The 144,179-nt window shown below is 35.8% G+C and overlaps 2 pseudogenes; both read right to left on the bottom strand.

The window, feature by feature from the left end:
- Positions 1 to 27,415: 27,415 nt before the first annotated feature.
- On the bottom strand, positions 27,416 to 27,922 carry LOC114205725 (large ribosomal subunit protein uL23 pseudogene; annotated as a pseudogene).
- A 35,081-nt stretch (positions 27,923 to 63,003) lies between these two features.
- Positions 63,004 to 111,487, bottom strand: LOC114206150 (vasculin-like; annotated as a pseudogene).
- Positions 111,488 to 144,179: the final 32,692 nt, after the last annotated feature.

Genomic DNA, 144,179 nt, shown 5'->3' with positions numbered 1-144,179 from the left:
CTTGATAAATTGGTTTAAGCAATTCTTTGTAAATAATTAAATTTCATTAACTTGGTTAAAAATAGCAAAATTATTATAAATTTGAATATAAGTGATATGTATGCAAAATAGTTCTTAAAAACCAACCAATCCCCTCCCCCCTCTGTATCACTCCAAAAAAGCAAAAGAAAATGAAAACCATAATAAACTCAAACCTGAGAGTGAACATCTGAACTTAAGGGGTTACTTGTCAGCATGTGACAGACACTTTCTTGAGGCCATGTATTACTTTGGGTCATTGTTTAAGTGGACAGGATTATAAATCATTGGTATAGTAGCAACTCAGTTTAGGACATTGTTTTCTATTTTTTCTTCTTTGTATGTGCAGTTAATTTGGGGGAAACTATATTGCCACTATTAGTTTATATTAGTAATTTCAATTTTGAAAGGAAGGGAGGGAGATTGAAGTCTTCACATAATTTAATGTTCAGATTGCTAGAGAAAACCTCATGTCCCAATAACAGACCCCACTCCCAAAACTGAGAGCCTAGTTATTCTAACAAACATTAATCAAGAGTGCTGTTTCAGTAATGCATTTGGTTCAACGTCAATGATAATAGCTTGCCTAAGAGTTACTTTGTAGAGGGCCTTAAAATATTAAGATAACATTTTTTCTTTTAAAAGTTAGAGTATTTATTGTGGAGGATTTGAAAACACACAGCACAGAAAAAAAAAGAAAACAATCTCAGCTATAACACTATCATCTAATATAATCCTTATTTATACTTCCAGATAGTCAATACTATTCATAAGTGGAGTCATAATGTATGTACTGTTTTTGAAAACCCAATATTTCATTACCTGTTAATATATATGCTAATATACCAAAGCTAAGTTTATTATGGCTCTTTGTAGTCAGAAAAGTCACCGCCTTTACTTGGCAGTGGCTGAAAAAGAGGGAAATTAGAGAAAGGTATTTTTAGAGTTTTAGGCCTAGGATGAGTGATACATATTTTGTCATTTAGCATTTATAATTATTAGACTCAGATACAATATAGTTTCCCCCAAATTAATCTGCTTTTGACACATCATATATTTTTATTCCTGTTATTTATTAATTCCTTGGCACTTTATATGGACAGATTAGAAAGCGTTTTGAATTAAATAAAATTTTTATATTTACCTCTTTTTTATTATGTTAATCACCATACATTACATCATTAGTTTTTGATGTGGTGTTCCATGATTCATTGTTTGCATATAACACCCAGTGCTCCATGCAGAATGTGCCCTCTTTAATACCCATCACCAGACTAACCCATTTCCCCACCCCCTTCCCCTCTAGAACCCTCAGTTGGTTTTTCAGAGTCCATCATCTCTCATGGTTCGTCTCCCCCTCTGATATCCCCCCTTCATTCTTCCCCTCCTGCTATCTTCTTCTTCTTCTTCTTTTTTTTTAATGTATAATGTATTTGTTTCAGAGGTACAGGTCTGTGATTCATCAGTCTTACACAATTCACAGCGCTCACCATAGTGCATACCCTCCCCAATGTCTATCACCCAGCCACCCCATCCCTCCCACCCCCTCACCACTCCAGCAACCCTCAGTTTGTTTCCTGAGATTAAGAATTCCTCATATCATTGAGGTCATATGATACATGTCTTTCTCTGATTGACTTATTTCACTCAGCATAATACCCTCCAGTTCCATCCACATTGTCGCAGATGGCAAGAGTTCATCCCTTTTGATGGCTGCATAATATTCCATTGTGTATATATACCACATCTTCTTTATCCATTCGTCTGTTGATGGACATCTTGGCTCTTTCCACAGTTTGGCTATTGTGGACATTGCTGCTATAAACATCGGGGTGCACGTACCCCTTCAGATCCCTCCATTTGTATCTTTGGGGTAAATACCCAGTAGTGCAATTGCTGGATGGTATGGTAACTCTATTTTCAACTTTTTGACAAACCTCCATACTGTTAACTAGATTTTCCTAGAAGCAGGTCTGCCATTTGTTTAAATGGATTGCTTCAATCTTGTTGCTATTGGTTTGAGAATGAACTTCATCATCCAGATTATATCCTTAGGGGAAATCTCAACATGCAGCTTGATTAGCAAATAAGTGAATTGTGGGCACTCACATCTTAAATGGTAAGTTTGGAATAATTTAATTCTGATAGTGAATACAGCATATTTATATGAATAAAAGCAACTCCAGAAATGATTTTCATAAGCACCCTACTCCTAAGTCCCTTTCCTTCTGCTATACCATAGAGACCTTTTGGAAGACTGACTATAGTACACTAGGTGATCAGACATATTTTGCAGTTGTGTTAAAAAACAATTTTTCCCTTTATATGTATGTAATGATCATACCTTAACTAAGCAAGCTGTATCTCATTTATGGATTTGTGGTAGCAACAAAGAATCTTCAGCATTTATAGTTCTTATGGTAAGAGACAAGTTCATTTCAAAATGACAAGTTCATTTCAAAATGACAATTCTAGAAAGATGCTACATTATGCAGAAATATATTTCAGGGTTACAAATACTTGTCAATAGGAAAGAGGTTTGTTTTATTTTATTTTCCTTTCAAGTTGACAGAATATAGGCACACTTGTAATAATTAAGGTCTCTGTCTTTATAATTTAAAATATTGGGTATTTTTAACAGGCCTGGTAGGTTTGACCAGTTTACCTAGTACTTTTGCTTGAAGCATTCTTATTCTAAGCAATTGTACATTTAAGGATGCCAAGCAAACCAAAGGGAAAAATAACTATTAATCAAAGATACTTTGTAGACCCTACCTCAGTGCTTATAACAAGTGATTATTTTAAAAAAGTCTTTATTTATTTGAGAAAGCAGATGGAGAGAGCAGAGGGAGAGGGAGAAGCAGGCTTGATCCCAGGCCCCGGGACCCCGGGACCACGGGACCACGACCCAAGCTGAAGGCAGATGCTTAACTGACTGAGCCAACCAGGCGCCCCTGTGACAAGTGATTTTTAAGTCAGTTTTACAAAGGTGGGCTGAGTGATTTTAAGATGGGCCTTGCAAAGTGGGAAACAGGTTGATTGGGAAGAAGTTATGACATAAAAGCTTTGGATTGGATGGATGGAGCATAGTGCGGGTCTTGAAGTGAGACTGTTTGATAAGTGAGCTGTCTTCCCCAGTGAGCAATGTTGTCTCAGAAATTAATTTTTAGGGATCTAAAAATTAATAAATTTATTTATTTGTTCATTGTCTTAACTTTCCTGGGCAAATAACGGTCATGTTGACTCAGGTGCTCTTAGTTCTTAGTGCTAATAGTTATGTCATGTTGATACAGGTGGTTGTATTTCTCACTGTCTTGTAAACCTTTTTCTTAACATATATATCCTGAAAATTAATCCGAGAAGGCATGAATCTCAGGCAAGCATAATCACCTCTCCTTGGAGAGGATCTTAAAATACACACAGAAAGGATAGTTTCAAATGTGGAAAATTTTGTTTTTTTATCTGAGCAAATGGCTGAAAAGCTGTGCATATGGCTTATCTTTGAGACTGAACCAGAACCTCTCTTTCCAGCTCTAAATCCCATCTTCACCCCAATTAGCAACCAAACCTGAAACAGGCTAACTCAGTCAGGTGCTTGGGTGAGCAAAGGAGAGGGAGGGCACTGACCAGATACCAGATACCAGGTGGGTCTGGCTATATGTATGAGTGGAGGTTCCTTTGTTATATACTCTTCTAGAATCCTATCTTTTCTTCTTCATAGCCCATTATTTCAGTTGGTAATTAAATGTGTATTTAGTTACTGGTTGAAAATTTCAAGTGAGCATGAATATTTCTGCTTTGCTTGCCATAATATTTGTGCAGGGCCTGGCAAGCAACCTCAACAATAAAAAGCTTACTAGGTTCCACTATGTGCCGGTCAGTTCTAAGTGCTTTATTAACTCATTTAATTCTTAAACAGTCTCATAAAGTAGATGTTACTACTACTCCTATTTTAAATATAGGGAACTTGAAGCACGAAAGAGTAACTTGAGTCATTGTTATGTAGCTAGTGAGTAGCAGAGCTAACATTGGAATCCAGTCTAGCACCCACTAAATATTTATTGAATGGATGGAATGAATGAATTGCAAAAAGCTCTTGTGGACTATTTTAGATGAAAGCAGTAATGCAATAGGGTGCTCTTAGCCCCATAGCTAGAATATTTATAAATACTAAGTACAACCTGCATCATTAGGGGATGATATAGACATATTTAAGTAAACTAAAAGAAAGGCAGCATCATGGAAGCATTTATAAATGAAACACTTCACTGATGGCTATATAAAGAAAACCGTTCAGATTCAATCCCCATCTTTTAAGTCTCCCAAAAGTTTACTGCCAAAACTATCAAAGGAAAATGAAGTGTTCTGGTTCAACAGGTGAGCAAGCTAGGTGATTCTCCTTCTGCTTCCCCTTTTGGTGGTTTATGATGCTTTATGCAACAAGTACCTTGTAGAACCATCTATAGCTCAATCTGTTGGGATGTAATATTTTTGTAAAGAAATTCAGATATCAAAAACCTTTTGGGCTTCTGACTTACCCATTTTTAATGTTTTCAAGAATACTGTTCTCTAAGAAATGAATTTTAAAACCAGAGCATAGACTGATAACGTTTTCCCCTATCGTTCACCTTGGTATTTTTTTTGTTGCCTTAGCATGCTAAATTTTAATCTGCAACACACAACAAAACCTACCAGCTCCCCAAACCCCCATTCTTAGTAAATTTGTATAAGAGCTTTGTTTTCTTAGAAATGTTTAAAATAAATATTAGGGCATAGCTGTCTCTTCCTGTAACATGTCTATGTTTATTTCCCATTTCAGCCAGCTTAGGATTTTGTTTTAGTGGAAGCTGACTGATCTTATTAAGAACTTGATCTAGCATTGAAAATTTGTACTGACAGGATTAGTTGCATAGAGAATTGCTTCCATGGATTTGCTATATAGATAATTTACAACTTGGTGTTACTTCTCTAATACTTTGCTATTTGAAGTAGAATCGTATATGGTTTTCCAGAGATGATGTGTATAATGTTTCACAGAAGTCAGAGGTTTTATCTGAAATTTGGACAAAAATTAGTATCTACTATTAGAGTAATATGATGGTTGTTGCAAATAACTAGGATGGGAGTGAATCAGAAGTTGGTATTGTAATTTCATATATTCTTGTCTTAGAGTATTCTGAGTGACCTACTTTTGGTCAGAATACTTGTGCTGTACTTGGATAAGCTAAGGTGGAAAGTAGTAGCATTGTGTAAAAGGGGGAGATAAGTGACTTCCTTCTTGGTATAATTTGAGGGATGCTAAAATTCATAGAGTCATAGAATTTAGAGAAGTCTTGGGTATGGGGTGACTCCCATGAATGATCAGGTATGGGTGACATGTTGTGCTGATAGTGATGAAAGGTGGAAGGTATCTTGATGGAGGAAGTAGAGTAATACAAAGGATAAATAGGGCCTGCTTTATAATTTTCATGGTGTTTGACTTATCCACTTGTTTTCATTAAGAACCAGGTTATGGGCAGTGGCATTCTAGATTCTACTGGGGACCAAAGCCAATCTCAGAAGGGATAGCTTTAAACCTTGAAAATGTCTATGAAGGCACTTCATGTCCCGAGTGACTTTCACACAGTAGATACAATGGTGGATGAATGAATGAAATGATGTGTAGAAAGAAGAGGCTAGGAGAAGAAGATAAATGTGGAATTACTTTGTTCTAGAAAGTAATGACTGTGATCTTTTTCTCTTCTATGTATCTACCGTGCCACATACTTTGAAAAATGACTACTTGGAATATGATTTAGACTTCAATAAACAAGAAGTTATTTATTAATCAAATAATGTTTATCAATGCTATGTGGCAGTGATGTTCTAGTTCCTGAAAGTATAGCAATAAACAATCACTGTTTTCACTCTCATGAAGCTCACATTCTAGCTAGGACACAGGAGAGAGGGAAAGGAAAGGAAGGAGGGAGGGAGGAAGAGAGGGAGAAAGAATCAGTCAAATAACAAGTATCTTTCAAGTGGTGATAAAGTTGGGGCATAGACAATAATGAAGCTTTTTCATATGGAATAGTCAGCCTAAGTCTCTCAGTAGGATGACATTTGAGCAGAGACCTGGATGAAATAAAGAAGCTAGCCAAGTAGATACCTGGGAGAACATTCCAGGGAGAATAAAGAGGTAGATGTTACAAATCACTGGGTTCCCATTGTGCTCCAGCATCTGTCTGCCACATGTTGTCTTGAGCTCCAGAACCCCATGCAGTATATTCCACAGTTCTCTTACCTTGGGGAAGAGCCAATGTTTTACTTCTTCTTTGCCCACCTGTTAATAATAGTAGCTCATGTTCACCGAGCGCTAACCAAGGTGCCAGACACTGGTTATCTAATTTATTCCTTAAAACAACCCTGCTAAGGAGGCATTGAGGGTCGAAGAGGTCACATAATTTAACAGCACATAATAGTCCCAGATCTTTAGGACTGAAAGGAGATTTTCTAGTTGTGAAGACCATTTTGCATTTATTTGGCTTATCTCAGTCCCATGACCTTGTTTTCAGGTAGGAGCTAGTGTATGTAAATGCCAAATCATGTGTATGGGGCAGTATTTTTAAAAATTGAACATTTTATTTTTGAGCTAGTTGTAGATTCACATGCAGTTGTAAGGAATAATGCAGAAAGAGATCCTGTGTGCCCTTTACTCTGATTTCCCCAATGATAACATTCTGCAAGGCTATAATGCAATAGGGAAAAGGAGAATTGAGGCAAATCTTAAAGATTGTACAAAACTATAGGACGATACTGGGATTTGGCATTGACACAACCCACTGATATTGTTCAGATTTCCCAAGTTTTACTTGTATTTGTGTGTGTGTCTCTCTGTGTATTTAGTTCTGTGCAATTTTAGCACGTGTATAGGATCATGCATCCATCATCACAGATGAGATACAGAACAGTTCCATCACCACAAATATCCCTCATGTTGTTCTTTTACAACTGCACACATTTCCCCCTTCCCCAATTCCTTTTTTCTTAACCCCTGGCAATCACCAATCTGTTCTCCATTTCTATAATTTTTTCATTTCAAAGATATTATATAAATGGAATAATATAGTATATAACCTTTGGTTTTTCTTTTCACTTAGTATAATTCTCTAGAGATTTATCCACGTTGTTGTGTGAAGTAATACTTCATTTCTTTTGACTGCTGAGTAACATTCCATGGTATAAATGTACCACAGTGGGATTAGCAATTCACTGGTTACTATTTTACTATTCTTAGGAAATATGTATATTTTAATAAGGGCTACCTGAAGACAGTGTCTTAAGTCAAAGTGGAGGTTTTAATGTTGAGAACATCAGTTATAAACTAGAGGATCTTTTGGGAAGGTAATGGATGGTCTTGGGTTACTCTTTGGTTACACCATGTAAATATAGGATGGTGGGAAACCTACTTTTCCATTTTTCCTTGATCCCACTGACAGTGTTACAAATTATGATGCCAGGGTACATCCTGGCATGACATACTTTGCTTTGCAGGAGAAAAAACTCTTCCATCTCCTGTACATTGTCTCAAATTTATAAGGGAAGAAAGGTTGTCATATAAATAAGCATGTCCTGTTTTTCCCAAAGAGGGAAAAAAAGCGATGAGAAATACCACATTTATCTTTTAGAGTTTTCTTATGGATAAATCTCAAGTGGTTTTGCTCCTGGCTGCTTAGTCTCCATTCTAACCAAGCATCACCACTATCATCTATAAACCTTAAGTGGGCCAGATTTGTGGATTGCTTCCTACTGACCCAGGAGACATAAAGAAAATCTTTGCATGATGCAAATGGTTGGTTTTATTTTTAAAAAGTATACTTGTCCCTTCATTCCAACTTGCTTTTCAGGTCTCAGCTGCTGGTCCTCTTACTGTGTTTTTGATTCTAAGTGTCCAGGTTACCTTATTGATTTCTACCTATCCTACCTAAACTGAACTTAAGACCTGAATCTTTAAGTCTTGCCTTAATTCTTTTTTTTCCCTTATTTTTTACCCACTGCATCAAAATCCCATTGATATGTATGCTCTGGCCAGCTGGGGTTTAAAAAGAAAATCTGTGAAATGCTGTGATGTATTTGAGGGGGGCATATGCATCTTTTCTTTTAATCTTATTAGCCTAGGTTACTATGACGAGGAGAATAACGCTTCAATTTCTATGTTCATTCAGTTAGTACTTATTGAGCACTTATGTTGTGTAAACCATGCCAGGTATTGTGATGGTCACAAAAGTGAGTTGGCCTTCAAAGAACATGTCCTAGTAACGAAGGTAAGGCAGATCTATCACTCTAGAGCAAGATCATGATAGAGTTAATGGAAACCTGAAAGGATAATGAAGATCTGTTGACCCTGTTTTTTTCATAATGTTAATTTGATGTCTGTGTCACCCCCTCCAGGTTATAGAACACACTCACAGTTTTCATAGATATTCTTTTTTAATCTTTATGTTTCTTGTGTGTAGATTATGTCAGTGAAGCTCAGACATGTGGAGACTGAGTTCAGAGACAAATCCAGGACTTTATCCAGAGGCTTTACATTCTTATCTATCTATCTATCTATCTATCTATCTATCTATCTATCTATCTATCTATCTATCATCTATCTATCTATCTATCTATCATCTATCATCTATCTATCATCTATCTATCTATCATCTATGTATTCATTCATTCATTCATTCATTCATTTATTTTTTAGTAAGAACTCGAAGTTATAAAACTTTATCTGAGGCCATATGGTCTACCACATGACTCTGTGATGTGGAGGTGAAGAATTTAGAAGCCCATTTCAATCATTTCATTTTCCTTTAAAATAATAATCCCTAAAATAAATAATTTTTTTCTCCTGTCAAGGACATGAATTAACTAACTCTCTCCCTATGGATATAATTTTGAATTATGTTGCTTGGAGGTTAAATCAGGAGAACTGCATATGAGTATATGAATGTTTAAATAATTATCATTAATTTAAGCATCCTTAAGAGAGCTTTAGCTGCTCAAGTGTGCTTTTGCTTAATTTAAATTGAATTAAAAATAATCTTTGGGAGAAACAGTTTCTAAAGTGCAACTTGAGTTTCTTGGAAATGGGAGGAATAAGATGTTGTGTTGCAAAGATCTAATATTGTAAGGATGGTATTTTGAGCCACCTTGATGCAGATATACCTGAATATTAGATTAGTACAAAATTACAATGTCAAATGATGCTCCAGAGGGGCAGAAAATTTTCTGCCAAAGGTTTCTTTCCTGCGGCCAGAGAGCTCTATGAAAGGTACATTTCTTGCTTTCAAATTTAGTAACATCTAGGAAATTATCTGTAGGATAATTTTATGTAGAATATATTAAAATGTTCCAATTTTGCTCACCTTCCAGGTGGCTGAGCAGAACTCATGGGAAAGGGGATTACCCAAGGGCCTAATAAGTGATATGAAATAGGTGCCAAGGCAACCTCTTTGTTTTAGAAATGCAGTTTTGGAGAATTGCATTAGTAAACCTATATATGTATGTATATGTGTGTGTGTGTGTGTATATATATGTGTGTGTGTGTGTGTGTGTGTGTGTGTGTGTGTGTGTGTGTGTGTGTATAGTATGTTCCCTCATGGGAATTGCCTGGGAATGATTTGATTCCTAAAATCATTCTGTCTGGTTTGCCACCCCTATTTTAATGGGAAAAGCACTACTAGAAGTGAGGGAAGAAAATGGTGAGAGGAACAGCTCTGGGAAAGAGGGGGAATGAACATATTGTCACAAATCTGTATATGGTCTTTTGTACTGGTTCTCTGCCGTTGTTATACCTTGAATACTGGTGTCAGAAAGAGCACAGGACTGTCTTGGCTTTGATTACCGTGCAGGTGGTCAGGCAGCTGAGAGAAAACAAGCAGCTGATAAATTCAGCTGAAAATCTTAAGTCCCCAGGGAGTTCGCAAAAATTTGAGAAGCTTAGTCTTCCAGGGGGCATGGAACTGGGAAAGGGGTTTAAGTCAAATTTACCTAGATCTCAGGGGCCAGGGAATCTGTACAGAAGAAATAACATAGCTGGCCTAGAACTGCTATGTTTAGAAAGGTCTGCTTGCAAGGTTAGCCATTGTCTGGTGTCTGTTTTTCAGATTTTCAGGATGTTCCTACCATTCCCTAACTGATTAGCGTGGTTTACTGTACAATGTGTTTATGCAAACAATATGGCTTATGCTTAACACCTGGTTTCATTATGAGAAACTGAAATTTTGGTGTGTGTTAGGTAGAGGTACCTCTGTGACCAGCCCCCAGTAAAAACCTTGGACCCTGAGTCTCTAATGAGATTCCCTGGTGGACAACATTCTACACACATCATATCGTTTAGTGCTGGAAAACTTAAGTCATTCTATCTGACTAAACAGGGAGAAGACTCTTGGAAGCTTGAGCATATTTCCTCCAGACTTTGCTTATGTGTCTTTTCCCTTTATTGATTTTGCTTTGTAGTTTTTCACTGTGATAAGTCATGACTATAGGTCCCGTGGGTTCTAGAAAATCACTGAATTTGGAGCGGGACTTGGGGACCCCCAACACAGAACCCTAACTGGAAGAGATTTATAGAGGAGATGAGAGTTGTAATATGGAGAATGGTGCATTCTAAAACTTAAACCAGGGATGACTTTGGAATTGCTTTTTAGGGATATTTAAACTCTTGACAACCTTGTCCAGAAATTGGTATGAACTAAGGTCTTTCTATGAACAATAAAATCAGATTAAGGCAAGTGGAGCCAATGGATTCTTCCCCAACTCCCAACATGAACCAATCCTGGTGAATTCAATCTACTAGAAGAATAGTGGACAACTTGTTAATGGAAAAATCCCTAATTAGACATTTTGGAAAAAAAAACTCTTGTTCTAGCATTGTAGGCACAGATAAGGGGAGAAGGTCCCATTGCTGGCATGGCAAGAATTTTAAGGCCTAACATTAAACATTCATAGTTAATATAATGAATGTTTCTTAGTTAAATGTAAACAAAGTTCCACTTTTCTTCTTTGCTGAACATTATTTTTAAAGGTGGTGATTTCATTGATAGAAAACTCTGTTAGAAGCCAAAGCAGGATGTCCTTACACCCAAGGGAAAGTGCTAACTGAAATTTAAATATCTGCAATTTAGTGTTAGCTGCTAGTCTGGCTTGCACAGTGTTTAAGAGGGAAAAGCCCTCTATTTAGAGAAATAAACCCACTTACTTAAAAAATATCACAATAAACATGTTTCAGTCTTTTAAGGGACTGTCTAAAAAAGTGTTCAACTGTTCCTTGACTTGCTTATTCTCTAAAGTAGGAAATTCTCCCTTTGAAACTGATAGTGTGCAGTTTAGTTATATGGCTCTTATTGGTGTTTTGTCACTTAAAGCTTTACGAAAGCATGGAGAGGCCACTACTGTGCAACAAGATTAGCATAGAAAATATTGATTCCTTACATGAATGAACAAAACTGGATTTATACCCTGTCTTGTTACCCTGTTGTGGGACCTGAATTAGAGGAGAGAGTCTTAGAATCATGCAGTCTTGGTTCTCTCATTCTTACCATCACCTGCTGGTTGCTATTTTCACATACTGGTAAAATAACTGGCGTGTTGCTCAAAAAGCAAGTGCAGTTGGAATTTTCATATAATAAACTTGGATATTTTATTTTAATTAATTTTTATTTTTTAACTTGGATATTTTAAAGTTAGTTATTTGGGTGGGACCCTGTATGTAAACACAGGGTCTTTAATTTAGGGCAACTTAACATCAAATAGGATGATCATATAGCTTATTTAGCTGGACACTTTTGAGAATGAAAAGAGAACAATTAATAATTACACTGGGACATGTATAGACTGGGACTGTTCTGGGGAAAACTGAGATGTGTGGTCATTCCAGCTTTGAACACTTATTTTCTGGTCTTTTTCCTTTCATGGGTATTAGGGGATTTATTAAATTGTGGGAGAGAATACTCGGTGAACCTGTGTATATCAGTATTAAAACACAGCCTCAAAATTATATGACACTTCTTCCATTGAGGGGTGGGGTCTAAGACACACCCTTTGAATCTGGGTAGACTTGTCATTGCTTTGACCAATACAGAGTATGATGGAAGTGACAGTATGATTTCCATGGCTGGATCAATAGATGATGAAGCTTGTTCCCTGGGACACTCCTGTCTGGAGCCCTAAACTGGCATGTAAACAGTCTGACCACCCCAGGACTGCCATGCTGTGAGGAAGGAAAGCCATATGAAGAGGCCACATGTAGTAACTGGTCAGCAGTCCTAAACTTCAAGTCATCCCAGCTTAGATGAACATATGTAAGTGAGCCTTCCGGTTGATGTGGGGCTGCGAGACATTTTCAGTGAAAAAAAGTGCTTTTATTATAGCATGGAGACAGGACCTGTGGACAGAACAAGCTGCCCTGGGATTGTGAGGAGTAGCTAAATATATACTTTTTAGTTAGTAGGGTTTAGGTTAGTGTAAGTGTCTAAGGAATTCGTGCATGTTAAAAGCAAGGTCTCCAGGACCTTGGAGGGCTAGCTGCTATTAAGATAAGGTTGTTTACTACTGACTAGTAAAACATTAGTCATGAGACCCTTCAGATGTGTGTCAGTGGGCCATATGTTTGAAAGGTAATTGCTAACATTTATCTGGCAGGGGGGTGTTTATGGCTATCAGAGGAAAGTAACACTAACAAGAGCAAAGCTATGGTGGTAAAACATTAAAGGAAGTCCTTGAGGGAGATGTAGGAGTGTTATAATTGGTATGCTTCAAGAATCCTACCTGGAGACTGAGCTGCAGTAAAGTTTGGCCTTTGTTCCTTTTTCTCCCATCAAGATGACCCCACTTTGTAGTGTTCAGGTCTTCCCAGCTGAGGCCAGTGTTATCTTGAAGCAGAGATGAGCCATTCCTGTTTTGTCCTTTCTAAATTTCTGATGCACCAAATCCATGAGCATAATAAAATAGTTGTATTAAGTCACTAATTTTTAGGATAATTTGTTATACAGTAATAGTAATGGGAATACTGTGCTTTCTATTTTTGCATTTTTCTGTTTCAGGGTATTCCGGGACTTTCCCAGTACCCTTGGCTCTGAGCAGAGATATCTCATTTTCTACAATACACTGTTGTTCCTCTATAAGGTGGGATCTTAGGTCTTGCATCACCTTATCCATATATTAGCTGTCTTGAAGCACGCCTACTTTCTTGATACCTGCTTTGTGAATTCCAATATTTATTGACTTTCTTCTCTAAAACACAATATTATACACTGTAATATTAGCCTTATGGCTTTAGTACATGCTATTTGTACTTTTCACTGTTGTGATGTGTGTGTATTTCCCTCTCAGGTAAGTGGTAATAGAAGCTCCCTGAGGGCAGGGACATACTGTGTCATTTTATCTTGTGTAACACAGTACCGTGATAAAGGGGAGAAAATATGTATTCTCCCTGTACTCCCTAGGACCATATTTCATTTTCAATATTTCCCTTTGATCTTGAAATGTAGTGGTGCCCTGATGTATTTGAAAGCCATTATCAAAGATAATTCTGAATCATACAGAAAAAGCAAAGAAACTATTTTAGATGTGTTGTGCAAGATGAGTTAATGAGATGCTGAGAAACAAAAGCACATAATGAATGGCTTTATTTGTGGGATAAACAAGGCTTTCTGAATGTGCCAATACAAAATCCTTTATGATTAGGTGGATTTAGATTCTTTTAAAGCTTTTGATCATGTTTTACAGGCTAATAAGGCTTCTTAGGAGAAAAGTAAAGTCTAAAATCTTTCCTATAAATTAGTTGTTGCTTTTATTTTCCCTAAATTGATGATTGTGTTCCAATAAGGAAAACTTTAAGAGAGGTTTCTTAACAATGGATAAGAGGAAATTCTCAAAAAATTAGAAAGATGTTAAAGAGATGTAGGAGAACATTTTACGGTTTATTGCCTAGGAGAGTTTTCTATGAAGATGGGGCAGTCCTGATGTAGTGTGTCACTCCTGTAAGTGTCTTGTGGGCTGACAGTGATACTATTTTTATCCCCTTTTCCCTGGGCTTTATTCAGTGTTGAAATCTGCAGAAGTTTGGGGTAGAAGTTTCCACGTTCTCCATTTCATCTCTTGGAAGCGGCACAAAGTAGCAAAGGAAGATTTGGTACTAGATTAGATAATTTAATGTGGAGGAAATAGGTGGAGCTGTAGAGATATGTTGTCAGAAGTAAAATTTTCAAATAAACAAAGACATCATTGCACAAAACTAATTATCTAAGAGCAGTCTCTTACTTAGTTGTTTTTAAGAAATAGTACAAGTCCCATTTTAAATTCTACATTGCTACAGAGTTTTGGTAAAAATGGATGGCCCTTCAATTTCTGCTTCTTAGGATTTATTCTGTCTCAAAAATTGTCTTATGTCAAGTCTTTACATCAATATGATCTCTTTGATCTTATAAAATTTTTTCACATTCAGGCCATTTTGAAGATACGATACAAGATTAGAGAATTTATTTATTTATTTATTTTTATTATGTTATGTTAGTCACCATACAGTACATCATTAGTTTTTTCATTATATTTCTCTTTATTTAATTAATTTAATTTAATTAATTTATTTTTAAATTTTATTTTATTATGTTATGTTAGTCACCATACATTACATCATTAGTTTTTGATGTAGTGTTCCATGATTCATTGTTTGTGTATAACACCCAGTGCTCCATGCAATACGTGCCCTCCTTAAGTAATTAATCACTTTTCTTTTTAGCACTTTTTACTTCACCAATTCTGTGGCTCCTAGTTAACCTTAGTTTTGAGCACTAGGAGCAGTGGTTGACCCAGAAAGTTGCTTCTCTTCAGTCCCATTGCATAGGGAGATTTTGGAGATTTTTTCAGGATCTATATGCCACAACTGTTGGAGTAGGTTCCGGAACCAGTGATAAAAGTTGATGACCTCAGAATCTTATTGCAGTTAGGTGATTTATAGGACATTGCAGAGAAATCAGTCAGTGAACACACCTCAGGGCAAAATGGCAATGGATATATGGCTTAATACACAAATTTAGAGATGTGGAAATAGGTTGGCACAGTATGCCTTGTATCTCCTGTATCTGATGCCTTGGTTGCACAAAGATAACCTGAATTGGATCTACTGAGTTTCTCTTTTATTAAACATCTCTTGGTTTATGAAAGAAATAGAGCTACAACAACTTATTTTTGGGGAACATATAAATCTCAGAAGTTTGCAGCTCCAAGTTTCAGAGAAAGTGTAGAATCTGGAGCACAAATATATATTCTAGTTGCTAGGGTCAGTTGTGATCATCCTTTTCTTTTTTATTGTCTTGGTAGCAGTGGGACATAGGAAAGGGCAGGTGGTAGCATCTTCCCACATTCTGAGTGAAATTTTACATTGCTCCTACGTCATGAGTTCTATTTGAAATGGGAGGTACACACTGAAGAAGGATAGAGGAAGAAGAAAAACTCAAATCTCAATTTAAGACCCCTCCTATGGGTCAGGAAACATTTGTATCAAGGAAGAAAAATAATAAAATTTACAAATGAGCTTTTTGCTTACTTTTTATAAAAAGTTATTTTTTTATGTCTACTAGACTTCTGTAATAATAAAGTTATTTTTAGTAGGGTTGATTAGACATTGGGGGACTGAAGTATAAGCAGAAGCACGAGTCATAAATTTGTTAATTATTTTCTCTGTTGTGGAATCAATTAATTTGATCTTTAATGATCATAAGGAAGCATACTTAGAAAGAAATGAAACTTGTTAAAGGAAACTGCTTTCCTGTTATCTACTCTGAACCCCAGAAACTCTCCTCACTTCCTATTTATAGAAGTAATGTGTTCTTCATAGAAAAATTTTCTGATATTAATAATACAGAAATCCTTTATACAGCTACAACCAGAGAGAACTACTATAAGTATTTTTTCTCTATTCCTAATTTTATACATTATTGATGTAATATTGAATATATATTCTGCTTTAATATAAACACTTTCTAGTTTTATTGCAAATTCTTCACGAACATGTTTAATGCTTGCATATTCTTTTGGATCCTGGTTTAATGTTTGCTACTTACCTTGAGTGGAGTCCGCCCTTCTAGGTATTAGCAAGCAATAGGATGAGCTGTCTAAACAGCAGGCAGCTGCAATCAATCCAGTCCCAAGCCAATTTACCTAGGCTACTGGAAAAATGAACTTTGCCTTTTTCTGGCTAAAAGTTCCTTTCTAATAATGATTCAGACAGGTATAATACATGCTATGAAAGGACAAAACTCCTTTCGTTTATATATGGATTATAACCAAATCAGCTATAGGAACAAGGGGTCTGCGATACCTGAGATCTTCCCAAGCACCCAGGCACAGTGAAATCCCTGATATATAAAACCCAAATTCATTCTGTTTCATTTAGAACCTTTCACTTCACTGATTCAGTGGGCCCCTCCCAGAACTTTCCCTAGGGAGGAGCTAACTAGAATATATTGTTGCACTTCTAATTAGTAACTACTTCATTTACTTTATAAGGAGGCCCTAGTGTCTGTACTAGGTGACTTACTACTATGGAGGTCTTGGGGAACTCCACCTCTATTATATTTAATAATTTAAATTTTCTGTAGTGTCCTTATCCTTCTTTCATCTAGGGATCTTTTATCTTTCATTTGATTTTCCAGCTATTAGTAGCTTCTACTCTGAATTTACTGACAACTTATTTTCTTTCTAACAATGCTTGATATAATCCCTCCTTCAGTATTGATAGCTCTGTTCAGTATCACCCAACATACTGCTCAGTGCATTCCAGGATATGAGGATACCATGGTTTCCCTACCATTCTATAATATCAATATTAAGTTTTTCTGTGTGTTTGGGATTAGTTCTTGGAATATTAGTTCCTGAAGCAAAATTACTAGATCAAAGTTTCTGAACATTTTAAGGCCCCTGTCATATATTTTCAAAGTGCTTTCCAGTATGCTAGCATGTGATATACATATGAAGTAACTACTGACAGCGATGCCAAGATTGTAACTATATACTTGTTAGGAAGGATCTATCTCATATATGGATTTTTATGTATACTTATGATTACCTATCTATGAGAGATTTGAAGCTTTATGATGAAATGAGAACAATTAACTCCTACGTCAACACTCAACTGAATGATAGTACATTTACTCTGTAGTTAATTTAAGCATACATTAATTATAAAAACCATGAATACCACAAATAGCATTCTAATATCCATTTCTAGCTGTTATTCTCTGAGGAACCAGTAAACATCCTTTGTTTATTATGACAAGAGTACAGTTGTTCTTCCAGTTTGATTTCTCCCTAAAATTCCCTAAGTACCAAAATATTCTATCACATGTTCCATCTACTTACTAACTCCCTTTTATTTAGAGTTGGTCTTTTTCTTGCTTAAGGACTCATTACTATTTGCAGAAATTTCTTGTTTTTTTCTTTCTAAATACTCAAATGTTCCTTAAAGTCCTGAGTGTTTACTGATGTATTGATATGAAGAGTTGATTTTGCTCTTATGTTTTTGGTTGCATGTTTTACTTATTCCTTGGGAATTGCTTTTTCCTGCTCTCTCTTCTAGTCTCTCTAGAGCTGAGACTGCCTCCTGTCAGATGTTCTCCTCTGGATATCTAAAGAGCTAATTTCCTCATTTCTTTCAAACAAGAGTTCCTTTTTAATAAAGCTTACTCTGATCACCTTATTTAAAATTGTAACCTGCTCCCTACTCTGACCCTAGTCTTTGTCTTTACCCTCCCCTATTTTTCTTCCATAGTAAAATCATCTTCTAATATACCAGATAACTTATTTATTTTTTAATATTTATTATCTATTTTCTTTCACCTCTCACATAAGCATCATAAGGGCAGTAATGTTTGTTTGGCATGTAGGAGGTCTTCAAACACTTGAATTAATTTATTTGTTCAATAACATCCTGGTGCATACCATGAGTTACACAGTGCTCTTTCCCTATTTTCATGTGCTGCATTTTCTGCTGTGTTATATATAGTTAGTTATAGTTTATGAAAGGTCATTTTAAACTCTTTTAATAGCCACGTTGTAGGGTTATTATGAGTATTTTGTGAGTTGTTAGATGTAATGTACCTAGAAAGATCCTGGCATGTATTAAGTGATCGATAATGTTACTTTTTAAAATTTAAATTTAAATATTTATTTATTTAAATTTCATTTTAATTCCAGTGTAGTTAACACACAGTGTTACATTAGTTTCAGGTGTATAATACAGTGATTCAATAATTCCATACATCACCCAGTGCTTATCATCACAAGTACACTCCTTAATTACCATCGTCTAACTCATCCCCCCACCCACCTTCCCTCTGGTAAAATCAGTTTGTTCTCTATAGTTGGGAGTCTGTTTTGAGTCTGTTTCTTTGTTTTCCTCTCTCTTTTTTTCCTTTGCTCATTTGTTTTGTTTCGTAAGTTCCACATATAAGTGAAATATATGGTATTTATCAGTTTGCAATGATTTTCTATTTGATCTGCATATCTTTTTCCCTCCTCATCCAGCAAACTCCTACTTGCCCTTCATGATGACTCAGCTTATGTAAGTGCTACCTTCCTTGGAAGGTCCAATCTGAGTGCTTCCTGTCCCCTTCTCAGGCAGGACAACATGGCCTTTCTCTGTGTCCTCATACCAACCAGTATATATGACTATCATCACATTTATTTTTTTTTCATCTGTTTATTTTTTCTTTGAGCTCCTTAATGGCAGGATCATTTTGTTCTTTGATTATTCAGAACCTCACATCTCTGGAACAAAATAGATGTCTTTGTGCTTTTCCTTTTAGAGGTCCTTGATAAAAATTATTGTATTTAAAAAAATATTCTAGGAGTGAAAAACACATTTGTTTTTTTGGGGGGTAGATATTTAAATTCAATTTGCTTGGAAGTGTTAGAAATAATTCTGAAATCTTAAAAAATGGTAAGCACTACAAAATGAACTTTTGGCCAAAGTACATTTTTTTTTACAAATATCAAAGTACTAACACCAAGAAATTAATAAACATTTTTTGTATGCCAATAAGCACTGTGTTATGTGTGTTTTTTTAACGTATTCTCATTTTGGTTCCTACAACAGCCCTCTCAATATAGTTTTCTTAAATCCATAGGCATAGAAAGTGGGTTAAAAATAATATCCCTCTTTACCTCATTGGAAACCAATAATCAGCTTCTTAGACTTATCTGTTCCTCTTCTGTGTCTCCATTCTCAGTGAATGGCACCTCCTTTCATCAGGATGTTTCAATCAGGACCAGGGTGCCATTTATGACTGACTGTCTTTGTCCTCCCCACTTTAAGCCTGTCACTAGATCCTATAGATAGAACTTCCCCACAATCTCTGGAAACCATCCACTTTTCTGTATTAATGCAGCCACTTCCCTAGTCCAGGCTGTCTTTATTGCTTACCTGGGTTCCTGCCACGGTTTCCTAACGGGTCTCTCTGCTTCCGGCCTATCTGCAATTCAATTTATTTTCCACCATCCTTGCAACAACAGGAAACTTTCTAATATCCAAGTATGATTATGTAACTCTTCCTCTAAAAATATTTCCATGACTCCCTTATGCTCCCAGGATAAAACACAAATTTATTTATTTCTTATCTGGATTCTTGTTTTCTCCTTGTTCACGAATCACTGCTCTATAGTTCACGTGATATTCCAGGCCAGTGGATGGGATGTTCTGTTCTCCAAAGCTCTCTTCTTTCTAGGACGTTGTGTATGTTCTTCTGTCTCCATGCAACATTTTGTTTGTCTGCCTTCTTCTTGGTACTTCATCTTCCTGATACTTGCTCATCCTATTAGGTCTTAATCTAGAGATTCGAACTTTTCTAAGAACATTTTCTTAATCAATGCTCATTTTGCCCCCAACAACACTAGCTTCATCCAAGTGAGATGTGCCTCTTGTGTGCTTCTATGGCATCTGGCATTTCACCCATCATAACATTTACCACAGTAAATCACTGTGCCTGTTTATTTCTCAGTGTCTCAAGGACTGGGCCAATGTCTTACATATCTCTATATTCTAATCATTTAATGCTATATTTGGTACACCTTAGGAAACATGCCCATGAAGTTTTGCCAGATGAAGGATCAAGCCTTAAAACAAGAGAAAATGTTCTCAACATTTTGTGTGATTATAACTAAGACAAAATTCAAATCTTAATGTTAAATATTTTCATAAAAATAACAATGTTTGTTTTATTTTTCTTCAAAAGGAATTATTTAGTGACTTTGGATTGCTCCCATGGACTTAATCATTGGGCATTTCAGGGACCAGTACTTGAGGGTGATATATCAAAGAACATATGAGGAAGAATATTAGCCTTAATTATATAGTCTGAGTCATTTTCTTAGGTTGAGGTAGATAGGAAAATTTCTATGGGATTATTATAAGCTGAGAGCTAGAAAGGATATCTGAAACATGTATGGAACACAATGACTCCAGGACTCAGATTTACTTAGAAACTTGAGAAGAATAGAATTAGCTACAAAGTAGTTATAAGTTTGACAGTCATAAATCATAAGAGGAACAAGGGGAAGGAGGAAGGAAAAGGGATGCTGGGATAGCCTTCAGCTGGAGAAAGGGAGAAATTATTTTTGGGAGAAAGACTAAGACATTAGATGTCAGGGTACAAAGATGGGAAAGGGTAAAGAAAACACAAGCACTCTTAACCTCTTCTAGAGAGAGGGTTATGTTAGCTATTCCTAGCTAAAACAAATGATAGGAGATGAGATCTCAGAGACAAAATTCAACGGACAGACCCATAGTTTGCTCACATTGTGAAACAATTCAGGAATGCCTTCTTAAAGTTGCAGACAGGGAGTCAATATCAAGAGCTTTTGGGGAGTCTTCCCTCGATGACTGGAAAGGCGACACTAGTGATTACAGAAAATTTGGACAAGCTTGAGGTAGCTAAGTTGGAAATTTCCCTGCTAATCACCCTGGACATTATTAAATGAATTTCAAGATGACCACAGTTAGTATAAGTAGGAAAACACATACTTGGTAAGTCCCTTGGTTAGAAGTTTATAAGATTTAACTCTATGAGAATGTACATTGATTAAGAGGCACATTAAAAATGAGGCAAATAGGACCAGTACAGACAAATGAAGTCCAGGATTACAAGTTGGACTGATGGAAGGCTATTTCCTCTGTGGAATAACATTTAACCCTGTCCAGGGAGTTGAAGGAGGGCAGAATTTATTTGAACAATAGATGTTTGTAGCAGACCTTGGACTTAATGACTTCGTATCTCTCACTGTGGATGACTCTATAAGACAGAATCTAGAATTACAAAAACCAATTTGAAGCAAAAAAAAAAAAGAGAGAGACATATTGAACCAGTAAAGAGAAGTATTGTTAATACTTTGTGTGTAGAAGGGGAACTTACATAATCCAAGGATCATGTCGAAATGATCAAAATTCACTTGGCTCTGCTTAAAAGGACTAGGGTAACTCTAGTGGGATGTGGAAGGCTGGAAATGTGTTCCATTATTATGAGTAACAAGGTAGCAGAAAGAAGAATTTCTGCTGCTAATGAATTGGTGCAAGTTATAACAGGTTGGGGAATTCTAAAACTGAAGTAATTAAAAACTTTGGGGACAAAAGCATGTCAGATGGCAGTCATAACAAGTGTTATGAAGTCACAAGATTCTAGAACATAAAACTCTGAAATGATTGTCCAGTGGAAACAAATGTGGCGACCAAGGATAAAGTCCTGCTTGGGGTAAAGTTTAATATGCTCAAGGAATTCTAGACTGGGAAATAATAACACCTGCCTCTTTGATATAGGAATCTTTCCAGGGATGCAAGACACAGTGAAGAACAAGTGCTTGGTACTGTGGGAAATACAAGATCATGACATTTGCTTGGAGGAAAATGGAATAAGAGTGGAGACTGCTGGTGTGCCTTATAAATTATAACTTATAAATATAAATTATAAATGATAAATAAGTATAGATATAAATGTAAATATAAATTATAACTTATACATTAAATTTTCCATATTGGAGCAGACACTGAAGGATAAAAGGGAGCCTTGTGATAAGGCTAAGAGGTGAACCTAGAAGTGCTGTTATTACAAATTTCTACAAATCCCTTAAATAAAATACAGAAAACAAATTATGAATAAATATCATCCTGATTTTCCAAAAGATCAACAGTAGACTGTGGGTTCTATGGATTGGTGGGATTAACATGGATTAATATAATAATAAAATAGATAATTGGTTTGAGCAATTAGAAGGAAGTGATGATTAGTCATGAGTTTTCTAGAAACAATTTATTTTAAAGTTTGTTCATTTGTTTATTCATTAATTCTCAATCAATGGTTGACTAGGATTGGTTGAATATCAGATTGTATGCCAGGCATTGGTATCAATGCTATTAGAAGAGTAGAGCCCAAGACAGACAAGTGGGAAGAAACAAAAATAGGTAAAGTAATGAGTCAAAAAGATAATCACAGATGATGGCAGGTGTTATAAAGAAAATAAGCTGAGTGGAGAGTAAGACCTCGTGGTGAAGGCATTAAGATAGGGCAGTTAGGTAAGGGCTTTCTGAAGAGATAAATTTGAAATGAGTCTGGGAGAATAAGAGAGTCAGCTGTGCAAAGACCAATGGAAGAGGGAAAAGCATTTTCAAGACTCAAATGAAAGAATGAGTTTGAATAATTGAGGAACATAAAACAGATTGATGTATCTGAAGTACAGTGAGAGAAGGAGTGAGAGAAGAGTCAAGTAAACTTGGAGAGGAAGAAAGGAATTAAGGCACATAGTGCCTTGTGGGTCAAGATGGGGAATTCAAAATTTATTCTAGGAGCAGTGGGAAGTTATGAACATTTCAAGTAAGGGTGTGATCTGAAATGATTTATGTTTTAAGTGAATACTTTGTGGAGAATAATTTCCGAGATGGCTGGGGAAAGAATGGAGGTAGGGAAACCAGATAGGAGGTCATCATAGAGGCTTAGGCAAGAAGTGATGGTGGTTTATGCTAAGATCATGACAGTGGACAGGAAGTGATGGCTTAAACATATATATTGGAGATGGAACAAAGAAGTTGAACTGATTGATTTGGTACAGGAAATGAATGAAATCAAGGGCAGCTCTTAGGTTTTGGCCTGAGGAAGAGTGAATAATGATTTCCTGTGATAGGGGAGGAATAGGTTTATTGGAAGGAGGAGGCAGGAGTGGACTCAAAAGTTGGTAATATAAAAAAAAAGAGTTGGGCAATGTAAGTTAGAGGAGTCTATTAGACATCTAAGTAGGGTGGACAGTTGTCTCTAGGAATCTGAAACTCAGTGGAAAGTTCTAGAAAGAACTAAAGGGGCATATTTGGGAGCTGGGAGCATATAGGATGTATTTAAGGGCATGGGACTCAACAAGAGCACCAGTGAGTGTAGAAAATGTAGACAAGAAAGCCCAGGATGAAATCCAGTTTTTGGAGGTTGTGTGAGAAGGACACTGAAAAGGCATGGCTGAGAAGGAGGAGGCAAATCAGGAAAGGTGGAAGCATGAAAACTAAGAGAGAGGTGTTTCTAAAGAATGTGTGACCAGATGTTAAGTGCTGCTAAGATGAGTAAGAAGACAGGGAAAAATAATTCTACTATCACTTCCATTTAGTCTGTGGACCTCTTGCTATTCAAGGACTCTTCCTGCAATGGTCTCTTTATTTTGAATTGTGAATTTCTGTTTCTTGTCAGAAGCATGAGCCTTAATATCACTTATCTAAAAAAATTCCTTGAATACTTGTTCTTCTCAACTACTTCCCTTTATCATTGATACTCTTCATGGAATATTTTGTTAGAATTACACAACTGGTCCTTCAACCCCTTCTATTGAAATGGCTTTTTTTTTTTTTAAGATTTTATTTATTTATTTGAGAGAGAGAGAATGAGAAAGAGAGCACATGAGAGGGGGGAGGGTCAGAAGGAGAAGCAGACTCCCCGCTGAGCAGGGAGCCCGATGCGAGACTCGATCCCGGGACTCCAGGATCATGACCTGAGCCGAAGGCAGTCGATTAACCAATTGAGCCACCCAGGCGCCCTGAAATGGCTTTTATTGTGTGGCCTCAAATGACTTCCACTTTGCAATATCGAATAAAGAATTCTCTGTCTTCATTTGAAATGAAAGTCCTAGCAACACATAACATACTTTAATGGAACGTTTATATTTGTTTACTTAAAACCATGTCCTCTAAGTTTTCCTCCTACCTCCTTGGTTTCTACTCTTTATATCTTCTGCTGGATTCTCTTCTTCCTGGTTTCTATATTTGGAGTGCTGAAAGGCCAGACCTTGGCCCCTTGGCTTAAAATACCACCTATAATGCTACCTAAATATGTGTCTTTAGCATCAGCCCTTTCACTGAGGCTTATAATTAATTCTCCATGACACTTAAACCTAGATTTCCAACTGTTATCTCAAAATTATTCTGTCTAGGACAGAACTTTTGATTTCCTGTCCTTCCAAATCTGCATGAAATATATTCTTCTCCAGTTTTCCCCATTTAAGTTAAAATCTCTATTTCCTTCATCTATTTGATTAAGCCTAAATTTTTAGAATTATTTTCATCAATAAGTTGTGTTGTCTTTTCTACAAAATATTTTCTGATTTCGTCATTTAAAAACTTATTCCTTTTTTAATGCTCTCTCATGTGCCTATACCATAAGATAAAACCCTCCTGGGTTTTTTTCTTCTTCATTTCTGTTCTTGTCTCCTTATTCTCCATTTCTTATGGAGTAGCAATATTGGTCTTCTAAAAAGGAGATTCAGATCACATAACTCTCTGTTACTGTGTTGTTGTCTTTTTTTTTTTTTAAATCACTAGCATTTCTTTTTAGTTCTTTCTTAGGATTTTCATCTTTCTGCTTACATTGCTCTTCTGTTCTTGCATGCTGTTTACTTTATCCATTATAGCCCTTAGCATATTAATAATATTTGTTTTAAATTCCTAGTCTAATAATTCCAACATCCTTGCCATGTCTGGTTCTCATGCTTTCTCTGTCTCTTCAAATTGTGCTTTTTGGTATGTCTTCTTTTTTTTTTTTTACCCTCAAGAATAATTGACATACAGTATTGTACTAGTTTCAGATATAAAACATGACAATTTGATATTTATATGTATTACAAAATGATCACCACAATAAATCTGCTTACCATCTGTAATCATACAAAATCGTTATGTTATTGACTTTGTTTCTTATGCTGTATATTACATCCCCATGTCTTATTATTTTATAACTAAAAGATTATATCTCTTAATCTCCTTCACTTATTTTGTCCATTCCTCCACCACCCTCCCCTTTGGCAATCATCAGTTTGTTCTTTTTATCTCTGAGTCTGTTTCTCTTCTGTTTTGTTTGCTCTTTTGTTTTGTTGTTTAGATTCCATAAATAAGTGGAATCATATGGTATTTGCTTTCTTGTCTGATTTATTTCACAAGCATAATACCTTCTAGGTCCATCTATGTTGTTATATATGATAAGATTTCATTCTTTTTTGTAGCTAATATTCCATTGCGTGTGTATATATCTTCTTTATCCATTCATCTATTGATGGACATGTAAGTTGCTTTCATATTTTGGCTGTAGTAAATAATGCCGTGATGGACACAGGGTGCACATCTTTTTCAATAAGCATTTTCATTTTCTTCAGATAAATACCCAGAAGTGGAATTGCTGGATGGTATGGTAGTCCTATTTTTAATTATTTGGAGAGCCTCCATAATTTTCCATTGGGTGCAATGGAAACAATTTACATTCCCAGCAACAGTGCACAAGGGTCCTATTTTCTCCATATCCTTGCCAACACTTGTTATTTCTTGTCTTTTTGATACTAGCCATTCTGACTCATGTGAGGTAATATCTCATTCTGGTTTTTATTTGCATTTCCCTAATGGTTAGTGATGTTGAATATCTTTTCATGTGACTGTTGGCTATCTGTATGTCTTTGGAAAAATGTCTGTTCAGGTCTTCTGTCCACTTTGTATTTCAACTGCTTTCTTGATATTGAGTTGTATAAATTGTTTATAAAATTTGTATGTTAACTCCTTATTGGAAATATTATTTGCAAATATCTTCTCCCATTCACTTGGGTGCCTTTTGGTATTATTGATGGTTTCTTTTGCTATGGAAAACCTTTTTATTTTGTTGTAATGCCATTTGTTTATTTTTGTTTTTGTTGTGCTTGCCAGAGGAGACAGATCCCAAACAACTGCCAAACCAATGTTGAAGAACCTACCACCTATGTTTTCTTCTAGGAGTTTTATAGTTTCAGGTCTTACATTTGTCTTTTATCCATTTTGAGTTATTTTTTGTATATGGTATAAGAAAGTGGTCCAGTTTCATTCTTTTGCATGTAGCTGTCTAGTTTTCCCAGCACCATTTATTGTAGAAACTGTCTTTTCCCCATTGTATATTCTTGTCTTCCTTGTTGTAGATTAATTGATCATAAACGTGTGGGTTTATTTCTGGGTTCTCTATTCTGTTCTATTGATCTATGTGTCTCTTTTTGTGCCAGTACCATATTGTTTTGATTAGTATAGCTTTGTAGTATAGTTTTAAATCTGGGAGCATGATGCCTCCAACTTTGTTCTTTTTTTCTCAAGATTAATTTGGCTGTTTGGGATCTTCTGTGGTTCCATACAAATTTTAGGATTCATTGTTCTAGTTCTAGTTCCAAAATGCCATTGGTATTTTGATAGGGATTGCATTGAATCTCTAGATTGCTTTAGGTAATATTTTTAGCAAAATCAATTTTCCAATCCATGACCATGGACTATGTTTCCATTTGTTTGTATTATCTTCAATTTCTTTCATAAGTGTTTTATAGTTTTCAGATTACAGGTCTTTCACCTCCTTGGGTAAGTTTGTTTCTAGGTATTTTATTCTTTTTGGTGCAATTGTAAATGGAATTCTTTTCTTTTTTTTTTTTTTGAAGACTTTTTTTATTTATTTGACAGAAAGAGACAGAAAGAGAGGGAACACAGGCAGGGGGAGTGGGAGAGGGAGAAGCAGGTTTCCTGTTGAACAGGGAGCCCGATGCCTTTAATGGTATATGATCCCTTTAATGTATTGTTGAATTCAGTTTGCTAAATTTTGTTGAGGATTTTTTGCATCTATGTTTGTCAAGGGTATTAGCCTGTAATTTTCTTTTTTGTAGTGTCTTTGTTTGGTTTTGGTATCAGAATAATGCTGGCCTCATAGAGTGAGTTTGGGAACATCCTTTGCTCTTAAATTTTTTGGAATAGTTTGAGAGGATAGGGATTAACTCTTCTTTAAATGTTTGGTAGAATTCACCTGTGAAGCTGTCTGATCCTGAACTTTTTGTTTTTGGGAGCTTTTTTTTTTTTTTTTGGTGAAAAAATTTAATTTAGATTTAGCCAGCTGGACTCAGTTTAGATGATTCCAATTTTGTTGGCAACATCCAAAGCATCATAGTCAGGAGCCAGTTGAACATATGCCTTCTTCTCTCCATCAGGCCTGATCAAGGTGTTGACCTTGGCCACATCAATGTCGTAGAGCTTCTTCACAGCCTATTTGATCTGGTGCTTATTGGCCTTGACATCCACAATGAACACAAGTGTGTTGTTGTCTTCTATTTTCTTCATGACTGACTCAGTGGTCAGGGGGAACTTGATGATGGCATAGTGATCAAGCTTGTTTCTCCTGGGGGCGCTCTTTCGAGGATATTTCGGCTGCCTCCGCAGACGCAGTGTCTTGGGTCATCGGAATGTAGGTGACGTGTGGATTTTCTTTTTTTTGTGACTGTGGACGCCTTTCAGCACCGCTTTCTTGGCCTTCAAAGCCTTTGCTTTGGCTTCGGCTTTGGGAGGGGCAGGGGCTTCCTTCTTAGCCTTCGGCGCCATCTTCCTGTTTCTGGGAGCTTTTTGATGACTGATTCCATTTCACTACTAGTAATTGGTCTTTTCAGATTTTCTTTTCTTTCTTCCTTTTTTAAAAAATATTTTATTTATTTATTTGAGAGAGAGAGATGGAGTGAGAACAAGCTGTGGGGAGTGGCAGTGGGAGAGAGAGAAGCAGACTCCCTGCTGAGCAGGAAACCCAACACAGGGCTGGATCCCAGGATCTGGAACTGAGACACCCAGGCACCCCTGGTCTTTTCAGGTTTTCTATTTCTTCCTAATTCAGTCTTGGTAGGTTGTATGTGGCTAGGAACTTATCCATTTCTTTTAGGTAGTCCAATCTGTAAATTGTACATTTACAATCTTTTGTATTTCTGTGGTTGTATCTTCTCTTTCATTTTTGATATTATTTATTTGAGCCCTCTCTCTATTTTTTTCTTGATGAGTCTAGCTATAGGTTTATCGATTTGTTTATTTTTTCAAGAACCAGATCTTACATTCATTGATCTTTTTATTATTTTTAAAAAAAATTTTTAGTCTCTATTTCATTAACTTTCACTCTGATCTTTATTATTTCCTTCCTTTTACTAACTTAGGGCTTTGTTATTTTCAGTTCCTTTAGGTGTAAAATTAAATTGTTTATTTGCTTCTGCTTGCTTTTTGAAGTGGGCCTGTATCACTATAAACTTAACTCTTAGGACTGCTTTTGCTGCATCCCATAGATTTTGGAATGTTGTGTTTTTATTTTCATTTGTCTCCAAGAAGATTTCTTCATTTGCTTGTTGGTTATTTAGTAGTATGTTGTTTAGTCTCCACACATTTTTTTTCCAGTTTTATTCTTTTAATTGATTTCTAGTTTCATACAATTGTAGTTGGAAAAACTTGATATGATTTTAGTCTCATCTGGAGACATTTTTGATTGTCATGGTGGGTGGAAGGTTGTTACTGCCATCTAGTGGATAGAAATCCAAGATGCAATTAAACATCCTACAAATCACAAGAGGGCCCCCCAATACAAAGAATGATCTGGACCAAAATGTTAATAGTGCCAAGGTTGAGAAACCCCTCTATAGACAGTATTTCTTAAACTTTAGTGCATCAGAATCACCTGGAAAGCTTGTTAAAACCTATTCCCATGTTGGGTCCCCCAGATTTCTGATTTGGCAGGTTTGGAACGGGGCCTGAGAATTTAGGTACAGATAATGCTAATGCTGCTTGTCTGGAGACCACATTTTAATAGCCACTGCTCTAGGCCAATATTTTAAGAGAAATAAAAAAATCCTGAATTAAACAAACAAAAACAAACACAATGAAGATTGGCATAAAGTCTGTTGTCCTTATATTTGTTTGGTTTATTTTCCTCTTTATTTAATTATGTAACTAATTTGTGAAGGTCATCAGAGTATATATTTCCATGAATTTTAGCACATTTTATTAATTCCTGTAACCACCAACATTTTCATGATACAGAACCATTCCTTCACTCTAAAAAAATTTTCTTGGGCTATCCCTTTGTAGTCATATCTTTCTTTTACCTCTAATCTCTGGAAAACAACTGATATGTTCATGGTCATTATTTCTTTTTCTTTCTGAGAATGTCATGTTTATGGAAGCATATAGAGTATAACGTTTGAGACAGTTTATTTCACTTAGCCTAATATCTTTGAGACTCAGTCAAGTTATTGAGTGCCTCAGTAGTTCTTTTTTTTTAAATATTTTATTTATTTATTTGAGAGAGAGAGATAGCAAGAGATAGAGCACAAGCCAGGGAGAGAGGGAGAAGCAGGCTCCCTGCTGAGCACAGAGCCCAACGCTGGGCTGGATCCCAGGACCCTGGGATTATGACCTGAGCTGAAGGCAGATGCTTAACCCAGGTGCCACCTCAAGTAGTTCTTTTTTTATTATAGGGTAGTATTCCATTATGTAGATATTCCACAGTGGTTTTTGTTGTTGTTTGTTTGTTTGTTTTAACCTACTTACCTGTTGATGGACATTTGGATTGATTCCAGATTTTGGTGATTATGAATAGAGTTGCTATACACGTTTTAGTGGCATATGTTTCTGTGTGAACGTAAATTTTCATTTCTCTAAAGTAAAGGCCCAGGAGCAGTAATATTGGTCATATGGGTAAATGATTGATTAACTACAAGAAACTGCAAAATTATTTTCCAGAGTGACTTTGCCACTTAACATTCCCACTAGCAATGCATGAGAATTCCCATTGCTCTGCATCCTTGTCAGCATTTGGTATAGTCAATAATTTTTATTTTAGCCATTCTAATAGGTATGTAGTAGCATCTCAGAATGGTTTCAGTTTGCATTTCCCTAATGGCTAGTGATGGTGAACATCTTTTCATGTGCTTATTTGCCATCTATTGTAACTTTTTGGTAAAGTATTTGTTCAGGTCTTCTATCCATTTAAAAAATTGGGTTATTTGTTCTCTTACTGTTGGGTTTTGAGAGTTCTTTATGTATTCTGGATAGAAACCCTTTGTTAAATATGTGATTTGCAAGTGAATTCTTCAGTCTGTTGTTTGTCTTTTCAATACTTTAATTATGTCTTTACAAAAGCTTTAATTTTTTCTCTTTATGGATTTGTATTTTTGGTGTGATATCTAAGAACTTGCTAGTTGTTTTCTATTTATATTATCTTTTTCTTTTTTTCTTCTTTTGCTGCCTCCTTGTGAATTACTTGAACATTTTTTGTTTCCTTTTTATCTTCATTTTTGACTTGTTATACCTTTATTTCTAATTTTTAAGGGGGTACCCTAGGGTTTATAATATACACTGTTGATTTATCATACCTATAATTTATCATAGAATGTTATACCACTTTGTGTATAGTGTAAAAATCTTAGGACTGTGTACTTCCCATTCTGCAACACTGTCCTATGTGCTATAGTTGTCATACATTTTAGTTTTACATATGCTTATATATGTTATAAACTCCAAATATATTATCTAAAGCAAACATAGTAACTATTATTCTTTAAAGTGGTTAAAAATAAGAAAAAGTCTTCTTAATTTTCTTTCCTTTTTTACTAGTTTGGGAACTCTTCATTTATTTTGTAATCTCAAGTTCCTGTTTGCTATTATAGTTTTTCTGCAAGAATTTTCTTTAACATTTCTTACTGTGCAGGGTCTGCTGGTCAAGATTTTTCTCAGCTTTTACTGGTCTGAAGAAGTCTTTAATTTACCTTTACTTTTGAAAGATATTTTGGCTGGGTATAGAATTCTGTGTTGACAGGTTTTCTTTCAGTACTTCAAGATATCACTTATTGTCTTCTGGCTTGCATTGTTTCTAATGAGAAGTCAGCAGTTATGCTTAGCTTAGTTCTTCTTTATGCATGTGTTTTTTTTTCCTTGGGATGTTTTTAGTGTGTTCTCTTTATATTTCTTTCCAGCAGTTTGACTATGCTATATGTAGGTGTTTAAAATTTGTGTATGTCCTGTTTTGAGTTCTTCTTAGATCTGTGGTTTGATATCTTTCATTATTTTATAACCTTCTCACCTATTACCTAATTTCTAAAAGTTTTTCTATTCTGTTCTCTTTCTCTTTCTCTTTTAGGGTTCCATTTACAAGTATTTTAATCTCTTAGATATTTACCCCATAGCTCAATGATGATGGTCTGTTTTTGTTGCTGTTGTTATCCCTCCCCTCCCAACCCCATATTTCAGTTTGAGTGCTTTCTATTGATTTGTCTTCAAATTATGGATTTTCTTCCACAACATTATTGAGCCTGCTGACAGGGCTTTTGAAGGGATTATTTTTGATACCGTTTTTTTTTCTTATTTCTAGCATTTTTATTTGATTCTTTCTTATATTTCTATCCCTACCCTAAAAGTTCACATTTATTGAATGCAGGTTGTTCATGGTTTTTTTTTTTTCACTAGATCCTTTCACATGTTAATTATAGCTATTTAAAATTCTCTGTCTAATAGTTTCAACATCTGTCATTTCTAAGTCTGATTCTGTTGATTGTTTTTTTTTGGTCTCATAATATTTGATTGAATGCTGGACATCCTATAGAACAAAAGAGACTGAAGTTATAATATTTATGTCTGAAAATGAGCTTGCTTCTTCTCAGGCAGCATAGGTGAAGACTGAATCAAACTATTTAGGAGTTGAGCTGAAATTGGGTTTTATTGTTGCTATGATTACCTTCAATACACCATAGGCTTTGAATTCCCCTAATAATGCCTTGTACCTAAAGTAGGGAATGGGATTGAGCCTGTGGGGTGAGGTTTCTCTCAGCACTCCTGCCCCTCCTTCAAGCTCTGCCTTGTATATATGGCAGAACTTAGTTAAGAGAAAATGTCATCTTTACCTAGTGCAGTGTTTTCAAACTTTTTAAAAAATTTCATCTTCTAAGGAGTCTTTTAAGATACGTTTTTTCTTTTTCCATCTCCTTATGAAATTTTAATACCAGAGATATGTGTCTGTTTATACATTGTGGCCCTTTTAGAAGGTCAGTGATTTATTATTTTAGATGTTTGTTTGTTTACTTTCAAATAATGTATTTTTGCCCCTTTGGGGAATATATTTACTTTGTTGAGAGTGTATGGCTCAGTGGTATGTGACCTTTAATGCTATTAGTTTAAGATCATAGCTTTAGGACTCTTTCTTATTCCTTCCCCCAACAGAATGTTTTTCTTCTATTATTTCCCAGCAACAATGAACCTTTATCTTTGCCCCAAGGGCAATAAACTTTGTTTCCCCTATTTCAGAGGATTAAGGCTTTTGAGGGAAAAGTTGGGGCAGAGAACTGTTTTTCCCCTTTTTCATCATCACTGGGTGATCTCCAACTGCATATCTGTGACACTCAGGGAGGTTCTGTCTGCTTTCTTGCACAACCCCAACGCTATGGATTTTTTAAAAAGGGCCTATTCATGGGTGCAAATTCTTCTTGTTTGTGCAGGTCATGGAGATTCTATACTTTCATACTAGCCCACACTTGGCCTTCAGAATTTGTTAAAATTTCATCTGACTTCTTGTTACCTTATTTCTATAGTGACCCTTATCTTTTTCCATAGGTGAGTAAATCTGTGTATTTCCTCTCAGATTTGGGCTACTTGGTTGATCTATGATTTTAGCTTTTTGATGAGTTCAAAAAAAGTGATTTTTTTTTTTAGCTTTCTGGATTTTTCTCACTGTTAGCCTTGAAGTGATATTCTTTTCAGCTTTTGTGTACCGGGCAGAAATGGAATTTGATGCTTAACTTTAAGGTCTTTTATGATAAAAAGTCAAAACTGAACAGTCTTTATATGAAAAAAGCCTATAGTTTATTATCTCCATTTTGATTTCCTTTTCAGTCCAGCATTTGTTTAGCAGGACTGAAATTTCTAAGTAGATATTATTGGGGGGCATGGGGAGTGCTTAGCTTATCCATTTGTTAAATTCTCATATTAAGATTTATGCTTTTTAGAATTTGTTGAATTCTCCTCTGTGGCTTTAAAAGTAAAATTTAGGAGTTCTGTTGGTGATTTGCCTCTCTGATTCTAATCTTTCCATTTTGGAAACATGTCCTATAAAGATTCATCTACTTCATTTTCATATTCATTTATTGAGTACTTATGCTATGCCATGCACTAACCCGGGTATTAGGATTTCAAAAGATGATTCTTGGTATTCTAGAATGGTGACTTGGTATGGAAGGTAGTAAAAAAGATAATAAAAATGTAGCATGTAATTACTTTAGGGAAATCTTGGGAACAGTACCTAGGAAAATTCTGGAATAGTATTTGAGAAAATACCTACTATTGTCTGGGTGTTAGTTGTAACTTTCTAGAAAGATTTTCTGAACAGAGGTCTAAAGGATGAAGATTTAGCCAGGTGAAAGATGGGGATGAATAGGGAGAATAGTGGTTTGTTTTTGTTCTTGTTTTTTTTTTTTGTATTTTGAACTATATATATGTATTTAAAATTTTTTATTTAAATTCAACTTAATTAACATATAGTGTATTATTAGTTTTAGAGGTAGAATTCAGAGATTCATCAGTTGCATGTAATACTCACTGCTCATTCCATCAAGTGCCCTCCTTAATGCCCATCACCCAGTTAGGGAGAATAATGTTTTGGGTTAGAGAGAAAAGGATGCCTAAAATCCCAGAGTAGAGTGCAATGAATTCAAGGGATTGAAGACAACTCAGTATTGCTGGAATATAGAATGTGGGGTAGGAAATTGATGAAAGATAAATAAGAGAAGAAGTGATAGCATGATGCTAATGAGCCTTTTAAATCATAACTTATTTGATTATTTGATAATTATATTTGCATGTATTAAAAGTCACTATTGATTAGTAAGTAGATTGGATCAGAGCAAGATTAGAGTCAGTATACCAGTTAGGAGACTGTTGCAGTAATCCAGTCAAGAGATGGTGGTGGTGTGAATGAAGATAGCAGAGTAGAAATGGAGAGCATTAGATGAATCTGGAAGGTAGTTTGAGGTTTATAGTAACTGTATTTGGGTGATAAAAGAGAACAAGGTAATAAAGGTGATCTCCCAGATTCTGGATTATGGAAGAATGGTGATGAGAGTGGTATGAGTCACTGAGATAGGAGTAAGCTGTAGTTGCAGCAGGTTTTTGAGGTGATGACTTCATTTGGGACACTCTGAGTGTGAGATACCAATGGTCCAGTGGAGTGCAGGTGTCCTGTAGGTAGGTGGTTATATAGGTCTAAGTTCGAGAGCGAGATTTGTAGTTACGGGAAGAAGTACAAAACAGTGATTGAAGCTATAGAGGAGAATACTGGACAGGTGTCTGAGGACGTTTAGGAGAGATGCAGAGGCTAGGGAGCCCATAAAGCAGATGGATGCTGCTGCTGGACAGCAGAGGAGCAACAGGGAGTGAAGTCCCTCGAACTGGTTCATGGTTGAAACAGTTTGAAAGTCAATGTGGTAGGGCGCCTGGGTGGCTCAGTTGGTTAAGCGACTGCCTTCGGCTCAGGTCATGCTCCTGGAGTCCTGAGATCGAGTCCCACATCGGACTTCCTGCTCGGCAGGGAGTCTGCTTCTCCCTCTGACCCTCTTCCCTCTCGTGCTTTCTATCTCTCATTCTCTCTCTCAAATAAATAAATAAAATCTTTAAAAAAATTAAAAAAAAGAAAGTCAATGTGGTAGATTATCCATATTCTCTTGCTGAATCATGCTACTATGATCTAGGACACACACTTGTGTGTTGGGTGACAAAGCCTAGGGCTGCACAGTAATCCTGACTTTGACCTCATTAGCTTTATGTTTCCACTTTCATTCAGCCTGGGATTTGATTATACATTCTATTTCCTTTTTAAAAATTTTCTTCTCCCTTCTTTTTTCCTCTTTTCTCTCTTCTCCTCATCCTCTTTCCACTCCTGCTCCTATCCTTGTGGCTCTGCCGAAGTACTTAGTTTTACATAAATAAAATGATTACCACCTGCCAGATAGCAATCACTCTTTTTCTCCTTATTGGTGAAATTGATAGATACAACATCACTTTAATTGCTTTGTTTTTAGTTGCTCTCGTTTAAATTTGTGTTGCTTCTTATGCTTTGGGACTTTGGGAAATATTTCTGAGTCCTTGGCTTGTACAAGTGGTTTAGGATACTTGGGAAAAGTAAGATCTACTATATCAGATGTTAGTTTGATGCATTCACTTTTACTTTGGGAAGGTAGAAAGTGTTTTCATTGGCAGTTCTGTCTAAGTTACAAAAAGATACCACAAATCTGCTTCACCTTTCGCAAACTGAGAAATGTGGTGGTCTCTTTTGTATTAAACAGATTTCCCCACTATTAATCATGGTGCATGGTATCAAGTTGAATATGCGCTTGACTTTTCCTGAAAAGGTGTGTAAAGAAAGTCTTTATGGACGCCAATACCATGATTCTATCCACTTCTAAGTCTCCTAATCTTCTTAGCTTGACTTTATACCCAAATATCCTCTTCACTTCAAAAAGATACTCTCCCAGTGAACTGCATAAACTCGAGGGGCTTATTTATTTATTTGTTTGTTTGTTTGCCAGGAAACGTTTTCTTTGTCAGGCCTACGCATATCTTTATCTTAAGCTCTTTACACTGTAAAATAGAATGCTCAAGCAGATGATTTTGGAAAGCTGCTTGCTTCAGACTACGTGCCGTTAGATCTCTTTAACAGCCTGACGTGCACTGGTGTCACTGGGCATTAGGGCAGCTGCAATAGTGCCTTGTCATTAATAGTCTCTGCTATTCTGCCATCATGAGTGCTGACCTTAGCTTGGCCTTCTGCTATGAATTAGAATTTCTGTTAAGAGGGAATATTAATGAAACAAAGTTAAATTCCTCAGCAGTATGCAACTGGAATTAAAGACATTCTCCATTTCATTTTTAAAAGAGAATGGCTTTGAATATACAAACACTGCTATTATGACTTCAAAATGACAGGCAAGATGCATGAAATAATTATATTTAGAGGTCTTTCTTTCTGAGAATGTTGGGATAGGTATTTTGTTTACTAAATTCCTGTAAAAATTAAAACATTTATTCTAAAGGACTGATACAGATAAATATAAATAATATAAAAGGATATATACAAGAAACCTGCTGAAGAATTGCTTAATGAAAGGTATAAGAGGGAGAAATGTTCTCTTTTCATCACCATGTGCTTTGCCTATTTTAAATAAAAAAACTAGGTTAGGACATACTTCTTTAGCAATGCACAAATACATAGAATATAGAACATATTCTATTTTGTTTTTGAATGTGTATTTTATGTTTTACTCTACTTCTAAGAAGTACCGTATGCATATATTGAGTGTTCATTTATATTTTTATGGTGGAAATTGAATAAAAGTTGAGTCATGCATTAGGCCAATCACAGATATGCCTATAAGGTTGATGATAGAAATATGACTGGCCTTGGGCGCCTGGGTGGCTCAGTTGGTTAAGCGACTGCCTTCAGCTCAGGTCATGATCCTGGAGTCCCGGGATCGAGTCCCACGTTGGGCTCCCTGCTCAGCAGGGAGTCTGCTTCTCCCTCTGACCCTTTCCCCTCTCATGCTGTTTCTCTCTCAAATAAATAAATAAAATCTTTAAAAAAAAAAGAAATATGACTGGCCTTGGGGACTTGATAGTTGTGATGTGTTAGAAGTGCTCTATAACCTTTTTTAGGGGTCATAAATAATTTTAGGAGTTAAAACCTTAACTTTTACTTTAAATCATCTCTTACCATACTGTTATGTGGGGATACCTGATACTGTGGAATCCATCATAATAGAATCTAGGAACTGGAGATCTTTTTAATCGCATATTCTAATCACTTCATTTTTTTTTTTTTAAGATTTTATTTATTTATTTGACACACAGAGAGAGCGCACAGCAGGGGGAGCAGCGTGCAGAGGGAGAAGAAGAAGCAGACTTGCCCAGAGCAGGGAACCCGATTGGGGCTCCATCCCAGGACCCTGGGATCATGACCTGAGCCGAAGGCAGACACTTAATGACTGAGCCACCCAAGCACCCCGTAATCATTTCATTTTTACAGTGAGAACTTTATTTTGAAATTATATCCAGTTTCTAGTCATTTATTTCATTGAAAATAATTTCTTTAATTTATTGCTTCAAATGAATGTTTTGCTTTTGAGATTATTTCCTTAGGTTAAATCTCTCTGCTTTTGTCTTTCCTATATTTGAAGGCCATTACTGGTTCATTTATCTTCTTCTGAAGAATATTGACTAGGGTAGTAAAGGTTAGTAGCAAGAGGAATTAGCAATTCATCTGGCATTTTGAGTTTCATTTAATACCTCAACATGATTCTGTTACTTCTGAACATTACTATGGAATTGAATATTCACGAAGCCTTCAGAAATGGCATTAAGACTCATTATAAAAAGTATATATGTGTATATATATATATATATATTTAATACGATTAATGTTATTAGTCCAGTTCAAATGATGGGAAGATGATAAAATTGAATCTTTAGGCACACTTAAAGAATTTGTACATGATGACACAGATGACACCTATTTCTCAAATAGCATGCCAGTTTTCACCTAGTAGAGATGTTGTCCCAGTGAGTTATAATCTTAAGACATTTTAATAAGTCTGGATTTGAACAGATGATCCAAAAAGTACCATTCTAACTGTATTGCCTATCTTCAGTTTTTTCAAAGTGGAGAATTTTTTGCAAGCTGAATAAAATTTTTTTCATGGCTGTGGGATAATGCAAAAGGCTTGAATGTAAGGTAGTGGGGTTAGTGGACTCTAGGTGAAGGCAATTTGACTAGAAGTTTTTATTTGACTATCTACCATCACTCGTTCTCTCAGAAGTCTACTGGGATAAGGCTTCAGAAATAGTCATTTAGGCCAGGGCATGATCAGTCTGTTATCTGTGCTTACTTCTTTAGCAAGAAAACTTGACATTCCCAATCCCAGTTAAAAGGAGTGTGGTTTCAGAAGAAATACAGAATAAAAATTAGTATTACAAGATAAAAAATGAAAAGACATGTCAAGCTATATAATTATCTGGACACCTCAAATAATTTGGCAATCATCTTGTAAATATAGAAGTATTTTTCCTCCCCTCAATCTGGCAGCTGTAAAGGGAGCCAAGGAGAAAATCAAAGGAATTTTAGCAAGGTTAGTTAAAGTCTGACCTCCCTGCTCAGACTCTGTGCAATCTCCTTAGTAATTGCATTATTATTTGGCCTTCTTTTCTGGGTAGACAGTTGGAGTAACTGTAGTTCAGTTTGAATGTAAAAAAAAGAAATCAATGCTTAAACTCTTGTTAAGATGGCAGTAAAGTTAGGCAGTTCCAGTAAAGCCTAAAAGGGAAAATGACATTTCATTTTGGTTTCAAAGTATAAGCATTTTTGATAGAAACTTTGCTCTGGAAAAAAATGCACATTAATCACTAAAAAGATTATTTCAAGCTTAAAAATTTGGAATGTTCAGACAGAAACCAGGCTGCAGTTTATTTTTAAATTGTCTATGAAAGTTGGAATAAACAAATTAATAATATAAATAAAATTTTAGGAAAATTATTAATGAGCACAGTAAAATGACGATTGTTTCCAAATATTTTGGTATATATTAATATATAAATAATTTATAGTATTGGAAATCAGCTTCAGCTTTTTGTTGGAACACTGCTGTTGTAACATTCATATTAGTTCTGGAAATTAGTAAGTTTTCAGTTACTTAGCGTAAGATAGAAAGTAAGTTTCATTAATTTTCATTGTTCTCATTCTGAATTAGGAAGTTGTGGTAAGGTATGTGATCACTCTTGAGATACTCCGAGTATTTTAACTGAACAAATAACTTATTGTGATATTGTGTCGGTAGCAGAGAGATAGATAGGAGATACATAGGAATATCTTTGACTAAGTAAAGGAGGGATAATGTGACCTAAAGGTGTCAAACTGCACCCCAGCTGCCAACACAACTGACTACTTTGGGTTAAAACACCAAAGGCCGGGCGCCTGGGTGGCTCAGTTGGTTAAGCGACTGCCTTCGGCTCAGGTCATGATCCTGGAGTCCCGGGATCGAGTCCTGCATGGGGCTCCTTGCTCAGCGGGGAGTCTGCTTCTCCCTCTGACCCTCTTCCCTCTCGTGCTCTCTCTCTCTCAAATAAATAAATAAAATCTTTAAAAAACAACACCACAAAAGGCCTCTGGTAATTCCAAGCATATTAAAATCCTCTTAGCTACTGACCTTAGCTAGAATGACTATATCAACAGTTTACTCTCATATTGCCATCTAAGTTGGGAAGCCAGTCAGATAATAAGAAGGGCAATAAATCTCTGGGGAAGAAGCAGGATGAGGGAACAGGTGAAGGTAATGTTGACCCAGAGTGGACATCTTAGGTAAAGTTTGCTTACTTTGCATTTTTAGCTGAGAGTGTATGTATTGATTATGTGGGTCTTATAAAGTGATAGAAAGCGGGATAAAATTATGGGAAACTTTCAAACCTATGCTGTGTTACATTGTTGCCATGGTGAATATCTTTCCTGGAAGTTACTGTGGCTCAGGGGAAACCAGCATCAGACCCAAACAGTCAAAGTTGTATCCTTTGATTCTTATGCTAAGACCTACGACACCTACGACTTGAATTGAACTGAACCCATTCTTTCTGTTTGTAACCTATTGAAGAAGCAGAAGAACTTGGATCCAGCCAACAAAGTCACTATTTGTGAATGAATTCTGTTTTCTAATAAAGCTTTTGCACGTAGAGAAATACTTAATGGAAACATGGGTTTAAGTCATTACAGGTGAGATAAGGAGTTGAGGAAAATTATCTGCAATAATTCAGACTTAGAGTAACTTTCATCTAAACTTTGAGATAATAGAGAAAATATTTTTTTGGAATTTTTCCGTTGCTTAGATTATCTGTACAATTGCCTCTTCTACGGTATGTGAATCTGGAAACAACCCATTCATCAATTTTCTATTCTACAAATGTTTTTTGAATACCTACTCTGGCTAAGACCGGGAATGTGAGGTGAGAGGAACAATACCATCCTTTCAAAAACTTATTGTATTATGGAACTCATAGCCTTTTAATAACTGGTTTTATTACTTTGTAAAATATAAACATAACACATATAAACCTAAGCAGCTCTTGAGATATTAGCTGTCAAGAATAGAACCAGACCAATGGATATTCTTAAAAGCAATTCAAATAAATATTCACCTAAATCTCTTAAAGCATGCCAAAGTGGGATTATAATAATAAAGCCCAGCTTAGTTCCCCACCCCCTACCATTTCTCAGCAAGTAGGCTCTGTTCCCTATGTCTCTGAGCTTTGTCACTGCAAACACCTTAAACCTCTCTCCAGGCCTTCATTTCTCCCTTCTACATTTCCATATTCTATTCCTTAGTAACTCTGCCTTTATGGAGCTCCTCAATTCTCCTTCACTCACTTCCCTGGCTCTGTACAACAAAGACCACATCACTGAGATAAAATACACACACACACACATGCACAAACTTTATTTTCTGTGATGTAAAACTTACAGAAGAGTATTTGAGTGAGATTTTTAGGTTATACAAAAGTCTCAGAAAAAAATATTCACAAATCTGAAAATGTAATTTTTTGTTTCAGCAACTTAATATGAGTTGATTTGGTAATTTCCTATATCTCTTTGCCTTGGATCTTCATAACTTTGGCCTGAAGAAGCATGCATAGGTTAGCCATTTTGTAATTGCAGAGCAGCCAAACAGACTATGATATATGTGTTATGTTTTTCCAGAAACGACGTTTATGTAGATGTCTTCTTCCCACATTGACACCAAAGTCTCGTGTATGTTAATGTCCTTTAATCTCTTAAAACCAAAATGTTTTTAAAGACCTCAACTGTTTATATTTGGAAAAACTGCTGCTTTGTGCAGTAGCTTGAGTATGTCTCATAAAAATTTTATCTCTAGTGCTAGCTATGGCTATAAGATGTTATGGTGGCATTGAAATCATAATTGTTCTATTGATATCATAATTGCTCTGAAGGACCATTACAATGTAAATATGCAAGTGCTCCTGACAAGCTACACTGTTAAATGAAACCACCAAAAACAAGCTAAATGTAACAGTGCAGATAAGACATAACAAGCCTGCTGAAGAACTGGTATTAGAGACAGATTCTTCCTTCCTTAGCTAAATGGGTAGAGACTGAGAAAGCAACTTGTTTGTATTTTAGTTTTAAGAATTAAGGTAAAACCACAAACCTGGAAAAGGACTAAATAGTAACTTAGATGATCTCTTTTGCTTTTGAGAAGAGAAGAAGAGGCAAAGGGAGGATAAGGATTTACTTTGAGGTTTCATAGCTAATGGCATAATCAGAACTAGAGTTTAAAGCCTGACTTCTGTTCAGGATTTCTTTCACTACATGGTTACCATTCAGTGACAATGTAACTCCAGGCAAATATACCTGTTTTAAATACATGTTGTGTCTCCATTTTGGGGAAGGTGTTGTTCCCTGTCCCATTCTGAGATCTTGATTGCCACCTGTAGTGTTCTTAAGATGACTTCAAGCTCTATTACAAAGCTGTAATCATCAAGACAGTTTGGTACTGGCACAAAAACAGACACATAGATCAGTGGAACAGAATAGAGAGCCCAGAAATGGACCCTGAACTCTATGGTCAACTAATCTGTGACAAAGCAGGAAAGAATGTCCCATGGAAAAAAGACAGTCTCTTCAACAAATGGTGTTGGGAAAACTGGACAGCCACATGCAGAAGAATGAAACTGGACCATTTCCTTACACCACACACACAAATAGACTCAAAATGGTTGAAAGACCTAGATGTGAGACAGGAGTCCATCAAAATCCTAGAGGAGAACACGGGTAGCAACCTCTTGGACCTCAGCTGCAGCAACTTCTTCTTAGAAACATCGCCAAAGGCAAGGGAAGCAAGGGCAAAAATGAACTATTGGGACTTCATCAAGATAAAAAGCTTCTGCACAGCAAAAGAAACAGTCAACAAAACCAAAAGACAACTGACAGAGTGGGAGAAGATATTTGCAAATGACATATCAGATAAAGGGCTAATATCCAAAAATCTATAGAGAACTTATTAAACTCAACACCCAAAGAACAAATGATCCAATCAAGAAATGGGCAGAAGACATGAACAGACATTTTTCCGAAGAAGACATCGAAATGGCCAACAGACACATGAAAAAGTGCTCAACATCGCTTGGCATCAGGGAAATCTAAATCAAAACCTCAATGAGATATCACCTCACGCCAGTCAGAATGGCTAAAATTAACAAGTCAGGAAACGAGAGATGTTGGTGGGGATGTGGAGAAAGGGGAACCCTCCTACACTGTTGGTGGGAATGCAAGCTGTTGCAGCCACTCTGGAAAACAGTATGGAGGTTCCTCAAAAGTTGAAAATAGAGCTACCCTATGACCCAGCAATTACACTACTGGGTATTTACCCCAAAGATACAAATGTAGTGGTCCGAAGGGGTACGTGCACCCCAATGTTTATAGCAGCAATGTCCGCAATAGCCAAACTATGGAAAGAGCCAAGATGTCCATTGACAGATGACTGGATAAAGAAGATTTGGTATCTATCTACAATGGAATATTATGCAGCCATCAAAAGGAATGAAATCTTGCCATTTGCAACGATGTGGATGGAACTGGAGGGTATTATGCTGAACGAAATAAGTCAATCAGAGAAAGACATGTATCATATGACCTCACTGATATGAGGAATTCTTAATCTCAGGAAAAAAACAGGGTTGCTGGAGTGGTGGGGGGTGGGAGGGATGGGGTGGCTGGGTGATAGACATTGGGGAGGGTGTGTGCTATGGTGAGCGCTGTGAATTGTGTAAGACTGTTGAATCACAGACCTGTACCTCTGAAACAAATAATACATTATATGTTAAAAAAAAAAGAAAAGAAGAAAATAGCAGGAAGGGAAAAATGAAGGGGGCGAAATTGGAGGGGGAGATGAACCAGGAGAGACTATGGACTCTGAGAGACAAACTGAGGGTTCTAGAGGGGAGGGGGTGGGGGGATGGGTTAGCCTGGTGATGGGTATTAAAGAGGTCACATACTGACTAGAGCACTGGGTGTTATATGTAAACAATGAATCATGGAACACTACATCAAAAAGTAATGATGTAATGTATGGTGATTAATATAACAAAATAAAAAAAAGTTAAAAAAATAAAAAATAAATCTAGCAAAAAAAATAAGATGAGCAGGAGTGTTAACTAACTCAAATTAACAGAACATTCTTTGCATATAAGTAGGAAGATCTAGGGGGAAAGAAGGAAATGTTCTTTGAAACAGGATGGAATATCCCCCGCCCCAGAGGGTAGTTAGGTGATTGTCTAGTAGCATGTTCCTTCTGCCCATTGCAGGGTAGAGAACAAGAAGGGTCAAGGCAGAGGACTGGTGAGAATCGCACAACCAAGTGGTCAAGTGGTGAGACACTTGACTAATTGTGGGGTGGCCTGCTTGATGGTTCTAGATCAGCTTTGCTCTGAAAGAGCTACAGAGTTTGAAATGTTAGATTTCATTTTATAGGGTATTATACATATAAGTTAAACATTCCATCTGGAAACGCAGTGTTCCCATTTAGGCTTCATGGCTTAAACCTCCTTTGCATAAAATTAAGGATGAGAAAGCAACTCCAGGAGAAGGAACAACATCTGAATGTAATGATTTTTAATTACTGATTTAAATTAGTGATTCTTTAGAGCTAGATGCTTAACAACCATTAATAATTATTTTAAAAGTTACAGTTATGCGTAGGAGAAAGCTAGTGGGCCTTGAGAGGGTAAAATCCAGGACAGTGACTTCGTTGAAGAGCACAGATGGCTTTCTTAGCAAAGTGACACTTGAGCTAAACTCAAGTTGAAGAAGGAGTAGGAAGTAACGAGGCATAGAATAGAGGCATAGAATAGAGTCCTTTGTCTGGTGAAGGACAAAGACCTCCAAATTAGAAAGAACATGGCATGTTTAAGAAACAGAAAATGTAATAGCTGGAAAGCAGAGAATGGAATGAGAGTGGCCAGAAAAGAGACTCATGAGGAGGGTCATCAGATGATGCTTAATAATTGAATATTCAATAAACTATAAACGTATATGTATTTGATACAGGTTGATTTTTTAAAGAATTAATCAGGATGACATTCTAAATGAAAAGTTGTACACTTTCGAGTATTTTTACTGGAGAGAGAGAATTTCAAGGAAGAACATATTTATGTGTGAAGTTAATGACAGCGTCAATACATTAGTTAATTAGTTGTTTTTTATGAGTGAATATATTTTAAATTCATAAAAGATAAAATATTCTATTTAGAAGTAAATGTAACACACACCTAAGTTATAAATTGAATATGTTAAATAATGAAATAGATTGATTTTAGTTACCACCATCATTTTTCCAAGCAGAGAGATACTTTTCTTTTCTAATCATTCATTATGATTGAATTAATTTTGTTTTTTCATTCAGCACTTTCCTTCCTCTAGGTTGGTTATATTCTGAAAGATTGTAATTTTTGAGTTTGAAAATAATTAGAAACGTTATTTAATACTTAATTTGTTGACTCATTCCTTGAACTTCGTGCTAGTTTTCCATTAGTTTTGACTGAAAGAAATGTGCTAGCTCTAGCTACTGGAGTAATGACAGAGAATGGGTTTATTTACTTGGAAACCAAGCAAACTTAAGAATAAAACTTGTGACTGAAACTTTTAATTCCTTGATGAAAAGTTAGCCAGTCTGGCTATATTGTAAATACATGCAATTACGAATGCATTTGTTTGCACACTTAATAATATCAAATAAAAATTCCTGTACCAATCGGCCTTAACCAGTGACGATATGGTTACCTTTAAGTGGGTTTGATTCAGAATCTTTTTTCAGTGATGACAGTGATGTGGTAAAATGTCCCATGCACCATTGTAGGCATCAAATGGAATATTTCGTATTTTTATACTTCCTGTAGTAGTTTATTATTCAGGTATGTGTATGTTCCAACCTCTTCCGGGATGTCATCACACCTCAGACAGGAGTGGAGGTGCAGATGGACTTTGTATCAAACATTGATCAAAAACTGTGCTGGTTGCTAGGCACAGTTGAAGCTTACCAAGACAGGCATGATATGTATGTTTATGGAACTTTGAGTCTAGATGGAGAGACCTACATTTCAAACTAGTTATTTCACATACAGTTGTGACAAGCTTATGAGAGCATATAATAAGGGAGCTAGCCTTGTTTTGAGTGGTCCTGAGGAGATGAGGGCGCCCAGGAAAACTTTCTTCTGAGTAAGCAGAAAGCTGAAGGTAATTACAAATGAAGTTTGGGCTGAGCGGAAGGAAGAGCCCTCAAGGAAAAGCCTTGAGATGTATAGAATTCAAGAATATAAAAAATTTATAATTTTTATTTTATTTATTTTATTTTATTTTTTTCTTTAAATTTTTTATTGTTATGTTAATCACCACACATTACATCATTAGTTTTTGATGTAGTGTTCCATGATTCATTGTTTGTGAATAACACGCAGTGCTCTAAGCAGAATGTGCCCTCTTTATTACCCATCACCAGGCTAACCCATCCCCCCATCCCCCTCCCCTCTAGAACCCTCAGTTTGTTTCTCAGAGTCCATCTTCTTTCATGGTTCGTCTCCCCCTCCGATGTCCCCCCCTTCAGTATAGTGGACATATAATATTATAGTAGTTTCACGTGTACAACAGTGATTCAACAATGATACACATTACAAAACACCAATGATACACATTACAAAACACCACTATAAGTGTAGTTACTGTTACTGTACAAAGTTATTACGAACTTATTAACTATATTCTCTATGTTGCACTTTTCATCCTTCTGACTTATTTATCTTATAACTGCAAGTTATAAGATAAATCCCGTTCACCCATTTCTCCTATCCCCCCAACCCCTCCTCTCTGGCAACTACTAGTTTGTTCTCTATATTTATGAGTCTGTTTCTCTTTTGTTGTTGTTTGTTCATTTGGTTTGTTTTTTAGATTCCACAAATAAGTGAAATTATACGATATTTGTCTTTGTCTCATTTATTTTACTTTGCATAATGCCATATAGGTCCATCCATGTTGTTGCAAATGGCAAGATTTCATTCTTTTTTATGGTTGGGTAATAGTCCAATGTGTTTATATACCACATCTTCTTTATCTATTCATCTGTTGATGGACACTTAGTTTGCTTCCATATCTTGGCTTATTGTAAATAATGCTGCAATAAACATGAGGGTACGTATATCTTTTTCAATTAGTGTTTTCATTTTCTTTGGGGATAATTATTGATAATAATTAATAATAATTACTAGCAGAGGCCAGTAAGTGAGAGACCCACCAAAAGTGAAATGTTACCCACTCTACTACTCTACCTGAAGAGATCCTTTCTGCTGTGTTAAATTTGTTAATACAATTTTTAAGATTTTAAGATGGACCCTTCTTACTTAGAGATTGAGAAAAATAACTAAGAAATCATTGTTTTTTACTGCCTTTTCTTCTTTTTTTTGCCAAACACTGACGATCATGAGAATTTGCTTGTTTCCAAAGAATTTTGAGCTGTTGCACAAGAGTAAAATGTAAAAAGCTTTCCAGGAAAAGATGAAAATAGAAGTAATCACACATATGGGAGTGGGGATTATCTACTTTAAAAAAAAAAAAAACTAAAGCCAGTGAAGACATTACAATATGTTAACCAGGATTTTAAAAGCATGCCACTTTTAGGTACAGATTCCAGTTAGCCCACGGACTTAAGTTTGACAGAAAAAAAATGGGCAGGTTAAATACTTTACTTCAATACTCAACGGAAGCCCTTTGTTGGCTAGCCATTTACTCAGGCGTCTGCTGAATCTTCATGTTGGCAGTCTCGCTGTACTTTGGTCTTAGCCCAGCTTTGACTAATTGGTTAGTTAAACCATTTAGTTACATGGTTAGTTAACCATTTAAATATCACCATCAAGTTAATGGAAGTGTGCTGACTGACATAAGCCTTCCTGAGGCAGGAAAAAGTTCAGGATGACTAAATGTGAAATGACAGTGACAGCTTCCTCAAAAGTGGTGTTCGACCTGTTTGGTTGTGGAAGCACGCAGCAGTTTGGATTGTTGATCACTTTGATCATAATGGCTATCCTAATTTCCACATCTGATGAAATTTTGTTTCTTGTGAGTAGTCTGCACACTCAAAGTTATGCTTCACCAGGGATAGGAAAGGAAGACAAATTCATTCTACTGACAACCATCTAATGCAGCACTGTCCAGTAGAAATATAATGTGAACAACAAATAAAATTTAAAATTTTCTGGCAGCCACATTACAAAAGTAAAAAGAAATCTGATAAACTAATTTTAATAGGATATTTTATTTAACCTAATATATCCAAAATATTATCATTTCAACATATAATTGATGTAAAATTATTAGTGAGATGGTATACATTCTTTTTTTAATACTAAGACTTCAAAATCCAATGTATATTTTATACTTACAGCACATTTTAATTCTGAGTAGCCATTTATCAAGTGTTTAATAGCCACATGTACTGGTTTTCCCTATTGAGACAAGAATTTTATGATTGTTTCTTCTTGTGTATAACATTTCACATGGCTAAAATTGTCCTTTGTGTTTTGTTTTCTATGTATTATCTATCATTAGTTTTTTCTTGTCTATTGATAATTTTAGACACTCGTACACATCAAATAACCTATCAATTTCTTTTTGTCTCCCTGAAGAGCTCCGCCTCCGTGCCCCCCCCCCTCCCGCCGCCCTGTCTTTTGTCTTGCTGTTATAGTCTGAACTAGTTGTTCCCTAGGCTTTGGTGTATAACTGAAATTCAGTGCTTCTCTTTGTCATTCTTTGTTCTGGATCCACTATTTCTTGCGTGTCACACTTGTCTTTTTCTTGGTTCACTCCCTTATTTTGTTGGCACTTATCTTTTAGTAACTTACCAAAAATGGCAAAAGCATGAAAGATAATGTTTTTATTTGTATTTTAATTTGACAAATTATGAAGAAAAACTGGTGATTTTATGGGTTCCGTTCATGAGCTTTGTATGTGAAATGGCAGCAATCACTTGTTGAATACTTTCTCTCAGGAGGTTATAAGGGCAGTACAAGTCTATAATTTGTGTATTGTTTATTGCTCTAGCCTCATGGTAGAGGATAAACTGTGGATTTTAGAAATTGTGGCAGAGGATAGGCCATGGCCAAAACTCAAGTGAGAGTGTAAGACAGTAAGGTTGAAGGGAGGGTTCTGGATGGCGTTATAAAGGAGGTAGACCCCAAATGAGTTTGTGACCAATTGACCCACAGTCAAGTAAGGGAATGTGCACATGTATGTGTGCACTAATTGAATGTATACCTGTGTCTGTGCAACATGCACAGCCCTTCCCTATCCCTCTTTATATAAGAGGGATAAATATTGTAATCTACCTCAAGGGGAAGTGAGGATTAAGTGAGATAGTATATGCAATGCACTTAGATGAGTGCCTGGCATGTAGTAAGCACAAAATAAACTTAGTTATCAAATTGAGTTACACCTTGAACTCTGAAGTGCTTGGGGATGGGCTGGGGGGAAAGGTCCCTGCAAAAGATCTTAGAGTCCCTAGTATCTGCTCAGGTGCATGCTCAGGCACAGTGTGAGTCTGGTAGGATGGACCACAGAGAAGAGAGGTATCCTCTTGTAGCCTAGAGACATGAAAGAATCTGAACAGTGATTAGATGAGAGGATGGTATCTTCACAGACTTACATTAAATGAATCAGGGAATGCACATCTTTGTTCAGGATTAATGTATAAAGGAGACTTATCCCCCATCCTTATTTTTGGTCTTACTTTAGGATTGAAAGATAAAGGGTTAGTTCCTCAAGGGGCCATGATTTCTTTGAACTTAGGCAAAATGGGGAGAGGTAAGATTTGTTGACCACTGCATCTTGTCCCTGTTCAATCTCCCATCTTTCTTATTTTCTTTTTCAAAAATCTTAAAATATTTTGAAACAAAACAAACCATGACACACTATTTTTATCTTCCCCTTCGTTCTTGTCCCTCCTTTTTCTTCCTCTTTCAAGCGTTCCTTTTCTTGCTCCTTTCACCCAGACTACCTTCTTAGATATCTATACTTTCTTTCCATCTTAACCTGTGTCCTTTTTTCCCCTGAATCTTGCCCATCTTTTCTTTGTATTGAGGAGAGGAAAGGGAAAGGTAGGTTTGGGCCACAAGTAGGGAGAGAGATGAAGAGAGGAAAATGTAGCAACAGGTTATAGGTGTTGCTAAAAGATATAAGCAATGAACATATCTGACTTCATTCTTTGTGTCCGCAAGTCCTCATTTGGCTGGGAGTTCCCCAGGCATAGAAATCTTTAATTTTCTATTTGAGTGATGTAGGTATATTATTCACTATTTCCAAATGGGATGTATATTCTGATTCTCCCTCGCACCCCGCCCCCCCTCAGTAAGCGAAGAAGGTAGAGGGGAAAAAAAAGAGAAAGGCCATAAAATTACCCAAAGAGCCACTTCCTTTTTGTCTTTATTTTGTAATTTAGTATCTATTTTTTATTTTGCTGATTGATTATTGTTTTGCTCCCAGAGGCCAGCTGTGTTCCATCACAGGGCCAGCCGCCTGTTACTCTGACTTGCTCTCTCTGATCAGCGGGAGTTCTGTTGTGCTGCCTTTTGACTGTCCAGGACCCTGTGCTGCCCCGCTCCATCCGGCTTGGCACTGAGGCTCTGTGTCATGTTGTTGTGACTGAATGCCTGCTGCCCTCCAGAGCTGTAGGTTCTTCATTGAACCTTCTTGTGATAAGATCCTTTTTCGGTTCTGCTGACAATATGAGACAAGTCCATGGAGTGTGCATACTGATGTGTCATCATAGAGGGCCAAAACCAAAGGTAACTCGGCTTTCTTTCCCCTGCGTGTTGCTCTGCATTTGAGCAGTGGCCCCCGGAGGGCCTAAAGCTCCCCCAACAATCTCAGGAGAAGAGTAGTTCATAACAAGTTTCCATGACTTGGCCTGTAGTCCAGTCACACAGGTAGCTCCCTGAGCTTCAGCTTTCTCCTACCACTGTCATTCTTTGTACTTGCTTCCTGCTTCTTCTACCAGGAATGCCTTTCTTGGCTTGGTTTCAGTGTCAATACCCAACCTACATGTCTTTCCTGATGCTGTGCTGTGTCAGATATGATTTCTGTTGCAAAGAACCATATACATTCCTTTGTCAAGGGTCTTTGCACAAATTCTTTTACACACTGAACTGTGTACTTACCATACTTTCAGCAACTTAAGGGAGGCCCCACATTCTATTCATTTTGAATTATCGGCACTTTGTACGTTGCTTGGTACATTGTAGGTAATCAACACAATCTCATCACATTGCATGAATATGTTATCTATGATAGAAAGACTAATAGGGGAAGTTATGGGGCAGGTGACATAGGTTCTGAGAGGAGGCAAAGAGCTACACATGGACCATGCAGTAATATCCACAGATAGTATTCAAGGCAGTTGCATTCAGGGTCTATTCCTAAGGCCAGATAATTTTTCTTTGAAAGCATTATTTTGTACATGTCTCCAAATAGATAACCTGAGAGATTATTTTTTATACAAGTAGTATAAGAAGCAATGCAGTAGATTTTCTATGAATAAGCACTTTAATCTTCTGTTTCTAATTTTTAAAATTTCATCCTTAATATATCAATTTTGAATTAGATGGTTTTGGCTTCCATTTTTATGAGCTAATGTACTGTATCAAAATTTCAATCTTCACTTTCCATCATTTTCTCTCATTATTTTAGCTTGCTTGCAGAGTTGTGGGTGAAGGTCCATGTAGAGAGGTCATCTGTTCTATCCCCTTGCCCCCAGGTAGGACAGTTGTGTCAGCAAGAGAGTTGGCTAGAATCTTGTAGAGGGACACAATGAAAGCTTGGCAATCTGTTTGTCAGTCTGTGTTTTGAAGCAAATGGCTAGTTTAGAAATCCTGATAGTAAAAGTCAGTGCAAACCCCTTATTCCTTTACCTCAATTATGTGCTGCACAGAACTGACTTCAACCCTGGTGACCTCAATTGGTACAAGTAAGAAGTATATAGTCATTTCTTGTGCACATCCTAAAATGTGCACACAGTTATATTACTATTCCTCTGTGAAATATTATACTTTTTACTGTTCTTTCAAGTAAGAAAGGAAAACAGGAATAAATAGATCAATGGATTCTCTCTCTACCGTATATTATGTAGATTTTTGAGACATATGATTGATTAAAAAGAGCTACTAATCAGAGAAGTATTATTTTGGTAAAAAAGTAAACCAAAAAAGGAAAAATGACATACCAATATAGCATGTTAATGAAAATTATGATCTGAAATATCCATTTACCCAATTTCTAATTTTCATCTTATCTGAAGTGTGAACTTGGATAAAATTCACCTTTACAAAGTTAAACTGTTTGCTTTTTGCATCTTTAAAGCAGATTTATCAAACACACAAGTTAGTAACATTTCTGTTAATTGCCTCTGAACATACTGAAAAACTGCTGTGTGTGTAAAATTGTTACATAAGTAGGATTGAAGCCCTGCAGAGCAGATTGTGAATTTTGCAATTGCATTTTTAGAGCCAACTTAGTCTAGCCTATAACTATTTTCTTGGCTTGAATTCATATAATGGATAATGGGTGCTTTCTATGAGGTAAGCAGATTGAAATGAATATTGAAGTTTGTATTTCTTTGCTTGAGAAGGCTGACGTTTTTAAGTTAGGCCCAAACCACAGCAGTCTTTATGGACAAAAATAACCTAACATTTGCAAAAAGTATATTTCAAGCCTATCATCATAATAACAATGGAATGGAGGTTGAGAACTGCTCCCGGAAGTGGTTCTTAGAGTTTTGACATGAATTTCTCTCATACAGAAAAGTAGCATAATTGCTTTCCCATCTTCTTTCCCTCCTTCTGCCTTTCATTTCCCTTCCTCCTGTGAAATTCAACAACTGTAAAGGAAAAAAAAGTAAACAATGAAATTAAACTCTATTTTTCTTATTTTACATTAATAGCTAAGTAACTACGTACGGTATGTGAATTCCAGTGTAGGTTCCATTTTGCAATTCATAATATCTAATGGTATTATCTGTATCTATATAAATACACTTCCAACATATTGACATATTTGAAATATTTATTTAAAAAATGGACTTTATTTTTTAGAGCAGTTTTAGGTTTGTAGCAAATTGAGCAGAAGGTATAGAGAGTTCTCATATACCCCTTTCTCCTACACACTTACCACCTCCTCCACCAACATCCCACACCAGAGTGGTACATTTGTTACAGATAATGAACCAACATCTACACATCATTATTACCCAAAAGCCCATAGTTTACATTAAGATTCACTGTTGGTGTAATTCTGTAAGTTTTGACAAATGTTTTATGAAATGTATCCATCATTGTAGTATCATATAGAATAGTTTTACTGCCCTAAATGTCCCCTATGCTCCACCTATTCATTCTTTGAAATGTTTATTTTTCATAATTCTATAGTTTTGTGTATATGTTTTGTGAATTAGAAAGTCTATAGTACTTGTTTCTTTCATCCAATAAGCATTTTCTGAACACCATCTGCACCCAGATACTAGGGTTATAGTAATAACAAATAAACAAATAAATAAAGTACAATTCTTGCTTTCAATTTTGAATATGTGGAATGAGGGTGAGAGAGTAGATATGTTAACTAGAAAATACATACATAATATAAAATGCTAAGTATCATAACTGAGATATGAGAAGTGCTTTTTGTTCCCAATGAGGTGTGATAGCAGAGTACAAGAAAGTGAAAAAAAAAAAGTTTAAGAAAGAGGGAATGACTTTTTAGGTAGGTCCTGAAGGATAAATATGATTTCTAGGCAGAGAAATAGGAAAAGGGTTTTCCAGGATGAGGGAATCATATGTGCAAAGCAAAGACCCAGTAGCACCAGCTACATTTGGGAAATCATAATACAGTAGTTGAGACTGCAGTAGGTGTTCGTACAGGTTGGGGGGATAGTGAAAATTATGGAAATAGTGGAGAATGAGACTGGATTCTTAGGCTGGCCTAGACTGTGAGATGTCCTGTGTCCCTAATGGAGCTTAAGTTTTACCTTTTGGATAACAGACTGTCAGCAGAATTTACCAGAACATCCCCTGATAATCTGGGGGTTAACAGACAAGTGGTGTAAGTGATAGGCAGCAAATACTACGTAGCCCAGTGGTTCTCAAACTTTTGTGTGATTCTCTATCACTCAGAGAGCTAATAAAGGCTAGGGAAGACCAGACTTGTAGAAGCAGGATGGGGCTTAGACCTCTGGATTTTTGCCAACTTTTCCAGGTGTTTCTGATAAACGCCAAAGTTTGAGAACCACTGATAACATATACAACAGCCATCGTGGGGCTCACTTTCAGTAGCTTATCTAGAAACATCCTTTCACATGAAAATTATAATAAGAAGACAATTTAAATATTTTAAAAAGTCTTTAAAATACCACCAAAGTAGAATGCCCTTTATAACTTTTTGAATCCTGCTCTGCCCATCTCTCTTACTATGAACATAGATTTTGGAGTCATGCAGACCTGAATTTAGGATCCAAGCCACCTGTACTACTCATTACTGGAATGATCACAGGCAAATGATGCCTTGATTAATTTATTGTCTGTGAAACACAGAAATGATAATAATGCATGCTTAAAAAGGACTGCTGTGAGATATGAAAATGTCTAGCATAACAAGGAGTAGGCTCTTAATTAGTAGTAAGTTGTTAAGAGAATGGAATCTGCAGCCAAAGTGCTTGGGCTGGAATACAGGTTCTACCACTTCTTGGCTATGTGATCTTGGGAAAGCTTTTTAATCATTTCTATGCCTCAGTTTCCTGTTATTATAAGTGGGTACAATTAATCCTATTACTGGATACAATAATAATATCTATTTTGTAGAGTTTGTAAAGCACTTAGAATAGCAGCATGTACATGGTAAAAGCTAATATGACAGGTTTTTCTTTATAAATATAAATAATGAGTCTTAATCTTTTGGATTGAGGAATTATTATTATGTCATTTTTTCCCCTCAATTACTTTTACTGTTTTAGAGATTTAATAGATTGCTACCTGCATCCTTTACTAATCAAAGTCTAATATTAACTTTTTTACCTACCTCTCAGACCATATATGTACTTTAGAGTGTGCTGACTTTATTTACCTTTGTGCTGTTATTGCATTTTAACCCCATGAAACATAATTGTTGTTTTACAATGAATATTTATTTATGTTTACCCATGTATTTCATTCTCTTTCATTCTCTCTTGCATCTCTTTCCTTTCATCTGGGATAATTTTTCTTCTGCTTGAAGAACACTCTGTAGTAAGTCTTTTAGTATGTATTTTCTGGGAAAAAGTCAGTTTTTGCTTTTCTGAAAATGGCTTCTTTTACTTTCATTTCTAGATATTATTTTCACTAGGTGGAGAATTTTAAAGTGGTAACCATATTCTTTTCTTTCTTTTTTAAATTAATTAGTTAATAAAATTAAAAAGAAGTTTTTATTTCAATTCCAGTTAGTTAACATACAGTATTATATTAGTCTCAGGTGTACAGTATAGTGATTCAACACTTCCATACATCACGTGGTGCTCATCATGACAAGTGCACTCCTTAATCCCTATTGCCATTTAACCTGACCCCCACTCTCCTCCCCTCTGATAACCAACCATCAGTTTGTTCTCTATAGTTAGAGTTTATTGATTTCTCTCTCTTTTTTCCCTTTGATCATTTTTTAAAGTTTTTATTTAAATTCCAGTTATTTAACATATAGTGTAATGTTAGTTTCAGTAGTAGAATTCAGTGATTCATCACTTACATATAATACCCAGTGCTCATCACAAGTGCCCTCCTTAATACTCATCACTCATTTAATCCATCCCCCACCCACCTCCCCTCCAGCAATCATCAGTTTCTTCTCTGGAGTTAACAGTCTGTTTTATGGCTTGTCTCTCTCTTTTTTTTCCTCCATATTCATCTGTTTTTTTCTTAAATTCCATGTATGAGTGAAATCATATGGTATTTGTCTTTGACTGAATTATTTCTCTTAGCATTATACTCTTTAACTCCATCTATGTCGTTGCAAATGGCAAGACTTCATTCTTTTTTATGGCTGAATAATATTCTGTTATATATATACAATCTCTTCTTTATCCCTTCACCAGTCTATGGACACTTGGGCTGCTTCCATATCTTGGCTATTCTAAATAATGTTGCTATAAACATAAGGATGCATGTATTTCTTTGAATTAGTGTTTTTGTTTTCTTTGGGTAAATACCCAGTAGTGAAGTTGCTGGATTGTAGGTAGTTTATTTTTAACTTTTTGAGGAACCTCCATTCTGTTTTCCACAGTGGCTGCATCCGTTTGCATTCCACCAACAGTCCATTAGTGTTCCTTTTCCTCCATATCCTAGCCAATACCTGTTGATTCTTGTTAATGATTTTAGCCATTCTGGTAGGTGTAATAGCTCATTATAGTTTTGTTTTGCATTTGCCTGATGGTAAGTGATGATGAACATCTTTTCATATGTCTGTTGTTGATTTGGATGTCTTCTTTGGAGAAATGTCTGTTCATGTCTTCTGCCCATTTTTTAAATTGGATTATTCATTTTTTTGGTGTTAAGTTTTGTAAGTTCTTTATATATTTTGGATACTAACCCTTTATTGGTTATGTCATCTCCAAATATCTTCTCCCATTTAGTAGGTTGCCTTTTAGTTTTCTTGATTGTTTCATTTGCTGTACAGAAGCTTTTTATTTTGACATAGTCCTGATCATTTATTTTTGCTTTTGTTTCCCTTTCCTCAGGGGACCTATCTAGAAAAAAGTTGCTACAGCCTCTGTCAGAGACCTTACTGCTTGTGCTCTCTTCTAGGATTTTTATGGTTTCAGGTCTCACATTTAGATCTTTAACCCATTTTGAATTTATTTTTGGGTATGATGTAAGAAAGTGGTCCAGTTTCATTGTTTTGCATGTTGCTGTCCAGTTTTCCCAGCACCATTTGTTGAAGAGACTGTCCTTTTTCCATTGACTATTCTTTCCTGATTTGTCAAATATTAGTTGACCATATACTTGTGGGTTCCTTTCTGGGTTTTCTATTCTATTCCATTGATCTTTGTATCTTCTTTTTGGTGCCAGTACCATACTGTTTTGATTACTGTAACTTTGTAATATAACTTGAAGTCTGGAATTGTGATGTCTCCAGCTTTGCTTTCTTTTTCAAGGTTGCTTTGGTTATTTGGGGTCGTTTGTAGTTTCATACAAATTTTAGAATTGTTTGTGCTAGTTCTGTGAAAAATGTTGTTGATATTTTGATAGGGGTTGTATTAAATGTGAAAATTTCTTTGGGTAATATAGACATTTTAAGAATATTTGTTCTTCCAATCCATGAGCATGGACGTTTTCCATTTCTTTGTGGCAACTATTTTCTTTTAATACTTTGAAGGTATCTTCCATTGTCTTCTGACTTTCTTGTTTTGTTTTGTTTTTTTCTGTTGAGCAGTTAGCATAAAGGTGTTTGAAATTAATCAGTTTCATTGCTTTTGCTGCTTTTTAGACTTTCCTTTTTTGTTTTGCTGTTATTTTAGTATGATGCATGTAGGTGTGAATTTCTTTTTTTCTGGCTATGCTTATATGGATTTTTATATCTGTGAATTGATTTATTTTAATAGTTTTAGAAAATTCTTAGGTATTGTCTTTTCAAATATTGATTCTACTTCATTTTCTTTGTCCTTTCTCATGGTCTTACAATTAGTTATAATGCATATTATAACTTGTCACATTGTCTCTCTTACCTTCTCGTCCATATTTTTCATGCTATTCTGCTGTGCTTAATTATGGATATGATAATTATGGAAATAATTTTATTTATTTATTTATTTATTTATTTATTTATTTATTTAACAGAGAGAGAGAGAGAGAGAGAGAGAGAGTGAGCACAAGCAGGGGGACCTGCAGGCAGAGGGAGAAGGAGAAGCAGACCCCTCATGGAGCAGGGAGCCCGATATGGGGCTTGATACCAGGACCCTGGGATCACGACCTGAGCCGAAGGCAGACACTTAACTGAGTGAGCCTCCCAGGCACCCCTCCAGAAAGTTTTTAACTTCAGTTCTACTTTTTAGTGTTAAAATTTCTATTTGGTTTTCTTTCAAAGTTATGCCATTTTTTATGGTTTCTAGTTCTTTGCTCAGATTTTGAATTTAATTTTTTATTTCTTTAATGAGCATAATTATTTCAAAATCTATACCTGAAAATTTTATTATCTTTAGTTTTAGTGGTTCTATTTTTATGGTGTGTTGATTCTACTTATTTTTGTCCATGCTGTCTTGATCTTCTCATTTACAGTTTATTTTTATTGTTTGCTAGACATTGTATTGACAAAATTGTTGGTAAAAAATTATAAGGCCTATGATAATATTTTCCTTCAAAGAAGACTCCATTTCTGGATTGGGTAGTCCACAGTTATTTTTCTTGCTCAATGCAAACGACTGAAAGTTAGACTGTAGTCTGTGTAAGGATTATGCTACTTCTGATTCACTCTGATCCTTTTGGAGTTCCCAGGTAAACTTGTGAGGGGCTTTATTAGAGCTCCAATCCTTCATGGATTTTGAGTTCCAGCATGAAGCTTTCATAGTACTGCTTAACCTCTCATCTATCACTTCTGGAATTGGCAAATACCCTCAGGGGTCAAGCAACCACAAATGATAGGTTTACTTTTCTGGATATTTCTGTCATAGGTCTTGGCTATGTAATTCTTCACTATAATATTAGTTCTGTCATGCATTCAAGTAGATAATTTTAATATAGTATATATTTTGCAAGATTTTCTCATTGACCTAAGTGGGAGAGTTTATCTGATTTACCTGTCATTCCTGGCTGCAGAAGTCCAATTTTCCTTTCCTTTCTTTTTTGTAAAACATTTTTAATAAGAGAACAATTCATAAAACAGTGTGGAAGATAAATTAGAGGAGAGGAGGGAGGTGTAGTTCCCACCAAATTGGTTCCAAAGAGGGTGTGCCAGTTGACACTTCCGCTAGTGTTATATGAGAGTTCTGGTTGTTTCTTTAGTATGTATTTTTAGCTTTGTCCACCTAGCAAGGAATTCTTGAAAAATCTGTTTGTAGGACAATGAATTATATCTTCATTATAGGAGCTGTACAGATGATGTGTGGATGCGAGGGGATGTGTCCTGGTGGGATGGGTAAGTAACTTCTTTCTTTTTCCTTCCTTCCTTCCTTCTTTCCTTCCTTCCTTCCTTCCTTCCTTCCTTCCTTCCTTCCTTCCTTCCTTCCTTCCTTCCTCCCTTCCTTCCTCCCTCCCTCCCTCCCTCCCTCCTTCCCTCCCTCCCTCCCTCCCTCCCTTCCTTCTCTCTCTCTCTTCCTTCCTTCCTTCCAGGATGTTCTCTGTTTGTTTTAGTAGCTATAAGGGTACTGCTCACTTTTCTAGCCCCAATGCTCAATCCAAATATATCTTCAGTTAGAACTCCCTCTGCAGAGTTTATTTAGAACATTATCTTGGGGGAAAAATAGAAATAGCTGCAAATATTCTGCTGTTCAATAATTACCTGGTAGAATCCCCATGGGCCTTTCCTTTTCTAAGCCCCACACACCCATGTCTCTGATCTTTGTACCATTTCTGTGATCTGCTGGGAAAACTTTCTTGTTTAGAGGGTTCTTCCTTTCACTTGTGTGTGGTTATGGATTTCTGGTAATGTTGGATTTCCCCATTAATTTATTCTCATGTGTTATATATTTTCCAGGAATTTCTTATTACTTCTGCTGGCATTTTCCTTGTTTTTTTCCAATGTTTTAAAAATGAAATATTTGTTAATATTATTTCATTTTGAGGGAAAGGTAAAATTTGTGGACTTCATCAGCCATCTTAATCAGAAATTCCACAAATTTCCAATATTATTATCACTGATATATTTTGAAATAGCTATTTTTATAACTTCTGTTATTTATACTGTCACCAAGCAAATAATATACTCTTCCAAGAAGATCTAAAAATAACAATTACTTGGATTTACATTTCCAATCCCCTTATTTTCTTTATTGTTTTATCTCAATAGTCTGAAATCTATCTGAAATTCAAAGTTCAGTTCTCAATTTATCAAGGCTGTGTCATCTAATAAAATAATATTTATCTTAGCTTTCTTCATTGTCAAATCTGTTTATCTTTTAGAAATATTTTTTATCTTTTAACTTTCATGGTTCCTTGTTTTGATCATTATATCTATAAAACTTTTTTTGACAAATTGTTTCAGGTTTTTTTTTTTTTTTGGTTTGAAGGGAAAAGTGTCTTGCTTTTTACTCTTTTGTGGTATCAACTCTGTCTCTTTTAAATTTTTGTAAATTTTTCTTTAAGCTTTTTAAAAAAATCTATAATCTTCAGGCAAAGGAAAAAATTTCATTTGTATTGTCCCTAATTTAAATACTATGGATTAGTTTCTTTTTGGTATGTTGTTAAGAGTCTTAGCATTGACTCTCAGGTATTCAGGGTGGGCTAGCAAGGGCTTGGAGATTCAACAAAAATGGTTGTTTATAGGCATCACATTAGACACTGGAAGACAGTGGTAAATAAGAAGATAGTACCTGTCTTTATAAAGCCTACTAATGGAGAAGGGAGAAAAATCACGTAAGTGATAGTAATTAAGAATGATGAGCTTTATGACAAGGCAATTACTAGGATTTATCAGAATATACAGTAGCATTTCCTATCTTAGTTTAAAGGAGAGAAAGTCTCCTAGGGACATTATGATATCCCTACCAGGACTGTGATTTACAAATCAGCAGTATTGTCTGAAACTAATACATTAATTATAGATTGAATCTTCTGTTTGTGTTTTCTATTTTATCAGATACTTTCATAATTCTTACTTGTATATTTTAGTTCTGTGCTTCTTAAACTGATATAACCACCATAGAGATATCAGGACACAGGACACACATGCCTTGTTTTCCCTGAGTATTTTGTTGCAGAATACAAAATTTATATGAATTTATTTTAAGAGAAAGAATATGATTTCAGAGAGAGTTCTTCCTTGTGAAGGGCTTGGGGAATACATTGATTGTCCTCTGTCATTATATCAGAAGAAAAATCTGAGAAGCTTCAATTTGAGTATTTTGTATTTCCTTACTACCAGTTGTCTTCTTATTTATTTTTCATATAATTTATTCCACTCTACTCAAATCTAGTTGCTCCCTTAATTTCATATGAATTGTCCCTTCCTCATTTGTAAGTATTTTAGATTAAATGTCTAATTGTAATGACTTCCTTCCCTCAAGTCAGTTGTGGAATGTTTAAGGTGGAGGCTGCTGACTCTTAAGTGGTCTTATTGCTCAGTCTGATTCTGTACTTGTTAAGGATGAAGTATGGTGACTAGTGCAGTGTGGTGAGAACTGGCTATTATAGGATCATAATGACTTGTTTTTCTAGCAACTGTATGGTAAGTACTAAGTTCTGTTATTCAGTAATTTCAAATTTCCACTTTGCACTGTGTCTTTGGAGTCAAGACTGGTTTTAGAATTCCTTCTTTGGTATTAGATTTTTCATTTCTGTTTCTATTTTGAGATAGCCTGAGAACATTGCTCAGGTCTGGTTTTCTAAGTCCATTTGCCTTCATGAGAACCATAGGAGGCTTCCATCACAGATTGGAAGACTAATCCCCCCCCTTTTTTAAATTTTTAAATTAAGCTAACCTAGGTTTTTTATTGGGAATGGTGGAGTCAAGACCTTGAAAACCCTGAGACTCAGAGATAACTTGTGCTCTTAATGTAATGATCGGGGAAAATTCAGATGTTGAGAAGACTAGCCAATCATACAAACAGAAGAGTTTAGAAAGAAATTTAGAGATGCTTTGATTCAACATCCTTTTGTTAGAAGTGAAGATAATTCTAGGCTCAGCAAGTGTGAGAGACTTGCTCAAAGATGAGGGACTTACTCAAAGAAACTAAGTTGATGGCAAACTTAAAATTAGGCTTTTAATCTTAGGATGATTTTTGTACATTTAAAATTACACTTCTGCCCAAAGTCTCAGTGGCAAGCATGTCAGAACACTCTGGTAACTGCTTTCAATGTCACCATAGTATTCAGCCACTAAAACTGGATTCTACTTCTCTACCCTTTGCAGCAGACTTTTCCCTATACCTTTCTCTCATGTTCCCTGGAGTTTCTGCAGATAGTTAAAAAAAAGATTTTAAACTTAAATTGAGACAGGTAAACAGACAGGAAAGAGACAAGCACCTCTGAATGATTTAATCTATTCTTGTCCTTAGAAGTTCTTTTCAATATTGTTAATAGGCAAGGTAAATTTTTATAATCAAGTTATTAATATTATCTAGGTTTCTTTTAAACCTAGAATTCTATAAAAAATTATATATATTTCATGATTCATTTCATTCTACTCTACTGTAATTTGGGGATTTAAAAATTTTCTTTCATAAATGATGACTATGAATGATTTTGTAGAAATTATTCTCTTAAACTTCTTTCTAGACTTAAAAAAATAAAACAAAAAAAACTGATGTCACTATGAATATTCAATCTTTTGGTATGACTTTATTTGGAAATAACCCCTTAATGTTATTATTTCAATGTCAGAGTAGGTAGTTTTATTTTAGAAGAATTTATTATCTTGTTGGCAAATGAGTTCTAAAATAATCCTAGAAATAATTCATAATTTTTGTTCTTAAATCTCTACTTAGTATTTTCTTCAAAATAATATTAATTTGAATTTTTATTTATTTATTTGACAGAGAGAGCACAAGCAGGGGGAGCGGCAAGCAGAGGGAGAGGGAGAAGCAGGCTCCTGGCTGAGCAGGGAGCCTGATGCGGGGCTCGATCCCAGGACCCTGGGATCATGACCTGAGCCGAAGACAGATGCTTAACCAACTGACCTACCCAGGTGCCCCAATTTGAATTTTATTTAAAAAAATCAACCAATCAAGAATATTTATTTACTGATGAAAATTAAACACATTTTTTTTAAACATTCTATTTATTTGACAGAGAGAGACACAGAGAGAGAGGGAACACAAGCAAGGGGAGTGAGAGAGGGAGAAGCAGGCTTCCTGCTGAACAGGGAGCCCAATGCTGGGCTCGATCCCAGAACCCTGGGATCATGACCTGAGCCGAAGGTAGACGCTTAATGACTGAGCCACCCAGGTGCCCTAAACACAAATTTAATCTGACAATTTTTTTATTCAGCTTCATTACTTACAACCTTGGAGTATGTTGGGGTATAGAAAAGAAATGTAAGGCATATTATCAGTTCTCAATTTTAAAAAAATGATATACATACATATAAACATGCACAGAATAACATTTTCTGGCTTTCTCATTCATTGAGTAGTAGACTATATAATTTTTGGTCATTTTGGATTTCATACAGTTGCTTTAATATGTTGTATTTATTATAATACCACTGCATGCCTTTCCTTATAATATTCTCTCTTTCTAGAATGTCATTCCTCCCTTATTCTCCTGATTGACCTGCTTGCTTCCTTATCTATAAAGATTCAATTGAAGAGTCACTCCCTCTATGGTAGTTCTCCCCAGTAACTCCTTCCCTTAATGTACTATTAAAAATACTCTTTTTCTTTGTGTTCCTTCAGTACTGTGTACATGTACCTTTTCTTAGAGCTAGAGAGCACCTGATCGCTCTAAAAATCAGCAACAACAACAGAACAAAAGCTTTATGTCTGTGATCACTTATGGTCTCCATTATGTATTAGGTAATTTCCTATATAGAAAAAGTCTGCTTGTCCAAATCTATAGGGATAAAATATAACAAATTATTGAAAAACTGCTCCAGAATCAAATTCTTGGAGTGAATGTGTTTGTTGCACTTTAAAAAAGTTTCAGGCTCCTTTTTCTTTTTTGACTGTGAACTGCTTGAGAGAAGACTTTGTCTCTTTTAATTTTGTATTTTCCTTACTTAAAAGTGTGTTTTGTCCATTGAGGGACACAATTGCTATTTTTTGAATGAATGGATGAGCAGCCAAGGGATCTGGTAAATTATGTACATTCTTTCTGCTTGCTCAGTGTGTTGCATATTTTTCATTTGCCCCTCAGGATCCATTATCTGCCCTTACTATTTTGCTGCCCTGGGGCCTGCCTTTTAAGCCTTATCTTAATGGGCTCCCATGTCCTCTAGATTTCAGTTGAATTTAGCCAATGGTTATTCCTTGAAGGGGATTGGAGGGAGAGAGGGTTTATTTCCCAGGCTCTCTTCTTGTGAGTTTAGTTTGGATTAGTTGTGTGCCTTACTGAAGATCTTTGTGACTCACAATAGGGTTTCTCTACAGGACCCTTTGCTTCTTGATTTTAGTAACTCCTCCTTTCCCTTATCCCTTTGGACAAATCTTCTAAGTACTATACTATCTCTTATGATCCCTCTATACCCCATTTATACCTTTGCAATTCATCTCTTCATAAACAAATTTTCTTGAATTACCTTAATTTGAGTGTTCCATTTGTTTCCTGTTGGGACTCTTACCTGGTAAACTCAACAAGCATTCTTTTGCTTTTCCCTTGGATGGAAATTGCTCTTTTCCTTTCAAAAACACCATTTCTCCATGTGGAGTTCATGGGGCTGATCCTACCCATTGCTCCAGGGATTGGCACATAACTCAGATTTGGTAGAGTAGCTATCCCTCTAGCTTGAGTTATTGGTTTATGTATGGGCTCAGTGCCAGATGCATTTCTTATCTTGCTATTTTTTCTAGCACTACTGGGAAGGAGGCAGTCTTTCCTGAAATTATGGTAAACTGGGATTATGTAGGAGCTGTCTTTGTCTTCATGTGGAGAGTCTTTATAAAAACGAAGCCAATATATATGGTATTATTAACATTCACAAACTATGGTTGTGTGTTAGCATCTGGGAGAAAAAAAATGACTATATTTGAAGGATGTGTTGTACTGATTTATGACCAAAGCATCTAGAGAACAGAGGTCATTTTGTTTCTATATATGTCTGCATACCTATTAGCTTGTGGTTGTCAAGATTTAAATACTAATGATTCTAATTCTAGGATTATAAGAAATTTATCTGCATGATATTAAGAAGCTTATCTATTTAAAAATTTTTCAAAACATTGTAGCATGGATGTTTTCTACCCTTTTTGTTATGTATTTTGGGTTTCCAGTAAATGTCTTATTTTCCTACCTGAAAAATATTTGTAAGCTTAGTCTTTTTATTCCTCCATAGACCACTGTTTTCCAAATAAAGATTACTGGGTTTAGCTTTAGTTTGAAGGAATCTATCAAATTGATTTCACTTGTGATCTAAGTTTTATTTTCACTTAAATCTCTAGGGCAGGAAACCTACCAGTTGCACTAACTCTTCTCTTAGTGAGAATTCTGAATGAAGCTGAGAGCAAATTGCCAAAGGCAAATAGAATATATTCTTGAAAAATGCCTTGTTTCTGTCTGCATCTCGAAATAATTCAAACATGATAATTTCCTCAAGCAAGATTTTAAGGTGCATAATGTATCTAAGAGACATATTTCCTAAGACTTCAGCCATTTAGGCAGGTCTTAGAATTCAAAAGTCATGGTTGCATTTTTATTCAAATGAGTCTGAACATTCAAACCAGGCTTTTTTTCCTGACGGAGATGGAAATGAAAACAACAAAAACAATGTGTTTTGTTTTTTGGATACTTTCCATTACCCTGTTTTCCAGTAAAAACAATGTGTTCATTATGAAGGGTTGGGATGGAAGGATGCTTCTTGATCTATTTAAAAGCTAATGAGAGAGTTACAAATCTCTATATGTAAATATCAAGTTTTTTTTCAGGAATTAAAATTCTTTCAAATAACACAGTTGAGATACTTTTTTCTAAGGTTTGATCCTTTGGACCTCAATTGTCAGTTTTTCTAAAAGGAAAATACTGCAGAAACAATATTTTTCAGTCCGGGATAAAGAATCACATGCCTTCTGATTTGGTGGTTATAATCCAGAAACACCTGCTATTGAGTCTGAATCTTGATTGTTTAGCTCTTCCTCTGAGTTTCAGAGGTACCCTGTAACCTCCCTTCAAAATTCCCACCCTCTTATTTAGTAGGGTTTTTCCTTTTTTTTTTCTGCACTAGCCTGAGTTGATTCTGTTGCTTGCAATGAAAATATTTTAATTATGTATTCTAAGTGGTTGCACTATCCCTTTATGATAAGAGGCAATGGAAGATGGCTACCCCCAGGAAAAGCACAAATCTTATAATAATTTTACTCCAAAAGTATTAATAACTCTTTCAAAAGGGATTACAATAAATTTTAGTAAAGAAAATCGAGTGACTGCTATCAGCAGTTGTTATGCCCACTTTCATATATAATATTTCATTTGACTCTGTATTAGTTTACTAGGACTACTTAACAAATTACCTCAAACTAGGTGGCTTTAAATAACAAAAGTTTATTCTCTAACAGTTCTGGAGGCCAAAATTCCAAAATCAAGGTGTTGGCAAGGTTGGCTCCATCTGAAGTCTTGGAGGGAGAATCTGCTCCATGCCTCTTTCCTAGCTTCTGGTGACTGCTGGCAATTCTTTGCACTTCTTGGCTAGTAGCTGCATACCTTCATTTTCTTCCTTAGTCTTCATGTGATCTTCCCCTCTGTGTCTCTGTCTTCTCCATTTCTGTCTCTTATAAAGACACTTGTCATTGGATTTAGGGCCCACTCTAAATCCAGTATAATCTCCCATTTGAATTTCTTAATTAAATCTGCAAAGACACTATTTTAAAATAAGGTCACATTAAGAGGTACTGAGTATTAGGACATATCTTTTTGGGATTGCTATTCAACCCATTAGATTCTTCAGTAGTCTGTGGGATGGGTGACAATGTTATCCCCCTTTCACACATGAGTAAGCAGAGGCTGAAATCACATAGTCATCATGTGGAAAAGCAGGACACCAACCAAAACCTCGTTCTAAGACCAGTGCTCTTTCTTCTATGTCACAGCTTCTCTTGACTTACTATTTTTGCTTACATAATCATTTCATCTTTTAAATTGAAAAAATACATATTTTAACATTGTTCATAGGTTTGGCAGTTGTATATTTTATCAGCATCATGTTTAGTTTCCTTGATATAAAATGATTCTTAAGCTATTCTTAACAAAATTCCTCAGCTTTTCAGAAAGCAAAGGAAATTAAGAGAGAAACCAAATATATTTTTCCTCATCATCCTCAGCCATTATTGTTTTTTACTTACGATTTTAATCTTCTGTTTATATTGCTCTCCTTCTGCTTACTCTCATCCCACTTCCAGATCCCTGGGGTTCAGCTAGTGATGAGCTCTCTTGAAGAAGCCCAGGGAAGGCATGCTGGCTCTGTCTACAATCCCCTTTTCTTGGCACTCTGTGTAAATAATCAAGGATGCACCTGTCCCATTACAGACATGGGGATAAGGCCATGATGCATGTTTGAGTTTTGGTTTTTAAAAGCATCTATTTTGTAGACTAGTCCTGTTGAGGCCAGACCACAGAGAGCACAAGGTAACATGTGAATAAACTTGCTGCAAGGTATGACACATGGCAGTAATTTGCCTGAGTGACCTAAGGAGTTTTGTCTATCTTCCCATGCTTTTCTAAGATTTGGAATATTCTACAATCTCACAAAACTCAAATATCCAATTCATATTGAGTCATTTATAGAAATTCAGAACATATAGGAAAGATGTAATAATTGGTTTTCTAAACCAATTCTTGTAAAAAAATAGTTTACATTCCTGTATCACTGAATGCTTGCCTTATATTAATCTGATTTTATTGCTTAAAAAGGGGTTACAAAATAAACAATATGTAAGTAAAAAGACTAATCTAAAAAATTGAGCATTAGAATTTTTTTCAAATTAAATGCCTACTCACATACACATTCTACCTTCACAAAAATAATTCTTCCTTGAAGTCAGTTCTGCATTTTCCAAGAAGTCCTGAATTACAGGTTTTGATGTCCTTTCTTCTCAGATTTGATTAGCAATTAGTTTGTACTCTACAATTTAATTTTTTTATTATTTAGCATGTACATTATAGTTTTGAGTGCTTATCTTATATCTTATCACCAGACTTTCCAGAAATTGGTACTTGCCCTGGTACCTACAAGTAATAGCCAACATGGCAGATATTGAGCTATGACTGACACAAGTACAAACTATAATTGTTTTAAGTCCAAAGCTGATAGCACCATATTTCCTACTATATTACATAATACTTAACATTATCGCAGGTTTGCTATGTACCAGGCACTGTTCCAAATGTCTTCTATATATTCACATCAGTTTGTGGAAAATTTGAAGACTGAATGGTTTGTTGGGAAATCACAGCAGCATTGTTATTGTTTTGAGGAATATAATTTTCATCAAAGTTTTGGTTGATAGCCCTTTCTGGAGGATACAATTGCTATTACGCGAAGTCAGGATCAACCTGACTTTCATCTTCAGTTTCCTCTTCCTCTCTGTCCCTTTTCAATGTTTTCAAGAATTCACATTTTTTATCAGTGCCTATTCAAATCAGTTTGGATAGATGAGGCTGTTGATTAAGAATTTGAGTGATTATACTCTTTTATTAAATTTTTTGCACTAACATTCTTGGCAGCTGATTCAAAAGTATTAAAATTACCAATATTGTAGGTGGACTTATGAATGAAAGAAATCCCATCTCTAGTTTCTTTAGTTTGGCTTTACGTTGGTGAGCTTTTGTAGGAAGAGCAGCACATTTAGGGACTAAGACTTTATACCACTTGAACCAGCCTTGTTCTTAGCTGGCTATAACTAAAAATTTTCTACTCCTGGGAATCCAGATATCTGCCAGTCTTTTATTATTTTTATTATTATTATTTTAAAGACTTATTTATTTATTTTAGACATAGAGAGAGGGAGCGTATGTAAATGGGGGGAGGGACAGAGGGAGAGAATCTTCATGCAGGCTTCCCACTGGGCATGGAGCCTGAAATGGGGCTCAGTCCCACAACACATGAGATCATGACCTGAGCTGAAACTGAGAGTCAGTTGCTTAACTCACTGAGCCACCCAAGCACCCCTCTGCCAGGCTTTTGTATCATCTTCCTCAATGACAATCGTTCTTAGTACTCTAGATAAAGGTTTTAGAGGCTATTCTAAGAAAGAAGCTTAGGAGATTTTTTGGTTGAGTATTTATGTGTTTGTGCATGTAGGCCCTATATACCTAGAGCTAAAGATGTTCAATTTAGTTATTGCTCATATTCAGGAGTTAAGGATATAAGATCTTCAGCCTCAACCTGTTTGAATTCTCACTTGTCTCCTCTTGGCATCCCCCATTCCCACCCTTGGTTTCATTGTTAGGGACATTATTTTTGTGGAGTCGTTTTTTTTCTTGAATGGAAATTACTGCTATAAGAATAGGAACTTCTACCATAGTATCTGTCATGGACTGAATGTTTGTGTTCACCACAAATTCATATGTTAAAGTTCTAACCCCCAGTGTGGTGGTATTTGGAGATGGGGGCTTTTGGGAAGTGATCAGGTTTAGCTGAGGTTTTAAGATTTGGGTTCTTATGATCAGATTAGTGCCCTTAGAAGAAGAGACCAGAGAGCTTGCTATCTCTCTCCCCACCATGTCAGGACACAGCATGAAGATGGCCATCTGTAAGGCAAGGAGAGAGCTCTTACCAGGAACCTGACCATACTGGTACCTTGATCTTGGACTTCCCAGCCTCCAGAACTGTGAGAAATAAATGTCTGTTGTTTAAGCCATCCAGTCTATGGAGTTTTGTTGTAACATTTCAAGCAGACTAACACAGTATATCCCTTTTCATAATTTATGTTTTCAATACCATTTATTCCTTCTATACACCACCCAATTTTTCTTACCTTACCGTGTTATCTTCATTAGGATGCCGAATACGAGAGTCAAAAGTATTTGGAGAATTTTGTTATCTATGATTTACATCATAGCAACTTTTTGTCCATGAAAAATTTTCATAATGCTTCTCATAATCCAATGATGATTTTTGATGGTAGAGAAGAAAAATTAAAGTTATTCTGTGCCATTTTGGGTGAAGTCTGATTCAGTAAAAAACAGTCTTCAATATCTCATGGCAAGTCCCAAATCCAACAGGACTGCACAGAAATGTGTTAGAATTTTTCTTTGAAATTGTGTTTTCAGTTTGTTTTTTAAACTTTGTTTTCTTTGAATTAATACCCAGGTTTGGGTTTTTTTTAAAGATATATAAATATATATCTTTAAAACATGTAAATATTTGACATAGAATTTCAAGTCAGTCATAAAATTTCAAGTCAGAATTTTACAATTCTGTTAAAAATTTTTATATGGCGATCTTCAAAATTAGCCAATTTCTTTGCTTTTAAGATCATAATGTATTCTGGATCCTGTTTCTATATTTTTCCATGTACTTGTACAGTTGACATCCTTTCCAGATGAAATAGGTTTCAGGAGCTAAAAGCAAAACCAAAAGAGAATTTCATATCTGAAGGAAAAACATTTCAAATCATCATGGAGACATGTAGGTATCTTGCCACTACCATGCTCCTGTGAAATGGCAACATCTTAAACAAATTTACACTTTTAATGTCTTCGTTTAGAAAAGTGATCCCACTGTGACATGGAACAAGCTAACATCAGAAATTCCTATAACGTTTAATGAAGATAAAAATATCTATCATGAAACTTCAGCAATATTTAAACAGTGATTTGAAACTATTTAAACTACTCAGCATATGGATCAAAAATATCTTACAGCTCTGGCTGAAGAATACCAATGAAAGGGAAGAAGGCAAAAATTCCATCAACTTAAATTCCTAGCCATTTATAATCTGTTTTGAACCTAAATATTGAAGAAATGTCTGAATCTTTAAAAAAATTAGAATTTTACTATTTTATTTTGATAAAAACCACATCAAAATTATCCAGAACTTAGTTCTTAAAAATTATTTTCCACTATTATTTTAATAAACTTTAGGGTTAAAATTATTCAAAAAATTATATTCCAAAAAGGGCAAAATATCTGGAATATCTAGAAACCTAGATGATATTCTTTGTATATGAATTGAATCCGAGTAATTCCTTTCTACCAGGGATGCCCTGGCCTGGGGTGCTGCTATGCTCAGTCCTAGGAAATGGTTTTCAGTGCTGTTTTTTCCCTTCCCACAATGGGTCTCAGTCCCCAAATGGCTCCAATTTGATTCACAGTGTTCTGGGCCAAGTTTCACACAAGCCTCTAGAATTTGGTTTTGAACACACTGAATTTGAGCTGGTTACTGTATATCCAACTGAAAATGCCCAGAAGACTGTGCCAGGCTAGGTCCTCTGAGAAGCAGTCACCAAGACAGAATTTGAAATATAAGATAGTTTTTAGGAAAATACCTGTGAGAAATAAGCAGGGAGGGGTCAGGAGTCCACGGGGAACTGACAGATGCAGGTGTGACACCTGTGAAAAGTCTGAAAGGAAAGGAGGACGGTCGGATAAAAATCGCTCCAGACTACTGTGAAGTAGCAAGTCCTGGCCAGGCCAGTGGGAGCCCCAGAGCAGAGACTGTCCCCCCATGTCCTGTGTTGATCAGGTGTTCCAAGTTCCAGTGTACCCTTTATGTTTGGTCCTCAACAGGCCACAGCCAGCAAGACAAGGCCTCAGCGTGGGTGTGAATGCTGTGGTAAGTCCTGAAGATAGAGGTTGTTAGCTGACTACAGTCTTTTGAGCAGGTTGTTACTTGAAGGAGAATCTGAGCAACATTCCTTCATGGCCACCACAAAGGCCACAACAGGTTTAAAAATGTGGGAAAGTTGTCTTCCCAATAGTTGGCAGAGCATTCCTTTTATGAAGGAAACATTTTGATTGGCAAAAGTAATAAACCAATTGATATAAAAAGGCTGTCTGCGGAAGCCCAAATAATACAACTGATGGTTAAGATGCTCTGCATGAGGAAAATGCTTTTATGATTTACTTAACAAATATTTACTGAGCACTTAGGTCATGTCAAATATTGTGAAGATAGAGCAGCCATAAAAACAGACCATCATCAGAGCACCTGGGTGGCTCAGTTGGTTAAATTTCTGCCCTCAGCTCAGGTCATGATCCCAGGGTTCTGGTATCAAGCCCTGCATGGGTCTCCCTACTCAGTGGGGAGCGTGATTCTCTCTCTGCCCCTCCCCCTCCTTGTGCTCTCTTGTGCTCTCTCTCTCTCTCACATGGTCTCTCTCAAATAAATAAATAAATTCTAAAAAAAACCCAAACAAACAGACCATAATCTCTGCCTTCATGAGGTTTACATTATAGTGGGTAGAAAGATAATAAAACAAATAAATGAGCAAGTTATATAGATTGTCAGAAAGTGATAAGCACTATGGGGAAAAATAAAGCAAGGATGGTGGATAGGTTATTGGGAAGTGAAGGGTTGCTATTATAAAAATGGTGTCTGGGAAGTTATCACTGAGCTGACAATTGAGCAGAAGCTCAAGGAGGCAGGTGGAGTAAGCCACTTAGATAACTGGGGGAAGATCATTCTAGGCAGAGGGAAAAAAGGCTCTGAGGCAGGAGTGTTCCAGAACCGCAAGGAGACTTTTGTTTGAACAAAGCTGGAGTTGGTAGGAGAGAAGTCGGAGAGTTACTAGGGGGACCGGGTCAAGGAGGACATATTATAAGGGCTTTGGCTTTTCTACCAAGTCTCATGGGAAGCTATTTGAGGATTCTGAGCAGAGGAATGAAATGAACTGACACGTTTTCAAAGGCTCTCTCTAGCTGCCCTGTTGAAAATGGGCAGTAGAAGGGCAAAGTGTAAGTATAGAGACCAGTTAGAATGTTAATGCAATAATCCAGGTGAGAAAATGAGAGGAATTAATTTTTCTCCTGAGATGAAAGGGGGAAGAGATGGGAGGGGAAGGGAGAGTCCAAAGAGAAGGTATAAGGAGACATGGCCAATGAAGTTTTCTCATTTGGGGTGGATAAGGGACATTTTAAGAAGGTGAATGTCAAATATGACCTTTGAAATTGTTGCCATGTTTCTGTTTCTGCTTCAGATTTCCAGGCAAGCCTATTTTACTCATAGTTGTATTGTGGGAGTGTATGTTTGTCTATCTATCATATAACTTTTTTTATTCAACAAAGGGTTTGGGTCTGGGTGTGTTACAACTGTGTTGCATATAGAACAGTGGATACTCATGGTAGCAGGAACCTGAAATCAAATATAATTAGGAGAACGGAAGCCCTGGGAGTTGGCAGAAATCTTGGGGAAGGTCTTGAAGGTGGGATTTGAACAAAACTTACCAAGTTGCAGGAGGCTTGACTCCAGCCAACTTCTGACTTAAGGCAAAGCTAGAGATTTAATTTTTTGAGCTACCCCATATAGAGATGATGAATAATAGAGGACTTCTTGGAGGGAAAAATACCAGAGGAAAAAAAATTTGTACTTTAGTAGTCATTATTCCAGATAGAAGAAAGAGATGGTAGATTTAGTAAAGACAGTAAAAGACTGGAATGATAGATAAGAACCAATGTCACCTGTTGTGACAGAGTCTGCTGGTTTCCCACCCAAATCCGTGTTTCCTTCTTATTTGCAAACCCTAATTTTTATTGTATGGCTAAAATATTGTATTTCCTGTCCTCCCTGTGTAGCAAGGCTTGGCTTAGTTCTTGCCAATGAGATGTAAGTAGAAGAAGTTGGATGGAAGTTGTTGACAGAATGAGAAGGCGCCTTGAAAGTGTATAGGCAGCTGGGATGAGTCCTTTTGGCTAATTTAGGTTTTCTGTTTATGACAATGTAACTGCCATATAATCCTGGCAGTCACCATTTATTTAGCCCTATTATATCTCGGCACAGTGCTAAGAACTTTATAATATTAGCTCAATTAGTCATCACAGTAATCCTGTGACATAGGTGCTATTATCTTCACCAATTTAATAGATGAGGTAAATGAAACTTAGAAGATCATGGGAATTACCCAAGATCACCTAGCTAGTGTGTAGTTTCAAACGTATTGTTGGATTTTAAAGCTTCGGTATTATCTCCTCCAACATACTGTCAGATGGGGATAAAACTTAATTGAGGTTCTGAGAGTCTTATTTGAAACCATTGTGTTTCTCTAAACTTAACACGTTATCATCGACCAACTATACTTCTCAGGCCGGTCTTCTTTCACACATAGTTTTGACAAATCCCCATCCCACCTAAGACCTTATTCTACTGCAGCTATGCTACAGCCCAGCATGATGTTTAAATCCTGCCAGAATCTGCTTTGTACAGTTCTCTGTGATAGCAGTCCTGAGGCAGGGTGAGAACTGTGCTCTCAGAGGGTATTTCTTTGTTCAAAATCGAAAGGAGGTAGCAGCTGGCCTAAAATTATGACTGGCAACTGGTCTCAGACTTATTATGGTCGCCCTGATGCTTTCTCAGATGCACTGAAATGTTTTTCCTCTGAGAACAAAGCTTCCAGAAACTCAAAACACCTGTATTAACTGGTGACCTAAAAGGAGCACTTACCTGCTAACTTCCTGGCTGATTATCAAGTAGCTTGGCAGAAACTTCCTGCTGTTGCTAGGCTTCTATAAGGAATTAATTATTCTGAATAGCTAGACCAACTTCAACAGAAACTGCCTCACTTGAAAAATCTGTCTCTTGATATTTTCTAATAACCATTAAGAGCCCATTAGCAAAGTTGTAAGGAAAATAAGAAAGTAAGACTAGTAAAGGCATTATCCCAATCATCCCTACCAAAGATATAGCAGCATATGCATTAGTTTATGTGGATGTTTTTGTTTTGTAATTATTCTAGATGACAGAGATGAAAGTGCTTAAAATCTTTTTATTGATGTGTGTGATTGGGAGTGGAGTATGAGAAGTAGGTATGAATGGAGAGGATCATTTAAATATTTTATTCAAAAGTATGGGAATAGCTACCATTTACTGAATGCCTTTTAGGTGTCCGATGCTACATGAGGTACTTCTCTCATTTAATGCAATCTTTTCCTCAGCCCCTATGAGGTAGAACACAGTTTGTAAATATGATGATATTCAGAGATATTCAGTGAACTGCTTAATGTCACAGAGTGGGAATTTATATAGAGATCTGTCGGTCTCCAAATACATGCTTTTTCTGTTTTATTATTCTATGACAAAAAGTTTGGAAGAACACGTATTTTTGTGGATTAAAAAAAAATGGTGACCCAAAATCACATAACAAAGAAGTAGGAGTTCAAGGTCTCTGTGTCCTGCAGAGACCTCTTGATTCTAGCCCAATGAGATTCATTTTCAGCTTTGACCTCCAGGAATGGAAAAGTGTAAATTTGTTTCTTTTAAACCCTCAGTGTGGTAATTGGTGATAGCAGCAATAGGAAAGAGACAATGACATTTATCCAATAAAATTTTCTTTGAAGAAACTGAAAAAAAAAGCATTCAATGTTATGGGATATTTTAAACAGAGATTTGCTTTATAGAAATTTAGCAATACAGAAAACTCAAGAGCCACTTGTAAACAGCTCTGGATCACTGATTATGGTCTAGTTTGAAGTTTTTAGATCCTATGTTCTTTTCTTTCCTGCAGCTACCCTTTGACCATTTTATATATACTAGAAGAAAGAATGCAGTTAATTAATTCTGTTCATTAATAACTGCCTTGGCAAAAGTTTCGATGAAGGAGAAAATGGAAATGAACTTTGTTTATTATTTTTCAATTTCATTTAATGGTACATTACCATTCTTCATTCCCATGATTTCTTGAATAGACTAGTTTTTAAAAAAAAATCTCAGAATTGCTCTCATTTAGCAAGTGAATACAGTATTGTTTTTACAAATAAGAAAACTAAATTGTATTTCCTTATAATGGTTTATAATTACCCTAATATTCACAAGGGAAAAATGAAGGGGGGAATTAGGAGGGGGAGTCACATTAAAAAAAGAACATAAATTCTTAAAGCAACCAGCTTCATTTTTACTTTGAGGAGGGCCAATAGTCACAAAATAGTAGTCACGACTCTGTGAGAGCTTAGTGTGGTAGGGTCTCAACTGAGTGGCGTATCGGTGCACTTGATAGACTCTCTGGCTGTATACAGGTGGTGCTTAAAATCCTTAGCAGTAGCTGTAAGATTTTATCTCCTTCAGCAGTAATCAACATCATGCAGTATACTATAAAGTTTCTGCTTAAAGGAAATTTGTCATTTGCTAAATTTTACACGAATGCAATGCAATGTTGATTATTTTAGTAGCCAATGAAATATGTAATATATACCCTTATCATCTATCCTCTATGGGAATTTTGAATCACAAATGAATATTATTATTTAATTTCCATTTTGTATATCTTTCTAGCTAATGATGTTTGAAGAAAGTAATAATCAAATTCTTGAGTTTTTCTCTTTGCATTTGAATAAAGTATTTTTCAGATTCCTTTATGGGTTGGATATCGACTACAGGTTATTACTGACTTTTAGGAAATTATGCAATAAATTGATTATTCAATGTATGTAGAACATTTGTTCCTTTGGAAACACTTAAAAAGAAAATATCTAAATATTTATGAAGTGTTTGAAAAGGTTAAATCTAATCACTAAGTTGGTGCTTGTAGTATTTATGGGTGAACGTGTAAGAAAAGGAGAGTTTATCTACAGACTCAGATTCTGGCTTGTCTGTTTTCACCCTATCCAATAGCTTTCCTAGAGATAGGATATAACCAGGAAACATGAACTTCCATTGCAAAAGGAAAATTTGTTTGCATTAAGAGCTTTCCTCATCACTTCTCCCCAGGATTTAGAGCTTGAAACTACCAGGGTAGCCTCAGTCAAGTTCCAGTGACAAGGACAGGAAATAGAACAAAGAAGTAAAAGGGTGTTGAGCAGATAGAGTCCTAGTCAGGCAAGCTTAACACAAATGACCAAATGTCTGTGAAACAACACTGTTTTTCATCGTGTGTGTGTGTGTGTGTGTGTGTGTGTCCAAGACGAGTTACTCTAGCATGGTAGTTCTCAAACTTTGACATACATAAGAATCTCCTGGAGGGATGGTAAACACAGATGTTTGAGGCCCACATCCAGAGTTTCTGATTTAATAAATCTAGGGTGATGTCTAAGAGTTTTTATTTTCAACCAGACCTGGGTGATGCTGCTGCTATTGGTTCAGGGATTATACTTTGAAAATCACTGCCCCCACCACACAGATAAGCTTTATATAAGGGGGTTCCTGTGAACCCAGAGTGCTGTGACTATACAAGGAATTATGGGGCTTTGGCAGGAATCCAGCCCAGAAAGGGTATTCCTGGAGCAGTGGATAGTTTCTTTTGGACTTGGCCTGATAACTTGTAGCTGTTCTATGAGGCAGTGAAAAGCAGTGGTGGTGGATTTGTACTTTTAATCTCTCTCTACCTGAAGTTTAGAAGCAGGACTGACTACTAGCCACACTATTCTGAAACATTCCTGGAATTTTTTAATATTCTCATTGCCCAGGGACGCCTGGGTGGCTCAGTTGGTTAAGTGACTGACTTTGGCTCAGGTCATGATCCTGGAGTCCCAGGATCGAGTCCCGCATCGGGCTCCCTGCTTAGCGAGGAGCCTGCTTCTCCCTCTAACCCTCCCCCCTCTCATGTACTCTCTCTCTCTCTCTCATTCTCACTCTCAAAAATAAACAAATAAGTCTTTAAAAAAATATAAACTCATTGCCCGGCTTTTAAAAAACGTTTTAGATAATGCTTTTATTTCTATTATTTTAGTTTATAAAGGTGAGTTTATACAATACATCTGTATATTTTCATTAATACTAAAACCTTTTTACTTTATTACTCACCTACACAAAACAATATGTTCATAGTATTTCTAAACCATAGAGAGGATGATTATTAAATGTGTTGAATGGAAAATAAGGATGCTCTGAGAAGTTGAAGATTTTTCCCCCCAACCCTTGCTTCATCCTGAAATGTGACTTTATTTACATTGCATGTCTGGGAGATGGCAAGAAGTTTAATGTTTCAAGTTTCCAAAAAGTAATATTAAGTAGGAAGTCAATAGAGAAGGGGCAATGAGGCAAAGCAGAATGCCCCCAGCCACTGATTTGCTATTTGTTTTTTTCTTTTCCATTAAAGAAAATAAATGTCTTGTGGGCATAGAGTGAGTGGGAGTGTTCATTCCAGGGTTGGGGAGGCTGGTAATGGGAATAGATCAGGCATGCCACCCACTCATATATACTTTGATGTCACTGGCTTAGTAAATCATTCTTTATATATGTCATACCTGGTACCATATGTTTAGAACAAATCAGTTTATGCATATTGAAGTTCTTGCCTGGGTTTATACATTTATCTATATAAAAATGTAATATAATATGTTTGTTTAATTGACTACAAATTGCTACATTCGGACTTTCAACCTTTGTCTTTTTTTCTTCCTCCTTATCTGCTGAACCAGTTTACTCTTCCCATTATTTTCTCTCTTAAATTGACTTTGTTTTATAGTAAGATGTTCACACAGTTATCAGTATGGTATCTTTCTTATATATACTTTTGTCTATCTATACCTATCTACTTTACTATCTACACCTGAGTTAGAGAATAAAGATGACTTTTCCCTCTAGAAACCTTATTGCTTCTCTTTAACTTTCACATAACTTTAATTTTATCCACTGGTTATTAGTCTCTGTGGACTTTGTCTCATGACAGAACAACACAGAAGCATTTTTGGCATAACTTTTTCGTTGATATGACACAGTATGCTCAGTAGTGTAGACAATATAAAAAAGTGTTGGTTCAGTATTTAGTAGATTGACTTTGTTTTAGTAGCTACCAGTGAAAGTTCTACACAACTACATAATTTAAAAAATTGTTGGAATGGAAATCTTTGAAAATGTTGATCTTATCAAAGTCCTTATAAGATTACAGAAACTTTACAAGGCATGACATATTAAGGTCTCAACAAAGATTTTTGTCCTAACATGTACCTAAAAACCTTTATAGGCTTCAAATCTGCCCATATTCATATTCTGATGGGAAGAGAATCAGGCAAGGAACTATTCTATAGACTCTTTGTTTGTGTTAAACCACCACAAAGGAGGAACACTTTAGTGGATCTGTGAAATGTTAATTTTTCCAATTAATGCATTTTATGCAAGGCCAGAGAGTTTAAAAAGAGGAAAACAATTGCTTTGGGTTTCTGGCTTAGGTTAGTTCACACCAGCTAGAAATTTAGATTTAGAAAAAATTAAATAAGTAATATAATTAATTTATAATTCTTTTGAGAGAACATCAAGATACTGCTACTCACATTTTTCACTAATTTCTCTGTAGCTCAGAAGTTCACACAGATGTGAGGGTAGCTATACTGCCCTGCAGAGCCATCCCTTCCACATTTCATATCCCCTTCCTCATACTTGTAGGATTGCTTGTCTCTGCCTGGTAGGAAGAGCTTCAGGCTGGACCTCCAGATGGAAAACTCCGACAGGTTTTAATTGTATAGTAAACTGTTTTGCTTGATCACGCACCTGGAAAATTTAAGATGAAGAAGAACTTAAAAGTGAATTAAATGAGGACAGGTGCATTATCATTTCCCATCAGTTTACAACCAAACCTGAGAGAGAAAACATTTTCTTAGCTCCTTTACATCACTGAATAAGGTGAGAAAATCATTTAAATCGAAGCCCTAAAAAGGTCTTTCTGTAGGAGACGGTGATCACACACAGTGGGTAAATTCTGCTCCTGTTTATGCTAATTTATTTTACAATCTTCAACTTCTTATGGGAGAATACAGTTCAAAGAATAGAAGAAATATAGAGGAGGAGGCTAATAACTGCAACTGCAGAGGAAAGGAAAAGGAGCTTTTGCTGAGAACATGACATCGAAGCTGGGTCTGAAGAGTAAGTTCTTCAGTAGAGAAGATGTTTCAGGCAGAGGGCATAACTTGCACAAAGGCAGAAATCAACATGGTGGTGTGGTGACTGGTGTGTGTGTGTATGTGCCCACATGCGTATCTAGGGAGCAAGAGGTGGAGCTGGAAAGGTAGGCAAGGCAAGGAATAAGAAAGGTCTTTTATATGTGCGGGACATCTTGGACACTAATCCAGGCCTATGATTACAGACAGTGCTCCAAGAACCTTTTCAGGCACCTGATGTTGGGAGTGAACAGGGCTTTGAGATTCATACTCATTTCAGCTGGGGTCAATTTACGTATTTTATAAATGTGGGTTCTTCCTGGTCTCTATATTAAACAGTGTCCTGCGACTCTCATATTCACCCTTGATGGTTATGTCTTTCTTGTCTTTGGCATAATCTTTTCATTTTTGGCATGTAGACTTTAAAACTGTAGGCCATTGTATTAGCTAGCCTATGAATTGCATGGACTACCATATTTATTTTGCTTACTTCACTCTCTTCTCTCCTCCTAAAGATAATTTGAGATTTACTAGATAGAATTGAATGTCATGTGAAGGCTCTAGGTCTTTTGACCTATTTTTCCTTTTAGGTTTCCATGCCATAGAATTTTGAATTTTTCTCTGAACTTTCAAATTCTTGTCTTACTACATTCTAGACTTATCTAAAGCCATCTAACTCTGCTTTTTTCTTCTTCTGGTTATTGTAAGCCTCCAGGTGACAGGGCCCCTGAATCCTAAGACTTCCATTACTTTGGTTTCCCTAACCAGTTCTTTTTTGGTCTTAAGTCCTGAGGTAATTTTTGACTTCTTAGTGCCCAAATTATGAAGGCTTTCATATGCTTTGTTTGAACTAAATGACAGACAAGAACTGATTAAGGTCCTCAGTTATGACCGTGTCTATTTTCTGACCTTAGTAGCACATTCTAGAAGTGACTCAGGAATGTTATAATATCATAATACCTTTCATTTCTTTCCTCCCACAAATTTCTACCAAAATGTTTATCTTCATTAATTTACTTTTACTGCACTTACCTTCTACCTACCTAGAGAGTCTTTTTTTTAATAGGATAATTCCTCTTATTGTTACAACTGAAATTAAGCTTATTATCAATATCAATATTATCAATTATCAATAATGCCTACATGATCATGGTTGTTATCTATATTTTACATTTAAGCTTAATGTTCATTCAGTTCAATCTATTTGCTTTTCAGGGTTCTATACATAGTTACACTGTTATGTTAACATCAGTAATTGTATGTAGCATTTCTGATCTTTAAAATTTTTTCTTGTGGTAATGGTTGAACATCTGTTCTCCAGTTAGTTTTCTAGCAGGTTGATGGGAGAGACATGTTGGGCAGGTAGAACTTTCAACATTCTCAGTAACACTCAGAAATAATTGTGTACTCTATGTGCAGTGCTAACCATTCATGATGTATAAGCCCAGTTGAGAGATTTCTTTTAAGAGTGGCAGAAAATATGAGGAAGAAAAAGTGGGAAAGTGCGTTAACCGTGCACTCATTGGGGATTTAGCAAGCTTTGCACACAATAAAACTCGAATAATTTTTCCTCTCATAGATCACAGTTTGAGGATATCATCAGATTGAGACACATAATTGTACTCATCATTGTAAAACAAAGAGCAAAATGAATGTATTTGGAGAGAACTGAAAAATGAAAGGAATTAAATGTGGTATTATTTAATTTTTTCTGGATAATAATGCACAGTTGGCTTTTGATGTTATGAATGGATTCTATTAGACTGGTTCTGTAACTACAGATGACCATTAAGTGTTATTTAACCTACAGGGAGCATGAAAACCCGATTTATTTAAGCAAGTAAAATGATGTGGATTTTTCATGATAGATCATTAGTTCAATATTCTAGTTTTATGCTTTTGAAGATCATGATGTTTACCTTTAGAGATAGGTGTTATCTCAATAGATTTTATTCTTCTTTGTGAATCTACTTTGTACTTTGTTAATGATTCTAATGTTAGTGCTTATATGGACAGAATGTTATTTTTCATTAGCATTATTTCAATGCTATTGATTTTTGTTTTACACAGTGGTTTTGGTTCTTTTGCTTATCACTTCTTGAGAATATTGATTCATTCCTAGTGCTGTTTGGGGAACTGAATGAAGAGGGCTTATAACCCTACAAAGCCTGGTGCCAAGATATTTAGTGGTTAAATAGTTTCCTTGGCCAATGCCATTCATGCTGTAATAGTGCTTTTCTTATTTCAATAATCTTTTTGCTGTTAACTATGGTTATAGAGGTGAGATATTGACTTCCTTGTTTTGGAGGATAAGAGAATGTTACATTATTGGAGGTGGAGTTGAAGCATTGTTACTTTAGCTTGGAATTTATAGTGTGTATTTCCACTGGATTATAGGCAGTCAAAAGGTTATCTGTTATAAAAACTGCTCAAGATTATAAGTAGTTCTACCAAAAGTAAATTAATGGATTTTTTTTTTTTGGTAAGTGTTACATAGAACCCAGAATTTGAGTACCTGAATCTTGGAAGAGAAAGAAAAAGGCAAAAAGAAGGCTAAAAGACTTTGTTGTGCATACCAGAAATCAAATGTAAATTTAGGTTAGAAGAGACTTACATAATAAAAAGTCTCTTCTAAAAAATAGTTATAAAACAAATGATATTTTCTCAAATCCCTTGCTTTTTGATATTTCAGTCTAATGAAACTACATTGAAACTTCTGATATAGACTCCGTTTGCATGGATAAGATCATGAGACTCTCCAGGCTAGCATAGGCAAGGGCTTCCATCTACTTCCCAGGTTTTGTTTATATCTCTTAAATCTTACTCCTTTTGAACCTCTGTTCCTTATGACCTTTTGAACACTAGCATTCCTCTAGTTCAGCTGTTCTATGGTTTTTTATACTTTAACAGCATCTGCTTCGTTCACTAAGAATCAACGGAAACCTTCCATAAGAGGTGAACCCTGTAATGTTTGTCATCAGGTAAAAAGCATGACAAAGCTTTCTGATGGGCCTAAAGAGAAACATATGAATAAAAGCACAACTGCTGCTTGAGCTTTTCCTGCAGATGGCACTGGTGTTACTTAGATAAAGAGCATTTTGTGCTCAGCAACTTTTAGTTCATTGTGCACACTGGAAAGCCTCATATGTGCTAGGAAACTAAGTGGATGTCTTGCAGTAAGTAGTCACTTATCTGTGCATGATTGAACCCCAGCATGGTTCAACCAGTCTTTTTGGAGGTCTGCTTTTCAATTAATGCATTCACATGGACAATAAAATCTGATGGAGTACTCTTTTTGACCAGGGAATGGGCCTACTACCAAAAGCACATTACAAACTTCAGGCCCAACCTCTGTTGCATCTACACGAAAAAATCCAGCCTTGTCTGAAAATGCATAAATAACAAGGAATTTAGGGGGAAGTAATATGATTTTTTTAAAGTAAATAATCCTAGGCAATTTATTCTGATAATATTAAAAAGAAATTCAACAAAGACTTACTGAACACTTATTTGAGGCAATGCATTGTGCCAGATTGTTATGGAGGATTCAAGGACTAAAAACAAAAACCAAACATAATATGCATTTTCAGGTCTCTCAAGCTAATTGCAAAAATAGATATATGCATAAATATGTGAGATATAAGTGTCTAAGTCCATTATAATAAAATACCACTGAAGGGTAGCTTATAAGCAACAGAAATTTATTTCTCATAGTTCTGGTGGCTGGAAGTCTGAGATTAAGTTGTCGTTATGGTCAGGGGAGGGCTCTCTTCTAGGTCACAGACTTCTCATTGTATCCTCACATGGTGGAAAGGGCTAGGGGGTCTCTCTGGAGCCCCTTTTATAAGGCACTAATTCCATTCTTGAGGACTCCACTCTCATGACTTAAGCATGTCCCAAAGGATTCATTTCTAATACCATCATGCTTAAGGGTTAGGATTTCAACACATGAATTTTGGAGGGACAGAAACATACAGCCATACCATACAAATTAGTTTCATAAGTGATAGACAGATTACCAATAGGTATAGGGAGGAAAGAATAAAGAAGGAATGTTGAAGTGGATTTGAGATGGGCTGTGAAAGGAGGGCAGGCCTTCAGCTAAACATGAAGTAGGAAGGGGAAAATAGAAATCCCAATAAGAGAACTGTAACAGCAAAGCAGTGAGCAAAGCAGTATATAGAGAATTGTGTTCTTTTTGGATTTATTGATTTATTCAGGGACCGATATATTCTATGTTCTCTGTTAGGTGCTCTAAAACCTGACTGTATACCACTTTTGTCTCAGTTCAGCCTTCTGTAACAAATATACCACAGACTTGGGTGACTTAAAACAATCAACACTTCTATCTCACAGTTCTGGAGGCTGGGAAGTCCATGATCAAGGTGTTGGCAGATCCAGTGTCTTGTGAGAACCTACCTGCTGGTTTGCAGATCTTCTCATTTTATCCTCATATAGTTGAGATCAGAGAGAGAAGAAGCAGGCTCTTTTATATGTCTTCTTATAAGAGCACTAACTTTAATGATGAGAGCTTCTCCCTCATGGGGTTAGAGTATTTACCTGAAAGGGTTTCTGAAGGGATTAAATGAACAAACATATATATAGTACCTGGCCGTAGTAATAAATATTACTGTAATCATAAAAATAAATGTTAGATGTTATTATGCATATTTGTGTTTTATGCTAGTCATTCTATAAGGAGAATTCTAATTCTATCAGAAGATGGAGAATTAGGTATCCTTACAGTTTTATGTATAAGGAAATATAGACTTAGAAAAATTAATTAACTTGCTAAAGATAATACAGGGTACATTTTTTAAAATTGAAGTATAACTGACAGTTTAAAATTGTATGTCTTTAAGGTGTATAATTTGATGATTTTATATATATATAAATATATATATACATATATGTATATATAATACATATACAAATGTATATATACACATATATAATATATATATACACACACACAGTGTGAAATAGTCACTATAATCAAGCAAATTAACATGTCCATTGGTACAAGCTGCATTTGAACCAAGGCTAAACCTATCCTTTTTTCTTCTTCCCCATTCACTTCTTCATAATTAAGTTGATTGTAATCAGTCTCAGCGCTGAATGGGTGGCAAGAAGCTACAGTAGGATGTAGAGATGGTAGGGGCCCAGAGTGGAAGGCTTCCAGTGCTTGGCTGAGGGTTTCAACATTGTTATGCAATGGGAAATAATTTATGGGCTATCATGGACACTGCCTGTCTCCCTTGGAAAAGAATGAAAGCTAGTTGAGGTCTTCAAAGGTCAATTAATAGGTGAGGTTGAAGGGTAATTCAAGAAAAAATTATTCAAATACCAAATGTCCAATAACCATTCCTTTACCAGTTGGGGTTCTGGTCTAGGGGAATATTCTTAAGATATCAGGTTGGTCTTATCCAGGGATACAGTCATGAGATCTGAACATGGGAGAATATTTAACTTTTAGATAGAGGCTGAGGAAAGTAGGGGAGAACCAGGAGGTATTTTGAGTGCCATGGATTCAGATAATAGGAAACATTTAGGAAAGAACAAAGTGTTGACTGCTGTAAGTGATTGAGCAAGCAAAAGCCTTGAAATGATTGGACGTCCTGCATAGATGAACCCTTGTAACAATTGACAGAACAGATTCAGTCCAGTGTTGGGGCTTCAAACTGATGGGTAAAGTAAAGGGAGATTGAGAACAGTAAGAGGGAACAAGTATAAATTAGTCTGACAAGAACAAAATTTGGAGATAACAGAAAGGTAGTTGTAACTTAAGAGAGAAGCATTATTAGCCAAGGGGAAGTATTATCACTGAGGATTTTCTTTTAGTATAGAGAAGGTAGTAGTTCAGGGACTAAAGTAGCAAAAGAGACTAAAAAGGAACAACTGAAGAAGGAGAGGAGCAAGCAATGTGTTATTTTTGGGTGAGCATGGGCATGATGGTCACGAGAGCATCAGAGGAGTGATCAGTAATGTCAAGTGCAGAAGAGGAATCAAGTAAGGAATGAGTGGAGGAGTGAGAACAGAAGCTGTGTGGAGAAACTTCCTTTGAAGAGCTTGAGGTACCTGGTTCTGAAAAGAAGAGAAGAGAGGAAGCCTCAGAGGTGGTGGGTTTTGTTTGTTTTTTTCTTATTGTTTTATTTTTAAGGATGAGAATGTATTTATAGTTTTTGAGGAAGATGTCAATAAAACTGAAGCCAGAGAAAGAGATTAAATGATGAAGTAAGGCCAGAGAAATGATAATAGAGAATCAGGGAAGGATTTAGTCATCCAGTGCAATGCAATGAAGATTAGAAAAAAGAAGAGTGACATGGATATAAGTTTATGAATGAAGGTGAAATATTGAAGGAGCTTCTTTTTGCTTCACAGAGGAAATAATGTGACCAGTGGCTATGAAATACACCCTGAATTCTCATGTATGACACATAAAACCCTGACCAATTCCCTAGTTTTCATCTCCTGCCCCTTCAGATGCAACACAACACCATCTAGAACTCTTACCACAGTATTCATATACTGTGCTTTTGCATGTGATGCTCCCTCTATTAGAAAGTTCTTTCTTCAGATACCTCTGCTGTTCAAGCAGAGTTTAATGTCTCTCTTGTGTTTTGAGCTCTATAAAACTCTTCCAAAAAGACTTTATTAGATTGTCAGCACCTTAGGAACAGGGACCATTTTCCAGTTACTTTATTGTTTCTAGCTCCTGGCACACAGTAGTTGCTCAATCAATATTTGTTGAATTTAATTTATTTTCCAAAACAACACTTTTGTGTGTTTTTAAAAGTTTTTTTTTTTTAGCAATTGAAGATGATTCCAATTTATGTACTTTCAATTTATAAAGCTAAATTAGAGGCAGATTTGATTTTAAAACTGGTGGAAATGATAATTTACTGGCCAAATCACTCTTAGATACACACTGTCTTTGTTTGACTTGTGTGTAGCTGCCATCTGTGTGTGGATCATGGGACCCTAACAGTGTTAAATCTCTCAAGGGCAGAATGTTTTAATTTCTGAATCTATAACATAGGCTTGCCAGAACCATGCTCAATAGAGACCTAACAGACAGCTAGTTGTTTTTATTAAATAAGTTGACTTACATACTACTGATGGGTAGAGTGTCTTTTTGGGGAAGTTATTTTACATCACTGTGTCTTAGTTACTTTTCTCTCTGTGAAGCTATTCCATCTGTTAACTTCTTTTCTATAATTATAGTTCAGAATTGATCAGGTTACATTTGATCATTGATAACTTTTACTTGTAGAAGACAAGCACTATATAAATAATTATTCAACCAGAGGAAAAGTTCTTAGTCATGTGCTGGCCTTTCCAGTGGATGACTATACATAGATAATACCTGCAACAGTCATTTTGTATGCATTCCTTTAATAAAAAATATAACAGATGCTTTTGTTTTTATTTAAATTAACATGAATATATTGCCTCTGTTCCTTAAATATCAGTTCTCTCTTCTCTCTTATTTAGATCACTTTATATTTCCATCTCCCTTCTTCCGTGGTTTGCTATACTTCTCGTCTCAGTCCAAGGTATTACTTCCTGATCTTTGTATTTCCTTTCTCAGCTCATAGAGTTTCTCACCACCTGGAGTGCAAACGCTGTCACATGTATTGATGGTTTTCATATTATATGTTGACAGTGCTACTACTCAGGAGTGGGGACGTGGTCAAAAAGACAGATATGACTGTTCATCTTTTCCACAGAATATTGCTGTGATAAGAAACATTCACAGGAGGCTTTTCTGTTTTTGTTCTCAAGGTAACTTTGGTATGTACACCTTACTTTTTATTTCCCAAATGTATACTTTTGCTAAGTTTCTGAAGGCTTTGCTTGACATCATATCCTAGTGTTTTGCTTCTGTGAGTTTTACTTAGCAGGCATGCAAAGAAATAGTGGTGTTGACATTCTCTATCTTACTTAGAATATTTTATCCAGGGCCCAATGTACTGTGTAATTTAATTTTAAATAATAAATTGAATACAAATGGAAATAGTGTGCTGTCTTCCAAAACACATTTCCTAGAGCCCATTTCTTGAGATTGCTGTGACTATCAAAGGATACCTTTGTAGAAACATAATCTGTTGTACCACTCCATTTTTGAATGTGCATTGGGAGGGCAAGATCCAAGATAAAAGGCAATCACATTGTATTTTAAGCTCTTCAACAATAAAAAAAATCATGTGTCTGTAATGTGATTTTCTATAAAGATTTATCCCATGAAATTACATAAAATTGATTTCTTAATTAATATGTATAAATACAATTACTGTTGTATTGACTATAGACATCAAGAGCAAAGAAAAATGGATTAAATTGAGTAAAAATGAATAAAGTAGGAAAAAATAGCATAGAATTAGAGGGGAATAAAGGGGAATCTGTTTATAAGCTTTGGTTGGAAAAATAGTTATAAGACAAAATGTAGAATACTTAGTAGAAGAAATAAATATAATCATATCAAAGTTTTAAAATTTCTGTTTAAATTAGACACTATAAAGTCAAGACAGGAAATACTGAAAAAAATGTTTACAATCTCTTTTTTCACTTCCTTATTCATTCTTCCAGTAAACATTTATTGAGCATACAATATGTGCCAGGTATTATTTTAGGTCCTAGGGATCTAGCAGGGAACAAAGCAGATAAAAAAACCCTCTGCCATCACAGAATTTACAATGGATCAGTATTCAGAATATATAAAGATCTCCTTCAAACAACAGAACACAAAACAAAACAAAAGCACAACAGGAAAATGAGCAGAGGAAATGAGTAGGTAATTCAAAGGTAAAAGTACATAGGACCAGTAAACATTGCATCTCTTAAAACCTCATTGCAAACAGTGAATCATGGAACACTACATCAAAAACTAATGATGTAATGTATGGTGATTAACATAACATAATAAAAAAAAGTAAAAAAAAAAAAGAAAATAAAGGAATGATTCTCCAAAAAAAAAAAAAAAAACCTCATTGCACCTCTTAAGTATAAATTAAAACAATGAGATAGCAAATGTTCCTCAAAAAATTGGAAACAAGTAAGAAAGATTGAAAATCCAGTGATAGTGGTGGGTGGGGTGCAGGATATTTTCATGCATTTTGGTACTCAAGTAAGTTGGTAGTCCTTTCGGAAACAATCTGGTAGAACCTTCCACCCAACTCCCCTCCCAAGTATATATCTGCTATGGACTGAATGTGTGTCTACAAAATTCATATGTTGAGGCTCTTACTCCCAATGTGATGGTATTAGGAAATGGGGACTTATGGAAGTAATTAGTGTTAGATGAAGTCATGAGGGTGGGTTCTTTTAAAGAGAGACATGAGGGAGCTTACTTTCTCTGTCTCAGAGAGGTCACAGCAAGAAGCCTCCTCTCTGCAAGCCATGAAGAAAGCTCTCAGCAGAACCTCACCATGATAGCACCTTGATCTCAGACTTCCAGCATCCAGAATTGTGGCAAAATAAATTTCTCTTCTTTAAGCTATCAGTCTATGGTATTTTCTTAAGGCAGTCTGAGCTGACTAATACAATATCCTAGAAAAAAATAATGTATAGTCATGTTCATTGAGTTTTTAACATTTTTTTCACTGGCAAAAAATGGAAGATGAACAACTAGAAAACAATGAACAAAGTGGCAATAAATACATACTTATCAATAATTACTTTAAATGTAAATGGATTAAATGCTCTAATCGAAAGACAGAGTGGTTGAATGGCTAAAAAATAAGACTCGTTATATGCTGCCTACAAGCAACTCATTTCAGACCTAAAGACACATGCCCATTGAAAGTGAAGGAATGGAAAAAGGTATTTTATGCACATGACTGTGAAAAAAAAAAGCTGGTGGAGCAATACTCATATCAGACAAAATAGACTTTAAAACAAAGACTGTAACAAAGACAAAGAAAGATATTACATAATGATAGAAGGATCAGTTCAAGAAGAGGATATAACATTCATAAATATTTATGCACCCAATACAGGAGCACCTAAATATATAAAGCAAATATTGATAGACATAAAGGGAGAAATTGACAGTGATATTAAAAATGGAGGATAGGTGAGGGAAGATGAATAGATGGAGCATTTTTGTGACAGTGAAAATACTCTGTGTGATACTAAAATGCTAAAAATACATAAATACATGCCTTTATGTATTTATCCAAACCCATGGAATTTGCAACACCAAGAGTAAACTCTAATGTAAACTATGAACTTTGGGTGCCAATGATGTAGCAGTGTAGATTCATCAACTGTAGCACGTGCACCACTCTGGCGCAGGATGTTGATAATGGGAGGCACTATGCATGTGTGGGGAAGTGAGTATATGGGATATCTCTGTACCTTCTGCTCAATATTGTTATGAACCTAAAACTGCTCTAAAAAATTTAAGTCTTTAAAAAAACAAGAGAGAATAAAACAAAACAAACACAACAAAATGGAGGTAACCCAATTATCCATAGTGGGTGGATTGTTAAAAGATGACAGATTCACACTTGAAGTATTATAGCAGATCTCTATTACTGACAGGAAAAGATCATTAAGAAAACAGGTAAGGAAAAAAAGTTAATATTTTCGAGGTATAATTCTTTTTATGTAAAATAAACATAAACATACAAGCAAAAGTCACATATTTTATATGTATATATGTATTTATATATTTTATATATACATATGTCAATACATTTAATAGTAATGCTAACAGCGATTGTTCATCTAGTAAGAGAAGGGAAATTTGATAGAAATCCAAAGAACCTTTACCATTATCTAAATTATTTGAAATCCTATGCAAGGATGAATTAACATAGTAATTGTATAATTAAAATTATTTTAAATAAAGACAATTGCAGAAAACTAAAAAAAAGTCAATGAGCAAAAAAGAGAATTGGCAGCTGGGAGTATTATGGGGATTGAGTGCTCCAAAGTACAAGAACATATTGCCTAGTCAGGTTTGTCTGATGTACTGGTTATATGTTGAAGAAATAAGAAAAAAACCCCTGAAAAACTGAACTGGAAATGTTTGTGTATGGTTTTTAGGGTTGGACTATGTTATGTGGATTAAGTTTTAAGCAGAAGTATGAGGTTATTGGACCTATATTTTACGAAGTTTTACCTGTTTGTACAAGATAGATTGGAGAAACTAGAGATGAGGTTTGAGGCGTGTGTGTGTGTGTGTGTGTGTGTGTGTGTGTGTGACAAATTACTGTATTACATCTCACAAAACAAACCTACAAATATACTACTGGTGGTCAGATTGTGCAAATAACTGGACACACTTACACATTTCTGTGTCTACATGATTTTTCCATCTTGGCTACTGCTATCTTTTATATATACTTCAGGAAATTTCAAGATGTCAGAATTACTAGAAGTTAGCAAAAGTTTTTACTTGGTTTTCAAGAACACTTGTTCTGCTTTTTTTCAATTCCCTTGACTTACATTCTTAAGAAATCCATGAACTTTATATCAGGCCAAAAAGACAGATGATACCTACTTCAGTGTCTATTTCAAGATATCTTTCTCACTTCTTAAAAAAAAAAAAAAAGATGGGTATTGAGAAAGTCATCAGTCACCACTGCCTTTCCTCTACTGGTGATAGAGATGGAGTCAGTCAACCTGAGCACCAGCCCAGTCAGCAGACTAGAAGGGACTTTTGAATTAAGAACACATTTCATGATATAGTTCTCCCTCCAGAATGCATCCTAATTTTAACTGTGAACTCTCCTTATTGTTTTTAAGAAGGGAAGTTGATGTTTTTATCTCAGGAAAACTGCCTACCTTTTTCTATGCTGTTTTTCATCGCTAAGGCTTTTTCAGGTTATCTATCTCATAATTTTAATACAAAACCACATTTCCCAATTGCATTCTCACCTCCTACAGCATGATTTTATATTTAATTAATTAATTAGTATTTGAGTATAGTTGACACACAATGTTACATTACTTTTAGGTGTGTAACATAGTGACTCAATATCTCTATTAGTTATGCTATGCCCACAAGTGTAGCTGCTATCTCTGACCATATAACATGATTACAGTATCACTGACTATATTCTGTAGGCTGTGCCTTTTATTTTCATGACATTCATTCTATAACTGGAAGACTGTATCTTCCACTCCGCATCACCCATTTTGCCCTCCCCACAGGCCCCTCCCCTCTGGCAACCCTCAGTTTGCTCTCTGTACTTATAGGTCAAATTCTGCTTTTGGTTTCTTTATTAATGTGTTTTTTTAGATTCTACATATAAGTGAAATTATGTGGTATTTGTCTTTCTCTCTTTCACTTATCTCACCTAGCATTATACCCTATAGGTTCATCCATGTTGTTGCAAATGGCAAGATCTTATGCAAATGAAAGATCTCTTTCCCTGATGATTAGTGATGTTGAGAATCTTTTCATACATCTGTTGGCCATATGTATGTCTTCTTTGGAGAAATGTTTGTTCATATCTTCTGCCCATTTTTAATTGGATTATTTGTCTTTTGGTGTTGAGTTGTATAAGTTCTTTATATATTTTGGATATTTATCCCTTATTGAATATATCTTCTCCCACTCAGCAGGTTGCCTTTTTGTTTTGTTGATGGTTTCCTTCACTGTACAAAAGCATTTTATTTTCATATAATCCCAATAGCTTATTTTTACTCTTATTTCCCTGGCCTTAGGAAACATATCTAGAAAATGTTGCTATGGCTGATGTCAAAGAAATTATTACCTATATTCTCTTCTAGGATATTTATGGTTTCAGGTAGCACATTTAGGTCTTTAATCCATTTTGAGTTTATTTGTGTGTTTTATTTGTATGTTGTTAGGAAGTAGTCCAGTTTCGTTCTTTTGCATGTAGCTGTCCAGTTTTCCCAGCACCACTTATTGAAAAGACTGTCTTTTTCCCATTGTATATTCTTATCTCTGTTGTCTTAGATTAATTGGTCATTAAATGTGTGTTTATTTCTGGGCTCTGTATTCTGGTCTATTGATTTATGTGTCCATTTTTGTGCCAGTACCATACTGTTTTGAATATGACAGCTTTGTAGTATATCTTGAAATCCAGAATTGTGATTGCTCCATCTTTGTTCTTTTTTTCTCAAGATTGCTTTGGCTATCCAGGGTCTTCTATCATTCCACACAAATTTTAGAATTATTTGTTCTAGTTTTGTGAAAAATGGTATTTTGATTGGGATTGCGTTGAGTAGTATGGACATTTTAATAATATATGAGTGTGGAATATCTTTCTATTTATTTATGTCATCGTCAATTTCTTTCATCAGTATTTTGTAGTTTTCATAGTATGGGTCTTTCACCTCCCTGGGTAAGTTTATTCCTAGGTATTTTATTATTTTTGGTGCAATTATAAATGGAATTGTTTTCTTAATTTCTCTTTCTGCTACTTTGTTATTAGTATATAGAAACCCTACTGTTTTATTAATTTTGTGGGAACTTTTTTCTGGGTATTAATTTTGTCTCCTGAAACTTTTCTGAATTCATTTTTTACTTCTAGTAGTTTTCGATAGAATCTTTAGGATTTTCTATGTATAGTAATATGTCATCTGCAAGGAATGACAGTTTAACTTCTTCCTTACCAATATGGATGCCTCTTATTTCTTGCTTTTTCTCTAAGATCAGGAACAAGACAAAGATGTCCACTCTCACCAATCTTATTCAACATAGTACTGAAAGTCCTAGCCATAGCAATCAGACTAAAGCCTGATTTTAAAAAGTTAAAAAGAGAAAAAGAAATCTGTTTTCTGTAGCACGTATTTGCTGCTACATACCTGTCAGGTTTTCAAAGGTGAAATTAAATTGGGGATGATAAATGAAGGTAGTGTTCTATTGATCTCTTCTTTTTTCAAATTCACTTAATTTTCCTTCTCCCCTCCATTATCAGTCTCCTACCTCAAACAATACCAGTGTCTGCTGCTCACACTATATTTAACTGGACAGACATTTGTTCAGTGCCTACTAATGCAAGTCCCAGAGCAAGAGAGCAGTCTTGTCTTAATTATGGTTGAGAATCCACTTTAAAAATATCAAAAAAGAAAAGAAATATAGTGGCCAAGAGTTTCTTGAGCACAGGATACTTTCATTCAACAAATATTGAACACTGGGTGCTAGGGACACAAACATGCTTTAGATGGCAACTCTGCCTTTTAGGGGCTCAGGTATACAGGGAAGCCTAAAGGTACACATGCAATTATAATACAATATCATAAGTGCTGTAACAGAGGTGTTTAAAGATTCTGCATAAGTTCAGACTAAAAGCAGACTCTGAATTCATGTGGAGAGAGGTCAAGGAAGGCATCATAAAGATGACACTCAGATGATCAAAGAAGTGCAGTAAAAAGGGAGTTTCAAGCAGTGTGCATGCCATGTGTCAAGGTAGAGAGAAGGAAAACACTTATTATTTGGAGAAAGGAAAATTGTTCAGTGTAGTTAGAAAATAGAGTTAGGGGGGCATGTGGGTGGCTCAGTCACTTAAGCATCTGCCTTCACCTCAGGTCATGATCCTAGGATCCTGGTATGGAGCCCCGTGTCATGTTCCCTGCTCAGAAAGAAAATAAAGTTAGTAGAGGGGAGTTTGGGGAAAAACTGAAAGTGGGGAAGGGCTGGGTGGGGTGCTCCTGCTGTTGGGAATGACCATTGTTCTCAATGTTTTACATGTTCTCTAACATTAACTCATCACAAAAATGTTAAGTATTATTAGCCCCATTTTACACAAAAGAAATCTAAGCCCAGATAAAGTAAAAACAAAACCAAAAATATCTCAAATTTACATAGACAGAAAATGACAGAGGCAAGATCTGAATTTAAGTCTAACCAAGCCTTAAACTCTGTATTCTGATTCATGGAAGAGAAGACAGTTAAGGGAAGTTTACTTGTGAAGAGCCTTGTATGCAGTGGAAATTTGAATTTTATGTATATGCAGTAGGAAGTCAAAGAAACATAAGTAATAGGAAAGGAATAGTCCATCATATAGAAAGAGGAAAGCATGAATTTTCCAGGATTTCTTTTGCTAATATTAGTGCTATAGTCATTAGTATGAGTTAAAGATTTGACTCAGGTCATACAATTGGGCGGGAACAAAATATAATTAAATTGTTCTATGGAAGTGGATGTAGTCTTCTATATAGAATTAAACTAAAATTATCATTTAGTTTAGGAAAGCACCCTGAAAAAGTAAAAAAGCTAAAGCTAGCTGACTGCAAGATTTTCAGTACATTCTCAGCTCCTTGAAATTTAAATGAATTAAGAACAGAGACCAACTCAAATACATTTGTAAAAGCACTGCTTCTGTGATTATTTAGGGTTAATGTCAACAACACAGGATCCAAACAAACCCAGTATGGCACAATGACTGTCTTAGCCAGGTTTTTCAGACTTGGTGATAAATTCAAAATCTGTATAAATTTAAAACAATTCTGTATAAATTTGTTACCATTGGGTGGAAATCAGTACATTACTGCCCTATATGTACTGATTTTTATCTGAAACAAAAGGCATACTGTAATCTGTTGTTCTATAGGAAATAAAGTACAAATCAAGAAGGGTCCCTATATTAGGCCTTATGATGTCCTTGAACTACGTGCAGAAAAACTCAATTGATACATAATGGTTTGTTATGTGTCAAATGCCTTTCTTTCTTTCTTTTCTTTCTTTCTTTCTTTTTCTTTCTTTCTTTCTTTCTTTCTTTCTTTCTTTCTTTCTTTCTTTCTTTCTTTCTTTCTTTCTTTCTTTCTTTCTTTCTTTCTTCCTTCCTTCCTTCCTTCCTTCCTTCCTTCCTTCCTTCCTTCCTTCCTTCCTTCCTTCTTTTCTTTCTTTTTCTTTCTTTCTCTTTCTTTCTTTCTTTCTTTCTTTCTTTCTTTCTTTCTTTCTTTCTTTCTTTCTTTCTTCTTTCTTTCTTTCTTCCTTCCTTCCTTCCTTCCTTCCTTCCTTCCTTCCTTCCTTTCTTCCTTCCTCCCTCCCTCGTCTCCTCTCTCTCTTTCTTTTTTAAAATGAGTGAAACCATTGATAAGATTGATGCATTAATCTTCTTATATTATCCTCTATTGCAAAGTATGTATGTGTTATAAAGGAAATCTTAAAATACTGTTTCATATTCATATTAGTTATTCATTAGAAAGTCAGAGTTCTGATGCTTCTACCTTCCTTGAAGCAGTTGTAGTTTATCAAGAGATCTTTAAAGAGATAACAGCAGGACAGGGTGTCCTGGTCATGAAGAGATACTTATCTGACACATAACTTATGAAGATGCCTTCTTTACTCCCCAAATCTAGTTTTAGATTCTTGCTATATATAGACAGCTTGGTCTAATTGACAATCTGTAGGATAAAACACAATCTTACTGTCACCCTTATAATAGAGATGGTTTTGAACCAAGCCAAAAATGTTTCAGAGATGCCCAGGATAACTCTGCTAAGAGCTAGGGTTCGTGTTTTTTTTTTTTTTTTCTTCTTTAAAGTTATTTATTTTTTCCCTTGCAGCTGACTTGGGGATCTGTAATTTACAGGTTGCCATGGAAAGGAGTCACATGTGTGATTTCCTATGGCAAAAGTGGCATCTTGTGAATGGTGAATATTCAAGGTGGCACCAGGCTGGCTCATCTATGCTGAGAATAATAGTTCATCTCTAAAACAACCAAAATCTTACTAGTCATAGTTGTAGCAGAGGGCACTGTTTCAGTGAGTTAAAAAACAATTGCCTAATACATTTTTCTACTCTCTGGAATGTGCCTGGTTGGACGGAGTAAGTTCTCCAGTGCTGGTGTGTCATTGTGCATATTTATATTTTGACCAGGACACATTGATTTCTTTTTTCAAACAACAAGTGCAATATTAATAAGAATACTGACTTGATATATTAGTGTTAATTAGTTTTTACTCTGTCAAAAATCACCTTTGCAATTTTTAAAGCAATCATGAAATCTCTTTGTAATATGCTGGGTTAGAAACCAATATTTGTTTAATTTAGTTGAGCTGTCTGCAAAAAAAAAAACCTCACAAGATTAATATGTTAAACTATTTTCATCATTCTGTGGATTGTTTTTCATTCTTTACAAGGAAGAGCTATTTAAGTTTTAGTTTTTAATATATTTCTCCAATCCTCATTCTCCTCACCCATTTCTTACCTCTTTCACTTATTAAAATAGATTAGCAGATAGTAGGATGGATGAAATAGATATGGAAATTGCCAAACGGTATGCATTCTGAAGATGTACAATTTCAGAGGTCAAGACATTAGAGAAGTCACCATTATGTATTAATCAGTATTTCTATCATGTTTTGATACACTTTGCACTTGGCTTCCTCTGACATGACTAATAAAATAGATTTATTTTAATGACTAAGAAGTTCTAGTTACAGAAACACAAGAAGAAATTTCTTGTTGTTTTTGACTATTTAAAAAAAATTTTTTTAACTTACTATTGATATGTATGGTTGGAATTCCCATTCCAATTCTGTTACCATAATTCAGGTCTCAATTCATCGTCTCTTTCAAGATTTATGAATCTAGATAGTTATTTTCTACTGTTCTCTGATCACTTTGAATGACTATACTTATATGCCTTATCTTTTATATACCATTTTCATAAATACAGCTTCTTTTAATTCACTACCCACCACTGCATATTGATATATGTATGTCTATCAACATACTACCTTTCAAACATTACATATGAACAACACTATTTCTTTCTTGTTTCTAGCTGCCTTGATCACAGAAGACCTAGAGATTTCACCTGAAGTGTATAGAATTTGCCTTAAGTAGGTATCCAAGACAAGTGCTAAAATGAAAAAGGTAGAATCACTAACCCTCAAAGACAACATCCCTAATCCCCCATAGTAACATGCAAAAAAACTCCATTCCCTTGGGGTACCTGGGTGGCTCAGTTGGTTAAGCTTCTGCCTTCCACTCAGGTCATGATCCCAAGATCCTGGGATGGAGCCCCACATTCCACACACCCCCCACTGGGCTCCCTTCTCAGCGGGAGGACTGCTTCTTCCTCTCCCTCTGCCTGCCACTTCCCCTGCTTGTGTTCTCTCTCTCTCCACCATGACCCCGTCAAACAAATAAATAAATAAAACCTTTAAAAAAAAAACCCTCCATTCCCCAGCTCCCCCACCACTTAGTTTGTGCAGAGAAAGTGTCATCATGAACAATTTTTAGGTTTTTGTCAGATTTAGTTTTCCAAATGCATGTTCATGAAGCCAGAGAGTGACTGGGTAGAATCCCAGCAGAGTAAGATAGAACAAACCAAACAAAAACAAAAACAAAAACAAAAACAAAAAAAAAACCTGAGACTGAAAAGAGGGAGAAATGTGAGAACTCAAGGGGAAACGCTAAAATGAAACCAGAGGGAAGTACTAAAGAAGGAGAGAGAAACATTACAGAGTGAGAAAAGAAGTAAAAGAAAAATGAACAGATTGTAGACAGAATCATTCTAGAACTGAACATATCTGAAGTGTCAGGCAATACATCTCTAAAAATGTATTTTGGAGTGCAGTAATTTCTTTTTAATACTAGACTATTCTCAAGTGTTATGAAAGACATGAGATTCAGTGTCAATTGTACTCTTGGTATTCATTATTTCTGTATGGACACAAAGGAAACCACAAAGCTAATAAAAAGAGGTAGAAGGCAGTTTTCATAAAAGGGGAAAAAGAAACAATGTGTTGGCATTACTGGAAAAAGCATTTTAGGAATACTACTATTCTAATTGCTTAAGCATCTGTGCTCTGAATTGTAGGCAGCTTTGATGATATTATTGCCAAACACTGATTTGAAATCAAATCTCTTGGACATTTCTATTATATTTCTAAAAAAGCAAAAGAATTATATGTCATGACCTAGTGAGATTTATTCCAGATGTGCCAGGCTGGTTCAACATTTGAAAATTAATCAATGTAAATCATCATATAAATTGACATAGCAGAAACATTTGACAATATCCGGTAACCATTCATTATAAAAAAAAAACTCTCAGCAAACAAAAAATTAAGGGGAAAATTCTCAATTTTCTTAAAATATCTATAAAAAATCTACATAAAACATACTTATTAGTAAGAGACTAGATGCCTTCAAGATCAGGAGGAAAACAAGGATGTCTTCTCTCACCACTCCTATTCAACATCTTACTGGAAGGCCTACATAGTGCAATATGACAAGAAAAGGAAATTAAAGGGATACAGATCAGAAAGGAAGAAATACAACCATCTTATTCACAGATGATATGATTATCTATGTAGAAAATCCCGAGCAATCTACTAAAAAGCTCCTGTAACTAATAAGCAAATACTGGGAGATAGCAGTATACAAATTTACTATTATTATTTTTGGAAAAAATACCTTATCTATTAGAAGAGTTAAGAGTAAGAAAAATAACAGATTCTATTTTACCTTCATTTATTCTTTCTCTGATGTTTTTTCTTTTTTAGAAAATGTAGATCTGAGTTTCTGATTTAAGCATTTTTCTTTTCTCAAACTTTTAACGTTTCTTTTTGGGCAGATCTGCTGATTATGAATTCCCTCAGCTTTTGCTTGAGAAAGTTATTTTTTTTCTCCCTTTTGAATTGAGTTCAAAATTGTTCTTTTACCTGCCTTTTAGTAGACCTTGTAATTTTTGTTGAAATCTGCACTTGATATATTGGGTAACAGGAACTGAAGTAAATAGGCATGATGGTTTATCTTAATGTGATAGCAACAGTTGGACTATGTTCAATACTTTCTGTAGTTGTTGGTATCAGAGAGTTTAAATTCCTCCAGCATCCTTGTTTTTGTCTCCTCTGTTGTCTTTGGGTTTCCCTAAGACCTCTTTCTTAAATAGAGTCTGAACCTTGCATTTCTTTCAACTCAATCCACTATTTTTATACTGTTGATGTGGTAGTAAGGACTGGTGGAAGGGAAGCATTCTGTACTCTGATGATTGAATCTTTTAGTGAGCTTATGTCCCTGAAGTGACCTTCACAGGTGTTTTTCACATTCATTTTCTCTCCCACTTAGGTGAGACAGGAAGGCTAGGAGAGGGCTGAAGTTGAGTATTTCCCTTCTGTCTATGTGAGATAGGACCCTAGTAATTTTTCACTGGGGAGTAAGGCTTTGTTATAGTATATTTTGAAATAGATACTTTCCCCCTTCCCCTGTCAAAGAAATGAGGTGATTTTTCTTGGTTCCTCACTGTGAGAACCTGGTGGCATTCCTGGAGATAAGATGCATAAAAGTGTGGTGGCAGGATACAAGATTAATATACACAAGTCAATTTCTTTCCTATATACCAGCAATGAACAACTGGAATATATAAATATATTTTGAAATGTAGAAAATTCCATTTATGATAATGCCAAAAATCTACTTAGGTGTATATCTAACAAAATATATATAGGATCTATGTACAGAAAACTATAAAACTGATCAAAGAAAATTTAAATGGAGAGATATTTTAAGTTCATGGATTGGAAGACTTAATATTGTTAAAATTTCCATACTAGGCAAAGTGATCTACATATTCAGTGAAATCCATGTCAAAATCCCAATTTTTTTGTGGACATATGAAAAACAATCCTAAAATTAATATGGAACCACAAAGGACTCCAAGTAGCCAAAATAATCTTGAGAAAGAACAAAGGTAGTGGCATCACACTTCCTGACTTCAAGATATATTACAAAGTTACATTAATCAAAAGAGTATAACCCTGCTATTAAGACAGACATATAGATCAGCAGGATAGAATAGAGAACCCAGAAACTTACCTCTGCATATATTGTCAACTGATCTTTGATAAGGGTGCCAAGAATACGCAATGGAGAAAAGATAGTCTCTTCAATAGATGGTGTTGGAAAAACTGGATATCCACATGCAAAATAATAAAATTTGTTCCTTATCTTATACCATACATAAAATTAACACAAATGTGTTAAAGATTTAAATGTAAGATTTTTGGGGGGAAGAAAACTGGACAGCCACATGCAAAGGATGAGAGTGGACCACTATATTATACCATACACTAAAACTCAAACATGTATTACAGACTTGAAACTGTAAATCTCTTATAAGAAAACATAAGGGAAAAGCTCACATTGTTCATGGCTATGACTTTTTGGATTTGACACCAAAAGCAAAAATAAACAAGTAGGATGACACCAAACTAAAAAACTTCTGCATGGCAAAAAAACAAAACAAAAAACACCCAACACCCTGCCCAAAACAAAATAAAACAAACAAAACCAACCATCAACAGAATGAAAAAGCAACTTACAGAATGGGAGAAAATGTTTGCAAATCCTATATCTGATAAGGAGTTAATATCCAAAATATATAAAGAACTCCTACAACTCAATAGCAAAAAAACCCAAACTATCTGATTAAAAAATGGGCAGAGAAACTGAGTAGTTATTTTTCCAAAGGAGACATACAAATGGCCAAAAGGTACAGGAAGAGGCACAATACAACTAATCCTCAGGAAAATGTAAATCAAAAACACAATGAGACATCACTCCATACCTGTTAAATGGCTTGGTGAGGATGTAGAGAAAGGGAAATTTGTGCACTCTTGGGAATGTAAATTGGTGCAGCCACTATGGGAAATAGTTTGGAGGTTCATAAAAAAATTAAAAATAGAACTATCATATGATCCAGCAATTCCACTGCTGGGTATATATCTGAAGGAAATGAAATCAGTATCTTGAACAGATAATCTGTATTCCTGTGTTTAATGCAGCATTATTTACAAGAGCCAAAACATGGAAACAATCTAAATGTCCATTGATAGTTGAATGGATAAAGAAAATATGGTGCATATATATGGAATGGAATATTATTTATTTATTTATTTATTTATTTATTTATTTATTTATTTAATTTTTTAAAGATTTTATTTATTTATTCATGAGAGAGAGAGAGGCAGAGGGAGAAGCAGGCTCCCAAGGAGCAGGGAGCCCGATGCGGAACTCGATCCCAGGACTCTGGGATCATGACCTGAGCTGAAGGCAGACGCTTAACCATCTGAGCCACCCAGGCGCCCGGAAGGGAATATTATTTAGTCATAAAAAGGAGATCCTGCCATTTGTGACAACATGGATGAGCATTGTGTTAAGTAAAATAAGATAAAGACAAAAACTGTATGATCTCACTTATATGTGGAATCTAAAAAAACCTGAACTTTCAGAAACAGAATAGATTCGTGTTTGACAGAGGCATAGTGGTGGGGGAAATGAATTAAGGTGGTCAAAAGGTACAAACTTCCAATGATAAGTAAGTTCTGGGATGTAATGTACAGCATGGTGACTATAGCTAACAGTACTGTAATGTATATTTGTAAGTGGCTGAGTAGATCTCAAAAGTTCATATCACATAAAAAAATTGTCACTGTGTGAGGTGAAGGATGTTAACCAAACCTATTGTGGTGATCATTTTGAGATACACACACACACACAGACACACACACACACAGACACACACATATAAATATATGGTCATTATGTTGTTCACCTTAAACTAATACAGTGTTATATGTCAATTATATCTCAATAAAACTGGAAAAAAAGAATTACATGCTTTTTACTATAGTCAGCCAAAGTATAATTTTATATAACAGAGAGACTCTGATATTGATTCCTATATCATTAGAGAACTGATAAAGTTTTGGCTAGGTGTGACCAAGACAATTAGTTTTGCTCTCCTAGGCCTGAATTGAATTCTCTTTGACATGAACTACAATTTTTAGTAGTTCTCTTCTGAGTGTACACTGAACTTCTTGGAAAAGATTATCTCATTTTGAGGTAATAATAGCAAACATTTATACAGCATTCACCATGGAACCAGCATATTTCAAGTGTTTTAAGGTGTTAGTTAACTGCTTAAGGCTCACAACAACCCTTTTGGATGGTTGTTACTAATATTTCTGTTCAACAAGGGTGGGAAATTATTTTCACATTCTATAAGGGGCAGAGAAGGGCTTATGAAATTAACTGCTAACTATAGAGTTCTCCCTAAAGATGTGACTTTGGGTTATTGGAGTCCATATTACTATATTACTACATTTTTAGTTTGTATATGATAGTGTTCAATATACAGGTTTTATTTTTATCTTTTTTGTGATTAACAGGTCTTTTATTGGTAGTGAACTAGAGCAAACAATCAGAATAGTACATATGCAGTATTCAGTACACACAGTAAAAATTAAAGAAATTCAAAACCTGTATAAAACAAACACTAGAGAAAAATCATACAGCTTAAGAGATACAGTGGTAAAGGTCCCCTCCATCCTTTGATTACAGTGTGTACTCTATACCCAATAGAACTTACCACATTTACCAAATAAGAAATACAGACTTTTTAGTATTGAGTATATTTAAGAGGATTAAACACATTTTCTAAGAATCTTGCAATGACAAATAGGTGACCCTTTAGCTGGTAAGCAGACTTAAGGGGGAAAGTGGGGAAAGGAAATTAATATTACTTTTTAATAATTTCCCATTTTCCAAACACTGTTTTCATAACAGAAATGTTTTACACTTGCACAATATTAAATACTTTATTATACATGGAAGCCTGTCGTAGGCTGATTACATAAGACTGCCTACAACCAGTGGTACTTTTCTGATATCAGAAGAACTACATAAAATTGAAATATCACCAAAAGTACATAAAAAATCAGCATAAACATCAAAGTACATTAAACAATATAATCAGGAAAAAATACAATTAATGCACAGGTTTTAAATAACAGCTATGTTCAAAAGAAAGTTTTGTTTCCTCTGAAATGTTCAAAAGAATGCTGCCTGTCTGCTCCATATACCATTTCAAAGAATGACCAACTTCTGCTTGCCACTATCTCATTGCTGTCTGACCTCAGCTTTCAATGTTCTTCAACATTCTGCCCTCTGAGTGTTCTGCCCCAGCTGCTATGATGGAAAGGAATTCTAACCCGTTTCCTGTGATTGCAAGACTATCTTCTTGATTGAGATCCAAGAGGAAAACTGATTCTCAGGCCACCCACACCTCCCCGCCAGGCCAGTAGGCATCAGTGCTCCTTAGTTGTGTCCTTGATACAATTTTGAACTTAAAACTTTTGACTTACCTAATGAAAAGTATTTGAACACAGATTTCTAAGATACCAAATGTTAATAAGAACCATCAAATACCTAGTAATGGTTTCTTTGCTTGATCAAAGATCTCCACAGGAAGGAGATTGGCAATTCAGTAGGTGGCACTTTTCCCACGAGCTAGAACTAAAGCAAAACCCCAGGAATTCAACCCACCCTGGGAACAGGTATCTTTCCACTGAGAAATGGGACAAAGGAAGCATTTATTTATGGTATTAAAAATATTTTTTTTGAAGTGCTCAGGTGCGCTGGTTAAAATCCAGTTTGGATAATTACATTCTTTTCACAGAAGTTCCACCTACAATTATAACTGCCAACTCCAATTTTACCAACAGTTTGAATTCTAAATAGTCTCTTTTTGACACACATTGTTTTTGAGTTTCATTTTGCAATGACTAGCCAATTGCCCTCCCCGTCCCACACCTTCTCCCTGTAGCTAACTGAGATGAAATAGCACAGGAAAATATTTTGGGGTATAATTAAGTGATTTGAAATGAATGGCACTATATTAAAGTGATGTAGTACTTATTAAAACAATCTGATTATGTAAACTCTCATAGATTTTGGAATTTTTCTGATGATGAATACCTTTTGGCTTTTTCATTTGTGATATCATGCAATATATCACAACATGGTGTACTATATTTTTTTCTCCAAAAAATAGTTATGTTTTATGATTCTTCTTTTAAATACGTGAGTCTATCACTTGCCTGATGAAAACATATTCATGCTGTTCATATTCATTACATATAGCATGACATAATGTACTTGAAAGATAAAGCACTTTACATGGAAGACATAGAGTACTTCACTACACATATATCAAATCCCTTCCATGAACTGAGAAATACATGAAAGAAAGTTTGTTTTTGTTCTCAAAGAACTTATGATTTTTAAACTGAGAGAATCAAAAATACCAGGAATTTTTCTTAAACCTAATATTCAGAAGAGATAAGTTATATCTTAAGGTCAAAGCAGTTTTTTTTTAAGATTTTATTTATTCATTTGAGAGAGAGAGAGAAAGCACAAGAGAGGGGAGGGTCAGAGGGAGAAGCAGACTCCTCGCTAAGCAGGGAACCCAATGCAGGACTGTATCCTTGGGACTCCCAGATCATGACCTGAGCTGAAGGCAGCCGCTTAAGCGGCTGAGCCACCCAGGTGCCTAAGGTAAAAAAAGTTTTGAGAAATAATCTCATTACTGTCCCTCTGTTTCCTCTGTTCTTCCATCCTTTCGTACCTCATTCTTATTCTCAAATTTCAGAGAAACACATTCTAAGTTTCTTATTCTTCCTACCAGCCTCTTTTGCTTTAGCGTTTTGTGTTTTCCTTTCCTTACCTTGCAGCCTCCTCTAAGACTGAGTATGTGTAATGAATTTCAACTTCCCATTATTACCTATATAATGCATCATAATCACTGTTCAGATAAACCAAACTAAATCTTTTGGAAACACTGAGAACTTTAAAAAGTACAAAGCATAGTCATTCAATGACTACTTATTGTGCAATCATTTTAAGACATATTTAGAAATGTTAGATGCAATGACTGTTAATTTACTTTTAGTTTACCAAACCAAAGCCTATGTCAAATCTCAAGCCTTCACAGCACTACTAGAGTAAAGTTAGCTTATACATCTGCTCCTCCTATTCTCTGTCCTGAGTTTCAGTCATCTAATGCCAACTTCTTCAGATGTCATTGTAGTCAGCAACATCCACAGTACCCGAGCCTCCTCAGTAGTCTGTTATCTCTCTTTCAAAGTATATGTCAACCCTATTGCCAGTCTCCAGTTCCAACTTGTATTCTAATGGTAGCAAGAAAGTAAAATTAAATCCTTGTTAGTACTCCTTTTCATATAGTGAGGGAGGAAAACAAGCATATATTATGAAAAAACATGTTACTCATCTGGATGATGTAATTCAGAGGCTATCTTTAGGTTTTCCTATCTCAAAGTAAAGGCAACAGGCAAGAACATAGAAACTATTGTAGGGGCCAAGGGCAGGCCACCCCAAGATGGCTACTTTGCATGAAGATTATTTCTGAGCTAAAGGCAAACGAGACCCTATGACCCTCAAGAGAAATTTTTGCTCCTCCCTTTATGTAGAAGAATCTAAATTGGGGTCTTTCCCAGAATAAGGATTATTAGCAGAGATACATTTTATCTGAGTGACCCATCTATATGGCAGGGCAAACATCTAATTACCAAACATCTGCTCTTCTTTTTATTGCCCTGTGAAGTACATTCATCTCCTCAGAAGTCGCAGATTCCTTTCCCCTTCTCCTTGGTTCAGGACGACCTAGATACCTCATTTTGCCTGACTGTCTTTGGAATTTCCAAGTCTATGTGTATTTCTCATACATAAGCTATTAAATTTAATTTTCTCTTATTAATCTGTCTCATGTCAATTTGATTCTTAGTCCAGCTGGAAGGACCTTTGAAGGGGACAGGAATTCTTGCTCCTGGACACTATGAAACTTGAATAAACGAAATCCATATTTGAAAAATATGGAGTCAGAAGGTTCTAATTAAAGTTGTCTTACCTCAGGCAATGGGACAGTTACATACCTGTTTGATACGAAATGCCCTCAAACATCTGAAACCGCTGTTTAATACTTATCAACTGACAAGGACTCCCTTCTTGACCAAACTTCAATCAGATTCTTTGAGCCCTCTTCTTCTTTTTTTTAAGATTTTATTTATTTATTTGACAGAGAGACACAGCGAGAGAAGGAACACAAGCAGGGGAAGTGGGAGAGGGAGAAGCAGGCCTCCTGCTGAGCAGGGAGCCTGCTGAGCAGGGAGCCTGATGCAGGGCTCGATGCAGGGTTCCATCCCAGGACCCTGGGATCATGACCTGAGCCAAAGGCAGATGCTTAATGACTGAGCCACCCAGGTGCCCCTGAGCCCTCTTCTTGGTTAGGCCCTATCCTTGGCTGGCTGAGCCCAGTTTTGGTAAAGAATACTATTGAGCTCACTTTCAGCAAAAAATCCTGCTAAGCCAGTTTAGCAAGAATCCCCCTCCCTTGATATCCATCATGAGCTTTTCCCCCCACTCCTGATGTATAATTACATTCCCCTTTGCAATTTTCTATTTAGTGACTCCTTTACCATGCCTATTTGCTATAAATCCCAGCTGCCACTATTATATTCAGAGTTGAGTTCAATGTTTCTCTCTTATTACAATAGTCAGGAATAAAGTCTTCCTTGCTGTTTAACTACACCCAGTACAATTTTTCTTTGACAGAATCAAAGGGTGAGCTTGATCCAAATATCTTCAATCCTAGCCTAGCACAATATGAAGCACCTACCACTTTTATAGATAGTTTTTGAGTGATAGACTTTCAAAAATACAAATATATAATGTAAGAGGAGCATGTATTAACATCTGTTTGCCTTCAGTAGGGTATTTAAGGGGTGGCACACATGACAGGTAAATTTTAATCAGAAAGGAGGGTTCTTCAAAATTTTTATAGGATTAGGAGTTTATCTGATGAGAGTAGGTGTCTATCTAAGACCACAGTGGGGGATTCCAGGCAATTTGGCTTTGGAGTGGAAAATAGCTCACACATGAGGTACAAGTTGTCAAAAGGGAAGAAAGAAGGAAGACTATAAAACAGGAAATATTTGGACACCAGAGATGGCAAGGATATAATTGACATGGATTTTGCTGTTCCTCAGGTTTGTATACTCTTACTACAAAATAAGGTCTAGCAAACACCTTAGATGGCACTGGAAAGAATAAAGTCACAGATAGAGGATTCCCCTCATAACTTACTGAGCTTTATAAATGAAGGAGAACTTCATTTCTCTCAAGTCTGACCCAGGGATCTTAGCTGAAAATGTTGCTTGTTTCCCTTAGGAAATATAGAGGCAGGGTGGAACAATACCATTGGCCATTTCAGTCAAATACTGAAAAATTTTAACAAAAATTAGGCAAATAAGAGATTTATTTTTTTTGTAATTTATAAAACATTTAAACATTCTCATTCTTTACATATGCCATTTAGATCAATTTTCAAGTATCTGTGAGATCATTTTATCTGTTTAAATGTGAATAGCACTAACCTACTCAGAATAATAGGGGAGAAAATCCTGACAAAAATGGCACTAAAGCCCTTTATAGAGATGTAAGTCTATAAAAGTAATAACGAGAAAAAGGTGAATATTACCCCTAAATTCTAGCAGTATATTTGCTTTGGCAGAAACAGAAATGATCCTTATGCATTAATTTTATCTTAGATTATACAAGTGTGTACATCAGAATCAAAAGCTGCTTTCATGGCTCCTCCCATTAAATTTAGTGGGTATTGTCCAAGTGTGTCAAACTGGTCAGATATTGCCAATTCCAGCAAAGAATCTGATGAGATTCTGACCATTTGAAAGTAATTAAAACAGAACAATAAACACAAAGCTCTTCTACTCCCACAGCAGAATGCTACTTTTCTGAATGTAAAGTGGGTATAAAGGACAATTGTGTTGCATAGAGAAGTATGAATAGAGTCAGGAAGTCACCACTTATGCTCCTGCCTAGCAAGCACTTCAGAGGTCACCCAATCAGAAATCACTCAGGAAGTCTTTTCATCTCTGCAGACATATGGTTAATTATAAAAACTGAGACTGAGACTGACACTGAAAAAGGCTAAAAAGCTCACCGTTTGTAGAGCAATGCCTGTGAATGAACACAATTATCACATGAGTCTTCCCACTTTAAAACAAGAATGTTTTAGTCTATATGTAATATAGTTAACAGCTATCGTACACACACCTAATGCAACCTGATTCTCTAATGGACAAGTTCTCCCTCGTTGCTCCCACAAATTTGACAGGTCAACTTAAACAGGAATTTTCTTGGAGGCTTGCCATCTTGCTCAAGTTGCCAGACCCATGAAACTGCTTTAACAGATTTGCAAGGAGCCTATTGATCTGCTCAGATTCATCTTCTGGAACATGCACAGCTTCTGTCTTCTCTGCCATCTTTCCTCCAATATGTCTTTGTTTCATTTTCCTGGGGGTTTCCCTTTTCCAAATATATTCACTGTAAAAATGACCTTCAATAAATCCATTTCAGCACTTTTCCATAAGTACAAAAAATCCATTCTTCATAGCTCTAAAAATCAAGGTTGAATCTTCATAAAAGAGCCAAGCACTTCAAAGTATGGCTACCTTACCTTTGTACTCTTGTTTATATGTTGTCTTTGTGGTTTAAAAACATTTATAACTTTCACCTTATTTCACTTACTTAAGATTAAAATGTCCATTGAAAAAATAATAAAAAATAAGTTTGACTCTAACTACCACCTTCTAGTTTCTTCATTATGCCATCTCTTTCCTGAATGAATAGACTACTATACCCTATTTGACCAAGATCACACCAAATTTAGTACATAGGAATGCCACCTAAGGGGTGCCTGGATGGCTCAGTCAGCTAAGCGGCTGCCTTCGGTCTGGTCGTGATCCGAGTCCGGGGATGGAGCTCCACATCAGGCTCCTTGCTCAGCGGTGCCACTCCCCCTGTTTATGCTTGCTCTCTCCCCTCTCCCCCGTGTCAAATAAATAAATAAAATCTTAAAAAAAAAGGAATTGTAAACAGAAATGCCACCTAAAACCTCATAATATTAATGCGGATTTTTTTTTAAAGTTTAACCCAGGATAAGACTTTGTCTTTCCAATATTAACTTAAGCTAAATTCAAGATGAAGCTACTGAAGTTTTCCTAACTTTTGATATTATGGCATTGTTTTAAATATGGCTAACAGCTACAAAATAAAGAATGTTATTTAAATGATATTTTATAACTTGATACTCTTATGGATGCATATAGTCCAATGACTTCCAGCTACAGAGAAGGTACAGATGAGCCATCTCCAATACACACACACACACACATACACACACACACATATATATAGGCATACAAATATCACATACATTTATTATATATGCATTCACAAGAGATAAAAAGCTAGAAGACAATAAATAAACCCTTCACGCATATAATAAGCACACGTGCCTTCTACTCGCACTATTCAATTTAAAAGTATTTTCTTGCTCCTCAAATATTGTTTATAGTCCTCAAGTGAAAAAAATTCTCTAGAAAAGGGAAACCTGTGCACTGGTGGTAGCAATATAAATTGGTGCAGCCACTATGGAAAAGAGTATGGAGGTCTCTCAAAAAATTAAAAATAGAACTACCATATAGTTCAGGAATTCTACTGCTGGTTATTTATCCAAAGTTAAATGAAATCGCTATTTTAGAACAGATATCTGTGCACCTATATTCACTGAAGTAGCCAAGACATGGAAACAACCTAAGTGTGCACTGGTGGATGAATGGATAAAGAAAATGTGGTACATATATACACAATGGAGTATCATTCAGCCATAAAAAAGAAGGTTATCCTGCCATTTGTGGCAACATGGATGGACCTTGCGGGCATTATGCTAAGTGAAATAAGTCAGAGAGCAAGACAAATAGTGAATGATTTCACTTATATGTGGAATCTAAAAAAATCTGGACTTGCAGAAACTGAGAACAGATTGGAAGTTGACAGAGGTATAATGGGAAAAATGGGCAAAGTTGGTTAAAAGGCACAAACTTCCAATGATAAGATGAATAAGTTCCAGAATGTAATGTATAGCACAGTGACTATATTTAACAATACTGTACTGTATATTCGGAAGTTGCTAAGAGAGTAGATCTTAAAAGTTCTCATAGCAAGAAAAATAATTTTGTTAAAATCTGTGAGAAAAAATTACTTCAATTAATCCATATTCTGGAATCAACAATTGTTGGGTTGTTGATTGTACAAACTTTTCCTAGCCATCCTGCTTAACTGGAGAATCTGACACTAACAAAATATACACTCTTGATTGATAGAAAACAAAAACAACCAGAAAACCAAGAAAACCTTCTCTACAATATTCCTAAAATGCCATTCTTCATAAAACTTCCATGATAACCTACCACCCTCCCAGATGACTGAATGTATTTTCTACTTTGAACTGTCAAAGCAGTGTGAATCTGAACCATCCATCTATTCACCTGTCTGTTTTCTTACTCATTCAATCCATAGTATTTTCTAATGTATTGCTGGAACTGTATTAGGTGTTTAGGAAAACATGTACCAATCCTTGCTAAAATTAGGAACCTGTGGTCTATCACTGGGGATGGACAGTAATTTCACAAAAATCAAACACATTTGTAATTATAGAATTGAATATTATTTCTTTTGTTCCTCTGCTAGAATATGAGAACATTAAGAGCAAGTACTGTGCAAAAGGATACTGTGTATCCTTTTATAGTTTCTAAAATATTATTTGCACCAAATAGCTATTTAGTTAAATATTAAAAATTAACAAGGCTTTGTATCTAATTCTGACCTAATTTTAATGAAAATTTTTGTCTTGATGATTTTTATTCTTCCAGGACAGTTGTTCTGCTTGAGAATTCTAGTTGTTAGGAAATTTTATCAGGTAGGAACTAACTTGGCTTTCAGGCTAATGTATGAAAGATTTCTGGTGATGACTATGGAAGTCAGAAAAAAAATACTCAACTATAGTTAAAGTTTCAGTTATGTTTTTTGTAGAGAGTTGTAAAAAATAATTGTTTTATTGTAGAATACAAGTATGTATAGAGAAAATTTCTCTTGAGTATACAACTTGATGATGAAATTTCCACAAAGCAAATATCTGGAATAAGCATCCAGAACAAGAAAAAGAACTGTAAATCCCTATGCCAATACAAAATCATAGGATGATTTTGATCCTAGTTGGCAAAACTCACTTTATACAATGACTATCACGTTGCCCTGCACAGATAATATTTTATAAGAATACTAAATATTCTAAAAATTTTAATACAATCTGCCTGATTTCTTTTAGATAAAGGGGCTATACTTATTTTTATGCTTGTACTATTAAGTAAAGTAAAAATGTGCCTCTCATAGCAAGTGATTTCCCACAAATACATACCAGTTGAATACTCAAATCTGTGCTGGAATCCTTTGCCCTCTTGGTCTTCTGTTGCTCCTGTTTTGACAACTCCCATGACTGAGTGAGCCTGTCCCTTTGTCTGTTCTCAGAGCTTCTGACTATTACTGGACTCACCATAACTTCATGCTGGGTGTTCACCATGCTGAGAAATTCTTTGTTTCATCTCTTGTTGACTTCTATTTGGTTACTGGAAGTGGCAGTTTCCAGTTGGTTTGAATTCTGCTTTAGCTCACAACTCTAACTTTTAGTACTTTATTTGGTTTGTATTTACAGAAAAGTGTGAATTATAATTTTTAAATTTGATTCTCACTTAATTTTTCTCCTCGGTGTTAATGTTCTACTTGGCCTTTTTATTCCCTAATTACTCAGCAGTGTTCTTTACTCAATTCTAGTTCTTTTTGACTTTCTGTAGCATTCTACACTGTTATGCCTCTACAATACCTGTATATATTGGGTACAAAAGGAAGTGCTCCTCTTTTCTTTCCCTCTATTCCTTCTTGCATGTTTCTCTTTACTTGGCTTCCACCACACTTCGTATATCCTGGTTTTTCTGCCAAGAATTGTTCTTATATTTTCATAGCTGAGTTTTCTTCTGCCTTCCAAGCTAAAATATGTATAGGACTTTTAACCTCCCTAACACATAGTTGGTGCTTAACAAGTGTTTTTGGCTTAATAAGTACACTGAGATCCTCTCATTTTTCTCTTTGTCTCTTCATATTCTTGTTCATCACTTCATTTACTTTTTTCTCTCTCTTTCTTCTCTATATCAATTCTCTTTCTTATGGCAACTTTCCCAAGACCCATAAATAGTCTTAAATCCCCTTCCTTAAATGTATAGACACAGAATAAGTGTTGGTAGTTAAGTTTTTCAGTTGCAAAAAAATGGAAACCAATTCTGGCTGTTTAATTAAATTAATTAATTAATTATTTAGAGAGATAGAGAGTGCAAGTGGGAAGTGTAGAGGGGCAAAGGAAGAGGGAGAAAGAGAATACTCAGCAGGCTGTACACCCAACGCGGAGCCCCATGTGGGGCTGATCTCATGACCCTGAGATCATGACCTGAGCCAAAATCAAGAGTTGGTGATTTACCGACTGAGCCACCCAGGTGCTCCCTGGTTAATTTAAATATAAAAAAAATTTTACCTAGGGGTCTCCAGAAGGTCATCAAATCAAGGGGAATCATAGAAAGCTAGGATCTGATTGAAAAGACTTATTTACATATTCATAAAAAAGGAATATAAAATATAAAACAAGTAACGTAAAATAACTTTTCTTCATACACATAAATACAGGCCTATTTCCTGCTCAGTACTCCATACTCCATAAACAGGCAACTTCAGAGTCTGGCTTGTAATCAGCTTCCCTTTAGTTCTGTTGTGACTCCATCTTGATATTCTGCAATGTATAGCCTAAGTTATTGAGTTATGTAACCAAAATAACTTTATATAAAGTGGCAGGGGAAAGAAAAAAGAAATTATACCTATAAAATTATTTATATACTTTTATATTTATTAATTTTCAATTATTATTTAATAACAAATTATTAATGATTAAATGTATATAATATACACATTTAATCTGTATAGAATGCATATGTATATGTACACATACATAAACATGTGACCTATTATTGAAGGAAACTAACACAACACATTTTTCAGCCTTTACTTTTATAACTAGTCATGAAATTACAGATGCTTTTGTGATTTCTTCCTCCACTTTCTTGGCAGAAAAACCAGGATGTTCTTGATGTTCTTCATGATTCCCCCAGAAATGTTCTATGGCTTCTGGCTTACATCTTGGTAGGAAGAAGAAGCTTTAGGGGTTTCCACTTGGTTCTATTGTAATAGCCTTTAGAAGAAGCATGCATTCACGTCAGAATCATCAGGGATGAATCTAGGATCTGGCATTTACTAGCTTTGTAACCTTGGGTGTATCTTAATTTCTTTATCAATAAAATGAGGATAATAATAGTATAAGTTTGCTGTGAGGATTAAATAAGTGAATGCATGTAAAGAATTTATAACAATGCCTGACACATTGCAAGTACTCAAGTGTTAGTGATGATTATTATTAGTAGAAGTAGTAGTAATTCTTCAAGGTTCAGGTAGATAATGAGGGTTAATAATATGGTGGGTTCCGAGTATCACTGGCCAGTAATGAGGTGGTCTTAGCTAAAACTTCTTTTTATCTCTTTATTTGTGTAAGCTCCCATTTTGACAAGTGGACCACAGTGGCAATATGAGTTTTATGAATTTATGTTGACTCAGAGTAAATGTTAAATATCTGAATGTTTTGGAGATGTCCCCTTCCTTAGTGGACAGTAACCCTAGTAAATGGGTGCAAGCTCCATCAGGAAAGGCCAGAAGAAAGATGACAGAACATACTGTGATGTTATTTCAAGGGCCTTCCTCAAGCTATAACCTTCCCTGCATTCAAGGGACTGTAGGTGTGTAAATTGCCTCAGTTCTGAGAATAGGTTGAGGAGTTATGACTCTCAGTAGTGTTATGAATCAAGTAGCATCCCAATGAGCTGCTCATCTATTTTGTTCCTAAGAACCTCATGACCCCAAAAGTCCCTGTTATCGGCATGTTCTGATTACCACACTGACCACACTTATTATAATAGCAAGCTCGTTCACTTGGCTTCCTCTGGTTAAGTATCATTACTAGGTTCCTATCATCACAAAATCCTTCTTATCACCTTGAAACTCCTTTCTATACTTTCATCCCAGACTATTATTATTCTCACTAAATGTCTTTTAGTTACAATTTTTTTAATTTAAAGATTTTTATTTATTTATTTGTCAGTGAGAGATACAGTGAGAGAGGGACACAAGCAGGGGGAGTGGGAGAGGGAGAAGCAGGCTTCCTGCGGAGCAAGGAGCCCGATGTGGGGCTCGATCCCACGACCCTGGGATCATGACCTGAACCGAAGGCAGCCACTTAACAGTTGAGCCACCCAGGCATCACTCATTTACAATTTTATAGTGGCCATTATCTTCTGGTATTTTCTTAAGAATGCCAAATTATTTTTTTTTCAAATTTTCTTCTGGTTTCGTATATCACTTTTAGAAATCTGCTATTCCTACGAGTCTTCATGCTTCACGATAGACTTCTTTGTTTTGTACTTTTGTTTTATCCTTTTGGAAAAGGAATAGTTTTTCCAGACACTGTGTTTATCAAGTTGGCTTTTCTGACCACTTGAGTGGTAGTCAAACCTCTTTTAGATCTTCAGCCAGTCATCAAGTTGATACAAATTGTATATAGCCCAACTCCTACTGAAAGCAGGTTTTAATCTCTTGTGGTTCTGCTAGCCTATGATGCTGACACTGCTGAATTGAACATTCTCAACATGAAAATGATAATCCCCAGAATCTACTTCTTCCAAGCCTCTTTTGATATTTATTCCCTATCTACTAAATTATTCATAGGAAATATGCATCCTAGAATGCCAAATGGTACTTCTAGTCATTTCTGCATCATTAACCAGTTTTCTGGGAACTCTATCTTCTCTTGGACATATAAAAAGAAATATTGCCTGAGGTTGTGGGCTCAATTCTTGATGACTTGAAAAACTATAGCAATTGATGTTTGGTCAGTTTCCTAGTTGGTAGAGACGCTGAGTTTCTGGTCTAGGGGCAGAAGGTGAGGCATAGCTTGTGGACTGGCATAGCTTGACATTTAAAAATTTGATCCTATGAGGTTTGTAGTGGGTAATGGGAAATCCTCTTAGATTCTGACATTAAGCTGACCATCAATCCTAATTTTAATGGATGGTGTGAATTTCCATGCTTTTGGTCTTCATCGATGTTTCAGTGAGAATTTAGGAAAGGCTGCATCAGTCATATTTGCCACTTTATACCAGAAGCTTTCATTCATTGAATGAAGAATTTCTCAAAGTGTATTTTGGATACACTATTTCAAAAAAATTACAACAAAAAGTATTTCACAGGGCACCTGGGTGGCTCAGTCAGTTAAGCATTTGCCTTTGGCTCAGATCATGATCCCAGGGTCCTGGGATTGAGTCCCGAGGTGGGCTCCCTGCTCCACAGGGAGTCTGCTTCTCCCTCTACCTCTCCCCCTGCTAGTTCTCTCTCTCTCTCTTAAATAAATAAATAAAATCTTTTAAAAAAGTGTTTCACAGGGGAAGCCAGGACATTTGAGTTATCCTGAAATAAAGTTAAACATGTCTGTTTAAAGTGAAGCTTCCCAAAGCTTTGGCTATATAGAGATGTATATAGAGAATCCCTTGGCTAGGAGTAGAGTTTATATTCTTTGTTGCCCAAACTTATTTGAACACAAGTTCTTCCCACTCCTTATTTTCCATAAGTCATTTTCTGAGAATAGTGTCTTATAGAGCATATTTTGGGAAAAGGCAGTTTATAGGTTGTTTTTAATTTCTGGAAGTTGCCTACATCTTACTGGAGCTATTCAATTTGTTGTTGATTATCTTTGAGAGGAGAGGGAGATGGGACCAGAGGGCATGAATTCTCAGCCAGAACTTCTTTCTTCTCAGGCTTATCACTTCAAAGAGTTTGCCAGTAAGTGGTATAAATATCTAAACAGTTCATATGTAGCAAAAAGAAATACATTTTCCCATTTGCAAGTAAATTTACTCCTCAGGTGTTTGATTGCAGTGGAAGTTCATAGACATATCCTTCACTTCATATTACCTTGTTTGTGACCTCTATTCAATTTTCCCTGCTGATTTTACTCAGTTGCCAAGTCAGGATAAAATTTTGGCTTTTGAGGAAAAGGGAGTAAAATATAGACAGATCAGTATTACTGTGTTTTGTTTTCTGATTCCTGACTTTTTTCAGAATCCTAGCAGTTTGTAATTAGCTATGACTAGGTTGCATAGGTCTGTTTCAGGAGATCTGAATTGGATCTCAGCTTTACTGCTTTTGGAGGCTGTACATTTTGAGTACCAAAAAGGTTTCACTGTCTAGAATACTATTTCTCTACTTAAAGTGTACTGTGAGCTGTTAGCCTCATTAACCAAGAGTTGCAAACTTTAGGGAATACAGAGTTAATAACACAATGAAAAAGGCTCTTGTTCTTTAAGAATAATATCTGTCTAGATATGCTGCCTTTTAAAACATCGTGAGAAACAACAAAATGGTCCTAACTCCCCCCTCCCTTCCACCTCCTGCCCATGCCCATCATGACTAAGGCCTACAAGTCACCAGTTGACAACTCCTGATCTGAACACAAAACAGTGAATTGGCAAGAACAGGGAGAGAGGAGGTGGGTAGCAATAGCTATAAAGTATCAGGGGGAAGAAGGGGGAGGTGGTCTAAAGTGGTAAAACTTACTTCACCAGCTACTAGGAGCTGCCATTATTGAATGCCTGGAGCAACTGTGGACCAGTTGGAACTTGCTGAATCTGAGTCTGCATCTTTGGGAACTTTGCCAAGACTGTAGTAACCATGATATTTAAAAATATTGACCACAACGTAGACACCATTACTGTAGTGCTAAAAATGTGTTCTAAGTGCCAGTAGGTATGTTTGAATTCTGTATCTCAGATCAAGCTAGTATACCTAGTGTGTCAAAGACTGATGCTTTCCAGAGGCTTTAACAAGATTATCAGAAGCAAATATTTTATCTGGTATTTAGCTAGTAGTTATAATTCATTTGTAAGCTTCTTGTTGTGAAGAACTATATTAGTCAAGATTCTTGGTTGCAGGCAACAATTCAAAGCAACTTTATTTCAACTAGGGAATTTTTTGAAAAATACTGGGGTAGATCACAGAGCTGAGTGAAAAGCTGTAGGAACCAGGGAAGTTCTAGTAGTCTACAATTGGATTGCTATGAGAATTCTCTTTTTCATCTATCTTCTCTGATTGATGAGAGCTTGGTCCCATACTTAGCTTTAACTGAGAAAGAGAGATTACTAAAAAATAATGAAAAAAAGATGCCAAAAAGAAAACAATTATATTCTATCTTATTCAGTCTTAACATGGTACTGTATACATGTGGCACTTCCATAAGTATTAATTTGATTTCCTTGTACCTCTCATCTAGGGAGATACCATTCATTCTTGAAAAGGCCTCATCGAAGCTTGTGTCAGATTCTGTCACTGATTCTAGAGGAATCCTGGAAAGATGCAAGTGGTCATAAGATGAATTTATTTAGCTGAGTGGATTTTAGTCTCTGTCAGTCTGAAAGCATGGCTTATGTTTTGGTGAGAGTCATCACTGTCTGACTCTGACATTGAGTAGGATGGCTACCTGGGGAAGGGATATAGTAGTACCTAATATCATTATGTTGCCTTCAAAGGCAATTACTAATTTCTACCTAAATGCTTCTAGTAATAGGAGCTCCTTGTTTTAAAGAAGTGCATTTTCTCTAAGAGCTATATTATTACATTATTTCCATATATTGAACCATATTATTGCCACTTAGATTTATAGGGACTCTATGAAATCAAATATTCTTTTATGATATGGTTCTTCAATATTTGAATATTGCTCTCCAGTCCTTTGAAATCACCTCTTAAGGTCACTTACCTTCTTTTTTTTTTGTGCCAATCAATCATTTGTGAATGACACTTTAAAATTGCTCCACCCTAGCAGTACACATTGAAACCCTGGTAATGTTTTGCCTTATTAATCCTACTTCTAAGAGTTTATCCTAGGGAAACAATTCTGTATATAAAACTGTAAGACTTAAGACACTTTGTGTGGAAAAAAGAAAGTAATTTATAACAGTTGAAAGTTATAATGGCTTAAATGTTCAATAATAATGATTTGGCTAAGTAAGTTTTGAAATGTTCATATGATGGAATATTATAATGCCATTAAAATACTGCGTAACTATTTATGCATATCTAGTGACAGGTGATAATATTCATTATATAAGGTTGTTTCATTTATCTCTTGCTGCATAATAAATCTCCCCAAATCTTAATAGCTTAAAACAAAAACAATTCATTTCCTCTGATACTGTGTGTTAGCAGTCTGGGTGGTTCTGCTTGTCCTGTCTAAAATCACTCATCTCTAGTTATCTGTTGGCTTACCTGGACTAGAGAACTCAAGATGCCTTCCCTCATCTGAATGGTAGTCCATGCTGTTGATTGTGGTGCCTCACTTCTCTGAGGCTCCAGAATTTACAGTGTCATGTCTATGACATTCCATGGGTCAAAGCAGGTCATAAGACCAATCTAAATCCAAGTGATGAGGAAATAGACTCTACCTCTTGATGGACAGAGCTACAAATAATTTACGGCCATGCTCGTGTTCTCCCACAAATAACAAGTAAAAGAAGCAGGTTATAAATAGATTGACTCAGATTTTCTAATGTTATTGATAAATACATAAACAGAGAGATAACATTCTTGAAAACTATATGCATAAATATGAAAAGTGAATTTTTTTAAAAAGATTTTATTTATTTATTTGTCAGAGAGAGAGCACAAGCAGGGCGAGCAGCTAGAAGGAGAGGGAGAAGCAGGCCTCCTGTTGAGCAAGGAGCCTGATGCAGGACTTGATCCCAGGACCTGCGATCATGACCTGAGCCAAAGGCAGATGCTTAACTGACTGAGGCCCCCAGATGTCCCGAAAAGTGAGTTTTTAATAGATGATAGGACTATGGCTATTTTTGTGGGATTTTTCTATGAGCGATATGATTATGACTATCTTTTTTCCACAACTAATCAATTGTGTAATGAATTTAAGAGAGGCATCTTAAAATACTAATTGTCATATTTTCTGTGTAAACCCCTACTGCCCTGCTCTTTCACCAGTGTTTTTAGGATCATTTTTCTCTTCCTTATCTTAAAAAAATTTCTGTAAAAGAGGAGATTCAGATATAACTTACAGATAAGAATGGGGAGAAGAAGAGGTAGAGGGCAACTTAGAGAATGGAGAAAGAAGTGGAAGGACTCTATACTGGAAAAAAGAAGGAGGGCTCTTCACAGAAGCACCTGAACAGCCCTAAGCATGGACCTTTCATGGACCTGTCACGTGTGGACAACCATCTGAGATACTTAAAATCACTCAATGAACAGAATATAGTGGAGAGAAGAGAGAAGGTCAAACTGTGCCCCTGACCAAGGGTTTAGTGTATAAAAGGTGTTAGGAATTTCCCTGTGAATGAGGCAAAAGAGGAGGCATGGGGGCATACTGCTGTTATTATATATATATATGTATATTTATAGCAGTATGCTATTATATGCTATTATATACATAATAGCTTGCTATTATATGCTACATATATAATGTTTTTAAATTATTTAAAAAATTTCTGGACCTAGTTGTGACTCTCCAGTAATCAGATCAAACAGAAGACATCATTAGGGTAGCTTCTATTTCTTCCTCCAACTATAATCTGTCTAGAGGCTAATATCACTCCATAAATCAATGGGGGATATAGTTTAACTAGGTAAACAAATTGCCAAATTATACTATCATCTTGTACGTTTTCCCCCATCTTCTTCAGGAAAACATCACAAAAGTGATTTTTGTTAAATGCCTTACAGAAATTAATATGTACTCTGCTTATGGCTTTCCTTTTGTTAGACTACTAGACTTACTTAAATAGGATGAGGTTACTTGCATATCTTTTTCTTTGTTGTCTTATGCTGGGTTTCAGTGATCACCACTTCCTTTTCTAAGTGTTCACATATCACCACTGCAAATCTCTTTAATAATTTTTATTAATCTCTTTAACAGTTCTTGCTAGAATGTTGGGAGTCATGTTAGGCTCACCAGACAGTGCTGAACAAAATTATAATATAAGTAGGAAGACCAAACTCACCTACCTGAAACAATTGCTGGTACTTGTGAGTTGCCTTTGTATATAAGCTCTCCCCTTCTGCAGTGTGCTCCTTACAGCTTCGTGTCTTTAAGTACTCTCCAGCATGTAGGCCAGCTTTAGGTCCAATTCTTCTTGAAAGCCCTCTCAGGTGTTGCTAGGCAACAGTGATCTCTTATTTTCCTAAATTTTGGTTGTCCTTACTGTCTGCACTCTCCAACCTAATATTTGATATATTTTGCAATGCCTCATAGAGACAAAGATCTTTTATTATATTGTGTAACAAGTTTATTATACACTACAAGGTACCCACCAATAACTTAGCAAACATTGACCTGTTAAAAATTCTTGTTTTAGCTTAGAAGTTTATTTTTTCTGAAAATGTTTATCTCCTTCTGAGCTCTGTAATATCCCTCCTTTCTGACTGTTCTGCATTGTCTTCTTAGCCCTCCTTGCCCTGTGCTTGCCCTGAATTTGTACTTAAGGCTCCTAGAATTTTGCCTTAGTCTTTCTTCTGTAAACATATTTCTTTTTTTTAAATATTGATAACTTTATGAGAGTGGAGTATTATCTCAACAGGAGGTGATGATATTCAACATCTATTTTGAAACCTTAAATTTGATACTTCAGAATTTGAAAATTAAGTTAGCTTCCTATTTATCAATCTCAGCAAGAGATACCAGGGTGTATCTTCAAATGCTCAAAGGCAATACTCTGAGGAAGAGTATTATTTAAATTGAAGAATTAGACTATGCTTGAAGTACCATTTAATGCTTACATGTGTTTCTTTACCAGTCACGTTCACTTACCTCAAATATTTAATGTATCTGTGTAGATATGTTTTATATCGTGTGTGTGTGTGTGTGTGTGTGTGTGTATCTTTCTTTTTTCCACCTACCCACTCTTATTTTTAGGCGTGTGTTGTTTACCACATTGGCTGATAGCCACAGTGGCTATTGACCACATGTAATGTGGATAGTCCAAATTGAGGATGTGTTTTAGGTGTAAAATACACAGAGGAATCCAACATTTTAGTACAAATATATAAAATATCTCAATAATTTGTGTGTTGATTACATGTTAAAATATTTTGATAGTCAATCTAAATACAAAATATATTAAAATTAATTTTACCTGCTCCTTTTACTTTTAAATGTAGCTGTTAGAAAGCTTAAAATTGTGGCTCACATTTGTGACTCAAATTAAACTTTTGCCAGACAGTGCAATCTTACCTTAAAAATTGAGCTAACACATTTTCTCCTTCCTTCCCTCCTTCTCTCCCTTCTTTCCTCCCTCCCTCCCTCTCTTCCTTCCTTCCTTCCTTCCTTCCTTCCTTCCTTCCTTCCTTCCTTCCTTCCTTCCTTCCTTCCTTCCTTCGTTCTCCACTGTGACCAGTAAAACCCTATGCATAGAGGTACTTGATGATAACGGTACAATGAAAGTTGAATGGTCAAACTGGTCAGAATTTTGAAGGAAAGATTTATTTGAAATAATCCTATGGAGATGAAAGTGAACAGAGGAAACTGTTCTATTTAGACTTTCCATCTCCTATTTTAAAGGTAGATAAAAAAATAACTAAATGATTTGGTCAGGATCTGCAAAGTTTGTTATATTTCCCCTTCCATTTGGAAAGTTGTCTGCTTATGAAACATGTAAATCTGAACAAAAAAATGGCTGAAACTCCCAGCAAATATTATCCACTACAATTTCAAAATTATAGCTAAAGTTTCAAGGACTAATTTAAGTACGGCTATTATGAGAAATTATTTACCAGATCAAAATGTTTTATCAAATACTCTCTGCTATCTGGGGGTTATACAATCCTTTTAGTGTAATCAGTGATACAAATAAGTTTGCTATCTTGGACTCTGTCCATTTTCCTTAACACCAAACAAAAATTAAAGCCTTCAGCCAAAGGGAGACACAAAATAATTATAAAAATTTATCTTTTGGTCAAATTTTATACTAATAAAATTCTTTCAAAATTTGTCATCTGTCAGTTTAAAAAAATGTATACTGAAATCCAGAATTGTTTTGTTTTTTTTTATGAAGAGTTGATGAATTAGTAACTGGTTTTACAGCTTCTAGGATAACTACTCGACAATGTTTAGAGAAAATAAGAAAGATTGAATTTTAGCAGTCTCTGTTCAGCCTTCACTGACAATTGATCCATAACATATAATTTTCTCCAAAAGGCCAACCCTGGGAAAAATAGGATTAATTCATCAAAGGAATAAGAAGTGGAAACATTTCTACTTCAATAATAACAAACAACAAAAAAAGGCATTTATATTTTTTTCCAACTTTGTTTTAAGCAAATTATTTTAGTTTAGTTTGGCTATGGAACAAACAAAGCAACTTTTCTAATTATTTTTAAAATTATTTTCTTTAATCACATTTCCCTATCTCTTCCAAAATAAGTGTTTAGATACCAAAAGACATGAATGCTATTTTGGGACTTTATTCTTGCCTATCACCTTTCTTTTTTTGCTGGAACTTTTTTTTTTTTAATGAACTGTTAAAAGATGAACTTCAAAGTGTCCCTTTGGGACTTTGCAGACAAGCTTCTGGACTAGGTTTGTCAAATCCCATCTGGTCTATGCTCATAGCTGATGGATTTAGGCATTCTAAATAACGGATACTAAAATACCAACCAAATAAAAGACAATCTTATTTGCTAAGTGAAGTCAATAAAGAAGGATTTGGTGATCTCACTCTTTTCCTTCACCATGGGTTCTGTGGATAGCTCTTTCACGTCTTAGTGTTTACTCCTACAGGTGGGATGATGTATCTGATGATGGATGCAGTGTGAACGGCTCTCTTTGGTTTGCTGTTCCACTTTCTATGCCATTTGGACCAAGGTGACAGGGTTGGTTCTCACGATCTTCACAAGGTATGAGAAATAAGTCAATTACTGCAGTCCTTTTCTGTGAGCATTCATTCCTCTACTCCATGGGAGGATTTATTAGTTAGGACATATTAGAATAAGCTGCAGTGATGAATTAAGCCCCAAATATCAGTGGTTTGATAAAACAAAGACTTTTTTTCTTTTTCACATTTTGGTCCAATGAAGGTCAGTGGTGATGACATGGGATTCTGCTCCACATAGTTGCTCAGGGACCCACTTTGTGATACTTCCATCTCAAAATGTGGTTGGCTGCATAATTGTTACAGTAGGGGAAGAGCAAGCTGGAGGTGCATTGGTTTCAAGTGCTTTGACTGAGAAGTGATGCACATCCTTCTGCTCACAGCCCATTGGTCAGAACTAGTCCAACAACTGCCTGGTAACTATGAAGCGGCTGTGACATGTGGAAGGGACACATGCGTTTGGTGAGCAATAAATATCTCTGACATAATATTCCCTTCTGGTCATTAATATTCTCTTTTCCCTCAAATTTCCATAGATCAAATATCTCCTCAAAGGAGGCTAAATTCCATCCAGTTATTGCATTAAGCTAAAAAATTAGGATGATACACATTAATCTCTACATCAGGTCTTACTGTACCCCTATGAGTGTAGAGTCCTGTGGACTAAGAGACAGGTTATCTTCCTCCCACAAACCCACCCTGAAGTAGTATAACATGGCAGGATAAAATACAATCCATACTTCCTTTTAGAATAGGAAAGATAAAAGACATGAGAGTCACTTGTCTGTAGTGATTCTGAAATCCCACCTGCAGACACTGGGAGGACCCTCTATCCCTACCCTGGGTGGAGGAATATTCCCTGACTAGACTCAACTCTCCTGGCAGAGTTTCTTTGTTCATTGTTCTCACTAGTCTTGACTGTACTCTTTGTGAGGTTCTTCTTTTTCTTTATTTTCTTTGGCCACTTCTGAAGTAGGCATTGAATAATACTACCTTTTGGGAGATTGTATGGATTTTGAAGCTTAATTCCTTTCACTTGAAATTTGGGAGCCTGAGGCATTTTGTATGTCCATCATAAGCATGTAGTTTCCTTGGTAGTCAACTCTCTTGAAAATTCAATAGGCTTTTATTAGAATACAGTCAGTTACATAATCTAGTAACTAAACTGACAGTTATGTGTGAGATTTAGTTTCCAGATCTGCTGTCTTTCTTCCCTTTTCTTCCCTCACATACCCATTGCAAACTCCTTTTCTCTTTCTTGACTTAATAATGGATATGCTGTGAATTGTGTAAGACTGTTGAATCACAGACCTGTACCTCTGAAACAAATAATACATTATATGTTAAAGAAGAAGAAGAAGAAGGAGAAGAAGAAGAAGAAGAAGAAGAAGAAGAAGAAGAAGAAGAAGAAGAAGAAGAAGAAGAAGAAGAAGAAGAAGAAGAAGAAGAAGAAGAAAAAGCAGGAAGGGAAGAATAAAAAAAAATGGATACACTGAATCCATCTAGGACAATAGATAGAAGGCTACAAACTTAGTCTGGTATTTCCTCTGAAGCATTTTATTTTATTTTATTTTTTAAAGATTTATTTATTTATTTTAGTGGGGGCGAGGGAGAGGGAGAGAGAGAATCTCAGGCAGACTTCCCGCTGAGTGCTGAGCCCAATGCAGGGCTTAATCTCACGACCCTGAGATCATGACCTAAGCTGAAATCAAGAGTGGGGTGCTTAACTGACTGAGCCACCCAGGCACCCCTCCCTGAAGCATTTTAATTGATTGATAAGTTTTATTGAGCATTAGCTGTTCAATTTTTAAACTCATTATTTATAGTTTAGGTTTTGAAAGCAATTGGATTATACAGTCTACAGGGCCCTTACTTTTCGGACATTCTCTTTTCTCTTTCATTTCTTCTTATACTCAGCAAATTCTTTCCTGGGAATCTTACCTTTTTTTGGTATTTACATGCCAGAATAACCTAAAACACCCCAAACAACCAACACACACATTAATTTTCTTTTTTTCTAACCTCTTCCTTTAGAGCTGCCTGCTCAGTAAATCAGTTGTCTGCTTTCCAAGTTAGGTCCTGTAACTATTTACCAAACATTTTGCAATTGCTTAGTAAATATGGCCATATTTTTAGTCTCTGATATCAGTTTCCTTGCATCCTGCTGTGTGATTACTAAGCCAGTGACATACCTTAGGATTTTCTTATGGCGGCACCCCACTCCTGACATGAATTCTGCATTCACTAGATAGGCTAGACTATGCTATGTTAATAAATTTACACTAAAATGTCTGGCTTAACACAACGCTGGTTTATTTTTCGCTCATACTATATGTCCAATAAGACAGAGGTCCCCATGCAATATAGTTACTAACAGACCTAGACTGACCAAGGTTCCTTCATCCTATAATGCTGCGATTTCAGCATGTGACCTCATGGTTGCTTCAGAAGGGGAAGAGGAAGCTTTCTACTGGCTCTTAAATGTAAGGGAGGTGGTGAATAAGAAGAAGAAAAGAGGTATTTGTTTAGTAGTAAATATCTCTGTGGAATAAATTCAGAGGGGCCCTTAGCTAGTATTAGTCCAACATAGACAGATGAAACTTATTTAGGAATTAAATAAATAACTTATTACTGACAAATAATGTGTTATCATTGACTTTATGATACCAATCATCTTAAAGATCTAAATGTATTTTATTTCTCCTTTTCTAAGAGTATATCCCTATAACAGTATCATAGAAAAAGTTTTCCATATGCAGTCTGATACTTGCTCTTCTCCTTTCTTACTCCCCTTTAGATGAAATATCACAAACAGAACTTCATACAGTATTTTCTTTTTATCTTTAAAGATAGAGGGGGTGGCGATAAGTAGAAGGAAGACTACATCCTCTTCTAAGTTACTTCCTCCTTAAGGTCATATAACATTTACTTCTGGAAGTAAATTGAGAGGTAATCATAACATTTACTTCCGGAAGTAAATTGAGAGGTAATCTAATTCAAATTCCTTATTTTAAAATGTGAGAAGGGAGAGACTTAGAGTGACTAAGTGACTTATCAAAAGTTACCCAACTAGTTGCTGTCAGGAACTATGAAAAGTATAAAATTTTACCCTATTTGCAAGCTAATAAGCTCATGTTCTGCTGCTTTGTAGATGTTGGTAGAAGACATAATACACCTGCATCAGGGACAAAGGACGTTATTGCTCACAGCAAAAGCAATAGCCAGAGTTTCATGTTCACTTGAATTTGTTCTCTATGTCCCCCAATTTCCATGCCAGTAGGCCTAGATGCCTAGGCATTTCCAGTGGAATACCCCAGAGGCAAGGACAGTGACAAATAGGTTAGAATCTCAGGGTGGGGAGGGTGATGGGGTGAGGGGTTGGTGTTGGAGCACAACATCCTCACCTTGTGGCTTCCAAGATCCTGGGGCTAATAGACCAAGAGCCAAGGTGCCGAGCAAGTGCTCTCCTCTTCCACTTTTGCCCTCGGGTAGCCCCTAGATTTGTTATAATGCATTTGCATCGTGGTTATAATCCCCTCCTCGCCATGAAGAAAGGCTGCCATATGGGTTCAGGTACAAACCTTATAGGGTCAAAAACACCCCCTCCCAACCTGTGGGAGGAGTCCTTCAAATGATTGGAAGCAGCCTCCATTAGAGACCACCCTGTCCATGATGCAAGACCCCACTCACAGAAAAAGAAAGGACCCCTGTAGCCTCAGGGCAGTTGCCACCTCTGAGCCTGCCCACTCTCCCACCTGGAGAGTGTACTATCCTTAATAAAGCTGCTTTCTGTTTTCATTTTGGACGCTGATCTCTAATTCTTTATTGCATCAGTGCCAAGAGCTGGGACACAAAGCCTTTTTCTCTGACAGATTGTGTTACAGGAGAGGAACACTGAACTCTCCACTTGGGGAATTCATTGATTTTATAGTGAGCAGGAGCAAGCTGCTGTTTGAAGAGAAGCATTACCTCATTTTTCAAGGCTCCTTGCTGCAAACATGACCCTGATAAATGACCCTAACTGGGCCATTAGGGCCTTTTATTTTTGGCATACCTAGCAAGAATGTGGAGAGATGCTCAGGGTGCATGGTGGATTGCTACTTCCAACAGTCCGTAGCAGAGTTTACATTAGAACCAGCTCTCTCAATTCCTGCTTTACTAAACTGCCCATAGCACTGTCTCTGAACACAAAACCTTTTTTTTTTGCTTTTACTTTTTTTTATTATGTTATGTTAATCACCATACATTACATCATTAGTTTTTGATGTAGTGTTCCATGATTCATTGTTTGCGTATAACACCCAGTGCTCCATGCAATACGTGCCCTCTTTAATACCCATTACCAGGTGAACCCATCCCCCCACCCCTCTCCCCTCTAGAACCCTCAGTTTGTTTCTCAGAGTCCATAGTCTCTCATGGTTCATCTCCCCCTCCGATTTCTCCCCCTTCATTCTTCCCTTCCTGCTATCTTCTTCTTCTTTTTCTTTTTTATTTTAACATATAATGTATTATTTGTCTCAGAGGTACAGGTGTGTGATTCAACAGTCTTTTAAAAATCATCTTCATTCTCTTTGAAGTGTTGTTTATTAACTATTTTCCTTTTTGGAAAGAGCCCATATTTTCCAGTCCTATTTACGTGCTTAAATTTTTTTCTGTTAATGATCTGATTGGTAGATCAGTATTAGGTAACATAACCCTTAATTATTTCATATATAATAAGACCTAGTCAAGGACCAACAAATTTGCGCCAGCAAATCCTGAATTATAAGAAATTTGTCTTTTTAAAATATCACATTTTACTTTTAATTTGTTTTATACTTTGTTTTCACTAGTCAACATTTATGGATCTCCTACTTTGGATCAATCTATACTTGGAGTGTAGATTATATGACAAATTACAAGTCTTGATCTCATAGTGCTTATAAGACCCATGTATAAGAAAGTGAAAAACAAAAATGAAGAAACATATGCTAGGACTGGAATGAGTAGTAAAGAGCACAAGTTTATTTGATCTCAGAAGAGCTAGAGATTTCTTGCTATTTGTGGTCAGGCAGGATTCATAGATGAAGTGGGGAAAGGAAGATAATTCTTAGGGAAGGGGGGGAATGAGTTCTATCACTCTTTGCATTCTCTCTGATTTTAAAAGTAAATATCAGGGGCGCCTGGGTGGCTAAGTCGGTTAAGCGTCTGCCTTCGGCTCGAATCATGATCCCAGGGTCCTGGTATCCAGCCCCGCATCGGGCTCCCTGCTCGGCAGGAAACCTGCTTCTCCCTCTCCCACTCCCCCTGCTTGTGTTCCCTCTCTCACTGTGTTTCTCTCTGTCAAATAAACAAATAAAAATCTAAAAAAAAAGTCTTTAAAAGTAAATATCAAAGAATATTCTTTAACGACAACAAAATAGGCAATTTTGTCATCTGTTTTATTCACTGCTCAATCTTTAATTTTTAGAAAAATGTCTTGCCCATGTTAGAAACTCATACAAACACTAATGAATGAAGAAATGATGGTTGAAGGTGTGCATGATTTATATACTATTTGTCTTCAACATTCATCTTTTACAAAGCCCATACATTCATACGGTATACAATCCACACAGAGACAGTTTCTCATTCACGGAGTTGGGTCTTTCACACGGTTCCTGGCCCTGAGAAAAAGGACCTGATGTCAGCATGGCATTACAGGGAGATGTTTTTAGCCAGCTACAAATCTTCCTCAGTTGCCCCAAATCTTTCTTATTGTCTGAACTGAGGGGTCTGTTGGGGTACCAGTGACTTGGATGTTGTATACTCATATAGTGATTTTTTACCTAGCCTAACTTACCTTTTCAGGTGCTGTTGTGTGCATCCCACTCCTTCCCCCACTCACTTCTAACTACAGGCTCAGGGTTGTGGAGGCCACATGAGTGCTAGAGGGAGAGTGGTACAGCGAATCCACTGTGGTAGCAGTGGGCACAGCCTCCTTTTATCTTGCTCACAATGCATACCGAGCTGTGTGGCAGAGGTGTAAGGATTAGAGGTAGCTTCAACACCCATATAAAATGATACTAGATCCGTGAGAAGGAGACAAGAATGGATCCAATTTCTGGGACACCTGGCATTTCTTTTACCTGTTACCAATTCCTGACAACTCCCTATTCTTACCACCATGTTACTTGGCAGTAGTGTCCAAACTATTATTACTATTATTATATAATTGTATAATATATAATAACATCCTTATATATTATTAGCTGCTGAAACATTATAATATTTTTTAGTCATATGGGGGTAACACCACCCTGAAGCCATATATATTGATCTTTCCAACATCAGACTTTCAAATATATATTGAGAAAAATAGGAGATTACCTATCTTTTGTTCTTGGACCACAGATTTTGTGACTACTACTAACTATAACTGTGCAATTTTCTGGTGAAAACTTATTTTTTTTAAAGATTTTATTTATTTATTTGACAGAGACAGAGATAGTGAGAGCAGGAACACAAGCAGGGGGAGTGGGGGAGGGAGAAGCAGGCTCTCCGCGGAGCAGGGCGCCAGACATGGGGCTCGATCCCAGGACACTGGGATCATGACCTGAGCTGAAGGCAGACGCTTAACGACTGAGCCACCCAGGCGCTCTCTGGTAAAAACTTTTAACTTTTAACCTGGTGAAGATAGTCAGAATAATAATTAGTGAGAATAGGAAAAACAAAATAAATTAAACTTAGTAACTACTGGGATGCCTTTAGAAGTATTTACTTATAAACATCATGGAGTGGGCCATTTACAAATATTAATTAAAAGGAATTGCTAACTAAAAGTGTTATACCATTGTAGAAACCTTTTCTCAGGTAATGAGTGCTATGTTTTCACATGGCTTTTTGTGAAATTTTAATTTTGCTCATACCTTATAAATCTAGTGAACCTAACAAGGATTAATGTGGCTCTTACCTTCCATGGAAGGAAGCTACTAAATTAGATGTTATAACTTATATATTCACTTATTTATGCTGAGAGACTCATTCTGTAGTAATGTCCTTCTGTTTAAAAATCTTGCTGTTGCAATGATGTAGATTTCTGAAGGGAAAACAAAATGGGCAGCCTGAGAGAAATGCCAGATGGCCCAGCACTGCAGAGAGAGATCTGAAGCCAGGTATAATGCCAGGCAGTGCTCACTAGGATCAGAGAGGAGTTAAGAGTGAATGAAAGATTGCCCTCTATCTGAATCTTTCATGCCTAGGTTAATTCTAGGGACTCATAAACTTTGTAGGCCTGTCCACAGTTGGAAAGATGGGAACTTGACTACAATGTAGTTTCCTTGTTGGATTTAACCTGGTCCCAGGTTACCCAGAAACCAGAGAACCTGTAGGCATAGCTATTGACTGAGTGGAATGTTATGATCTAGTTGAAGAGTGATCAGTATGTATTAACTTTTCCATTTCCATACATTAGCTAAAACCCTATAACCCTGACAAAACTTACCTCTTGAGGGAATCCCAGATGCTAAGGCCTGAATGTTTATTTCCCTCATAAATTGATATGTTGAAATTCTAACCCCCAAAGATGATGGTGTTAGGATGTGGGGACTTTGGGAACTGCTTATGTTATGATGGAGAGCCTTCATGAATAAGATTAATGCCTTATGATAGAGTGCCCAGAGAGATCCCTAGCCCTTCCACTATGGGAGGATACAGGGACAAATTGTCAGCTAAACCAGGAAGAGGGACCTCACCAAAACATGACCGTACTTTTACTTTGATCTTGGGCTTCCCAGCCTTTAGAACTACAAGGAATAAATATTTGTTGTTTATAAGCCACCCTAACTGTAATATTTTGTTATAGCAGCCTGAATAGACTAAGACATCAGATAAATTACAAATCTGAACCTAGATATTTGTCAATAGTGCTAAAGGATTATGAATCAGATCATATCTGGGTAATGTAGTAAAATATCACTAATCATTCATTCATTCATTCACCTAGTAACTATTCACTGGTCGTTAGACGTACCAGATATTCTGCTGGGCCCTGGAAGAGACAAGCAGATTAAAGACATAGTTCTGGTCCTCAAGCACCTTGTGATTTAAGTGAACAATTATTTATTTTTTTCTCAAGATTTTTATATACATAAAAGAGGGCTACTTACGTGGCCCTGGGGACTGCCCAGTTCTTGGCTTTCCCCTATGTAGCACACCTATCCACTTGAGCACTTTGTTAGTCAATGTTCCAATGTACAAATGTAACCACAGTGAAGTTTGATCACAGTAAAGTTGCCAGTTCTGAAATTTCTAGTGTGCTTTTTCCTGGAGGAAAGTAGATTTTAACAAGTTCTTTTAGTTACATACCCTTCCCAATTCTTGACCATTCATCTACACAATTTAATGTAAGAGCAGGTTTCACGGTTTAGTGGGAGCAGTGGTAGGAATAGTTGATTGTCACCTAGACATTTTTCCCACTCCCCCTGACCAACAACAAAATTAGCATTAAGTTATGCAGAAAATGTTTGCCAAAAAGCTTTCACAGAACTTATCTCTAGAAAGGTAGAATTACATTTACATCATTGGTGGACTATTGATAAGGTGCTGGTGATCCCTGAAGATTGAGAAGGAAATAGGTTTTATTTTTATTTTTTTAAGTAACTAAGCTTTCATCAGTACTTTAATGCAATGTGTGTAGGTGGAGGAAGCAACATAGAAGGCATAAAACAGGGGTACCTGGGTGGCTCAGTCGTTAAGCATCTGCCTTCGGCTCAGGTCATGATCCCAGGGACCTGGGTTCGAGCCCTGCATCAGGCTCCCTGCTCCACGGGAAGCCTGCTTCTCCCTCCCCCACTCCCCCTGCTTGTGTTCCCTCTCTCACTGTGTCTCTCTGTGTCAAGTACATAAAATCTTTAAAAAAAAGAGAGAGCATAAAACACATCCAACAAATAATTTTTGTTGATTGAAAAAATAATAGTACAGTTAGAGAGTGAAAACAAAACTAAGAGGTTATTAATTAATAAATATCTACTCAGTAACTGCTATGGGAAAGACACTGTGCTGAGCACTGCAGGGGTTACAAAAATGACCATGATCATTGATCCCTACATTCCAGGAGGTTGCAGTCACCAGGCGTAGGAGTATGACAAATATATATAATTATAGCACATACCATAATAGGTTAAATGTTTCTATGACAAAGGGAAAAATAAAAGGCTAAAAGGTTCAGGAAAAGAGAGAACATCTGGTTGAGTATGTTTTGGGGCTTAAAAACACTGTTGAGATTAGTGAAATGGGATTTCTGCTGAGTTTAAGGATGGATGACATTTAAATCAGCAGAGATGGGCAGAGGTGCAGAAATAGGAAAGCACAGTTGAGGAAACGGTCAATAATCCTGTGTCAGGGAATACAGGGCATTCTTTGGGGATAAACAGCTGAAATGGCTAGAAAGATCATATGGAAAAAGATTATACATACTTATTTATGTTTTTTCTTTTCTAATTTTTACCTTTTTTTTGAAATCTGAAACTTTTCTCCTTTCTTATCTTCTTTTTTTCTTGAACTTGCAGAGAAAAATCTGTCGTCCAATCATTTTGTTTAATTGTAAGCCCATTAAATGCATTTTATCCAAGTGTCTATTATATGTGATTTTCAAAAGTCACAGCAGTGAAATTGTACTCCTAAGTCTCTAGTATAGCAAGTCTTAGAAGATCAAAAAAGAGAAAAAAGAATAAAAGCTAAGCTTTAAATATATGGATGTGAAACCAGGTAGTTTTCCATAGCAACATTTTTCCCCATAGGCATACAGTTTTGATGCGTTGCCTTTTAACTTCTAGTGGATTAAAGATAAAACCTCAGAGTTGAAACAGATCAGTAATTAGATTTTTCCCAGTCTCTTTACTTTAAGGAAGAAAGCAGGCTACTCTCTATCTCAAGTTACTTTATTTTTGGCTCACCTTATAGTTGTTCAGCTTTGAGACATTTCATGTTTAGATTAAGCATGCCTTTGGGCAAATTTGATTTTTATCAGAGTAATTCCAAATCATGTTGCAGTCACAAAGTTAGAGGTATAAAAGCTTATTTCTGATCACCTTTAATAGGATAATATTGGTGCCTTTTGTTAATTTTTAAAAGTAAGATCTTGGATAATGTAATTGTTCTATCATAGATTAGTTATGTGCAAGTGCTTGCTACTTAGAATTATGAGAAACCACAAGTGATTGGTATCACCAAAGCTTGGTGTTACTTTTGTGGTTAATAATAAACCTGTTTTCAAGTCCAGACTATATTTGCTTTAGGTTTATTTTTTTAATTTTAAAATGATTATGAAAGTATCAGGTTAGATAAATTTTCTTTTGATAGTATGATGGAATCTATTTTTTAAACAAAATTTTTGCATAATAAGAAATTGTCAGTGTGTTTCTAATTCTGTTTCCAAAATCAATCATCCACCCTAAATGTGTTCTGTTCATTTATGCTAATGATTGTAAAATAACATGCTGGAAATTGTTTTATTTGTTCTATACACAGCAAGGAAAGAATGCTGTCTGCATGTCAATATCCTCTTAAATTTAAAGTGCCTCCAAATTAAGGGCACCTGGGTGGTACAGTCAGTTAAGCATCAGACTCTTGGTTTCAGCTCAGGTAGTGATCTCAGGGTTGTGAGATCAAGCCCCACATCAGGCTCTGCACTGAGCATGGAATCTGCTTGAGATTCTCTGTCCCCATCCTTCTTCCTCTGCCCCTCCCATTCATGCTCTCTCTAAAATAAATAAATAAATCTTTAAAAAAATAAAAAATAAAAAAATAAAGTTCCTCCAAACTAAATAAATAAATAAAAGCAATTATAATTTTATATAATTTTAGTATACTTACTTTGTGGCTTTTATTACTAAGATAAGTTTGCTTTATAATAGTGATAAGTTTATTAAATTTTTATTTGGGCATTTCTTTTAGCCCCTCCTAGGCTACTTAAAATGTATTTCTCTTTTTGTTACTCTATTTACAAGTTAGGTTAGATTTTATAATATCTGGTTTAAACTTAAAATAAGAACCTTGACCTGTAATCCATATTTTCTTTTACTTTTTTTTTTTTGGTTCAGTGAAGAAATTCTTTAATTATTATGATGCCACCTCAGCATTATGTTGAAACAGAAGTTTCAGGAATTGTTCATAGTAATGATTAAGCTGAAAATGTCTTCACAAAAGGATGTTTCTGCCCAAAGGAGTATTACTGATGTAAATAACAAAGTGCACTCAAACTGTTTCCGTGGGAAGACTGAACAAAAGTACATATGATTTAAATTTATATGAAAAACAATTTAATGACTAATATACTTGTCTATATAAAGAAAGAGTCTCACCAGTCTACAGTATCCATCAAGGGGGAGGTCAATTTTAGATGTCTCTTTAACAATAGTATAAAAATAATAACTGTTTTGCCCCTCAGATGAAATGATTTCCTCTCTTCGACAAAAAATGAAAGTTCCTCTGCACAACAGGATGAGTCAAACCAATCTTCCACAATTAGTACTCTTGCTTAAAGAATGGAAGCAACTCATATGGGTGAGTTCCTAGATTGCATTTCTTTCTCTCATCAGATTTTAGGTTTGTTTCTGAGGATGGAGAAGTGCTCAGGTTTCATGTAGTTGCCAAACTATGTACTCAAAAGCTTTTGGTAGCCCCTTTCTTTGTTCCTATGTTAAAATTGGAGTGCTTAAAATTTATAAGGATGGTTTAAATGTTGAAATTAAGTGTTGAAATAATAACCATGCATAGGGATGGTTAGAGATCTAGGCAGATAACCAGTCCATAGATATGGAATAACATTTTTGTTGATGAAGATTTCTTATTCCATTAATACTCTTGGGTGATTCTGTTCCCTGGAGGCTAACCTTGATATACTTGTGGAAAAGCCAGCCTTCTTGGAATTTCAGCCATACAGAGCAACTGGTATTGATGGAAAATTACACAGAAGAAACTCTCCTGTTCTATTTGGCTAAGCTCTGGTAGATAAATATCTTATGAGTTCCAAGGAGTATTAGTCAGTATTTACCATTACTGATATGGAATATAGCTAAATACAGCTGAATGTAGCTCAGTATTTTTGACAGCACACAATGGGAAAAATAAGCTTTGAGGGTGTTTTGTTTTCTCCTGATTGATTTAAATTCACAGGTATAGATAACTTTCTTGTCTGTATGAGCATTCCACTGAATACAAAGATTGTTCAGTGAAAGCGCAGAAGACCAGCATGTCTAACACTCCCTGCCTAGTTGAGAAAATCATGATGCAGAGAGTTGAACAGACCTTTGCCCCTAATTTGTATCCTTTGGCTTTTGCCAAATTCTAACTCCTAATAATTTCCAGGGCTTATTGGATAAACTAACATTTAATATTCCTTTTTGATATAGATGCTTTAACTATGACAATAATTTCTAATTAAAAGCATACATGTACTATAGTTCAAATATGTTCTTGGGTCTCAAGAAAAAGATTCTAGAAATATTTTGTTTGAACTTAAAAATCTCTATCAAATGGATGCAGTGAGTTACTAACTGGTTTACACATTTCATGAAGTGAGTCCTTATTACATTTCTAAATAATGGTGGTCTGAAAAATTTATCCAGTTTAGCACATGCAATAGCTCGTTTTCTTCACTTCTCATTTGGAGAATACTTTTTTTTTAAATTTGTAAATGAAAAATTTAATAAATAAGTGGTGAAATGTTAGAACTCATCAGATTATGAATTATTTAATTTGCTATGTTATTGTTTATTGGAAAAAATTTAAGTGGAATTATTTGTTTTTATCATTTGCTTTCCGGTTGAGTACACTCTGCATTCCCATTCTAACTTTTAAAGATTTTGCTGTCTTGTTAATATCTCATAGTGCTTAGCAGAGGATGCTGTATATAGCATAAATATTTTTGATTAGTGTGAAAAAAATGTTCAACTAAAACTTTTGTTATACTTTTTGGTAATGGATGCATTTAGAGGAAATTGGTGGGCTCAGTTAGGAACATCCTACTTGGCTATTCCAGCAAAATTTTCAAGATTGCTTTTCAGCCTCTTATTTGAAGTTAACAGTTGAAAGTATTCCATCCTGTATTACACACTGACTACAATATGGGAGATTGCCTAGTATTTTGTGGAGAAAGGAAGCAATGAATGTTTTAGACATATAATGTTCTGGGCTGCACTAGTGTTTCTGCCAAATTAATATAGGGGCAAGTCCTTAGAGTAATGTGGTAACATATCAAATCACCAGAAGCTTTTTTTTTTTTTTATTGTGTTCATTGACTTGGAAATTGTAGCTACACTGACTTACATGCAGTTGGATAATTATCCTGTTAGTATCCCGTTTACTAGTCTGTGTGTAGCATAGATCTCTTGGATATTATAGCAATTTTCAGTGTGGAATGTGAGAAGACTAAATAATAGTACTTTAAATAAAGATAGATCTTGGTGTCTGAGCACTTACAATATTTGGTGTAGCAAATAATGTCTTGCTTTATCCTATTTGACAAGGCTTTTGAATTTGGCATATCTTCCATGTCACTGTAAGAAGTGTTTTCATGATATGTTCTATCTCTCTCTCTCCCAACCCCATTCTCTCTCTGTTTTTTTTTTCCCCCTCTCAGTAGTTTAGGAAACTTGGCTTAAAAATGATATGTAACAAAATCATTTAGCTTATTAAAATATGGGGAAAGAAAATTTCAATTTTAATCACAGTGATTGCTAAATCAATAATTAAAAAACACTGAAATTAAAGGGAAATTATTTAAATTAATGAGCCCAAGTCTTTCTGAATTTGGCATATCTTCCATGTCACTGTAAGAAGTGTTTTCATGATATGTTCTATCTCTCTCTCTCCCAACCCCATTCTCTCTCTGTTTTTTTTTTTCCCCCTCTCAGTAGTTTAGGAAACTTGGCTTAAAAATGATATGTAACAAAATCATTTAGCTTATTAAAATATGGGGAAAGAAAATTTCAATTTTAATCACAGTGATTGCTAAATCAATAATTAAAAAACACTGAAATTAAAGGGAAATTATTTAAATTAATGAGCCCAAGTCTTTCTTGAATAGGATAAGCCCTCTAAATATGGTAATTGGTTGTATAAAGTTGTGGGGTTTTTTTCTTTGAAAACTAACTTTTTGCTTCTTTATCTCCATGTTAATTTTGGGGGGACACTGAATATTATCATGAACTCAAAAGTAGATTTATAAAGAAAAATTTGTCCCAGATAATAGTCAGACAATTGAATTCTGTCCTATTAGTACAGTGGGAAGAACAGGATTATATTTGTTTGGTCTTCCACATAAAAACCCTTTGTTTCTTCAAGCACTGTGAAACCAATGGGATTCATCTTTTGCATAAAAGTGGGTTAACCACAATGCTCATTGAAAACAGCTTGCTCAGGCTGGTGTCAAGCCCTGCAGCCAATATAAATGCCTTGCAGCCAGATATAAATGCAGCCCATGCATTAAAAATATATTAAAACACTTAATGGCACAAGCTTATAGATGGTATTCAAGTTTCATTCAGGCTCTGGTATCTGAAAGTCTCTTATGACTTTCCTATTTCCTTTTGCTTCAGGACTTTGAAATAAGCCTGACTCAGAGACAAGATATGCATATTTATGTATGTTTTATAAGAACAACTAACCTTGAAAAAATGCAGAATAATTCAGAGAGGGCTGAATTATGCTTACTTTTCAAATTTCCAATAGTCCTTTATTTTCTGAACAGTGATTTAAAGTCCTTGTGAATGAAGAGCTTTTGAAAGGGGAATTTATTAATGTGCTCAATATATTTATTTATGACCAAATATATTTTAAAAACAGCATGTGTCCTAGATTTGGAAAATGTTGTTAGGCTTCTTTAGTGTCATTTTACTTTGCTTTGGAAGACTTATAGTCTCAGTAAGTATTTTAATTTTGACTGGAGAAAAAGGAGGAAAGATGAAAAAAGGAAACCTAGTAAAGCGTTTTTAGTGTACAGTTGTTTATTCAGAATTCTCATTACCAGATGTCTCAAATAGCATTTCTGTAAATCACACATGCAGTGATAATTGATTTTTATAATGGTAAATTTTAGTTATTGCTACATATTGAAGAACCTCTGAATCATTAAAGAAACATTATAATTAGATGAGTTTTAGTATCAAATGTTTAACATTATATCTCCTTTCAGGGTACAGTGTATCATTCACAGAGATACCAATTTGCCTTTCAAATTCACACATGCATGAGAAAGCTGTGCAGGGCTGGTTAAACATCCCTTATGTTAGCACATGCTAGATTGAAAAGGACCCTCTTCTCTCTCCCTCTAATGGCTTCGTCAGTGTCGTAGTATTTAGAAACATGAGTCAGGATAGTAGCTGAGTCCTTCCTGATCATATCTGGTTTTAAGAAACCAGGTTGTTGAGCACTTTTTCATGTGTCTGTTGGCCATTTGGATGTCTTTGGAAAAATATCTGTTCACGTGCTCAATATTGCTCGGCATCAGGGAAATCCAAATCAAAACCTCAATGAGATACCACCTCACACCAGTCAGATTGGCTAAAATTAACAAGTCAGGAAATGACAGATGTTGGCGGGGATGCGGAGAAAGGGGAACCCTCCTACACTGTTGATGGGAATGCAAGCTGGTGCAGCCACTCTGGAAAACAGTATGGAGGTTCCTCAAAAAGTTGACAATAGAGCTACCCTATGACCCAGCCATTGCACTACTGGGTATTTACCCCAAAGATACAAATGTAGGGATCCGAAGGGGTATGTGCACCCTGATGTTTATAGCAGCGATATCCACAATAGCCAAACTGTGGAAAGAGACAAGATGTCCATCAACAGACGAATGGATAAAGAAGATGTGAGATATATATAATGGAATATTATGCAGCCATCAAAAGGAATGAGATCTTGCCACTTGCAACGACGTGGTTCAAACTGGAGGGTGTTATGCTGAGTGAAATAAGTCAATCAGAGAAAGACATGTATTATATGACCTCACTGATATGAGGAATTCTTAATCTCAGGAAACAAACTGAGGGTTGCTGGAGTGGTGGGGGGTGGGAGGGATGGGGTGACTGGGTGATAAACATTGGGGAGGGCATGTGCTATGGTGAGCGCTGTGAATTGTGCAAGACTGTTGAATCACAGATCTGTACTTCTGAAACAAATAATGCAATATATGTTAAGAAAATAAAAGAAGATAGCAGGAGGGGAAGAATGAAGGGGGGGAAATTGGAGGGGGAGATGAATGATGAGAGATGATGGACTCTGAAAAAAACAAACTGAGGGTTCTAGAGGGGAGGGGGGTGGGGGGATGGGTTAGCCTGGTGATGGGTATTAAAGAGGGCATGTTCTGCATGAAGCACTGGGTGTTATGCACAAACAATGAATCATGGAACACTACATCAAAAACTAATGATGTAATGTATGGTGATCAACATAACAATAAAAAATTAAAAAAAAAAAAAGAAACCAGGTTGTTGGCCAAGTTTGGACTGCCCTCTGCATTGGTTTCCCCATGCATCTGCCTCCCCTGCCTCCTTCTTTCCCCAATGCATCCTTCACAACTTTGGAAGAATAATATTTCTAAAATATACTTTCATTTGTGCCACACTTCTTCTCATGAACAAGCACCTGCCATGTGTTCCTTCTCTGCTCCCCTCCCCCACTCCATTTCAATCTCTTTTCTGGTTAGTGTCTAAGTTTGAAGTGGTGGTCAATGGGGGATAGAAAAGAGTGTCAAAAGGAAAAAAAAAACAGACAAGAAGAGAGAAGATGAAACAATTAAAATAATAAATTTGGATTCTTGGACACTCAGGATAAATAATTTGTAGTGATTTATATTTATATAGTTAGTTTTTATGCTGCAAGTTGGAAATATTGTTTTGAGATTCTCAAGATGGTTTTGTCTAGTTTAGAGTATGAACTGGGCTATTTCCTTTGTTAGGAATTATGGATGATTTTGCTGCTTTGGAAACCAAGGAATGATGACCCAGTTAATATATATCTCCAATATTATTGGTATTTTAATATTCACTTATGCATAATTACATCTGTTCTCTAGAAAATATAAGATAGTCTGACGAGCCAGCCTCTATAATCTGGCAGGGAAGATTCATTCCACTCTTAGTCCCCCATGTGGCTGTGCTGGGCAGGAAAAATTGAGATTGGGGAAGGTTTTCATTCTCATCACATTTACTGTTTCTGTATGGCATTTTACTTTACTTTCCATCCTTCCAGTACTATCTTGTTATTTCAGATGGTATTTTTGTCTTTCATTTTTCCCTACAAGCTTCCTTGTCTAAACAAGAGAGGTTAAATTTTATTGAATCCTACTTTATATTAACTCTGCTTACATTTTAAACCATGTTTCTTGTAAAACACAGACACAGAAAATGACCCAAATCAAATGTGTGGCTTAATGAATTATTTATGGTAAGCATCAGCCAGGACAAGAAGTAGAACTTTCTCAGCTACCCGAGAAGCCCCTTACATTTGCACCATCCCAATTATAGCCCCTTTCTCCTGCCATTATCCTGACTCTATAGTAATGTCTTCCTTGCATTTTTCTTTTCATAGTTTTGTCACTAAATATGTATCATTAGACACTAGAATTTAGTTTACAGTTTTGAAAATTTGACATGATTTTAAGTCTTTAAAACATCTCTGTGTTCCTCTTCCACCCTTTTCATTTCCTTGCAATATATCTCTTCTAAAACCAGGGAAATTTGGCATGTAGAATTTCCCACTGTCTGGATTTTGATGATGCTATCCTTGAGGTACAGTTCAATATGTTTCTTTGTTATGGATATTTTTTGCCCATTGTCTCTTAAACCCAGAGGGTGGATCTGACTTAGGCTTGATTCTTTTGACAAATCTATGCATAGTATTTGGTATGATTATAAGAAGTACAAGCCTAGTTTTCTCTCTTTTTGTAATTTTAGCAGTCATTGATGTTGAATGCCTATATAAATCATTCATTGGCATTTGTAAATGTTGTTTTGTAATTCTACCATTTCTTTTTTTCATTTATTAGAATATTTTTATAAAAAAACACTTCCTTTCCTCTCCCATTTGATTACCTAATGGTACAGTTCATATAGGAAAAGCTAGATAAATGTTCCTTCCCTCCTTTTATTTACTAGTTTTTAAGGTAATGAGTGTTTTTCTCTATCATCATCAGAAGGTGACCAGTGTTTAAAATATTATTATGAAATCATGAATTTGAATGCAGTTGTTAGATTTCAACCCATTGCAATTTGTATCATTGTTGAAGCTCACATTTTATGTGATTAACCCTATTTAATATTTATGTTACTAGTCACTATTATCTAGATAGGGATGGCCTTTTCAATAACTGAGTCTTTTTTTTAATAGCTGTAATTCTTTCATCTTCTATTCCTCCTAGAGAATGTAAGCAACTTTATGTAATATAAGTGTTGCAATAAAAGAAACATATGTTTATTGTGAAAACTATTTAAAAATTAAAAGAGGGATGCCTGGATGGCTCAGTTGGTTAAGTGTCCAACTCTTGGTTTTGGCTCAGGTTGTGATCTCATGGGTTGTGAGACCAGAGTCTGCTTAAAGATTCTTTCCCTTTGCCCCTCCCCCACTTGTGCGCATGCGCACTCTCTCTCAAATAAATAAATCTTTAAGAAAATTTAAAAAAATAAAATCAACTTATAACTCACTACTCAAAACTATCCACTGTCGCATTTGGTCAATAACCTTCCAGAATTTTCTATGCATAATATATAGACTTGAAATCTTACTCTTTGTTCTATTTTATGATATATATGATGCATTTATTTTCATGTGAATAAATATAGACTACCTCATTACTTTTAATGTATGGATATAAGTTAGTGGACATTTAGTTTCTGTTTTTCCATCAAAAATAATGCTACTGAATAGTCACTGAAAATAATGCTATAAGAAATAATTGCTTTTGTATTAGAGATGCAGGACATTTCCTGCCCCAACCATATATCTTTAGAAATTTCTGAATAGGCATGGAAACAAGACATTACATCAACCCCTCCCCTCACAACTGGGGTATTAATTAAGGATTTTATAAGGCAGCTTAATCCAAAGTGATGAGATGAGTAGTAGCATTCAGATTTCTTGCTTAACAATTAGGAATTGTGAAGTAATAAACTGTGCTAGTCACTGATAATTTAAGTTGGGGACTGTAGTATATTATCCATATTTGACCATGTGCAACTTGAAGTTTACAAAGAAATAACAAGTGTATTGAATGAGGAAAAAAAATACAGCAGACATACAGAGCACCTACTATGTGCCACTCACTGTTATAGCTGCTTGGGATACATCAGTGAATAAAACAATGATCTCTGTTTTCACGGAATGTACATTCTAGAGATGAGAGACAATAAGCAATTGACATTTTAAGTGAACAATATAGCATATTAGAGTCATATGGAAATAAGGAAAAGGAGGGCAGAATAAAGGGGTATGGAACACAGGTTGTAGGGGTGGATCATGTGTCTTTTATGAAACGAATGGAGAAACTCATTGCCCTGGTTCTGGTAACTCTCCAGTTAGTAACTCTAATTTGCATGAATCCTATCCAGCTATACTCATTTATAGTGCTTGGCTTTTGTGACATTTAGGTATCCTTCAATAAATCTTCTTTTTAATTTTAACTAGCTTTATTCTGTTTCTTTTCTTTTCTTTTCCCTTTTTTCTTTTTTTTGGTGTAGTGTTCCATGATTCATTGCTTGCGTATAACACCCAGTGCTCCATTCAGTATGTGCTCTCGTTAATACCCATCACCAGGCTAACCCATCCCCCCACCCCCCTCCCCTCTAGAAGTTTCTGTTCTTTTCAACTTTGATGAAAACATTCTTATGTACTAATTTTTGGACACTTATGCAATTATTTTTCGAGGATAATTTCCTGTAAGTGGATTACTGGATTAATGAGAATTCATACTCAAATTTCTCAGGTATCTTTTGGCTGAATTTGTGTTTTACCTTCCCAGCTTCCAGTAATATTGAGGGGGATGATAAATATCCATGTGGCATATTGCCAAACATATAGTACTTTAGACAGGGTCTAGTCAGGAGCCAGAAACCACACCAGTCATTTGAGCAGGGGAAATTTGACATAAAGAATTTTTTTTTATGAGATAAAAGGTGGGTAACTATTAAAAGAGATAAAATAGAATGCCAAAATCTATAGAGGTAACATCTCTAGAGAGTGGCTACTGCCCTGAGAGCTGAGGGGAAGATCAACAAGGGAGGAACTGCAGGGAAGTTCCTGCAGGTCTAAGATTCAGAGCTTTAAGGAGAGGTTGTGGTTGCCACTGGACTATGCTGTTCACCACTATGGTGATGAAGGAACTTGATTTGAAAACTGAGAGCCACCATTCTTATGGTGGTCTTTGCTGACAGGCACCTACTCCTGAACTGCCAGGAAAACCACTAGCTGCTGGGACCCCTATAAGGTCCTTCTTCCACTTAGAGGTTGGCAGTGTCCCACCAGGACTCTGGAATGGCTGTATCTAATAGTGAGCCAACTTGCAAAATAGAAATCTAGTCTGCACAGGGAAAACAAAGTGGGTTTGAAGTCGGGAAGCAAACAGTGATACCTGCAAATGTGGTCAGTGTGTTCTGACTATGATTTAAATCCATTAACAGAATAGTTTTGATATAATAGAAGATAAGGCAACAAAAATCCTTTTGCTTTTCTCTATATAAAATAGTGTATTTGGGTACAATCCTATTTGATCTGAAGCCATTTTAAGCATGAGAAAAGTTTCTAAGATTTTAAAATTTCCATCTTTGGGCTATAATTCTGTATCACCATCCGGCAAAGTGATGGAATGGTTTGTTTCATCATTCAGTTTTACCACCCGAGTGAAAACCAGATAGTGCTTGAGTCCAGAGAGAACTTTATTGATTTAAGTTTAATACTGTGTATTAATCTTGCTGTGAACAGCCTTTCCTACTCATCAGATTCCCTATATACTGCTTACAATTATTTTCCGTGTATAACCCGCAAGCCTTTTCAAATGCATTTGTCTCATGGGAATCCAAAAGCTCTAGAAACATTATAGTGTGTATTTCAGTGGTTGCAATTTCAAGGTGCAGCAACACCTGGTGAGACTATCACAATTCATCTGCTGTCTCTTAGGGATGTAGTAAATTTTCCAATGAACTAGATATTTTTTCTGTATTTATTTCTCTTTTTTCCTCCACATTGCAC

The sequence above is a fragment of the Eumetopias jubatus genome, unplaced genomic scaffold (assembly GCF_037043125.1).
Source record: "Eumetopias jubatus isolate StellerSeaLion01/CBP00866 unplaced genomic scaffold, mEumJub1_p1.0 scaffold_7, whole genome shotgun sequence".
NCBI lineage: Eukaryota > Metazoa > Chordata > Mammalia > Carnivora > Otariidae > Eumetopias > Eumetopias jubatus.
The sequence above is the reverse complement of the archived record's forward strand: the minus strand, read 5'-3'. Positions and strand labels throughout refer to the sequence as shown.